Genomic DNA, 144179 nt, shown 5'->3' on the forward strand with positions numbered 1-144179 from the left:
TCAACAGAGACCCATTATAATGCATTTTGATCAACATGACGTAAGCAATTGATAATGTTGGAATCTTCACAGAATTGTGTCATAATAATTTGCATGGATGTACCAAAGCATTTGCAACTTGTTCAAAGAAATGAGAAAATGCTTGTTTGATGTGCACAAGTGACACAAGGATGTAAGGATTGAACAAGAAGTTTTGAGAATTTCAAATCGGATCTGAGAAATGTACCAAATTGACTTAGAAAAAACTGTATTTAAAGTGGGGGGGTACTTTTGGGGCAGTTTTGCTTCACCCAAGTGTCCCATTTCCACCCCTCTCAAACTAATGCATGAATGCATATAGCCAGAAACAATTCATTTGATGCATTCAAAGAAGCAACACTGTGTGTCTCAAGAAGCATTTATTCATGATTACGTAGACATGCTAAAATTTCAAGGCCACACACTACACATTACACATTACACATGACATTACACATTTCATAAAATTTACATTTAGTCATTTAGCAGACGTTTTTATCCAAAGCGACTTACAGACGAGGAAACATTGGAAGCAATTATAACAATATAGGCAACAAAAGGCATAAGTTAATTAAATCCAGTCCATTAAAGCCTAGCCCAGTATACAAAGCTAAGAATAGTGAGGTAAGTAAAAACAATATTTTTTAAGAAGACAGAAAATAATAAGAGGTTAAAATCAGTCATCTACATTTTGACGGAAGATATGCATTTTCACACACTACACCGGCCTGTAGTGTTCTAGCAGTTTAAGGTTGAGAGTGAGTTTCTTCAGTAGCGGTGTGATGCAGGCCTCTTTGAAAGCAGTGGGAAATGTCCCAGTGGTGAGCAAAGAGTTGATGATGCGGGTCAGACCAGGCACAACTGCTGGAGAGATGGCATGGAGGAGATGGGTGGGGATGGGATCCAGTGGGCAGGTGGTAGGGTGGTAGGAACCAATGACCTTGGAAACATCATCTTCAGACATAGGAGAAAAGGCGGGTGATGGTGGCGTAGAAAATTGGCTGTTGATGGCGGTAGTTTTCTTTACGAAGAACGATGCAAAATCATCAGCCGTTAACTCCGATGAAGGTGTGGGAGCAGGCGGACAGAGGAGAGCAGAGAAGGTTTTTAAGAGTGTGCGAGAGTCAGGAGAGTTGCTGATCTTCGAGTGGTTATAATCAGTTTTTGCAGAGGTGACGTCAACGGAGAAAGTAGAGAGAAGAGACTGGTACAGAGAGGTCAGTATGGACGTTTGACTTGTGCCATTTTCTCTCAGCTGACCGGAGGCTGGTGCGATGCTCACGTGGTACATCCGATAACCAGGGGGCAGACAGGGATGCACGGGCTGGTCCAGATGTAAGAGGGCATATGTTGTCCAAGCAGGATGTAAGCGTGGAACACAGAGTGTCTGTGGCACTGTTGGTATTCAAAAGAGAGAGCTCCTCAGAGGGGTGGAGTGCAGACAAGACAGCAGAGGAAAAGCAGGAGGGAGGGACCGTAGGTAGCGCCGGGAAGTGACCAGCGGTAAGACATCTCGGTTGTCTGGAGCGGTGAGGTCGGGGGTGACAAAGAAGTGATCAGACGTGTGCAGCGGAGTGACCTGAGAGTGATGAGTGGAGCATCTCTCGAATCATCCTTGTCATTTGCAAAACAGTAAGTGCATTTCTGGTTTTGATTGTTTGATTGCAAGAGACGGCACATGATTCACGTTAACGCTTTTACTGTTTGTACAATAATTTATTGACAGACAGTGTCATTGTGATGCAGACAGGAAAAGACAGCACTGCATAGCACAAACAAATGTAGAAATCTGAACATAAGACAATCTCCTTAGGGAAAACTGTACATGCAGTGCAGTGGAATTACAGTGCAGTCTTCCTACACCTCCTGACGTTCCTGTCTTTTGGGCAACGGATTCTCATCCACATCACAACAAATATCTTCGCTTGCGATACAGCGTGAAAATCATCTTTCAGAGTGTCTAATCCAGCCTCTGCAGGCATCAGCTGTGATGTCATCACACGTTACATCCATGGCAGCCAGAAGGGTCATCTGTGTATGCGGCTGGCGATCATATACTTTTAATCTTCATGCTGAGAAAAATTCCTCAACGTGGTTGAGTAGGGTGAGAGGAACTCCACCAGCATCCTGTTGTGGGCCGCAAACCATTGCCTGATGATGTTGGAGCGATGGAAACTAACATTGTCCCAAACTAACACGTACTTTGGCAGGTCATCTCCAATCTGCCCCCTCTCTTGTTCAGGGATGAGATCCCTGTAGAGAGTGTCAAAAGACTGTTTAGGTGTGAAAAGGGGCCGTCTGCAACACAGTGAAGTTGTCTTGCAGTCCTATGTGGAAAGAATATAGCAATGCAAAACACTAAATTGAGTAAAATAAAATGCCACCGTTTACTTAAAGTATACTTACTGTATATTGTAAAACTAGTGCTTAAATGTCGTGGGGATTATACTATTCTACAGAGACCCATTATAATGCATTTTGATCAACATGACATAAGCAATTGATAATGTAGGAATCTGCACAGAATTTTGTCATAATCATTTGCATGGATGTACCAAAGCATTTGCAACTTGTTCAAAGAAATGAGAAAATGCTTGTTTGATGTGCACACGTGACACAAGGATGTAAGGATTGAACAAGAAGTTTTGAGAATTTCAAATCGGATCAGAGAAATGTACCAAATTGACTTAGAAAAAACTGTATTTAAAGTGGGGGGGTACTTTTGGGGCAGTTTTGTTTCACCCAAGTGTCCCATTTCCACCCCTCTCAAACTAATGCATGGATGCATATAGCCAGAAACAATTCATTTGATGCATGCAAAGAAGAAACACTGTGTGTCTCAAGAAGCATTTATTCATGATTACGTAGACATGCTAAAATTTCAAGGCCACACACTACACATTACACATTACACATGACATTACACATTTCATAAAATTTACATTTAGTCATTTAGCAGACGTTTTTATCCAAAGCGACTTACAGACGAGGAAACATTGGAAGCAATTATAACAATATAGGCAACAAAATGCATAAGTTAAATAAATCCAGTCCATTAAAGCCTAGCACAGTATACAAAGCTAAGAATAGTGAGGTAAGTAAAAACATAAATTTTTAAGAAGACAGAAAATAATAAGAGGTTAAAATCAGTCATCTACATTTTGACGGAAGATATGCATTTTCACACACTACACCGGCCTATAGTGTTCTAGCAGTGTAAGGTTGAGAGTGAGTTTCTTCAGTAGCGGTGTGATGCAGGCCTCTTTGAAAGCAGTGGGAAATGTCCCAGTGGTGAGCAAAGAGTTGATGATGCGGGTCAGACCAGGCACAACTGCTGGAGAGATGGCATGGAGGAGATGGGTGGGGATGGGATCCAGTGGGTAGGTGGTAGGGTGGTTGGAACCAATGACCTTGGAAACATCATCTTCAGACATAGGAGAAAAGGCGGGTGATGGTGGCGTAGAAAATTGGCTGTTGATGGCGGTAGTTTTCTTTACGAAGAACGATGCAAAATCATCAGCCGTTAACTCCGATGAAGGTGTGGGAGCAGGCGGACAGAGGAGAGCAGAGAAGGTTTTTAAGAGTGTGCGAGAGTCAGGAGAGTTGCTGATCTTCGAGTTGTTATAATCAGTTTTTGCAGAGGTGACGTCAACGGAGAAAGTAGAGAGAGAGAGGTCAGTATGGTCTTTTGACTTGTGCCATTTTCTCTCAGCTGACCGGAGGCTGGTGCAATGCTCACGTGGTACATCCGATAACCAGGGGGCAGACAGGGATGCACGGGCTGGTCCAGATGTAAGAGGGCATATGTTGTCCAAGCAGGATGTAAGCGTGGAACACAGAGTGTCTGTGGCACTGTTGGTATTCAAAAGAGAGAGCTCCTCAGAGGGGGGGAGTGCAGACAAGACAGCAGAGGAAAAGCAGGAGGGAGGGACCGTAGGTAGCACCGGAAAGTGACCAGCGGTAAGACATCTGCGTTGTCTGGAGCGGTGAGTTCGGGGGTGACAAAGAAGTGATCAGACGTGTGCAGCGGAGTGAACTGAGAGTGATGAGTGGAGCATTTCTCGAATCAGCCTTGTCATTTGCAAAACAGTAAGTGCATTTCTGGTTTTGATTGTTTTATTGCAAGAGACGGCACATGAGTCACGTTAACGCTTTTACTGTTTGTACAATAATTTATTGACAGACAGTGTCATTGCGATGCAGACAGGAAAAGACAGCACTGCATAGCACAAACAAATGTAGAAATCTGAACATAAGACAATCTCCTTAGGGAAAACTGTACATGCAGTGCAGTGGAATTACAGTGCAGTCTTCCTACACCTCCTGACGTTCCTGTCTTTTGGGCAACGGATTCTCATCCACATCACAACAAATATCTACTCTTGCGATACAGCGTGAAAATCATCTTTCAGAGTGTCTAATCCAGCCTCTGCAGGCATCAGCTGTGATGTCATCACACGTTACATCCATGGCAGCCAGAAGGGTCATCTGTGTATGCGGCTGGCGATCATATACTTTTAATCTTCATGCTGAAAAAAATTCCTCAACGTGGTTGAGTAGGTCGAGAGGAACTCCACCAGCATCCTGTTGTGGGCCGCAAACCATTGCCTGATGATGTTGGAGCGATGGAAACTGACATTGTCCCAAACTAACACGTACTTTGGCAGGTCAGCTCCAATCTGCCCCCTCTCTTGTTCAGGGATGAGATCCCTGTAGAGAGTGTCAAAAGACTGTTTAGGTGTGAAAAGGGGCCGTCTGCAACACAGTGAAGTTGTCTTGCAGTCCTATGTGGAAAGAATATAGCAATGCAAAACACTAAATTGAGTAAATGAAATGCCACTGTTTACTTAAAGTATACTTACTGTATATTGTAAAACTAGTGCTTAAATGTCGTGGGGATTATACTATTATACAGAGACCATTTTAATAATTTTGATCAACATGACAAAGCAATTGATAATGTAGGAATCTGCACAGAATTTTGTCATAATCATTTGCATGGATGTACCAAAGCATTTGCAACTTGTTCAAAGAAATGAGAAAATGCTTGTTTGATGTGCACAGGTGACACAAGGATGTAAGGATTGAACAAGAAGTTTTGAGAATTTCAAATCGGATCAGAGAAATGTACCAAATTGACTTAGAAAAAAACTGTATTTAAAGTGGGGGGGGGTACTTTTGGGGCAGTTTTGTTTCACCCAAGTGTCCCATTTCCACCCCTCTCAAACTAATGCATGGATGCATATAGCCAGAAACAATTCATTTGATGCATGCAAAGAAGCAACACTGTGTGTCTCAAGAAGCATTTATTCATGATTACGTAGACATGCTAAAATTTCAAGGCCACACACTACACATTACACATTACACATGACATTACTCATTTCATAAAATTTAAATTTAGTCATTTAGCAGACGTTTTTATCCAAAGCGACTTACAGACGAGGAAACATTGGAAGCAATTATAACAATATAGGCAACAAAATGCATAAGTTAATTAAATCCAGTCCATTAAAGCCTAGCACAGTATACAAAGCTAAGAATAGTGAGGTAAGTAAAAAAATTATTTTTTAAGAAGACAGAAAATAATAAGAGGTTAAAATCAGTCATCTACATTTTGACGGAAGATATGCATTTTCACACACTACACCGGCCTGTAGTGTTCTAGCAGTGTAAGGTTGAGAGTGAGTTTCTTCAGTAGAGGTGTGATGCAGGCCTCTTTGAAAGCAGTGGGAAATGTCCCAGTTGTGAGCAAAGAGTTGATGATGCGGGTCAGACCAGGCACAACTGCTGGAGAGATGGCATGGAGGAGATGGGTGGGGATGGGATCCAGTGGGCAGAAGGTAGGGTGGTTGGAACCAATGACCTTGGAAACATCATCTTCAGACATAGGAGAAAAGGCGGGTGATGGTGGCGTAGAAAATTGGCTGTTGATGGCGGTAGTTTTCTTTACGAAGAACGATGCAAAATCATCAGCCGTTAACTCCGATGAAGGTGTGGGAGCAGGCGGACAGAGGAGAGCAGAGAAGGTTTTTAAGAGTGTGCGAGAGTCAGGAGAGTTGCTGATCTTCGAGTGGTTATAATCAGTTTTTGCAGAGGTGACGTCAACAGAGAAAGTAGAGAGAAGAGACTGGTAGAGAGAGACAGGTCAGTATGGTCTTTTGACTTCTGCCATTTTCTCTCAGCTGACCGGAGGCTGGTGCGATGCTCACGTGGTACATCCGATAACCAGGGGGCAGACAGGGATGCCAGGGCTGGTCCAGATGTAAGAGGGCATATGTTGTCCAAGCAGGATGTAAGCGTGGAACACAGAGTGTCTGTGGCACTGTTGGTATTCAAAAGATAGAGCTCCTCAGAGGGGGGGAGTGCAGACAAGACAGCAGAGGAAAAGCAAGAGGGAGGGACCGTAGGTAGCGCCGGAAAGTGACCAGCGGTAAGACATCTGCGTTGTCTGGAGCGGTGAGGTCGGGGGTGACAAAGAAGTGATCAGACGTGTGCAGCGGAGTGAACTGAGAGTGATGAGTGGAGCATTTCTCGAATCATCCTTGTCATTTGCAAAACAGTAAGTGCATTTCTTGTTTTGATTGTTTGATTGCAAGAGACGGCACATGAGTCACGTTTACGCTTTTACTGTTTTTACAATAATTTATTGACAGACAGTGTCATTGTGATGCAGACAGGAAAAGACAGCACTGCATAGCACAAACAAATGTAGAAATCTGAACATAAGACAATCTCCTTAGGGAAAACTGTACATGCAGTGCAGTGGAATTACAGTGCAGTCTTCCTACACCTCCTGACGTTCCTGTCTTTTGGGCAACGGATTCTCATCCACATCACAACAAATATCTACTCTTGCGATACAGCGTGAAAATCATCTTTCAGAGTGTCTAATCCAGCCTCTGCAGGCATCAGCTGTGATGTCATCACACGTTACATCCATGGCAGCCAGAAGGGTCATCTGTGTATGCGGCTGGCGATCATATACTTTTAATCTTCATGCTGAGAAAAATTCCTCAACGTGGTTGAGTAGGGTGAGAGGAACTCCACCAGCATCCTGTTGTGGGCCGCAAACCATTGCCTGATGATGTTGGAGCGATGGAAACTGACATTGTCCCAAACTAACACGTACTTTGGCAGGTCATCTCCAATCTGCCCCCTCTCTTGTTCAGGGATGAGATCCCTGTAGAGAGTGTCAAAAGACTGTTTAGGTGTGAAAAGGGGCCGTCTGCAACCAGGTGAAGTTGTCTTGCAGTCCTATGTGGAAAGAATATAGTAATGCAAATCACTAAATTGAGTAAATAAAATGCCACTGTTTACTTGAAGTATACTTACTGTATATTGTAAAACTAGTGCTTAAATGTCGTGGGGGATTATACTATTCAACAGAGACCCATTATAATGCATTTTGATCAACATGACGTAAGCAATTGATAATGTTGGAATCTGCACAGAATTGTGTCATAATCATTTGCATGGATGTACCAAAGCATTTGCAACTTGTTCAAAGAAATGAGAAAATTCTTGTTTGATGTGCACAAGTGACACAAGGATGTAAGGATTGAACAAGAAGTTTTGAGCTTTTCAAATCGGATCTGAGAAATGTACCAAATTGACTTAGAAAAAACTGTATTTAAAGTGGGGGGGGTACTTTTGGGGCAGTTTTGTTTCACCCAAGTGTCCCATTTCCACCCCTCTCAAACTAATGCATGGATGCATATAGCCAGAAACAATTCATTTGATGCATGCAAAGAAGCAACACTGTGTGTCTCAAGAAGCATTTATTCATGATTACGTAGACATGCTAAAATTTCAAGGCCACACACTACACATTACACATGACATTACACATTTCATAAAATTTACATTTAGTTATTTAGCAGACGTTTTTATCCAAAGCGACTTACAGACGAGGAAACATTGGAAGCAATTATAACAATATAGGCAACAAAATGCATAAGTTAATTAAATCCAGTCCATTAAAGCCTAGCACAGTATACAAAGCTAAGAATAGTGAGGTAAGTAAAAAAATAATTTTTTAAGAAGACAGAAAATAATAAGAGGTTAAAATCAGTCATCTACATTTTGACGGAAGATATGCATTTTCACACACTACACCGGCCTGTAGTGTTCTAGCAGTGTAAGGTTGAGAGTGACTTTCTTCAGTAGCGGTGTGATGCAGGCCTCTTTGAAAGCAGTGGGAAATGTCCCAGTGGTGAGCAAAGAGTTGATGATGAGGGTCAGACCATGCACAACTGCTGGAGAGATGGCATGGAGGAGATGGGTGGGGATGGGATCCAGTGGGCAGGTGGTAGGGTGGTTGGAACCAATGACCTTGGAAACATCATCTTCAGACATAGGAGAAAAGGCGGGGGATGGTGGCGTAGAAAATTGGCTGTTGATGGCGGTAGTTTTCTTTACGAAGAACGATGCAAAATCATCAGCCGTTAACTCCGATGAAGGTGTGGGAGCAGGCGGACAGAGGAGAGCAGAGAAGGTTTTTAAGAGTGTGCGAGAGTCAGGAGAGTTGCTGATCTTCGAGTGGTTATAATCAGTTTTTGCAGAGGTGACGTCAACGGAGAAAGTAGAGAGAGAGAGGTCAGTATGGTCTTTTGACTTGTGCCATTTTCTCTCAGCTGACCGGAGGCTGGTGCGATGCTCACGTGGTACATCCGATAACCAGGGGGCAGACAGGGATGCACGGGCTGGTCCAGATGCAAGAGGGCATATGTTGTCCAAGCAGGATGTAAGCGTGGAACACAGAGTGTCTGTGGCACTGTTGGTATTCAAAAGTGAGAGCTCCTCAGAGGGGGGAGTGCAGACAAGACAGCAGAGGAAAAGCAGGAGGGAGGGACCGTAGGTAGCGCCAGAAAGTGACCAGCGGTAAGACATCTGCGTTGTCTGGAGCGGTGAGGTCGGGGGTGACAAAGAAGTGATCAGACGTGTGCAGCGGAGTGACCTGAGAGTGATGAGTGGAGCATTTCTCGAATCATCATTGTCATTTGCAGAACAGTAAGTGCATTTCTGGTTTTGATTGTTTGATTGCAAGAGACGGCACATGATTCACGTTAACGCTTTTACTGTTTGTACAATAATTTATTGACAGACAGTGTCATTGTGATGCAGACAGGAAAAGACAGCACTGCATAGCACAAACAAATGTAGAAATCTGAACATAAGACAATCTCCTTAGGGAAAACTGTACATGCAGTGCAGTGGAATTACAGTGCAGTCTTCCTACACCTCCTGACGTTCCTGTCTTTTGGGCAACGGATTCTCATCCACATCACAACAAATATCTTCTCTTGCGATACAGCGTGAAAATCATCTTTCAGAGTGTCTAATCCAGCCTCTGCAGGCATCAGCTGTGATGTCATCACACGTTACATCCATGGCAGCCAGAAGGGTCATCTGTGTATGCGGCTGGCGATCATATACTTTTAATCTTCATGCTGAGAAAAATTCCTCAACGTGGTTGAGTAGGGTGAGAGGAACTCCACCAGCATCCTGTTGTGGTCCGCAAACCATTGCCTGATGATGTTGGAGCGATAGAAACTGACATTGTCCCAAACTAACACGTACTTTGGCAGGTCATCTTCAATCTGCCCCCTCTCTATTTCAGGGATAAGATCCCTGTAGAGAGTGTCAAAAGACTGTTTAGGTGTGAAAAGGGGCCGTCTGCAACCAGGTGAAGTTGTCTTGCAGTCCTATGTGGAAAGAATATAGCAATGCAAAACACTAAATTGAGTAAATGAAATGCCACTGTTTACTTAAAGTATACTTACTGTATATTGTAAAACTAGTGCTTAAATGTCGTGGGGATTATACTATTCTACAGAGACCCATTATAATGCATTTTGATCAACATGACATAAGCAATTGATAATGTAGGAATCTGCACAGAATTTTGTCATTATCATTTGCATGGATGTACCAAAGCATTTGTAACTTGTTCAAAGAAATGAGAAAATGCTTGTTTGATGTGCACACGTGACACAAGGATGTAAGGATTGAACAAGAAGTTTTGACAATTTCAAATCGGATCAGAGAAATGTACCAAATTGACTTAGAAAAAACTGTATTTAAAGTGGGGGGGGGTACTTTTGGGGCAGTTTTGTTTCACCCAAGTGTCCCATTTCCACCCCTCTCAAACTAGTGCATGGATGCATATAGCCAGAAACAATTCATTTGATGCATGCAAAGAAGCAACACTGTGTGTCTCAAGAAGCATTTATTCATGATTACGTAGACATGCTAAAATTTCAAGGCCACACACTACACATTACACATTACACATGACATTACTCATTTCATAAAATTTAAATTTAGTCATTTAGCAGACGTTTTTATCCAAAGCGACTTACAGACGAGGAAACATTGGAAGCAATTATAACAATATAGGCAACAAAATGCAAAAGTTAATTAAATCCAGTCCATTAAAGCCTAGCACAGTATACAAAGCTAAGAATAGTGAGGTAAGTAAAAAAATAATTTTTTAAGAAGACAGAAAATAATAAGAGGTTAAAATCAGTCATCTACATTTTGACGGAAGATATGCATTTTCACACACTACACCGGCCTGTAGTGTTCTAGCAGTGTAAGGTTGAGAGTGAGTTTCTTCAGTAGCGGTGTGATGCAGGCCTCTTTGAAAGCAGTGGGAAATGTCCCAGTGGTGAGCAAAGAGTTGATGATGCGGGTCAGACCAGGCACAACTGCTGGAGAGATGGCATGGAGGAGATGGGTGGGGATGGGATCCAGTGGGCAGGTGGTAGGGTGGTTGGAACCAATGACCTTGGAAACATCATCTTCAAACATAGGAGAAAAGGCGGGTGATGGTGGCGTAGAAAATTGGCTGTTGATGGCATATGAGGGCATATGTTGTCCAAGCAGGATGTAAGCGTGGAACACAGAGTGTCTGTGGCACTGTTGGTATTCAAAAGATAGAGCTCCTCAGAGGGGGGGAGTGCAGACAAGACAGCAGAGGAAAAGCAAGAGGGAGGGACCGTAGGTAGCGCCGGAAAGTGACCAGCGGTAAGACATCTGCGTTGTCTGGAGCGGTGAGGTCGGGGGTGACAAAGAAGTGATCAGACGTGTGCAGCGGAGTGAACTGAGAGTGATGAGTGGAGCATTTCTCGAATCATCCTTGTCATTTGCAAAACAGTAAGTGCATTTCTGGTTTTGATTGTTTGATTGCAAGAGACGGCACATGAGTCACGTTTACGCTTTTACTGTTTTTACAATAATTTATTGACAGACAGTGTCATTGTGATGCAGACAGGAAAAGACAGCACTGCATAGCACAAACAAATGTAGAAATCTGAACATAAGACAATCTCCTTAGGGAAAACTGTACATGCAGTGCAGTGGAATTACAGTGCAGTCTTCCTACACCTCCTGACGTTCCTGTCTTTTGGGCAACGGATTCTCATCCACATCACAACAAATATCTACTCTTGCGATACAGCGTGAAAATCATCTTTCAGAGTGTCTAATCCAGCCTCTGCAGGCATCAGCTGTGATGTCATCACACGTTACATCCATGGCAGCCAGAAGGGTCATCTGTGTATGCGGCTGGCGATCATATACTTTTAATCTTCATGCTGAGAAAAATTCCTCAACGTGGTTGAGTAGGGTGAGAGGAACTCCACCAGCATCCTGTTGTGGGCCGCACACCATTGCCTGATGATGTTGGAGCGATAGAAACTGACATTGTCCCAAACTAACACGTACTTTGGCAGGTCATCTTCAATCTGCCCCCTCTCTATTTCAGGGATGAGATCCCTGTAGAGAGTGTCAAAAGACTGTTTAGGTGTGAAAAGGGGCCGTCTGCAACCAGGTGAAGTTGTCTTGCAGTCCTATGTGGAAAGAATATAGCAATGCAAAACACTAAATTGAGTAAATGAAATGCCACTGTTTACTTAAAGTATACTTACTGTATATTGTAAAACTAGTGCTTAAATGTCGTGGGGATTATACTATTCTACAGAGACCCATTATAATGCATTTTGATCAACATGACATAAGCAATTGATAATGTAGGAATCTGCACAGAATTTTGTCATAATCATTTGCATGGATGTACCAAAGCATTTGTAACTTGTTCAAAGAAATGAGAAAATGCTTGTTTGATGTGCACACGTGACACAAGGATGTAAGGATTGAACAAGAAGTTTTGACAATTTCAAATCGGATCAGAGAAATGTACCAAATTGACTTAGAAAAAACTGTATTTAAAGTGGGGGGGGGGGGTACTTTTGGGGCAGTTTTGTTTCACCCAAGTGTCCCATTTCCACCCCTCTCAAACTAGTGCATGGATGCATATAGCCAGAAACAATTCATTTGATGCATGCAAAGAAGCAACACTGTGTGTCTCAAGAAGCATTTATTCATGATTACGTAGACATGCTAAAATTTCAAGGCCACACACTACACATTACACATTACACATGACATTACTCATTTCATAAAATTTTAATTTAGTCATTTAGCAGACGTTTTTATCCAAAGCGACTTACAGACGAGGAAACATTGGAAGCAATTATAACAATATAGGCAACAAAATGCAAAAGTTAATTAAATCCAGTCCATTAAAGCCTAGCACAGTATACAAAGCTAAGAATAGTGAGGTAAGTAAAAAAATAATTTTTTAAGAAGACAGAAAATAATAAGAGGTTAAAATCAGTCATCTACATTTTGACGGAAGATATGCATTTTCACACACTACACCGGCCTGTAGTGTTCTAGCAGTGTAAGGTTGAGAGTGAGTTTCTTCAGTAGCGGTGTGATGCAGGCCTCTTTGAAAGCAGTGGGAAATGTCCCAGTGGTGAGCAAAGAGTTGATGATGAGGGTCAGACCATGCACAACTGCTGGAGAGATGGCATGGAGGAGATGGGTGGGGATGGGATCCAGTGGGCAGGTGGTAGGGTGGTTGGAACCAATGACCTTGGAAACATCATCTTCAGACATAGGAGAAAAGGCGGGGGATGGTGGCGTAGAAAATTGGCTGTTGATGGCGGTAGTTTTCTTTACGAAGAACGATGCAAAATCATCAGCCGTTAACTCCGATGAAGGTGTGGGAGCAGGCGGACAGAGGAGAGCAGAGAAGGTTTTTAAGAGTGTGCGAGAGTCAGGAGAGTTGCTGATCTTCGAGTGGTTATAATCAGTTTTTGCAGAGGTGACGTCAACAGAGAAAGTAGAGAGAGAGAGGTCAGTATGGTCTTTTGACTTGTGCCATTTTCTCTCAGCTGACCGGAGGCTGGTGCGATGCTCACGTGGTACATCCGATAACCAGGGGGCAGACAGGGATGCACAGGCTGGTCCAGATGCAAGAGGGCATATGTTGTCCAAGCAGGATGTAAGCGTGGAACACAGAGTGTCTGTGGCACTGTTGGTATTCAAAAGTGAGAGCTCCTCAGAGGGGGGAGTGCAGACAAGACAGCAGAGGAAAAGCAGGAGGGAGGGACCGTAGGTAGCGCCAGAAAGTGACCAGCGGTAAGACATCTGCGTTGTCTGGAGCGGTGAGGTCGGGGGTGACAAAGAAGTGATCAGACGTGTGCAGCGGAGTGACCTGAGAGTGATGAGTGGAGCATTTCTCGAATCATCATTGTCATTTGCAAAACAGTAAGTGCATTTCTGGTTTTGATTGTTTGATTGCAAGAGACGGCACATGATTCACGTTAACGCTTTTACTGTTTGTACAATAATTTATTTACAGACAGTGTCATTGTGATGCAGACAGGAAAAGACAGCACTGCATAGCACAAACAAATGTAGAAATCTGAACATAAGACAATCTCCTTAGGGAAAACTGTACATGCAGTGCAGTGGAATTACAGTGCAGTCTTCCTACACCTCCTGACGTTCCTGTCTTTTGGGCAACGGATTCTCATCCACATCACAACATATATCTTCTCTTGCGATACAGCGTGAAAATCATCTTTCAGAGTGTCTAATCCAGACTCATCACACCTAAACAGTCAAAAGACTGTTTAGGTGTGAAAAGGGGCCGTCTGCAACCAGGTGAAGTTGTCTTGCAGTCCTATGTGGTATTGGGATTATGATGTTTTATGTATTATAAATTCATGTTTACAGTTGTTTTACTGTTAAATATAATGATATGAGTATGTCCATGCTGTGCTGGGTTCTTTGTCTTGAAGACTAGTTGGCAGAAGTGTGTAACATGAGCTCTGAGGAATGCAGAAGCAGGGTCTCAGATAACAAGTGTGTGAGTGTATGTGTGTGTGCGTCAATCGCATCTCCCGGCAGGACCGGCTATTTTCAAAATGTTTTGCAGGAGCCAATGGTTGGGGGAGAATGGAGTCAGATTTACATGTCCCGAGGTGATTGGTTCCGGAGGATTCAACGCCCGTCCAATGAAGGGGAGGAGCCAAAGAGAGAATCGACGTCACATATTTTATAAATACTTGTAACCCAGAAGTGTGGATTCTGTTGTTTTGTCTCATATGTATGTTGAGAGAACAGCCCCAGCTGGAAGAAGCTTTTACATCTGATAATAAATTCTACTTAAACTTATTGGGAAAACGATCTCTTTGACTTTTCTTCAAATTTTGAACACGCAGGACTCGGGTTTCAAAAGTCCGATAGTTGGTGACGCCGACGTGATTTGAGGACAAAGGAAAGTTTTGGCGCCACATTTCGGCGGACCCCGTGGGGGAGGGAAAAGATATCGAGACGATTCAGATTTAACACAAAAGGCCGGCTAAAATACATAAGGTAAGCAGAAAACCTGTTATTTCGAATTCTGCTATTGGATATACTAAATTTCTGTGTTAAATTTGATGAACATCTCGATGAATAGACGAGTAAAATTGAAGTAAGGAAAATCAGATTTAAAAGCTTCTTAATAAGGGTTAGAGTCCCTGAAATTAAAACAGTTAAAGTCTGTTGGGAAAGAAATCCCGTGATCGGCGTATCACAAATTCATTTAGGTTAAAGTCCTTCGGAGAAGAGATCCGTAAATTATTTACTAGTTTGATTTTATTTGTATGAATGGTATTGGGGATGAAAGTATTTAGACGTGGTGTTTAGTTGAATGCATAAGTGAACGGAAAATTCGCACGTGGTGTGTGTAGGCCTTGTGTATGTGTATAATCTAAGTTGGTGTAAGGAGACGATCGTAAAGGAACTAGTAGGAAAGTTATATTGAATACATATATATATATATATATATATATACAAGTAAATAAATATAATAGAATGGCAGAGTTTCAAAAGGAGTGTGATGAATACGAATGTCCGACCGTATTAGCGCAATGGCAGAGTATCGCTGAGATGATGATAGCACAGGCTGAACCAAGAGAGAAAAAAGGGAGACAAAGAGAAGTTGAGGAATGTTGGGTAGAATTGTGTGATAATTATGCATGGACGAAAGAGGCAGAGACATTTAAAGTGCCCCTGGCCCCGAAAATAAGAAATATGGAGAAAAAGGCTCATTGTAGGGTAGTCAGACATAAAGGTGATGAAAAAACGATTAAATGGTATAATGCAAGTCGATATAAAAATAAAGGGTGTGACTTAGAAAAACATTTAAGAAAATGGAGTCGTCTTGCCCTCGTGGCGACAGCTTTAGCACCCATTAGACAAAGGAAGGAAGGGAAAGCTACAGAGGATGATGTTAGACTGAAAGTGAAGGATGGAAACAGGGAGACCGAGTCACTAGCACCGCCCCCTGAACAGTACCGCCCATTGTATCCGCCTCTTGCCCCGCCTATTGTTCAGCCCCCACCCTACATCTCACAAAATACGACTGACAGCAAACAACAGGTCATGCTTGAGGTACGAGAGGGAGTTTTAGACTGTAATTTAAAAGAATTAGAAGAACTTCGACAGGAGGTACAACATCTGGGCAAGGTAGTGACAGAACAGGTACATGCGGCACGAGCTCAGGTGAATGAGACAATGCGCCACATGGCAGAAAATATGGAACTTCCAGAGGGAAGTGATGGTAGTGAGAACGGAGTAGGAAGTGAAGATGAAAGGGGAAGTTGTAGAGCATCTGGCCCTATAGAAACAACAGGTCAGGTCCAGGGCACGATGCATACAGTATGTATTAAGGGAACGATGGTGATGGATCAGGAGCCAATAGCAAAACGTACTAGGGGAAGGGAAAAAGAACAGCAGCTGTCTAATTTTTCAAGTGATCATTGCCCCCCTAACGTACCAGAGCAGAGAGAGCAGGCAATGAGTCATCATAGTAATCAATTATATCCAGGCGTACAAGCCCCATTGTTAGCAAAGAGCACTGGGGTGCAGTACCAGCCCTGGTCACACAGTGACATGACTGCTATTTCCAGTAAACTTCCTCCAATTACATCAGGGGGCTCTAAGTGGTTAAGTAAATTAACGGCCTTGAGTCATGGTACCGTTTTGGCTTTGGGTGACATAAGGTGTCTGTTGGGTCAGATTTTGACAGCCTCTCAGATGGGGAGTTTTGAACTCGAAGCCCAAACATTACAATATCCAAATGATCTTGATTTTTCAAAAGTAATTACAATGGTGGGCAGGGCACTCGGTCGATTGTACCCATTGCCACCCACCGTATACCAAAACATAAAGTTTCGCATAAAACCAGGTGAGACAGGTGCAGCATATTATTTCAGGTGCGCTGCTGAGTGGGAACAGATGGTGGAAGAAAATAGTTTAACCAACCCAATTACACGAGACATATTCAGAGCAGCGGTAAGGGCAGGTGCCCCTAGTGGTGTTAAGCAAATAATGGAAAATAACCCTGACATTCCAATTGCTAGTAACGAAATATGGGAAAGGCATTTAGTCCACCACACAGATAGGGCTGTAGAGAAAACAGGAAAAGAGGAAGAACAATTAGAAAAGATAAAAATAGAGTTGCTAAAACTACAGTTGGAACAAGCAAAAAATGAGGGAGGGACAAAAAAGAGTAAGCAAATGCCACAACAACCCTATCAGCCATCCCCTTACCAATATAACGGCCCACCCTATGGTATAGACGCCCATGCAGCAGGTGGGAGGGGAAATAGACAAAGGAGCAATTGGAGGGGTAGTAATAGAGGGAGGGGGTCTTATGGAGGGAGGCAGCAGGGCGAGGGAAATTGTTACGTGTGTGGTGAGGCAGGCCACTGGATGAGAGAGTGTCCACAGCTTTCAGGTCAGTTTAACGGACCACCTGCGGAGGGATGGGGTCCTCGAAGAGGTGGTGCCGGTGGTCGCGGCAGGGAACCACAAACCCCATACAACCCGGGGCAATACCCTCCACCACCCTCCAACCTACAGGTGCCGATGTTCCCGCCATCGGGCCCCGAGGGTGGCGCGAGCAGTTATTGAAGGGGCCCCCAGAGAACCGAAATGAGGGCCAGGGCCGAACCTCTCATTTCGTTAATGGTAAACAACAAACCATTAAAAGCTCTGGTGGACACCGGAGCCACCTATTCGACTGTCACAGGCGGCATAAAACAATCTGATCTGAGTGACAAAACTGTGACAATAATCGGGTTCTCTGGGGGAAGTGAAAGCTGGAAAATGACACAACCATTCAAAGTAGAAGTGGCAAATCAATGCTTATCACACTCGTTCCTTTTCTCCAGCAATGCTCCCATTCCTCTTTTGGGTAGAGATTTATTAATAAAATTAGGGGCTAGCATTTTGTGCTCAGCAGAAGGGGTAATAGTTACATTTCCAGATGGTACAACCATTAACTGTTCCCTATCAGGTAATACAACAGACAGCCAGTGGATGCTGACCTCGTGTGGGGAGGAGGAGGCAGCTGATCTTTACTGGGTAAAATTAGATGATGACGCACAGTGGGGCACCACAATGGAACTGTATAACAAATACCGTTCATGGATTTCAAATTTAGATATCTATTTACCCCCCATAGACCCATTGCATTGTACATTGTTTTATGACAGAAATGACATAACCATTTATGAAGACATGTTTCAGGAAGTGGAGGGAGACAGATGGGTGTTGGAGGGAGCTGGAATTTTTGTGAGTAAAGAAGGAGTGATGGCTCCAGTGAAGCTGACAGAAGAGCAGTTGAAGTGGTATGAGATGGCAGACACAGCAGCACCTCACATATCGTTAGCCTTACACCCAAGCCATGAAGCCAGGGAGCTAGGTAAGATTACAAAAACACTGTTGGCCGCCCAGGACTGGGAGCCCACGGAAAAAACAGATGTTAAATATTCACCTAAACACAAAGCCTATTGGATAGAAGGTGCCACACGAGACACTGGAGCTCTAGAGCATGTGCAGGTTTCTAGATTCCATGGCAGGGAGCTGTCAGATAGTGTGGGAGCACCAGACATCATAAAAAATTTACCTGAGGATCTTTGGTCTCAGGGTCCAACAGATGTAGGTTTTTGTAACATGTCTCCAGTTTACTTTCAGTTAAGCACACCTGACCCCATCTGGATTCCACAATACCGCAACAAACCTGAGGCGGACAAGGGTGTGGCCGCAACAGTAAAAGGTCTCCTAGAGAGGGGTGTTATTACACCATACAAATCTAGGTGGAACACACCTATTTTTCCGGTGCCGAAACCAGGCACGAATAAGTACAGGTTGGTACATGATTTGAGAGCAATCAATGCTGTTGTGGCTACACCATCGTTAACAGTGCCTAATCCGTATACTGCACTCTCTGTGATAACACCTGAGCACAATTGGTTTATATGTATTGATTTGGCTAACGCATTTTTCTGTATCCCTTTAGCAGAGGAATGCAAGGCGTGTGTGGCTTTTACATACAAAGGTTGTCAATATTCTTACAACAGATTACCCCAGGGGTTTGTTTTATCACCAGGAATTTTTAACCATGCATTAAAACAACAATTACAGGACTGTAGTTTGCCTGGAGACTGTGTGTTGATCATGTATGTTGATGACCTCCTTTTGGCAGCCAAAACAGAGCAAGGATGCCTGGAGGGGAGCGAAGTTGTGTTAAGACAATTACACAAAAGTGGCTTCAAGGTAAGCAAGGAAAAGCTGCAATTTTGCAGACCTTGTGTTACATTTCTAGGTCGCATGATCACCCCAGAGGGCTCCACGCTAACTGTAGCCCATAGACGAGGAATTCTGAGTCATCCAAAACCAACCACGGTTAAAGAGATGTTGTCATTTCTAGGCCTAACAGGGTATAGTAGACACTATATTCCAATGTATGTTTCATTAACAGCCCCTTTGAGAGATCTTGTAAAACAACAGGGTATGAAGAATTTGAGAGCAGACATTGAGTGGACACAGGAAGCTGAACGGACGTTCATTAACCTGAAACAACAGATGGCACATGCAGCTAATCTCAGCAGTGCTGATTACAGATCACCATTTCACTTAGACGTCTCTGAGACAGGGTCAAGTGCACATGGGGTACTTTATCAAAAAGACCAGGGGGGCAGAAAAGTGTTGATGTATGTTAGCATGTTGTTGGACAGTGTAGAACAAAGACAGCCACCATGTAGCAGGTTTGTCGCAGGCCTGGCAAAGATAGTGAAGAAAACGTCTCACATCGTTATGGGCCACCACCTAATTGTTTTAACCACGCATTCAATCGCATCTTTTGTTAATTCTGAATCATTCACATTTTCCCCTTTACGACAGCGACGCATTGCAGCAATTTTGCTCGCCGACCATATCATATACACGCATGAGGGCATTAACATGGCAGATTTGGTGGAGGAGGGAGAACCACACGACTGTGCACCGATCACAGAGAGGGCATCGGTGGTCAGACCAGGTTTGTTTGCAAAACCATTGACTGGCCCCGAGCCAGTCATGATTTTGTTCACTGACGGGTGCTGTTTCAGGGCGGAGGACGGAAGTTTGAAAGCGGCTTATGCAGTGGTAGAGCAGGTAGGACATGAGATGATTACGAGGGATGCAGCAAGGTTAGAGGGGAAGCAGTCAGCACAGAGGGCAGAAATGATAGCAGTGATCAAAGCCTTGCGACATACTGGTGGACACCGTGTAAACATATATACTGACTCTGCTTATGTTGTTACAGCTGTACACGTAGAAATGCCGTTGTGGAAACGTTGTGGCTTTATCACTTCGTCAGGTCGACCAATAACACATGCATGTGAAGCCAGAGACCTTTTAGAGGCTCTGATGATCCCCTCAGAGGTGGCAGTGATTAAATGCGCTGGTCACTCTAAGGTGGATAGCTCTTTGAGCAGAGGCAATGACGCAGCAGACTTGGCGGCAAAAGCTGCTGCTGGTTATGTGTCCTCGCAGATGGTGTGCACATCAGAAAGAACATCTAACGATTTATTGCCGAGATTCACAAGGGAATACCTTTGCAAAGAGCATCAGCGCTGTACCCCTGAAGAAGTCTCTGTGTGGGCACAACATGGAGCTGTTCGTGCCTCTGACGGACTGTGGCAAGCTCCGGACGGACGTCCGGCGCTCCCAGCGAGTCTGTGTCATTCCATCATGGTAGAGGTTCATGGAGTGAGCCATGTCGGGGACAAACAGATGATGAGAGCGCTTGAATATTGGTGGCATCCTTTTTTAAAAGCTATGGTCTCAGCACATGTGAGCACGTGTGAAGTTTGTCAGGGATATAACGTTAAACCCACGATTAAACCAACAAGGGGTTCGTTTCCTTTGACCGGTGGTCCGGGGGACGAAATCGTGATTGATTTCACAGACATGATCACGAGGATACAGGGTAAGCGTTATCTTCTGGTAATCGTAGACTATTTCACTGGATGGCCTGAAGCTTATCCTGTAGGCAGAGAAGACAGTACGGCGGTGATAAAATGTTTAATTAACCATTATATTCCTCGCTATGGTTTCGCCCGGCGTTTACGATCAGATAATGGCAGTCATTTCAAGAATGAACATTTGCGAGTCGTTGAAAAGGCCCTAGGCCTCAAACATGCATTTGGTGCAGTCTGGCATCCTGCCAGCCAAGGTAAGGTTGAACGAATGAATCTCACACTAAAACTCAAATTGGCTAAAATCTGTGCACAGACAAAACTAAATTGGTTGTCAGCTTTGCCATTGGCCTTAATGTCAGTAAGATCATCTGTTAACCGAATCACAGGATTCACCCCTTTTGAATTATTTACAGGTCGCCAGTTTCCAGGGCCACGGAATGCACTGTCGGATGCCATTGTGACACCATTATCTCACGCTGTCTATTTTGATAAACTGACTGCTCTCATTAAGACTTTTTCATGCCAGGTCAATCCATCTCCAGCAGCCGACCCCCCTCCAACGACGGTACAGTGGGTGAGGCTGAGGACGTTCAGGAGAAAGTGGAATGAGCCGAGGTGGTCGAAACCCCATAGGGTGACAGCAAGGACATCACACTGTGTTCGATTGCAGGGCAAGGGTGACACTTGGTTTCATTTAACTTCATGTGTAGCTTGTGACCCCCCCTCAAGGGATCTTGCAGAGACACGGGTGGACCTGCGTAGACAGGTCCAAGAGAGGGAAGGAGAATCAGAGGCTGAAGAAGCCACAGGTGAAATCACAACACCACCAGTACAATAACAATTTGCAAATCGTTCACAAGACAGGTGTCCCAGGTGAATGGGTTGTGACCAAAGAGAAGGACGGTAGAATCATTTTCCAAAAGTGCAATAAATTTTGAGTGAATACTCACGGAGGTGGAAATACGTATTGCCATATATTCTTTATAACCACATTATATATTGTTTTTATTGTGATTTTCATATTTATTATTTTTCATATCTATTGTTTTCATATTTTTTAATATTTACTATTTTTTATACCTTTATATTGCTATTGTGATTTTTATATTGTCATTCTTTACCATTTTATTTTGTGTGATTTTAACCATATATATTTTTCCTTAATTGCATATTCCCATTAAGTATATTGTGTGTTTAACCATTTTAATTTCCAAGAGTGTGTTTATTATTCCTTTAAAGTCCAAGAGAGGGCAACAAAATGAAGCTGTGGGAAAACTGTAAGCTGTCGGGGATCCTATTAATAATTTCAGGAGTTATAGTAGGAATAATTTTTAGCCTAACTAAGGGTCAGGAAAGCAACAACACCATATCAAAATCGAGACACAAAAAAGCCATAGCCGATACGAGGTTACCGTGTGAACAACTCGTAATTAACTATGTTTGGGGTAAGACTACATCATTTACTTTCGACCTATGCGCTGTCATAAATTGTGGGGGAAAAATAGCTCATGGAGGGGGTACAATATATATATATGTATGGATGGGAATATGGATAGTGTTTGTAAGGTGTCCCAGTCTAGGCAAACCTATAGGGGTGAATGGTGTCCATCATGGAATAAGGTAATCGCATATACAGGTGCTTGGACTCCGGAACAACCTAGCCTTTGGACCCGTACCTCGGCAAAATTTGATTTAAAAATGCAGAGAGATTACAGTGCAAGTCAAAATCCACTCACCCTTTCAATATCCACCAGAACGGGATCAGCCAATTATACAGGGGAGTTTTTCCTTATAATGGGGGTGCACAGCCCAGGAACAGATAAAAAAGCAGTAAAAAAATTTGTTATAGACAGTTCACCTGAGGAGGAAAGAAATGAGACAATAGCTGAGCCATTATCGGTAGGACAAAAGAATGTAGTGGTGGAAATAGATTACACCATGTTAAAACCAGAAGATATGATAGAGAGAGCTACAGGATATGGGGAAAATAATTTGTGGCTGGAATGGATAATTACCACAGCCAGAGAACAGAGGTTAGATGATTGTGTTGGATGTGCTAATGCAAGACCACATTTATACATTGAACCAGCCCCGTTGTACCAAAATGATACGTGGGGCTATGAGTGTATGCTGGCATTGACACGGATGGCCAGTCCAAAAAATTGTACCACATTGGCAGCAATATTCCCACCAATAACTAACCTTTCACGGGCAGGTCCATTTACACCAAAGAAAGCAAATTATACCTGTTTTGATATTAAACGTCTATCACCAACCAGCAACCTGGGGGAGATAAATAAGGAGTGGTGTGATCACATCATAGTGGATAATGGGACTGAAATAGGTACGTGGGCTAGAGCAGGTTTGTATTATTATTGTGGAGATCGAAGATTGTTTACTAGGATACCTGAGAAGGCAAAGGGAGTGTGTGCTTTGGTAAGACTGGGAGCCCCAATAACTCTGATAGGTGACAGAGCAGTCAGAACGGAAACCATAAATTCAGCAACATTGACAAGAAGACGTAGGAGACATATCATTAAACAGAGAGCAATAGGCTCAAGTGTAGATTTATCATTAAATAGCCCGACATACATTGATGCGATAGGCATTCCACGAGGTGTGCCGGATGAATATAAACTAGCGAACCAAGTGGCAGCAGGTTTTGAGAATATACCCATAATAGCTGCTCTTTTTCCAGTCACCCCAAACAAGAATGTAGATAGGATTAATTATGTGCATTATAATGTGATGAGGTTAGCGAATATGACAAGGGATGCCGTAGATGGTTTAGCGGAGCAGCTAGCACCAACTTCACTGATGGCTATACAGAACCGTATGGCTCTGGACATGCTGTTGGCAGAGAAGGGAGGAGTATGTGTAATGTTTGGTGATCTTTGTTGTACGTACATTCCCAATAATACTGCCCCAGATGGATCAGTGACGAGGGCATTGGAAGGTTTGAAAACTTTGTCTATAGAAATGAAGGAACATTCAGGAGTAAATAATCCTATAGGAGATTGGCTAGACAAAACATTGGGAAGATGGAAAGCAATAGTAATGTCTATTGTGATGTCTATAGGGGTATTCATAGCAATTTTGATTACGTGTGGTTGTTGTTGCATTCCTTGCCTTAGATCACTGTGTAATCGTTTAATAGTTTCAGCTATTGAGAGACCGGAAAGCCCCAAACCATTTAATATGCCATTGTTATCCAGCTATACTGACGACCCAGAGGACCAAGAATTTTGACCTCTGTCGAGGTCAAGAGAGGGATTATTGGGGTTATGATGTTTTATGTATTATAAATTCATGTTTACTGTTGTTTTACTGTTAAATATAATGATATGAGTATGTCCATGCTGTGCTGGGTTCTTTGTCTTGAAGACTAGTTGGCAGAAGTGTGTAACATGAGCTCTGAGGAATGCAGAAGCAGGGTCTCAGATAACAAGTGTGTGAGTGTATGTGTGTGTGCGTCAATCGCATCTCCCGGCAGGACCGGCTATTTTCAAAATGTTTTGCAGGAGCCAATGGTTGGGGGAGAATGGAGTCAGATTTACATGTCCCGAGGTGATTGGTTCCGGAGGATTCAACGCCCGTCCAATGAAGGGGAGGAGCCGAAGAGAGAATCGACGTCACATATTTTATAAATACTTGTAACCCAGAAGTGTGGATTCTGTTGTTTTGTCTCATATGTATGTTGAGAGAACAGCCCCAGCTGGAAGAAGCTTTTACATCTGATAATAAATTCTACTTAAACTTATTGGGAAAACGATCTCTTTGACTCTTCTTCAAATTTTGAACACGCAGGACTCGGGTTTCAAAAGTCCGATAGTGGAAAGAATATAGCAATGCAAAACACTAAATTGAGTAAATGAAATGCCACTGTTTACTTAAAGTATACTTACTGTATATTGTAAAACTAGTGCTTAAATGTCGTGGGGATTATACTATTCTACAGAGACCCATTATAATGCATTTTGATCAACATGACATAAGCAATTGATAATGTAGGAATCTGCACAGAATTTTGTCATAATCATTTGCATGGATGTACCAAAGCATTTGTAACTTGTTCAAAGAAATGAGAAAATGCTTGTTTGATGTGCACACGTGACACAAGGATGTAAGGATTGAACAAGAAGTTTTGACAATTTCAAATCGGATCAGAGAAATGTACCAAATTGACTCAGAAAAAACTGTATTTAAAGTGGGGGGGGGGGTACTTTTGGGGCAGTTTTGTTTCACCCAAGTGTCCCATTTCCACCCCTCTCAAACTAATGCATGGATGCATATAGCCAGAAACAATTCATTTGATGCATGCAAAGAAGCAACACTGTGTGTGTCAAGAAGCATTTATTCATGATTACGTAGACATGCTAAAATTTCAAGGTTACACACTACACATTACACATTACACATGACATTACACATTTCATAAAATTTACATTTAGTCATTTAGCAGACATTTTTATCCAAAGCGACATACAGACGAGGAAACATTGGAAGCAATTATAACAATATAGGCAACAAAATGCATAAGTTAATTAAATCCAGTCCATTAAAGCCTAGCACAGTATAGAAAAGCTAAGAATAGTGAGGTAAGTAAAAAAATAATTTTTTAAGAAGACAGAAAATAATAAGAGGTTAAAATCAGTCATCTACATTTTGACGGAAGATATGCATTTTCACACACTACACCGGCCTGTAGTGTTCTAGCAGTGTAAGGTTGAGAGTGAGTTTCTTCAGTAGCGGTGTGATGCAGGCCTCTTTGAAAGCAGTGGGAAATGTCCCAGTGGTGAGCAAAGAGTTGATGATGCGGGTCAGACCAGGCACAACTGCTGGAGAGATGGCATGGAGGAGATGGGTGGGGATGGGATCCAGTGGGCAGGTGGTAGGGTGGTTGGAACCAATGACCTTGGAAACATCATCTTCAGACATAGGAGAAAAGGCGGGTGATGGTGGCGTAGAAAATTGGCTGTTGATGGCGGTAGTTTTCTTTACGAAGAACGATGCAAAATCATCAGCCGTTAACTCCGATGAAGGTGTGGGAGCAGGCGGACAGAGGAGAGCAGAGAAGGTTTTTAAGAGTGTGCGAGAGTCAGGAGAGTTGCTGATCTTCGAGTGGTTATAATCAGTTTTTGCAGAGGTGACGTCAACGGAGAAAGTAGAGAGAGAGAGGTTAGTATGGTCTTTTGACTTGTGCCATTTTCTCTCAGCTGACCGGAGGCTGGTGCGATGCTCACGTGGTACATCCGATAACCAGGGGGCAGACAGGGATGCACGGGCTGGTCCAGATGCAAGAGGGCATATGTTGTCCAAGCAGGATGTAAGCGTGGAACACAGAGTGTCTGTGGCACTGTTGGTATTCAAAAGAGAGAGCTCCTCAGAGGGGGGGAGTGCAGACAAGACAGCAGAGGAAAAGCAGGAGGGAGGGACCGTAGGTAGCGCCGGAAAGTGACCAGCGGTAAGACATCTGCGTTGTCTGGAGCGGTGAGGTCGGGGGTGACAAAGAAGTGATCAGACGTGTGCAGCGGAGTGACCTGAGAGTGATGAGTGGAGCATTTCTCGAATCAACGTTGTCATTTGCAAAACAGTAAGTGCATTTCTGGTTTTGATTGTTTGATTGCAAGAGACGGCACATGATTCACGTTAACGCTTTTACTGTTTGTACAATAATTTATTGACAGACAGTGTCATTGTGATGCAGACAGGAAAAGACAGCACTGCATAGCACAAACAAATGTAGAAATCTGAACATAAGACAATCTCTTTAGGGAAAACTGTACATGCAGTGCAGTGGAATTACAGTGCAGTCTTCCTACACCTCCTGACGTTCCTGTCTTTTGGGCAACGGATTCTCATCCACATCACAACAAATATCTTCTCTTGCGATACAGCGTGAAAATCATCTTTCAGAGTGTCTAATCCAGCCTCTGCAGGCGTCAGCTGTGATGTCATCACACGTTACATCCATGGCAGCCAGAAGGGTCATCTGTGTATGCGGCTGGCGATCATATACTTTTAATCTTCATGCTGAGAAAAATTACTCAACGTGGTTGAGTAGGGTGAGAGGAACTCCACCAGCATCCTGTTGTGGGCCGCAAACCATTGCCTGATGATGTTGGAGCGATGGAAACTGACATTGTCCCAAACTAACACGTACTTTGGCAGGTCATCTCCAATCTGCCCCCTCTCTTGTTCAGGGATGAGATCCCTGTAGAGAGTGTCAAAAGACTGTTTAGGTGTGAAAAGGGGCCGTCTGCAACACAGTGAAGTTGTCTTGCAGTCCTATGTGGAAAGAATATAGCAATGCAAAACACTAAATTGAGTAAAATAAAATGCCACCGTTTACTTAAAGTATACTTACTGTATATTGTAAAACTAGTGCTTAAATGTCGTGGGGATTATACTATTCTACAGAGACCCATTATAATGCATTTTGATCAACATGACATAAGCAATTGATAATGTAGGAATCTGCACAGAATTTTGTCATAATCATTTGCATGGATGTACCAAAGCATTTGCAACTTGTTCAAAGAAATGAGAAAATGCTTGTTTGATGTGCACACGTGACACAATGATGTAAGGATTGAACAAGAAGTTTTGAGAATTTCAAATCGGATCAGAGAAATGTACCAAATTGACTTAGAAAAAACTCTATTTAAAGTGGGGGGGTACTTTTGGGGCAGTTTTGTTTCACCCAAGTGTCCCATTTCCACCCCTCTCAAACTAATGCATGGATGCATATATCCAGAAACAATTCATTTGATGCATGCAAAGAAGCAACACTGTGTGTCTAAAGAAGCATTTATTCATGATTACGTAGACATGCTAAAATTTCAAGGCCACACACTACACATTACACATTACACATGACATTACAAATTTCATAAAATTTACACTTAGTCATTTAGCAGACGTTTTTATCCAAAGCGACTTACAGACGAGGAAACATTGGAAGCAATTATAACAATATAGGCAACAAAATGCATAAGTTAATTAAATCCAGTCCATTAAAGCCTAGCACAGTATACAAAGCTAAGAATAGTGAGGTAAATAAAAAAAATAATTTTTAAAGAAGACAGAAAATAATAAGAGGTTAAAATCAGTCATCTACATTTTGACGGAAGATATGCATTTTCACACACTACACCGGCCTGTAGTGTTCTAGCAGTGTAAGGTTGAGAGTGAGTTTCTTCAGTAGCGGTGTGATGCAGGCCTCTTCGAAAGCAGTGGGAAATGTCCCAGTGGTGAGCAAAGAGTTGATGATGCGGGTCAGACCAGGCACAACTGCTGGAGAGATGGCATGGAGGAGATGGGTGGGGATGGGATCCAGTGGGCAAGTGGTAGGGTGGTTGGAACCAATGACCTTGGAAACATCATCTTCAGACATAGGAGAAAAGGCGGGTGATGGTGGCGTAGAAAATTGGCTGTTGATGGCGGTAGTTTTCTTTACGAAGAACGATGCAAAATCATCAGCCGTTAACTCCGATGAAGGTGTGGGAGCAGGCGGACAGAGGAGAGCAGAGAAGGTTTTTAAGGGTGTGCGAGAGTCACACGTTACATCCATGGCAGCCAGAAGGGTCATCTGTGTATGCGGCTGGCCATCATATACTTTTAATCTTCATGCTGAGAAAAATTCCTCAACGTGGTTGAGTAGGGTGAGAGGAACTCCACCAGCATCCTGTTGTGGGCCGCAAACCATTGCCTGATGATGTTGGAGCGATGGAAACTGACATTGTCCCAAACTAACACGTACTTTGGCAGGTCATCTCCAATCTGTCCCCTCTCTTGTTCAGGGATGAGATCCCTGTAGTGAGTGTCAAAAGACTGTTTAGGTGTGAAAAGGGGCCGTCTGCAACACAGTGAAGTTGTCTTGCAGTCCTATGTGGAAAGAATATAGCAATGCAAAACACTAAATTGAGTAAAATAAAATGCCACCGTTTACTTAAAGTATACTTACTGTATATTGTAAAACTAGTGCTTAAATGATGTGGGGATTATACTATTCTACAGAGACCCATTATAATGCATTTTGATCAACATGACATAAGCAATTGATAATGTAGGAATCTGCACAGAATTTTGTCATAATCATTTGCATGGATGTACCAAAGCATTTGCAACTTGTTCAAAGAAATGAGAAAATGCTTGTTTGATGTGCACACGTGACACAAGGATGTAAGGATTGAACAAGAAGTTTTGAGAATTTCAAATCGGATCTGAGAAATGTACCAAATTGACTTAGAAAAAACTGTATTTAAAGTGGGGGGGGGTACTTTTGGGGCAGTTTTGTTTCACCCAAGTGTCCCATTTCTACCAGAAAGACTCGTGAAACATAGAACGATATATGATATTTATTATGTAACAATATATTTGTATTGTATAGTAGTTTGGGCGTAGGCCCTGTCCGATGAAGGAATCATGGCAAAATGATTCTGGAGTTCCTGCCTGAAGATAAGGCAGGAGCGGAGCCTACCCCCGGACTGAGGACGGGGCCAGACCTGGTGGTGGTGGAGGGGAGGATGGGGGTTTTCACTCGTGCGTTAGTTTCTGTGAACGAAAGAGAAGGTAAGTACAATCCTTTTATACTACGTGCTGAGGGATGATAGGCTAACTGGTAATTGATTATGACGTGAGGAGTCTTCCTGGTAGAACTTGCGCAAAGCTTGCATTTCTACCAGAAAGACTCGTGAAACATAGAACGATATATGATATTTATTATGTAACAATATATTTGTATTGTATAGTAGTTTGGGCGTAGGCCCCGTCCGATGAAGGAATCATGGCAAAATGATTCTGGAGTTCCTGCCTGAAGATAAGGCAGGAGCGGAGCCTACCCCAAAGAAGAAGTAATTGGAAATAAACCCACTGGATAAGGAATCTCACTGGAGTTCCTAAAGGAGAGAGTAAGCAAGGGTCAGACATGTTTGGACATGCGTGAGGTTGCATTGTACGTGACTTCTTCTGAAGATAGCATAAATGGTATTATAAAGGTTATAGTTAAATATCAATGTTTTAACTGAAACCTCCAAAAGCACATAAGAGGCTTGCGAAGCATTGGATTTACAGAAGCCTGCACAGGCTGAACGCTTGCTGAGCAAAATAATAACATATATATAAATAACAACGGGGCCTGCGCGGTCCGATAGGAGACTCGCACGAGCCTATGAATATGTTCCTGGAGCCTGCACAGGCTGCGAGGGCTTGCAAAAGCACAGAAAGAAATAATAAAATAAACAACATATATATAAATAACGACAGGCCAGCACTGGCTAATATGAGACTCGCACGAGCCATGAATATGTTCCTGGACCCTGCACAGGCTACGAGGGCTTGCAAAAGCACAGAAAGAAACAATAAAATAACCATCATATATATAAATAACGCCGAGCCAGCACTGGCTAATATGCGGCTTGCACGAGCCGATGAATGTATCCCTGAAGCCTAACTTGCTCAAGCCAACAGATTTCACCAGAAGATAACGAGCTGAATGAGGCTTTCGAAAGCCATGCTATATATACCTATACTTATGCCACCACCACCAGTATGTACAATGAAGTACCTTAAGCTTGTAGAGAACGCTTGCTGAGCATCCAGGATAGTTTTTGAATCTGGTCTTATATAGGATTCAAATGCCATAGATGACCATCTGCCCAGGATTTTGATCGCAGAGGTCGAAATCCCGCAAGCTGCTGCAGATGTTGCCGCTCCAATCCTGAATGATTGCCCGGTGTAGAGATGGGAAGACTTGCCGCAACTCCCCACCGCTGCGGCAAGATGAATCCTGAACCACTCTTTAGTCATAGGAAAGCCGTTTGATAGCTCGAAAAGGGGGGAAAGCTTATGGTGACTGGGGCGAGTTTTGAGGTATTTAATCATAGAAGCATAAGGGCAATTATCATTATTGGAACGCAAAATTTTTATTGTAGAGCCTGCGCGTGCCGTGTCAGTTTTTGAATGTTTAAGAAAAATAGTAAAGTGGTTTGGAGAAAATTTAATATCTGAAAATGTCAGATCTCTGGATGGGTCGAAACTCCGGGAGTCGTTAGTAAATTCCCCTGGGCACATAAAGCCATGGAAGGCAGTTAAGAATACCGCTTCTAAGAGAATGTTAGTATATGCTGAGAATAGCCCTTGGCGCAACGAGTAAACCAGTTCTTGTAAAATGGGGAGAGTAATGGGAAGGCGTTTATCCATTGTTTTCTTTGTATCTTTAGAGATACCTTTCAGAAGTAACCGTATGGATGGCGTGGAAAATAAACTTGGATAACCGGGATCATGCATTCTGGCATGGAATTGGATACCCGCCAGTAATCTGCGTATGGTGGATATTTTAAGGTTGCGGAATTGATACTGATGCACCAAAAAGGCACAGACGGTAGAAACTAAAATTGGAAAAAGGTTAATGTGAAAAGCTAGACAAAAAACTGTGAACGAGGACCAGGCGGAATGATAGGATTTAAAAGTGGAGGATGTGACACCTTTAGAAATAAAGTAGCTAGCTGATTTTAACAATTTGTAATATGGATCTAATCTAGAAGGATTCTGGACGGTTTCGGGCATGGTGTTGGATCCTGGTTGGCCGTTAGGCAGAGGCGTCTGAAGGTCTGAAAGCGAAAGCGAGAGACAGCGTCAGCAATTTCATTAGAGTACCCCGGAATATGTTTGGCTTTGATCGTAAAGCTATGCATGATCGATTGCCAAATAATTCTTCTCATAATTGACATAATGGCTAAACAGGGCGATCTACCTTTATTAATAATAGCGACTGCTGCTTTGTTATCGCAAAACATAATGATGTGTTTGCGCAACCAAGCTGAACCCCATAGGATGCAAGCTACCGCTATCGGAGAGAGCTCGTAGAGAGCTGACGAGGCTGAATTTTGAGCCTGAACAAACTGGTCAGGCCACCTCTCCGCAAACCACTGATCTTGGAAGAACGCTCCGAAACCTACTGAAGGGGCAGCGTCGGTGAAAAGTTTGAGAGCGACAGAAGACTCGGGAGTATCATTATAAAAAAAAGATATACCATTCCAGCTGTTAAGCAGGTGGGACCAGAATTTTAGATCTGAGAGGCACCCTTCATCGAGGTGCACGATGTCGCTTAGGTTGGGTACAGAATGGGCGCGATCTAACAACCGAGATATGAAAGCCCTACCTTGCGGGATAATGCTCATGGTGAAATTGAGGTGGCCAAGCAATGAAAGCATTTTTCCGTTTTGTAACGACGCGTGAGTCTATAAAAGAAACCATAACAGAACGAATTCTGGAAAGTTTATCCATAGGAAGAGAAGCTTGCATTTTGACGGTATCCAGCCTGATACCGAGGAACTCGAGAGCGGTTGCCGGGCCGAGAGTCTTCTCTTCTGATAGAGGAACTCCCACCTCGCTGAAAATGTGTTTGAGTGTATCTAGGATGGGGGTTTCGCGTGATGGAAAATCGACCAGCAGAAAATCATCGAGTAAATGCAGAACGAAAGGGATCTTGCAGACGTTAAGCAGGATCCAACACAATGCCTCTGATAGGTTGTTAAATATGTGTGGGCTGCTTCTGCAGCCGAAAGTTAGTCTAACTGCGAAATAAAACTTGGATTGCCATTTGACGCCAAAGAGAGCCCACTCGGCGGGGTGAATAGGAATAATTTTAAAAGCGTCTCTGATGTCAGCTTTAGCTAGCCATGCACCCTGCCCAGCCAGTTTAATTAGTTGGATCGCGTTGTCCACTGAAGCATAATACAGCAAAAAAGGCTCTAGGGGAATGCATTCATTAACGCTTGCTGTCGTATTAGAATGTGGCGAAGACATGTCAAAAATCAGCAGCTTTTTCCCCGAAAATTTCCTAGTAGCCACGCCGAGCGAATTAACTCTAAAGGGAGAAAAAGGAGGAGAACTGAAAGGCCCAATAACATAACCTTTATTAACTTCCTTCCCTAATAAGTCAGAAACCATTTTTGGTTCAGCTAAAGCCGACTGTAGGTTTTTTGCCACATAAGAAAAAGACAGGGGAGATAAGACGCCTACCCTAAACCCTTGGACCAGCCCGGTGATCAAATAATCTACGAATAATGGATCGGGATGGGATGACAAGTACCCTGATAACATTTGAGTATTAATTGGGGTAGAAGGGTGATTTTTTAGAATTTCTTTCTGAACCGGGACTTTCCTTGAGCAGCGGGTCTGAATCTCCGTGGGCAGACATATTTCGGATGGGGCTCTTTGCAAAAACTGCAAACATGTGAAAATATACATTTAGAAAATGTACAAACGGATTCGTTGAAATTATAACAGATCCTAGAATTGTCCAGGTTATGGGTTGAACGCCCTCTATTGACGTATGATGGGCTTACTGGATCAGCACCATGGACAGCAGCGGGACTTTGACTCGCGAGAGTTTTAGGGCAGAGCGAAGCAGTGTGACCGTGAGAGCTGCAAACTACACATGCCAAGGTTTTCTGGCCGCCAAAGTGGCGGACGAGTAGTTCTGTGTCGATGATGGACCAGTCCAGCCGAGAATTAAACACAGAGATGAATGAAGCGGATTTAGCCGAAAAGGATCTGTGATATTCATAGAAAAGGGTGCCTCCGTATCTCTGGTAAAAGTCCGTCATCATGGCCAAATAAGTGTCCAATTCTTCGCGACGCTCTGGAAAGTTTTGGCAGAGTATGTCTCTATAAACTCCAAAAGCGCTTACAAACTCGGGAAATGATAGATTCCGTTGCAGCCTAGCGTCAGAAGTTCTGAGGAAAACCGCCACGTCACCATAAACAATCCACCATTTGCCGTTCAGACGCCGGCAGAGGCATCAGTAAGGAGGCTAAATTTACATCCTTACCTTCTATGATGCTAGCACGCATTTGATGCGAAACTGAAGCCGCAGCCGGTGGAACAAATCGTCTCCCGAAGTTTTGGGCGGCCTCTGCCGTAGACAAATTAAACTGAGTTGCACTCAGAGCTGGCTCCACAAAGGTTGAAGGCTGGATAGTTGGTAGAGCTATCGCTTGTGGGGATGTAGACGAGGATGTCCCCGAAAAAACCGGGGATGCGGCGGATGATGTGGTCGCGGCGGAATTTAAGGTTGGGTTCCCGATAGCTCTCTCGAAGACCCCCAGCCTATTCCCGAGGTTATTCACTGACTCGGATAATCCTTGGACTATTAACAGGAGCTGATTGTTGATATCCGCTGGGCCCTGAGTTGGAGAAACGGTCGACGTGGAAGGTTTGGACCTTTAATTTGATTTTGGAGAGGATTTGGCTGTGCGTTTCCTGCCGGCTTGCTTGGCTGGAACTGATGGCGTCATGGGGCTTACCGGGACATCCGTGGCTATGACGGCGGGATTACCCAGAGCATTAGAAGCCAGTAATATAAGATCCTCCCTCTACAGATCTTTATCCGCTGGAATGCCTTGCTGCTCAAAAATAGACAATATCTTCTCCGAGGGCCACTGGGACCACGGGGAATCCCGGTTCTGTATACGTGAACTGCGCCGCACGTTTGCGGGAGAAGTAGGAGGTGGATCATCGTCGGAATCAGTAAAATCGCAATCGACTAAAGATTTTTCCGCCATGTTCGGTTGCTAACTTACGCAATGAGAGTTTTCACTCGTGCGTTAGTTTCTGTGACCGAAAGAGAAGGTAAGTACAATCCTTTTATACTACGTGCTGAGGGATGATAGGCTAAATGGTAATTGATTATGACGTGAGGAGTCTTCCTGGTAGAACTTGCGCAAAGCTTGCATTTCCACCCCTCTCAAACTATTGCATGGATGCATATAGCCAGAAACAATTCATTTGATGCATGCAAAGAAGCAACACTGTGTGTCTCAAGAAGCATTTATTCATGATTACGTAGACATGCTAAAATTTCAAGGCCACACACTACACATAACACATTACACATGACATTACACATTTCATAAAATTTACATTTAGTCATTTAGCAGACGTTTTTATCCAAAGCGAATTACAGACGAGGAAACATTGGAAGCAATTATAACAATATAGGCAACAAAATGCATAAGTTAATTAAATCCAGTCCATTAAAGCCTAGCACAGTATACAAAGCTAAGAATAGTGAGGTAAGTAAAAAATAATTTTTTAAGAAAACAGAAAATAATAAGAGGTTAAAATCAGTCATCTACATTTTGACGGAAGATATGCATTTTCACACACTACACCGGCCTGTAGTGTTCTAGCAGTGTAAGGTTGAGAGTGAGTTTCTTCAGTAGCGGTGTGATGCAGGCCTCTTTGAAAGCAGTGGGAAATGTCCCAGTGGTGAGCAAAGAGTTGATGATGCGGGTCAGACCAGGCACAACTGCTGGAGAGATGGCATGGAGGAGATGGGTGGGGATGGGATCCAGTGGGCAGATGGTAGGGTGGTTGGAACCAAGGACCTTGGAAACATAATCTTCAGACATAGGAGAAAAGGCGGGTGATGGTGGCGTAGAAAATTGGCTGTTGATGGCGGTAGTTTTCTTTACGAAGAACGATGCAAAATCATCAGCCGTTAACTCCGATGAAGGTGTGGGAGCAGGCGGACAGAGGAGAGCAGAGAAGGTTTTTAAGAGTGTGCGAGAGTCAGGAGAGTTGCTGATCTTCGAGTGGTTATAATCAGTTTTTGCAGAGGTGACGTCAATGGAGAAAGTAGAGAGAAGAGACTGGTAGAGAGAGAGAGAGGTCAGTATGGTCTTTTGACTTGTGCCATTTTCTCTCAGCTGACCGGAGGCTGGTGCGATGCTCACGTGGTACATCCGATAACCAGGGGGCAGACAGGGATGCACGGGCTGGTCCAGATGTAAGAGGGCATATGTTGTCCAAGCAGGATGTAAGCGTGGAACACAGAGTGTCTGTGGCACTGTTGGTATTCAAAAGAGAGAGCTCCTCAGAGGGGGGGAGTGCAGACAAGACAGCAGAGGAAAAGCAGGAGGGAGGGACCGTAGGTAGCGCCGGAAAGTGACCAGCGGTAAGACATCTGCGTTGTCTGGAGCGGTGAGGTCGGGGTGACAAAGAAGTGATCAGACGTGTGCAGCGGAGTGACCTGAGAGTGATGAGTGGAGCATTTCTCGAATCATCCTTGTCATTTGCAAAACAGTAAGTGCATTTCTGGTTTTGACTGTTTGATTGCAAGAGACGGCACATGATTCATGTTAACGCTTTTACTGTTTGTACAATAATTTATTGACAGACAGTGTCATTGTGATGCAGACAGGAAAAGACAGCACTGCATAGCACAAACAAATGTAGAAATCTGAACATAAGACAATCTCCTTAGGGAAAACTGTACATGCAGTGCAGTGGAATTACAGTGCAGTCTTCCTACACCTCCTGACGTTCCTGTCTTTTGGGCAAGGGATTCTCATCCACATCACAACAAATATCTTCTCTTGCGATACAGCGTGAAAATCATCTTTCAGAGTGTCTAATCCAGCCTCTGCAGGCATCAGCTGTGATGTCATCACACGTTACATCCATGGCAGCCAGAAGGGTCATCTGTGTATGCGGCTGGCGATCATATACTTTTAATCTTCATGCTGAGAAAAATTCCTCAACGTGGTTGAGTAGGGTGAGAAGAACTCCACCAGCATCCTGTTGTGGGCCGCAAACCATTGCCTGATGATGTTGGAGCGATGGAAACTGACATTGTCCCAAACTAACACGAACTTTGGCAGGTCATCTCCAATCTGCCCCCTCTCTTGTTCAGGGATGAGATCCCTGTAGAGAGTGTCAAAAGACTGTTTAGGTGTGAAAAGGGGCCGTCTGCAACACAGTGAAGTTGTCTTGCAGTCCTATGTGGAAAGAATATAGCAATGCAAAACACTAAATTGAGTAAAATAAAATGCCACTGTTTACTTAAAGTATACTTACTGTATATTGTAAAACTAGTGCTTAAATGTCGTGGGGATTATACTATTCTACAGAGACCCATTATAATGCATTTTGATCAACATGACATAAGCAACTGATAATGTAGGAATCTGCACAGAATTTTGTCATAATCATTTGCATGGATGTACCAAAGCATTTGCAACTTGTTCAAAGAAATGAGAAAATGCTTGTTTGATGTGCACACTTGACACAAGGATGTAAGGATTGAACAAGAAGTTTTGAGAATTTCAAATTGGATCTGAGAAATGTACCAAATTGACTTAGAAAAAACTGTATTTAAAGTGGGGGGGGGTACTTTTGGGGCAGTTTTGTTTCACCCAAGTGTCCTATTTCCACCCCTCTCAAACTAATGCATGGATGCATATAGCCAGAAACAATTCATTTGATGCATGCAAAGAAGCAACACTGTGTGTCTCAAGAAGCATTTATTCATGATTACGTAGACATGCTAAAATTTCAAGGCCACACACTACACATTACACATTACACATGACATTACACATTTCATAAAATTTAAATTTAGTCATTTAGCAGACGTTTTTATCCAAAGCGACTTACAGACGAGGAAACATTGGAAGCAATTATAACAATATAGGCAACAAAATGCATAAGTTAATTAAATCCAGTCCATTAAAGCCTAGCACAGTATACAAAGCTAAGAATAGTGAGGTAAGTAAAAAAATAATTTTTTAAGAAGACAGAAAATAATAAGAGTTTAAAATCAGTCATCTACATTTTGACGGAAGATATGCATTTTCACAGACTACACCGGCCTGTAGTGTTCTAGCAGTGTAAGGTTGAGAGTGAGTTTCTTCAGTAGCGGTGTGATGCAGGCCTCTTTGAAAGCAGTGGGAAATGTCCCAGTGGTGAGCAAAGAGTTGATGATGCGGGTCAGACCAGGCACAACTGCTGGAGAGATGGCATGGAGGAGATGGGTGGGGATGGGATCCAGTGGGCAGGTGGTAGGGTGGTTGGAACCAATGACCTTGGAAACATCATCTTCAGACATAGGAGAAAAGGCGGGTGATGGTGGCGTAGAAAATTGGCTGTTGATGGCGGTAGTTTTCTTTACGAAGAACGATGCAAAATCATCAGCCGTTAACTCCGATGAAGGTGTGGGAGCAGGCGGACAGAGGAGAGCAGAGAAGGTTTTTAAGAGTGTGCGAGAGTCAGGAGAGTTGCTGATCTTCGAGTGGTTATAATCAGTTTTTGCAGAGGTGACGTCAACGGAGAAAGTAGAGAGAGAGAGGTCAGTATGGTCTTTTGACTTGTGCCATTTTCTCTCAGCTGACCGGAGGCTGGTGCGATGCTCACGTGGTACATCCGATAACCAGGGGGCAGACAGGGATGCACGGGCTGGTCCAGATGTAAGAGGGCATATGTTGTCCAAGCAGGATGTAAGCGTGGAACACAGAGTGTCTGTGGCACTGTTGGTATTCAAAAGAGAGAGCTCCTCAGAGGGGGGGAGTGCAGACAAGACAGCAGAGGAAAAGCAGGAGGGAGGGACCGTAGGTATCGCCGGAAAGTGACCAGCGGTAAGACATCTGCGTTGTCTGGAGCGGTGAGGTCGGGGGTGACAAAGAAGTGATCAGACGTGTGCAGCGGAGTGACCTGAGAGTGATGAGTGGAGCATTTCTCGAATCATCCTTGTCATTTGCAAAACAGTAAGTGCATTTCTGGTTTTGATTGTTTGATTGCAAGAGACGGCACATGATTCACGTTAAGCTTTTACTGTTTGTACAATAATTTATTGACAGACAGTGTCATTGTGATGCAGACAGGAAAAGACAGCACTGCATAGCACAAACAAATGTAGAAATCTGAACATAAGACAATCTCTTTAGGGAAAACTGTACATGCAGTGCAGTGGAATTACAGTGCAGTCTTCCTACACCTCCTGACGTTCCTGTCTTTTGGGCAACGGATTCTCATCCACATCACAACAAATATCTTCTCTTGGGATACAGCGTGAAAATCATCTTTCAGAGTGTCTAATCCAGCCTCTGCAGGCATCAGCTGTGATGTCATCACACGTTACATCCATGGCAGCCAGAAGGGTCATCTGTGTATGCGGCTGGCGATCATATACTTTTAATCTTCATGCTGAGAAAAATTCCTCAACGTGGTTGAGTAGGTTGAGAGGAACTCCACCAGCATCCTGTTGTGGGCCGCAAACCATTGCCTGATGATGTTGGAGCGATGGAAACTGACATTGTCCCAAACTAACACGTACTTTGGCAGGTCATCTCCAATCTGCCCCCTCTCTTGTTCAGGGATGAGATCCCTGTAGAGAGTGTCAAAAGACTGTTTAGGTGTGAAAAGGGGCCGTCTGCAACACAGTGAAGTTGTCTTGCAGTCCTATGTGGAAAGAATATAGCAATGCAAAACACTAAATTGAGTAAAATAAAATGCCACTGTTTACTTAAAGTATACTTACTGTATATTGTAAAACTGGTGCTTAAATGTCGTGGGGATTATACTATTCTACAGAGACCCATTATAATGCATTTTGATCAACATGACATAAGCAATTGATAATGTAGGAATCTGCACAGAATTTTGTCATAATCATTTGCATGGATGTACCAAAGCATTTGCAACTTGTTCAAAGAAATGAGAAAATACTTGTTTGATGTGCACACGTGACACAAGGATGTAAGGATTGAACAAGAAGTTTTGAGTATTTCAAATCGGATCAGAGAAATGTACCAAATTGACTTAGAAAAAACTGTATTTAAAGTGGGGGGGTACTTTTGGGGCAGTTTTGTTTCACCCAAGTGTCCCATTTCCACCCCTCTCAAACTAATGCATGGATGCATATAGCCAGAAACAATTCATTTGATGCATGCAAAGAAGCAGCACTGTGTGTCTCAAGAAGCATTTATTCATGATTACGTAGACATGCTAAAATTTCAAGGCCACACACTACACATTACACATTACACATGACATTACACATTTCATAAAATTTACATTTAGTCATTTAGCAGACGTTTTTATCCAAAGCGACTTACAGACGAGGAAACATTGGAAGCAATTATAACAATATAGGTAACAAAATAAATAAGTTAATTAAATCCAGTCCATTAAAGCCTAGCACAGTATACAAAGCTAAGAATAGTGAGGTAAGTAAAACAATTATTTTTTAAGAAGACAGAAAATAATAAGAGGTTAAAATCAGTCATCTACATTTTGACGGAAGATATGCATTTTCACACACTACACCGGCCTGTAGTGTTCTAGCAGTGTAAGGTTGAGAGTGAGTTTCTTCAGTAGCGGTGTGATGCAGGCCTCTTTGAAAGCAGTGGGAAATGTCCCAGTGGTGAGCAAAGAGTTGATGATGCGGGACAGACAAGGCACAACTGCTGGAGAGATGGCATGGAGGAGATGGGTGGGGATGGGATCCAGTGGGCAGGTGATAGGGTGGTTGGAACCAATGACCTTGGAAACATCATCTTCAGACATAGGAGAAAAGGCGGGTGATGGTGGCGTAGAAAATTGGCTGTTGATGGCGGTAGTTTTCTTTACGAAGAACGATGCAAAATCATCAGCCGTTAACTCCGATGAAGGTGTGGGAGCAGGCGGACAGAGGAGAGCAGAGAAGGTTTTTAGAGTGTGCGAGAGTCAGGAGAGTTGCTGATCTTCGAGTGGTTATAATCAGTTTTTGCAGAGGTGACGTCAACAGAGAAAGTAGAGAGAGAGAGGTCAGTATTGTCTTTTGACTTGTGCATTTTCTCTGAGCTGACCGGAGGCTGGTGCGATGCTCACGTGGTACATCCGATAACCAGGGGGCAGACAGGGATGCACGGGCTGGTCCAGATGTAAGAGGGCATATGTTGTCCAAGCAGGATGTAAGCGTGGAACACAGAGTGTCTGTGGCACTGTTGGTATTCAAAAGAGAGAGCTCCTCAGAGGGGGGGAATGCAGACAAGACAGCAGAGGAAAAGCAGGAGGGAGGGACTGTAGGTAGCGCCGGAAAGTGACCAGCGGTAAGACATCTGCGTTGTCTGGAGCGGTGAGGTCGGGGGTGACAAAGAAGTGATCAGACGTGTGCAGCGGAGTGAACTGAGAGTGATGAATGGAGCATTTCTCGAATCAGCCTTGTCATTTGCAAAACAGTAAGTGCATTTCTGGTTTTGATTGTTTCATTGCAAGAGACGGCACATGAGTCACGTTAATGCTTTTACTGTTTGTACAATAATTTATTGACAGACAGTGTCATTGTGATGCAGACAGGAAAAGACAGCACTGCATAGCACAAACAAATGTAGAAATTTGAACATAAGACAATCTCCTTAGGGAAAACTGTACATGCAGTGCAGTGGAATTACAGTTCAGTCTTCCTACACCTCCTGACGTTCCTGTCTTTTGGGCTACGGATTCTCATCCACATCACAACAAATATCTTCTCTTGCGATACAGCGTGAAAATCATCTTTCAGAGTGTCTAATCCAGCCTCTGCAGGCATCAGCTGTGATGTCATCACACGTTACATCCATGGCAGCCAGAAGGGTCATCTGTGTATGCGGCTGGCGATCATATACTTTTAATCTTCATGCTGAGAAAAATTCCTCAACGTGGTTGAGTAGGGTGAGAGGAACTCCACCAGCATCCTGTTGTGGGCCGCAAACCATTGCCTGATGATGTTGGAGCGATGGAAACTGACATTGTCCCAAACTAACACGTACTTTGGCAGGTCATCTCCAATCTGCCCCCTCTCTGTTCAGGGATGAGATCCCTGTAGAGAGTGTCAAAAGACTGTTTAGGTGTGAAAAGGGGCCGTCTGCAACCAGGTGAAGTTGTCTTGCAGTCCTATGTGGAAAGAATATAGTAATGCAAATCACTAAATTGAGTAAAATAAAATGCCACTGTTTACTTGAAGTATACTTACTGTATATTGTAAAACTAGTGCTTAAATGTCGTGGGGGATTATACTATTCAACAGAGACCCATTATAATGCATTTTGATCAACATGACGTAAGCAATTGATAATGTTGGAATCCGCACAGAATTGTGTCATAATCATTTGCATGGATGTACCAAAGCATTTGCAACTTGTTCAAAGAAATGAGAAAATGCTTGTTTGATGTGCACACGTGACACAAGGATGTAAGGATTGAACAAGAAGTTTTGAGAATTTCAAATCGGATCAGAGAAATGTTCCAAATTGACTTAGAAAAAACTGTATTTAAAGTGGGGGGGGTACTTTTGGGGCAGTTTTGTTTCACCCAAGTGTCCCATTTCCACCCCTCTCAAACTAATGCATGGATGCATATAGCCAGAAACAATTCATTTGATGCATGCAAAGAAGCAACACTGTGTGTCTCAAGAAGCATTTATTCATGATTACGTAGACATGCTAAAATTTCAAGGCCACACACTACACATTACACATGACATTACACATTTCATAAAATTTACATTTAGTCATTTAGCAGACGTTTTTATCCAAAGCGACTTACAGACGAGGAAACATTGGAAGCAATTATAACAATATAGGCAACAAAATGCATAAGTTAATTAAATCCAGTCCATTGAAGCTTAGCACAGTATACAAAGCTAAGAATAGTGAGGTAAGTAAAAAAATAATTTTTTAAGAAGACAGAAAATAATAAGAGGTTAAAATCAGTCATCTACATTTTGACAGAAGATATGCATTTTCACACACTACACCGGCCTGTAGTGTTCTAGCAGTGTAAGGTTGAGAGTGAGTTTCTTCAGTAGCGGTGTGATGCAGGCCTCTTTGAAAGCAGTGGGAAATGTCCCAGTGGTGAGCAAAGAGTTTAACGCCCAAGAGTAATTTCCGCCCATGCAAGCAGCAATACCCCCTAAAACCAGAAGCCCTCAATGGCATAAGGCCAATATTCAACGAGTTTCTCAAAAAAGGCATAGTTGTGCCATGCCCAAATTCACCTGTGCGCACACCTTTGTTTCCAGTTAAAAAAAAAGATCATAGAAAAGGGAGCACCCGTTGAATGGCGGTTCGTACAAGATTTGCAAGCAGTTAATGCCGCAGTACAGCCACGAGCACCAAACGTACCCAACCCGTATACCATTCTCAGCCAAATTCCGCCTGAGACGAAATGGTAAACGGTGATTGATTTGTCAAACGCGTTTTTCAGTGTGCCAGTACACCCAGACTCACAATACTGGTTCGCCTTTTCATTTGATGGCAAGCCATATACATTCACACGTCTATGCCAAGGGTACTGCGAATCACCGACCATTTACAACGAGGCACTGCGACAATCACTGGAGCCATTCCATCTCCCGAAGGGGGTGGCATTGCTTCAGTATGTGGATGACATTCTTTTATGTGCACCCACCAAAGCGCAATGTGAAGAACACACTGTACGACTGTTAACTCATTTGGCACACGAAGGACACAAAGTGAATATCTCCAAAGTCCAGCTGGCAAAACAATTTGTCCGGTTTTTGGGTCACGAAATTACTGACCGTGGCAGACAGCTGTCCGCAAAGCGCGTGTCTGCAATTTCAGACATCGCACGCCCAAAAACTAAGAAGCAACTAATGACATTTTTAGGGATGACCTCTTACTGTAGGAATTTCATTTTGAGGTACACAGAGATGGAAAAACATCTCACGGTATTGATTCACGGGAAGCCCATGACTGCAAATGCGCAGATTGAATGGACTGATGCAGGGGTTGAGGCTTTTGGTAATCTCAAGCGAGCTCTGCAATCTGCGCCTGCGCTAGGTATCCCAAACCCAGACAAACCATTCACACAAATGGTAGACGAAAAAGACGGCACAATGCTCTCTGTGCTGCTCCAAAAACACGGAGACCAGCTGCGCCCCGTTGCTTATCTTTCATCCAGATTAGATAGTGTGGCACAAGGTCTCCCACCGTGCCTGCGCGCAGTAGCAGCGGCAGAGAAAGCAGTGCTGGCCTCTAGGGAGTTTGTTGGTTATTCTCCCCTTACTGTGTTTGTTCCCCATGCAGTGGCCATGATTCTGTTAGAACAACGAGTGTCACATTTATCTACAGCGAGGTGGCTGAGATATAATCTGACGTTGTTGGAATTGCCAAACATCACGGTAGGGAGATGTAACACACTAAACCCAGCCACGTTGCTGCCACTTACTGACAATGGTGACCCACACAACTGTGTTGCCACTTTAGAGCAAGTCTGCTCGCCACGTGTTGATCTCAGAGACGAACCTCTGCTAAATGCAGACTTGACTTTCTATGTAGATGGCAGTGCACGAAAAGATGAGGCGGGAAAGAATCCCCCCCTTTTTTTCACGTGGGGTTTGCTGTTGTGTCTGATTTTGAAACAGTACAGTCAGGCCGCCTGCCTGACCATTTCTCTGCTGAAACAGCAGAGCTCATTGCACTCAGACGCGCATACGAATTGGCAGAGGGTAAAAGTGTCAACATTCACACAGACAGTAGATGTGCATTTGGTGTAGCTCATGATTTTGGCACACTTTGGAAACACAGGAACTTTTTGAAAGCTGATGGTAAACGGAGTCTTAACCACACACAGGTTGCTGATTTACTATCTGCCATTCTTCTCACATCAGTCATTGTTGTGTATGACTAGGCCACACACACTTTTGTATCTGAAACTATTTTTTGCAGGAAGCCGACAAGCTGACCTTGCTGCAAAGCAAGCAACATCAGAGCAACAGATTTTCTCATGAAATCACTAACAAAACTTTTTCTATTGCAGAGATGCAAACATTTAGCAGAACCGGATAAGCGTGCACTCTGGAAGGAGTGCTCATGTAAATACACAGACAATGTTTGGGGGGGCCCAAATGGCCTCACCTGTGTGCCAAAACATTTTTTTCCCTGCTTTTGCGATTTTGACGCATGGCCTAGACCACGCGTCAAAAGGGGGGATGTTACAAGCAATGTGTTTTTGTGTTTTTGCTCTCAAAATATTTGTGCAGGTCAAAGGAGCAGTAGCAAATGGAGCTGACAAATCATTACACAGCTTCCAGCCAGGAGACTTCGAAGTAGTCAAAGATTTCAGGAGGAAGTCGTGGGAAAGACATGCCTCCCACTGCAAAAAGGTGCAAGGAGGGGCAACTCCAACCGTATGGCTCTTCGCAATGGTCGTGCAGACAAAGGGAATCAACTGTTCCAGTCGGGGACGCATCGAACCCCGAGAAATTAGAGATTATAGAATTTTGTTTTTGTGCAACACTATATTCCAAGTTTAATAAAATGGTATGGGGAGGGACAGTGTTACCCTAATTCTGCTAGGAACTGGGGAACAAATATGTATTTGTGTAGAGGTACGTGTACCTCAGTTGATGTGGTGGATAAGGCAACAAAATTTAAAATGTGGGCCATTATGTCCCCTGGGATGGCCAAATAAAAAGGCAAAGGAGAAAATTTTAAACTTAACTCTAACTCAGAAAAATTTTAGTTATGAGGGAACGGGAGCAATCCCACAGATGAGAGTAAGAATATGGAATCTGACGATGGAAGATGCAGGGCAATACTGGTGTATGTGGTCAACAAAGGGGAAAGACACAGGTCAGAAGGTTCAGATATCAGTACAGCCAAGGAATTTTCAGGCGGCAGAGCAGGCAGAGAAAGAGGCACAGGAAGTAGAGGCTAGGACATGGATAGATCCACGAGATACGAACGTAGATATGAGAAAGGCAATATACCAATGCAAAGGCAATAAGGCATGTGCATTGGCTCTGATGCAGAAGAAAGAGGTAGGAGTGAATGACAGTTGTTGGTGGTGTATGCAACTCGAGCAGGCTTGGAAAGTCAGTCCTCTGAAATTAGAGGATGAGAGAAGGCTGAAGGGTCAATTACCCTGCAAAGCCATCACCCTGTTGAGAGTTGCAAACAGCACCAACGAGGAAGAGGCGGCACGAAAGACAGACTGCAAAGAACCAGGTGGTAAGTACAGCATCAGTTTTGACACCAGGCCTCTGAATATACACCCCAGGGTAGGGCATGTTTGCCTGTGTAGAGCGAAAGGGGGGCCACTCATAGGAACATCAGAATGCAAAAACATAGTGGAAACCAATGACAACCAACCAAATTGTTCTTTTAATAGTTGGAATTTCACACGCCCGTTCTCTAAGGACGAGGTAGGCCTAAGTGGCGTAGTATGGGTCTGTGGGGAAAGAGCATTCCACAGACTGCCCATGAAATGGACAGGCTGTTGTTATCCAGCTCTCCTGTCTATAGGAGCAGCTGCCTAAGCACCTAGAAAAATCAGAGACAAATGAGATCTGCTCGACGTTGACAGCATGCCCAGTACCTATGAAGGAGCATGGCTGATGGACCCCTGGACGTCCCCACAGGGCACTGTCCTGTGGAATATTTTTGGAGGTCTTGGTGGAGCTTTAAGCATGACAAAATTGAACGGATTGGCTTGGCAGGTTTTAGCATTGGCAAACTCAACTGAGAAAGCTTTGGGTCTATTGAGCGAGGAGATGGCACAGATGAGGGAAGTAGTTTTACAGAGTAGATTAGTTTTAGACATGCTTACGGCAGAGGAAGGCGGTGTGTGCAAAATGCTCAGGGTCAGTTGTTGTTTCTATATTCCGGATTATGCTGATAATGTCACAGACATTATAAAACACATGAAGAATGCAATCAGGGAACCGGATGATATGACTAACAGTCTGTTGAAATGGTGGAATTGCTAAAGTTGGGGAGTGGGGCTGAAACGGGTGGTGTTACCAATTCTAGTGGGATTTTAAGAACTGTTTAGATAGAAGAATGAAACCTGTAAGAGAAAGGGCGTTGCTCATCTTACGGGTCAAAGTATAAAGATTTTGGTTATCATATATGATAAAAGGGGGGAATGTAATGGAAATTTTCTAGTCTAGCTTCTTGATGTGTCTATCTATATGTTTATGAAGTTTTTATCCATGTTTTCCTCTCTATGTTAACATGTTTTTCTCTATACACGTCATACCACTCTGGCTTTGCCCTCGAGCAGGGACCAAGATGTTCTGTTTGGAATAACGGGCATCACTTCTCGGAATCCAGCTCGGGATTCTGGCTAGGGGGCAAAGGGAGGGGGTTTCACGTTTTTAATCATATATATACTCTGGGTGCAGAAGGAAAGAGCGCCTTTGCTCTGCACCATGCTCATTGCTCATGATGCAGATTAAACGACAATAAAATACTTTGCAAAGTACCTGATGTCTCTGTATATTGCGTTTGTCAAAATTGACTCACCTTGATTAAGGAATAAGAAAATTCCAGAACAGGCACATGAGTCACGTTTACGCTTTTACTGTTTGTACAATAATTTATTGACAGACAGTGTCATTGTGATGCAGACAGGAAAAGACAGCACTGCATAGCACAAACAAATGTAGAAATCTGAACATAAGACCTTAGGGAATTCCTTAGGGAAAACTGTACATGCAGTGCAGTGGAATTACAGTGCAGTCTTCCTACACCTCCTGACGTTCCTGTCTTTTGGGCAACGGATTCTCATCCACATCACAACAAATATCTTCTCTTGCGATACAGCGTGAAAATCATCTTTCAGAGTGTCTAATCCAGCCTCTGCAGGCATCACCTGTGATGTCATCACACGTTACATCCATGGCAGCCAGAAGGGTCATCTGTGTATGCGGCTGGCCATCATATACTTTTAATCTTCATGCTGAGAAAAATTCCTCAACGGGGTTGAGTAGGGTGAGAGGAACTCCACCAGCATCATGTTGTGGGCCGCAAACCATTGCCTGATGATGTTGGAGCGATGGAAACTGACATTGTCCCAAACTAACACGTACTTTGGCAGGTCATCTCCAATCTGCCCCCTCTCTTGTTCAGGGATGAGATCCCTGTAGAGAGTGTCAAAAGACTGTTTAGGTGTGAAAAGGGGCCGTCTGCAACACTGTGAAGTTCTCTTGCAGTCCTATGTGGAAAGACTATAGCAATGCAAAACACTAAATTGAGTAAAATAAAATGCCACTGTTTACTTAAAGTATACTTAATGTATATTGTAAAACTAGTGCTTAAATGTCGTGGGGATTATACTATTCTACAGAGACCCATTATAATGCATTTTGATCAACATGACATAAGCAATTGATAATGTAGGAATCTGCACAGAATTTTGTCATAATCATTTGCATGGATGTACCAAAGCATTTGCAACTTGTTCAAAGAAATGAGAAAATGCTTGTTTGATGTGCACACGTGACACAAGGATGTAAGGATTGAACAAGAAGTTTTGAGAATTTCAAATCGGATCAGAGAAATGTACCAAATTGACTTAGAAAAAACTGTATTTAAAGTGGGGGGGGTACTTTTGGGGCAGTTTTGTTTCACCCAAGTGTCCCATTTCCACCCCTCTCAAATTAATGCATGAATGCATATAGCCAGAAACAATTCATTTGATGCATGCAAAGAAGCAACACTGTGTGTCTCAAGAAGCATTTATTCATGATTACGTAGACATGCTAAAATTTCAAGGCCACACACTACACATTACACATGACATTACACATTTCATAAAATTTACATTTAGTCATTTAGCAGACGTTTTTATCCAAAGCGACTTACAGACGAGGAAACATTGGAAGCAATTATAACAATATAGGCAACAAAATGCATAAGTTAATTAAATCCAGTCCATTAAAGCCTAGCACAGTATACAAAGCTAAGAATAGTGAGGTAAGTAAAAAAATAATTTTTTAAGAAGACAGAAAATAATAAGAGGTTAAAATCAGTCATCTACATTTTGACGGAAGATATGCATTTTCACACACTACACCGGCCTGTAGTGTTCTAGCCGTGTAAGGTTGAGAGTGAGTTTCTTCAGTAGCGGTGTGATGCAGGCCTCTTTGAAAGCAGTGGGAAATGTCCCAGTGGTGAGCAAAGAGTTGATGATGCGGGTCAGACCATGCACAACTGCTGGAGAGACGGCATGGAGGAGATGGGTAGGGATGGGATCCAGTGGGCAGGTGGTAGGGTGGTTGGAACCAATGACCTTGGAAACATCATCTTCAGACATAGGAGAAAAGGCGGGTGATGGTGGCGTAGAAAATTGGCTGTTGATGGCGGTAGTTTTCTTTACGAAGAACGATGCAAAATCATCAGCCGTTAACTCCGATGAAGGTGTGGGAGCAGGCGGACAGAGGAGAGCAGAGAAGGTTTTTAAGAGTGTGCGAGAGTCAGGAGAGTTGCTGATCTTCGAGTGGTTATAATCAGTTTTTGCAGAGGTGACGTCAGTGGAGAAAGTAGAGAGAGAGAGGTCAGTATGGTCTTTTGACTTGTGCCATTTTCTCTCAGCTGACCGGAGGCTGGTGCGATGCTCACGTGGTACATCCGATAACCAGGGGGCAGACAGGGATGCACGGGCTGGTCCAGATGCAAGAGGGCATATGTTGTCCAAGCAGGATGTAAGCGTGGAACACAGAGTGTCTGTGGCACTGTTGGTATTCAAAAGAGAGAGCTCCTCAGAGGGGGGGAGTGCAGACAAGACAGCAGAGGAAAAGCAGGAGGGAGGGACCGTAGGTAGCGCCGGAAAGTGACCAGCGGTAAGACATCTGCGTTGTCTGGAGCGGTGAGGTCGGGGGTGACAAAGAAGTGATCAGACGTGTGCAGCGGAGTGACCTGAGAGTGATGAGTGGAGCATTTCTCTAATCATCCTTGTCATTTGCAAAACAGTAAGTGCATTTCTGGTTTTGATTGTTTGATTGCAAGAGACGGCACATGATTCACGTTAACGCTTTTACTGTTTGTACAATCATTTATTGAAAGACAGTGTCATTGTGATGCAGACAGGAAAAGACAGCACTGCATAGCACAAACAAATGTAGAAATCTGAACATAAGACCTTAGGGAATATCTTAGGGAAAACTGTACATGCAGTGCAGTGGAATTACAGTGCAGTCTTCCTACACCTCCTGACGTTCCTGTCTTTTGGGCAACGGATTCTCATCCACATCACAACAAATATCTTCTCTTGCGATACAGCGTGAAAATCATCTTTCAGAGTGTCTAATCCAGCCTCTGCAGGCATCAGCTGTGATGTCATCACACGTTACATCCATGGCAGCCAGAAGGGTCATCTGTGTATGCGGCTGGCCATCATATACTTTTAATCTTCATGCTGAGAAAAATTCCTCAACGGGGTTGAGTAGGGTGAGAGGAACTCCACCAGCATCCTGTTGTGGGCCGCAAACCATTGCCTGATGATGTTGGAGCGATGGAAACTGACATTGTCCCAAACTAACACGTACTTTGGCAGGTCATCTCCAATCTGCCCCCTCTCTTGTTCAGGGATGAGATCCTGTAGAGAGTGTCAAAAGACTGTTTAGGTGTGAAAAGGGGCCGTCTGCAACACAGTGAAGTTGTCTTGCAGTCCTATGTAGAAAGAATATAGCAATGCAAAACACTAAATTGAGTAAAATAAAATGCCACTGTTTACTTAAAGTATACTTACTGTATATTGTAAAACTAGTGCTTAAATGTCGTGGGGATTATACTATTCTACAGAGACCCATTATAATGCATTTTGATCAACATGACATAAGCAATTGATAATGTAGGAATCTGCACAGAATTTTGTCATAATCATTTGCATGGATGTACCAAAGCATTTGCAACTTGTTCAAAGAAATGAGAAAATGGTTGTTTGATGTGCACACGTGACACAAGGATGTAAGGATTGAACAAGAAGTTTTGAGAATTTCAAATCGGATCAGAGAAATGTACCAAATTGACTTAGAAAATAACTGTATTTAAAGTGGGGGGGGGTACTTTTGGGGCAGTTTTGTTTCACCCAAGTGTCCCATTTCCACCCCTCTCAAACTAATGCATGGATGCATATAGCCAGAAACAATTCATTTGATGCATGCAAAGAAGCAACAATGTGTGTCTCAAGAAGCATTTATTCATGATTACGTAGACATGCTAAAATTTCAAGGCCACACACTACACATTACACATTACACATGACATTACACATTTCATAAAATTTACATTTAGTCATTTAGCAGACGTTTTTATCCAAATCGACATACAGACGAGGAAACATTGGAAGCAATTATAACAATATAGGCAACAAAATGCATAAGTTAATTAAATCCAGTCCATTAAAGCCTAGCACAGTATACAAAGCTAAGAATAGTGAGGTAAGTAAAAAAATACTTTTTTAAGAAGACAGAAAATAATAAGAGGTTAAAATCAGTCATCTACATTTTGACGGAAGATATGCATTTTCACACACTACACCGGCCTGTAGTGTTCTAGCAGTGTAAGGTTGAGAGTGAGTTTCTTCAGTAGCGGTGTGATGCAGGCCTCTTTGAAAGCAGTGGGAAATGTCCCAGTGGTGAGCAAAGAGTTGATGATGCGGGTCAGACCAGGCACAACTGCTGGAGAGATGGCATGGAGGAGATGGGTGGGGATGGGATCCAGTGGGCAGGTGGTAGGGTGGTTGGAACCAATGACCTTGGAAACATCATCTTCAGACATAGGAGAAAAGGCGGGTGATGGTGGCGTAGAAAATTGGCTGTTGATGGCGGTAGTTTTCTTTACGAAGAATGTTGTGGAAAAATTGATCTTGTAGTTTCAAAAAATTGCTCAAACAAAGAAGGTCCAGGTGTCAAAAAGTAAACTTTATTTGTTCGAATCAAACAAAGTGAGATCTTCCCAAAGCATCTGAAAATACAGTGTTTTCAAGCCTATAGTTATAGTAAAACTTGTGCAGGGGGGTTTGTCTGTTCACCAATCAGGTAAGTTCCCGTTATCTCTTATTTTTGATGACCAATAACTCTGTTTCTGCCACCAATAAATCCCAGGCAACAGGACACGTTTTTAATTGTGGAATCTTGGTTGGCACATGGACAAATAACAATGTGCCCATATTTGAACACTTTTCCGGTTCTTTTCCGGCAAAATGACTTGGTGAACTCATAATGCATCTCTGACCCTATGCAATAACTCATGAGTTGCCCTTTAGCATTAGACAGGGTTTTATTAAAACTGTCCTTATGTTTTTGATATAGTAATGTTTTCTAGCGCATCAATGAGGCCATAAGTTAAATTTAATTAAATGTGTCTTCAAGAATGTGTCGGGAGTACGTGAAGGTGCTCTATGTTTTATGCATGTCATTCTCTAAACTTTATTCGAACCTTAGGCCTTACAGACATCACTGGAATTTATATTGCTGTAAAACGTTGAAAAGTATTCTTTAAACATGCTATATAAGTATTTTTATGTAAATAATCATTAAACTGGTATACTGATTGTAACATTAAGTCCTTAAATCATCTTAGTCACTTGCCTACAATCATCTTGACCTAAATGTGGTTAAATATGGTTTCTTGATTATATCGCTGATAACTAATATCTAATAGTCTATTCTATTGTTCCTATGAATACTTCTTAATGCTTCATTACCGATAAAAAGTTTAATAATAAAAAGTGTGATTAATATTCAAATGCATGCATAAATGAAGATATATCATTGTGGTTAAGGATATGCAAGGATATGCGTTAAAGATACTGATGCGTTAAAGATACTTAAATATACTCAAAGAAATATGCGTTAAAGATACTGATGGGTTAAAGATACTGAAATATACTCAAAGAAAATACTCAATAAGAACGATGCAAAATCATCAGCCGTTAACTCCGATGAAGGTGTGGGAGCAGGCGGAGAGAGGAGAGCAGAGAAGGTTTTTAAGAGTGTGCGAGAGTCAGGAGAGTTGCTGATCTTCGAGTGGTTATAATCAGTTTTTGCAGAGGTGACGTCGACGGAGAAAGTAGAGAGAGAGAGGTCAGTATGGTCTTTTGACTTGTGCCATTTTCTCTCAGCTGACCGGAGGCTGGTGCGATGCTCACGTGGTACATCCGATAACCAGGGGGCAGACAGGGATGCACGGGCTGGTCCAGATGTAAGAGGGCATATGTTGTCCAAGCAGGATGTAAGCGTGGAACACAGAGTGTCTGTGGCACTGTTGGTATTCAAAAGAGAGAGCTCCTCAGAGGGGGGGAGTGCAGACAAGACAGAAGAGGAAAAGCAGGAGGGAGGGACCGTAGGTAGCGCCGGAAAGTGACCAGCGGTAAGACATCAGCGTTGTCTGGAGCGGTGAGGTCGGGGGTGACAAAGAAGTGATCAGACGTGTGCAGCGGAGTGACCTGAGAGTGATGAGTGGAGCATTTCTCGAATCATCCTTGTCATTTGCAAAACAGTAAGTGCATTTCTGGTTTTGATTGTTTGATTGCAAGAGACGGTACATGATTCACGTTAACGCTTTTACTGTTTGTACAATAATTTATTGACAGACAGTGTCATTGTGATGCAGACAGGAAAAGACAGCACTGCATAGCACAAACAAATGTAGAAATCTGAACATAAGACAATCTCCTTAGGGAAAACTGTACATGCAGTGCAGTGGAATTACAGTGCAGTCTTCCTACACCTCCTGACGTTCCTGTCTTTTGGGCAACGGATTCTCATCCACATCACAACAAATATCTTCTCTTGCGATACAGCGTGAAAATCATCTTTCAGAGTGTCTAATCCAGCCTCTGCAGGCATCAGCTGTGATGTCATCACACGTTACATCCATGGCAGCCAGAAGGGTCATCTGTGTATGCGGCTGGCGATCATATACTTTTAATCTTCATGCTGAGAAAAATTCCTCAACGTGGTTGAGTAGGGTGAGAGGAACTCCACCAGCATCCTGTTGTGGGCCGCAAACCATTGCCTGATGATGTTGGAGCGATGGAAACTGACATTGTCCCAAACTAACACGTACTTTGGCAGGTCATCTCCAATCTGCCCCCTCTCTTGTTCAGGGATGAGATCCCTGTAGAGAGTGTCAAAAGACTGTTTAGGTGTGAAAAGGGGCCGTCTGCAACACAGTGAAGTTGTCTTGCAGTCCTATGTGGAAAGAATATAGCAATGCAAAACACTAAATTGAGTAAAATAAAATGCCACTGTTTACTTAAAGTAAACTTACTGTATATTGTAAAACTAGTGCTTAAATGTCGTGGGGATTATACTATTCTACAGAGACCCATTATAATGCATTTTGATCAACATGACATAAGCAATTGATAATTTAGGAATCTGCACACAATTTTGTCATAATCATTTGCATGGATGTACCAAAGCATTTGCAACTTGTTCAAAGAAATGAGAAAATGCTTGTTTGATGTGCAAACGTGACACAAGGATGTAAGGATTGAACAAGAAGTTTTGAGAATTTCAAATCGGATCTGAGAAATGTACCAAATTGACTTAGAAAAAACTGTATTTAAAGTGGGGGGGGTAGTTCTGGGGCAGTTTTGTTTCACCCAAGTGTCCCATTTCCACCCCTCTCAAACTAATGCATGGATGCATATAGCCAGAAACAATTCATTTGATGCATGCAAAGAAGCAACACTGTGTGTCTCAGGAAGCATTTATTCATGATTACGTAGACATGCTAAAATTTCAAGGCCACACACTACACATTACACATGACATTACACATTTCATAAAATTTAAATTTAGTAATTTAGCAGACGTTTTTATCCAAAGCGACTTACAGACGAGGAAACATTGGAAGCAATTATAACAATATAGGCAACAAAATGCATAAGTTAATTAAATCCAGTCCATTAAAGCCTAGCACAGTATACAAAGCTAAGAATAGTGAGGTAAGTAAAAAAGAATTTTTTAAGAATACAGAAAATAATAAGAGGTTAAAATCAGTCATCTACATTTTGACGGAAGATATGCATTTTCACAGACTACACCGGCCTGTAGTGTTCTAGCAGTGTAAGGTTGAGAGTGAGTTTCTTCAGTAGCGGTGTGATGCAGGCCTCTTTGAAAGCAGTGGGAAATGTCCCAGTGGTGAGCAAAGAGTTGATGATGCGGGTCAGACCAGGCACAACTGCTGGAGAGATGGCATGGAGGAGATGGGATCCAGTGGGCAGGTGGTAGGGTGGTTGGAACCAATGACCTTGGAAACATCATCTTCAGACATAGGAGAAAAGGCGGGTGATGGTGGCGTAGAAAATTGGCTGTTGATGGCGGTAGTTTTCTTTACGAAGAACGATGCAAAATCATCAGCCGTTAACTCCGATGAAGGTGTGGGAGCAGACGGACAGAGGAGAGCAGAGAAGGTTTTTAAGAGTGTGCGAGAGTCAGGAGAGTTGCTGATCTTCGAGTGGTTATAATCAGTTTTTGCAGAGGTGACGTCAACGGAGAAAGTAGAGAGAAGAGACTGGTAGAGAGAGAGAGGTCAGTATGGTCTTTTGACTTGTGCCATTTTCTCTCAGCTGACCGGAGGCTGGTGCGATGCTCACGTGGTACATCCGATAACCAGGGGGCAGACAGGGATGCACGGGCTGGTCCAGATGTAAGAGGGCATATGTTGTCCAAGCAGGATGTAAGCGTGGAACACAGAGTGTCTATGGCACTGTTGGTATTCAAAAGATAGAGCTCCTCAGAGGGGGGGAGTGCAGACAAGACAGCAGAGGAAAAGCAAGAGGGAGGGACCGTAGGTAGCGCCGGAAAGTGACCAGCGGTAAGACATCTGCGTTGTCTGGAGCGGTGAGGTCGGGGGTGACAAAGAAGTGATCAGACGTGTGCAGCGGAGTGAACTGAGAGTGATGAGTGGAGCATTTCTCGAATCATCCTTGTCATTTGCAAAACAGTAAGTGCATTTCTGGTTTTGATTGTTTGATTGCAAGAGACGGCACATGAGTCACGTTTACGCTTTTACTGTTTTTACAATAATTTATTGACAGACAGTGTCATTGTGATGCAGACAGGAAAAGACAGCACTGCATAGCACAAACAAATGTAGAAATCTGAACATAAGACAATCTCCTTAGGGAAAACTGTACATGCAGTGCAGTGGAATTACAGTGCAGTCTTCCTACACCTCCTGACGTTCCTGTCTTTTGGGCAACGGATTCTCATCCACATCACAACAAATATCTTCTCTTGCGATACAGCGTGAAAATCATCTTTCAGAGTGTCTAATCCAGCCTCTGCAGGCATCAGCTGTGATGTCATCACACGTTACATCCATGGCAGCCAGAAGGGTCATCTGTGTATGCGGCTGGCGATCATATACTTTTAATCTTCATGCTGAGAAAAATTCCTCAACGTGGTTGAGTAGGGTGAGAGGAACTCCACCAGCATCCTGTTGTGGGCCGCAAACCATTGCCTGATGATGTTGGAGCGATGGAAACTGACATTGTCCCAAACTAACACGTATTTTGGCAGGTCATCTCCAATCTGCCCCCTCTCTTGTTCAGGGATGAGATCCCTGTAGAGAGTGTGAAAAGACTGTTTAGGTGTGAAAAGGGGCCGTCTGCAACACAGTGAAGTTGTCTTGCAGTCCTATGTGGAAAGAATATAGCAATGAAAAACACTAAATTGAGTAAAATAAAATGCCACCGTTTACTTAAAGTATACTTACTGTATATTGTAAAACTAGTGCTTAAATGTCGTGGGGATTATACTATTGTACAGAGACCCATTATAATGCAATTTGATCAACATGACATAAGAAATTGATAATGTAGGAATCTGCACAGAATTTTGTCATAATCATTTGCATGGATGTACCAAAGCATTTGCAACTTGTTCAAAGAAATGAGAAAATGCTTGTTTGATGTGCACACGTTACACAAGGATGTAAGGATAGAACAAGAAGTTTTGAGAATTTCAAATCGGATCAGAGAAATGTACCAAATTGACTTAGAAAAAACTGTATTTAAAGTGGGGGGGGTACTTTTGGGGCAGTTTTGTTTCACCCAAGTGTCCCATTTCCACCCCTCTCAAACTAATGCATGGATGCATATAGCCAGAAACAATTCATTTGATGCATGCAAAGAAGCAACACTGTGTGTCTCAAGAAGCATTTATTCATGATTACGTAGACATGCTAAAATTTCAAGGCCACACACTACACATTACACATTACACATGACATTACACATTTCATAAAATTTACATTTAGTCATTTAGCAGACGTTTTTATCCAAAGCGACTTACAGACGAGGAAACATTGGAAGCAATTATAACAATATAGGCAACAAAATGCATAAGTTAATTAAATCCAGTCCATTAAAGCCTAGCACAGTATACAAAGCTAAGAATAGTGAGGTAAGTAAAAAAATAATTTTTTAAGAAGACAGAAAATAATAAGAGGTTAAAATCAGTCATCTACATTTTGACGGAAGATATGCATTTTCACACACTACACCGGCCTGTAGTGTTCTAGCAGTGTAAGGTTGAGAGTGAGTTTCTTCAGTAGCGGTGTGATGCAGGCCTCTTTGAAAGCAGTGGGAAATGTCCCAGTGGTGAGCAAAGAGTTGATGATGCGGGTCAGACCAGGCACAACTGCTGGAGAGATGGCATGGAGGAGATGGGTGGGGATGGGATCCATTGGGCAGGTGGTAGGGTGGTTGGAACCAATGACCTTGGAAACATCATCTTCAGACATAGGAGAAAAGGCGGGTGATGGTGGCGTAGAAAATTGGCTGTTGATGGCGGTAGTTTTCTTTACGAAGAACGATGCAAAATCATCAGCCGTTAACTCCGATGAAGGTGTGGGAGCAGACGGACAGAGGAGAGCAGAGAAGGTTTTTAAGAGCGTGCGAGAGTCAGGAGAGTTGCTGATCTTCGAGTGGTTATAATCAGTTTTTGCAGAGGTGACGTCAACGGAGAAAGTAGAGAGAGAGAGGTCAGTATGGTCTTTTGACTTGTGCCATTTGCTCTCAGCTGACCGGAGGCTGGTGCGATGCTCACGTGGTACATCCGATAACCAGGGGGCAGACAGGGATGCACGGGCTGGTCCAGATGTAAGAGGGCATATGTTGTCCAAGCAGGATGTAAGCGTGGAACACAGAGTGTCTGTGGCACTGTTGGTATTCAAAAGAGAGAGCTCCTCAGAGGGGGGGAGTGCAGACAAGACAGAAGAGGAAAAGCAGGAGGGAGGGACCGTAGGTAGCGCCGGAAAGTGGCGGTAAGACATCTGCGTTGTCTGGAGCGGTGAGGTCGGGGGTGACAAAGAAGTGATCAGACGTGTGCAGCGGAGTGACCTGAGAGTGATGAGTGGAGCATTTCTCGAATCATCCTTGTCATTTGCAAAACAGTAAGTGCATTTCTGGTTTTGATTGTTTGATTGCAAGAGACGGCACATGATTCACGTTAACGCTTTTACTGTTTGTACAATAATTTATTGACAGACAGTGTCATTGTGATGCAGACAGGAAAAGACAGCACTGCATAGCACAAACAAATGTAGAAATCTAAACATAAGACAATCTCCATAGGGAAAACTGTACATGCAGTGCAGTGGAATTACAGTGCAGTCTTCCTACACATCCTGACGTTCCTGTCTTTTGGGCAACGGATTCTCATCCACATCACAACAAATATCTTCTCTTGCGATACAGCGTGAAAATCATCTTTCAGAGTGTCTAATCCAGCCTCTGCAGGCATCAGCTGTGATGTCATCACACGTTACATCCATGGCAGCCAGAAGGGTCATCTGTGTATGCGGCTGGCAATCATATACTTTTAATCTTAATGCTGAGAAAAATTCCTCAACGTGGTTGAGTAGGGTGAGAGGAACTCCACCAGCATCCTGTTGTGGGCCGCAAACCATTGCCTGATGATGTTGGAGCGATGGAAACTGACATTGTCCCAAACTAACACGTACTTTGGCAGGTCATCTCCAATCTGCCCCCTCTCTTGTTCAGGGATGAGATCCCTGTAGAGAGTGTCAAAAGACTGTTTAGGTGTGAAAAGGGGCCGTCTGTAACACAGTGAAGTTGTCTTGCAGTCCTATGTGGAAAGAATATAGCAATGCAAATCACTAAATTGAGTAAATTAAATGCCACTGTTTACTTAAAGTATACTTACTGTATATTGTAAAACTAGTGCTTAAATGTCGTGGGGATTATACTATTCTACAGAGACCCATTATAATGCATTTTGATCAACATGACATAAGCAATTGATAATGTAGGAATCTTCACAGAATTTTGTCATAATCATTTGCATGGATGTACCAAAGCATTTGCAACTTGTTCAAAGAAATGAGAAAATGCTTGTTTGATGTGCACACGTGACACAAGGATGTAAGGATTGAACAAGAAGTTTTGAGAATTTCAAATCGGATCAGAGAAATGTACCAAATTGACTTAGAAAAAACTGTATTTAAAGTGGGGGGGGGGTACTTTTGGGGCAGTTTTGTTTCACCCAAGTGTCCCATTTCCACCCCTCTCAAACTAATGCATGGATGCATATAGCCGGAAAACAATTCATTTGATGCATGCAAAGAAGCAACACTTTGTGTCTCAAGAAGCATTTATTCATGATAACGTAGACATGCTAAAATTTCAAGGCCACACACTACACATTACACATTACACATGACATTACACATTTCATAAAATTTACATTTAGTCATTTAGCAGACGTTTTTATCCAAAGCGACTTACAGACGAGGAAACATTGGAAGCAATTATAACAATATAGGCAACAAAATGCATAAGTTAATTAAATCCAGTCCATTAAAGCCTAGCACAGTATACAAAGCTAAGAATAGTGAGGTAAGTAAAAAAATAATTTTTTAAGAAGACAGAAAATAATAAGAGGTTAAAATCAGTCATCTACATTTTGACGGAAGATATGCATTTTCACACACTACACCGGCCTGTAGTGTTCTAGCAGTGTAAGGTTGAGAGTGAGTTTCTTCAGTAGCGGTGTGATGCAGGCCTCTTTGAAAGCAGTGGGAAATGTCCCAGTGGTGAGCAAAGAGTTGATGATGCGGGTCAGACCAGGCACAACTGCTGGAGAGATGGCATGGAGGAGATGGGTGGGGATGGGATCCAGTGGGCAGGTGGTAGGGTGGTTGGAACCAATGACCTTGGAAACATCATCTTCAGACATAGGAGAAAAGGCGGGTGATGGTGGCGTAGAAAATTGGCTGTTGATGGCGGTAGTTTTCTTTACGAAGAACGATGCAAAATCATCAGCCGTTAACTCCGATGAAGGTGTGGGAGCAGGCGGACAGAGGAGAGCAGAAAAGGTTTTTAAGAGTGTGCGAGAGTCAGGAGACTTGCTGATCTTCGAGTGGTTATAATCAGTTTTTGCAGAGGTGACGTCAACGGAGAAAGTAGAGAGAGAGAGGTCAGTATGGTTTTTTGACTTGTGCCATTTTCTCTCAGCTGACCGGAGGCTGGTGCGATGCTCACGTGGTACATCCGATAACCATGGGGCAGACAGGGATGCACGGGCTGGTCCAGATGTAAGAGGGCATATGTTGTCCAAGCAGGATGTAAGCGTGGAACACAGAGTGTCTGTGGCACTGTTGGTATTCAAAAGAGAGAGCTCCTCAGAGGGGGGAGTGCAGACAAGACAGCAGACGAAGAGCAGGAGGGAGGGACCGTAGGTAGCGCCGGAAAGTGACCAGCGGTAAGACATCTGCGTTGTCTGGAGCGGTGAGGTCGGGGGTGACAAAGAAGTGATCAGACGTGTGCAGCGGAGTGACCTGAGAGTGATGAGTGGAGCATTTCTCGAATCATCCTTGTCATTTGCAAAACAGTAAGTGCATTTCTGGTTTTGATTGTTTGATTGCAAGAGACGGCACATGATTCACGTTAACGCTTTTACTGTTTGTACAATAATTTATTGACAGACAGTGTCATTGTGATGCAGACAGGAAAAGACAGCACTGCATAGCACAAACAAATGTAGAAATCTAAACATAAGACAATCTCCATAGGGAAAACTGTACATGCAGTGCAGTGGAATTACAGTGCAGTCTTCCTACACCTCCTGACGTTTCTGTCTTTTGGGCAACGGATTCTCATCCACATCACAACAAATATCTTCTCTTGCGATACAGCGTGAAAATCATCTTTCAGAGTGTCTAATCCAGCCTCTGCAGGCATCAGCTGTGATGTCATCACACGTTACATCCATGGCAGCCAGAAGGGTCATCTGTGTATGCGGCTGGCAATCATATACTTTTAATCTTCATGCTGAGAAAAATTCCTCAACGTGGTTGAGTAGGGTGATAGGAACTCCACCAGCATCCTGTTGTGGGCCGCAAACCATTGCCTGATGATGTTGGAGCGATGGAAACTGACATTGTCCCAAACTAACACGTACTTTGGCAGGTCATCTCCAATCTGCCCCCTCTCTTGTTCAGGGATGAGATCCCTGTAGAGAGTGTCAAAAGACTGTTTAGGTGTGAAAAGGGACCGTCTGTAACACAGTGAAGTTGTCTTGCAGTCCTATGTGGAAAGAATATAGCAATGCAAATCACTAAATTGAGTAAATTAAATGCCACTGTTTACTTAAAGTATACTTACTGTATATTGTAAAACTAGTGCTTAAATGTCGTGGGGATTATACTATTCTACAGAGACCCATTATAATGCATTTTGATCAACATGACATAAGCAATTGATAATGTAGGAATCTTCACAGAATTTTGTCATAATCATTTGCATGGATGTACCAAAGCATTTGCAACTTGTTCAAAGAAATGAGAAAATGCTTGTTTGATGTGCACACGTGACACAAGGATGTAAGGATTGAACAAGAAGTTTTGAGAATTTCAAATCGGATCAGAGAAATGTACCAAATTGACTTAGAAAAAACTGTATTTAAAGTCGGGGGGGGGTACTTTTGGGGCAGTTTTGTTTCACCCAAGTGTCCCATTTCCACCCCTCTCAAACTAATGCATGGATGCATATAGCCGGAAAACAATTCATTTGATGCATGCAAAGAAGCAACACTGTGTGTCTCAAGAAGCATTTATTCATGATAACGTAGACATGCTAAAATTTCAAGGCCACACACTACACATTACACATTACACATGACATTACACATTTCATAAAATTTACATTTAGTCATTTAGCAGACGTTTTTATCCAAAGCGACTTACAGACGAGGAAACATTGGAAGCAATTATAACAATATAGGCAACAAAATGCATAAGTTAATTAAATCCAGTCCATTAAAGCCTAGCACAGTATACAAAGCTAAGAATAGTGAGGTAAGTAAAAAAATAATTTTTTAAGAAGACAGAAAATAATAAGAGGTTAAAATCAGTCATCTACATTTTGACGGAAGATATGCATTTTCACACACTACACCGGCCTGTAGTGTTCTAGCAGTGTAAGGTTGAGAGTGAGTTTCTTCAGTAGCGGTGTGATGCAGGCCTCTTTGAAAGCAGTGGGAAATGTCCCAGTGGTGAGCAAAGAGTTGATGATGCGGGTCAGACCAGGCACAACTGCTGGAGAGATGGCATGGAGGAGATGGGTGGGGATGGGATCCATTGGGCAGGTGGTAGGGTGGTTGGAACCAATGACCTTGAAAACATCATCTTCAGACATAGGAGAAAAGGCGGGTGATGGTGGCGTAGAAAATTGGCTGTTGATGGCGGTAGTTTTCTTTACGAAGAACGATGCAAAATCATCAGCCGTTAACTCCGATGAAGGTGTGGGAGCAGGCGGACAGAGGAGAGCAGAAAAGGTTTTTAAGAGTGTGCGAGAGTCAGGAGAGTTGCTGATCTTCGAGTGGTTATAATCAGTTTTTGCAGAGGTGACGTCAACGGAGAAAGTAGAGAGAGAGAGGTCAGTATGGTTTTTTGACTTGTGCCATTTTCTCTCAGCTGACCGGAGGCTGGTGCGATGCTCACGTGGTACATCCGATAACCAGGGGGCAGACAGGGATGCACGGGCTGGTCCAGATGTAAGAGGGCATATGTTTTCCAAGCAGGATGTAAGCGTGGAACACAGAGTGTCTGTGGCACTGTTGGTATTCAAAAGAGAGAGCTCCTCAGAGGGGGGGAGTGCAGACAAGACAGCAGAGGAAAAGCAGGAGGGAGGGACCGTAGGTAGCGCCGGAAAGTGACCAGCGGTAAGACATCTGCGTTGTCTGGAGCGGTGAGGTCGGGGGTGACAAAGAAGTGATCAGACGTGTGCAGCGGAGTGACCTGAGAGTGATGAGTGGAGCATTTCTCGAATCATCCTTGTCATTTGCACAACAGTAAGTGCATTTCTGGTTTTGATTGTTTGATTGCAAGAGACGGCACATGATTCACGTTAACGCTTTTACTGTTTGTACAATAATTTATTGACAGACAGTGTCATTGTGATGCAGACAGGAAAAGACAGCACTGCATAGCACAAACAAATGTAGAAATCTGAACATAAGACAATCTCCTTAGGGAAAACTGTACATGCAGTGCAGTGGAATTACAGTGCAGTCTTCCTACACCTCCTGACGTTCCTGTCTTTTGGGCAACGGATTCTTATCCACATCACAACAAATATCTTCTCTTGCAATACAGCGTGAAAATCATCTTTCAGAGTGTCTAATCCAGCCTCTGCAGGCATCAGCTGTGATGTCATCACACGTTACATCCAAGTCAGCCAGAAGGGTCATCTGTGTATGCGGCTGGCCATCATATACTTTTAATCTTCATGCTGAGAAAAATTCCTCAACGGGGTTGAGTAGGGTGAGAGGAACTCCACCAGCTTCCTGTTGTGGGCCGCAAACCATTGCCTGATGATGTTGGAGCGATGGAAACTGACATTGTCCCAAACTAACACGCACTTTGGCAGGTCATCTCCAATCTGCCCCCTCTCTTGTTCAGGGATGAGATCCCTGTAGAGAGTGTCAAAAGACTGTTTAGGTGTGAAAAGGGGCCGTCTGCAACACAGTGAAGTTGTCTTGCAGTCCTATGTGGAAAGAATATAGCAATGCAAAACACTAAATTGAGTAAAATAAAATGCCACCGTTTACTTAAAGTATACTTACTGTATATTGTAAAACTAGTGCTTAAATGTCGTGGGGATTATACTATTCTACAGAGACCCATTATAATGCATTTTGATCAACATGACATAAGCAATTGATAATGTAGGAATCTGCACAGAATTTTGTCATAATCATTTGCATGGATGTACCAAAGCATTTTCAACTTGTTCAAAGAAATGAGAAAATGCTTGTTTGATGTGCACACGTGACACAAGGATGTAAGGATTGAACAAGAAGTTTTGAGAATTTCAAATCGGATCAGAGAAATGTACCAAATTGACTTAGAAAAAACTGTATTTAAAGTGGGGGGGTACTTTTGGGGCAGTTTTGTTTCCCCCAAGTGTCCCATTTCCACCCCTCTCAAACTAATGCATGGATGCATATAGCCAGAAACAATTCATTTGATGCATGCAAAGAAGCAACATTGTGTGTCTCAAGAAGCATTTATTCATGATTACGTAGACATGCTAAAATTTCAAGGCCACACACTACACATTACACATGACATTACACATTTCATAAAATTTACATTTAGTCATTTAGCAGACGTTTTTATCCAAAGCGACTTACAGATGAGGAAACATTGGAAGCAATTATAACAATATAGGCAACAAAATGCATAAGTTAATTAAATCCAGTCCATTAAAGCCTAGCACAGTATACAAAGCTAAGAATAGTGAGGTAAGTAAAAAAATACTTTTTTAAGAAGACAGAAAATAATAAGAGGTTAAAATCAATCATCTACATTTTGACGGAAGATATGCATTTTCACACACTACACCGGCCTATAGTGTTCTAGCAGTGTAAGGTTGAGAGTGAGTTTCTTCAGTAGCGGTGTGATGCAGGCCTCTTTGAAAGCAGTGGGAAATGTCCCAGTGGTGAGCAAAGAGTTGATGATGCGGGTCAGACCAGGCACAACTGCTGGAGAGATGGCATGGAGGAGATGGGTGGGGATGGGATCCAGTGGGCAGGTGGTAGGGTGGTTGGAACCAAGGACCTTGGAAACATCATCTTCAGACATAGGAGAAAAGGCGGGTGATGGTGGCGTAGAAAATTGGCTGTTGATGGCGGTAGTTTTCTTTACGAAGAACGATGCAAAATCATCAGCCGTTAACTCCGATGAAGGTGTGGGAGCAGGCGGACAGAGGAGAGCAGAGAAGGTTTTTAAGAGTGTGCGAGAGTCAGGAGAGTTGCTGATCTTCGAGTGGTTATAATCAGTTTTTGCAGAGGTGACGTCAACGGAGAAAGTAGAGAGAAGAGACTGGTAGAGAGAGAGAGGTCAGTATGGTCTTTTGACTTGTGCCATTTTCTCTCAGCTGACCGGAGGCTGGTGCGATGCTCACGTGGTACATCCGATAACCAGGGGGCAGACAGGGATGCACGGGCTGGTCCAGATGTAAGAGGGCATATGTTGTCCAAGCAGGATGTAAGCGTGGAACACAGAGTGTCTGTGGCACTGTTGGTATTCAAAAGATAGAGCTCCTCAGAGGGGGGGAGTGCAGACAAGACAGCAGAGGAAAAGCAAGAGGGAGGGACCGTAGGTAGCGCCGGAAAGTGACCAGCGGTAAGACATCTGCGTTGTCTGGAGCGGTGAGGTCGGGGGTGACAAAGAAGTGATCAGACGTGTGCAGCGGAGTGAACTGAGAGTGATGAGTGGAGCATTTCTCGAATCATCCTTGTCATTTGCAAAACAGTAAGTGCATTTCTGGTTTTGATTGTTTGATTGCAAGAGACGGCACATGAGTCACGTTTACGCTTTTACTGTTTTTACAATAATTTATTGACAGACAGTGTCATTGTGATGCAGACAGGAAAAGAAAGCACTGCATAGCACAAACAAATGTAGAAATCTGAACATAAGACAATCTCCTTAGGGAAAACTGTACATGCAGTGCAGTGGAATAACAGTGCAGTCTTCCTACACCTCCTGCAGTTCCTGTCTTTTGGGCAACGGATTCTCATCCACATCACAACAAATATCTTCTCTTGCGATACAGCGTGAAAATCATCTTTCAGAGTGTCTAATCCAGCCTCTGCAGGCATCAGCTGTGATGTCATCACACGTTACATCCATGGCAGCCAGGGTCATCTGTATATGCGGCTGGCGATCATATACTTTTAATCTTCATGCTGAGAAAAATTCCTCAACGTGGTTGAGTAGGGTGAGAGGAACTCCACCAGCATCCTGTTGTGGGCCGCAAACCATTGCCTGATGATGTTGGAGCGATGGAAACTGACATTGTCCCAAACTAACACGTACTTTGGCAGGTCATCTCCAATCTGCCCCCTCTCTTGTTCAGGGATGAGATCCCTGTAGAGAGTGTCAAAAGACTGTTTAGGTGTGAAAAGGGGCCGTCTGCAACCATGTGAAGTTGTCTTGCAGTCCTATGTGGAAAGAATATAGTAATGCAAATCACTAAATTGAGTAAAATAAAATGCCACTGTTTACTTGAAGTATACTTACTGTATATTGTAAAACTAGTGCTTAAATGTCGTGGGGCATTATATATTCAACAGAGACCCATTATAATGCATTTTGATCAACATGACGTAAGCAATTGATAATGTTGGAATCTGCACAGAATTGTGTCATAATCATTTGCATGGATGTACCAAAGCATTTGCAACTTGTTCAAAGAAATGAGAAAATGCTTGTTTGATGTGCACAAGTGACACAAGGATGTAAGGATTGAACAAGAAGTTTTGAGAATTTCAAATCGGATCAGGGAAATGTACCAAATTGACTTAGAAAAAACTGTATTTAAAGTGGGGGGGGTACTTTTGGGGCAGTTTTGTTTCACCCAAGTGTCCCATTTCCACCCCTCTCAAACTAATGTCTCAAACTGGATGCATATAGCCAGAAACAATTCATTTGATGCATGCAAAGAAGCAACACTGTGTGTCTCAAGAAGCATTTATTCATGATTACGTAGACATGCTAAAATTTCAAGGCCACACACTACACATTACACATTACACATGACATTACACATTTCATAAAATTTACATTTAGTCATTTAGCAGACGTTTTTATCCAAAGCGACTTACAGACGAGGAAACATTGGAAGCAATTATAACAATATAGGCAACAAAATGCATAAGTTAATTAAATCCAGTCCATTAAAGCCTAGCACAGTATACAAAGCTAAGAATAGTGAGGTAAGTAAAAAATAAAAAATTTTAAGAAGACAGAAAATAATAAGAGGTTAAAATCAGTCATCTACATTTTGACAGAAGTTATGCATTTTCACACACTACACCGGCCTGTAGTGTTCTAGCAGTGTAAGATTGAGAGTGAGTTTCTTCAGTAGCGGTGTGATGCAGGCCTCTTTAAAAGCAGTGGGAAATGTCCCAGTGGTGAGCAAAGAGTTGATGATGCGGGTCAGACCAGGCACAACTGCTGGAGAGTTGCTGATCTTCGAGTGGTTATAATCAGTTTTTGCAGAGGTGACGTCAACGGAGAAAGTAGAGAGAAGAGACTGGTAGAGAGAGAGAGGTCAGTATGGTCTTTTGACTTGTGCCATTTTCTCTCAGCTGACCGGAGGCTGGTGCGATGCTCACGTGGTACATCCGATAACCAGGGGGCAGACAGGGATGCACGGGCTGGTCCAGATGTAAGAGGGCATATGTTGTCCAAGCAGGATGTAAGCGTGGAACACAGAGTATCTGTGGCACTGTTGGTATTCAAAAGATAGAGCTCCTCAGAGGGGGGGAGTGCAGACAAGACAGCAGAGGAAAAGCAGGAGGGAGGGACTGTAGGTAGCGCCGGAAAGTGACCAGCGGTAAGACATCTGCGTTGTCTGGAGCGGTGAGGTCGGGGGTGACAAAGAAGTGATCAGACGTGTGCAGCGGAGTGAACTGAGAGTGATGAGTGGAGCATTTCTCGAATCATCCTTGTCATTTGCCAAACAGTAAGTGCATTTCTGGTTTTGATTGTTTGATTGCAAGAGACGGCACATGAGTCACGTTTACGCTTTTACTGTTTTTACAATAATTTATTGACAGACAGTGTCATTGTGATGCAGACAGGAAAAGACAGCACTGCATAGCACAAACAAATGTAGAAATCTGAACATAAGACAATCTCCTTAGGGAAAACTGTACATGCAGTGCAGTGGAATTACAGTGCAGTCTTCCTACACCTCCTGACGTTCCTGTCTTTTGGGCATCGGATTCTCATCCACATCACAACAAATATCTTCTCTTGCGATAAAGCGTGAAAATCATCTTTCAGAGTGTCTAATCCAGCCTCTGCAGGCATCAGCTGTGATGTCATCACACGTTACATCCATGGCAGCCAGAAGGGTCATCTGTGTATGCGGCTGGCGATCACATACTTTCAATCTTCATGCTGAGAAAAATTCCTCAACGTGGTTGAGTAGGGTGAGAGGAACTCCACCAGCATCCTGTTGTGGGCCGCAAACCATTGCCTGATGATGTTGGAGCGATGGAAACTGACATTGTCCCAAACTAACACGTACTTTGGCAGGTCATCTCCAATCTGCCCCCTCTCTTGTTCAGGGATAAGATCCCTGTAGAGAGTGTCAAAAGACTGTTTAGTTGTGAAAAGGGGCCGTCTGCAACCAGGTGAAGTTGTCTTGCAGTCCTATGTGGAAAGAATATAGTAATGCAAATCACTAAATTGAGTAAAATAAAATGCCACTGTTTACTTGAAGTATACTTACTGTATATTGTAAAACTAGTGCTTAAATGTCGTGGGGGATTATACTATTCAACAGAGACCCATTATAATGCATTTTGATCAACATGACGTAAGCAATTGATAATGTTGGAATCTTCACAGAATTGCGTCATAATAATTTGCATGGATGTACCAAAGCATTTGCAACTTGTTCAAAGAAATGAGAAAATGCTTGTTTGATGTGCACAAGTGACACAAGGATGTAAGGATTGAACAAGAAGTTTTGAGAATTTCAAATCGGATCTGAGAAATGTACCAAATTGACTTAGAAAAAACTGTATTTAAAGTGGGGGGGTACTTTTGGGGCAGTTTTGCTTCACCCAAGTGTCCCATTTCCACCCCTCTCAAACTAATGCATGAATGCATATAGCCAGAAACAATTCATTTGATGCATGCAAAGAAGCAACACTGTGTGTCTCAAGAAGCATTTATTCATGATTACGTAGACATGCTAAAATTTCAAGGCCACACACTACACATTACACATTACACATGACATTACACATTTCATAAAATTTACATTTAGTCATTTAGCAGACGTTTTTATCCAAAGCGACTTACAGACGAGGAAACATTGGAAGCAATTATAACAATATAGGCAACAAAAGGCATAAGTTAATTAAATCCAGTCCATTAAAGCCTAGCACAGTATACAAAGCTAAGAATAGTGAGGTAAGTAAAAACAATATTTTTTAAGAATACAGAAAATAATAAGAGGTTAAAATCAGTCATCTACATTTTGACGGAAGATATGCATTTTCACACACTACACCGGCCTGTAGTGTTCTAGCAGTATAAGGTTGAGAGTGAGTTTCTTCAGTAGCGGTGTGATGCAGGCCTCTTTGAAAGCAGTGGGAAATGTCCCAGTGGTGAGCAAAGAGTTGATGATGCGGGTCAGACCAGGCACAACTGCTGGAGAGATGGCATGGAGGAGATGGGTGGGGATGGGATCCAGTGGGCAGGTGGTAGGGTGGTAGGAACCAATGACCTTGGAAACATCATCTTCAGACATAGGAGAAAAGGCGGGTGATGGTGGCGTAGAAAATTGGCTGTTGATGGCGGTAGTTTTCTTTACGAAGAACGATGCAAAATCATCAGCCGTTAACTCCGATGAAGGTGTGGGAGCAGGCGGACAGAGGAGAGCAGAGAAGGTTTTTAAGAGTGTGCGAGAGTCAGGAGAGTTGCTGATCTTCGAGTGGTTATAATCAGTTTTTGCAGAGGTGACGTCAACGGAGAAAGTAGAGAGACAGAGGTCAGTATGGTCTTTTGACTTGTGCCATTTTCTCTCAGCTGACCAGAGGCTGGTGCGATGCTCACGTGGTACATCCGATAACCAGGGGGCAGACAGGGATGCACGGGCTGGTCCAGATGTAAGATGGCATATGTTGTCCAAGCAGGATGTAAGCGTGGAACACAGAGTGTCTGTTGCACTGTTGGTATTCAAAAGAGAGAGCTCCTCAGAGGGGGGGAGTGCAGACAAGACAGCAGAGGAAAAGCAGGAGGGAGGGACCGTAGGTAGCACCGGAAAGTGACCAGCGGTAAGACATCTGCGTTGTCTGGAGCGGTGAGTTCGGGGGTGACAAAGAAGTGATCAGACGTGTGCAGCGGAGTGAACTGAGAGTGATGAGTGGAGCATTTCTCGAATCAGCCTTGTCATTTGCAAAACAGTGAGTGCATTTCTGGTTTTGATTGTTTTATTGCAAGAGACGGCACATGAGTCACGTTTACGCTTTTACTGTTTTTACAATAATTTATTGACAGACAGTGTCATTGTGATGCAGACAGGAAAAGACAGCACTGCATAGCACAAACAAATGTAGAAATCTGAACATAAGACAATCTCCTTAGGGAAAACTGTACATGCAGTGCAGTGGAATTACAGTGCAGTCTTCCTACACCTCCTGACGTTCCTGTCTTTTGGGCAACGGATTCTCATCCACATCACAACAAATATCTTCGCTTGCGATACAGCGTGAAAATCATCTTTCAGAGTGTCTAATCCAGCCTCTGCAGGCATCAGCTGTGATGTCATCACACGTTACATCCATGGCAGCCAGAAGGGTCATCTGTGTATGCGGCTGGCGATCATATACTTTTAATCTTCATGCTGAGAAAAATTCCTCAACGTGGTTGAGTAGGGTGAGAGGAACTCCACCAGCATCCTGTTGTGGGCCGCAAACCATTGCCTGATGATGTTGGAGCGATGGAAACTGACATTGTCCCAAACTAACACGTACTTTGGCAGGTCATCTCCAATCTGCCCCCTCTCTTGTTCAGGGATGAGATCCCTGTAGAGAGTGTCAAAAGACTGTTTAGGTGTGAAAAGGGGACGTCTGCAACACAGTGAAGTTGTCTTGCAGTCCTATGTGGAAAGAATATAGCAATGCAAAACACTAAATTTAGTAAAATAAAATGCCACCGTTTACTTAAAGTATACTTACTGTATATTGTAAAACTAGTGCTTAAATGTCGTGGGGATTATACTATTCCACAGAGACCCATTATAATGCATTTTGATCAACATGACATAAGCAATTGATAATGTAGGAATCTGCACAGAATTTTGTCATAATCATTTGCATGGATGTACCAAAGCATTTGCAACTTGTTCAAAGAAATGAGAAAATGCTTGTTTGATGTGCACACGTGACACAAGGATGTAAGGATTGAACAAGAAGTTTTGAGAATTTCAAATCGGATCAGAGAAATGTACCAAATTGACTTAGAAAAAACTGTATTTAAAGTGGGGGGGTACTTTTGGGGCAGTTTTGTTTCACCCAAGTGTCCCATTTCCACCCCTCTCAAACTAATGCATGGATGCATATAGCCAGAAACAATTCATTTGATGCATGCAAAGAAGAAACACTGTGTGTCTCAAGAAGCATTTATTCATGATTACGTAGACATGCTAAAATTTCAAGGCCACACACTACACATTACACATTACACATGACATTACACATTTCATAAAATTTACATTTAGTCATTTAGCAGACGTTTTTATCCAAAGCGACTTACAGACGAGGAAACATTGGAAGCAATTATAACAATATAGGCAACAAAATGCATAAGTTAAATAAATCCAGTCCATTAAAGCCTAGCACAGTATACAAAGCTAAGAATAGTGAGGTAAGTAAAAACATAAATTTTTAAGAAGACAGAAAATAATAAGAGGTTAAAATCAGTCATCTACATTTTGACGGAAGATATGCATTTTCACACACTACACCGGCCTGTAGTGTTCTAGCAGTGTAAGGTTGAGAGTGAGTTTCTTCAGTAGCGGTGTGATGCAGGCCTCTTTGAAAGCAGTGGGAAATGTCCCAGTGGTGAGCAAAGAGTTGATGATGCGGGTCAGACCAGGCACAACTGCTGGAGAGATGGCATGGAGGAGATGGGTGGGGATGGGATCCAGTGGGCAGGTGGTAGGGTGGTTGGAACCAATGACCTTGGAAACATCATCTTCAGACATAGGAGAAAAGGCGGGTGATGGTGGCGTAGAAAATTGGCTGTTGATGGCGGTAGTTTTCTTTACGAAGAACGATGCAAAATCATCAGCCGTTAACTCCGATGAAGGTGTGGGAGCAGGCGGACAGAGGAGAGCAGAGAAGGTTTTTAAGAGTGTGCGAGAGTCAGTAGAGTTGCTGATCTTCGAGTGGTTATAATCAGTTTTTGCAGAGGTGACGTCAACGGAGAAAGTAGAGAGACAGAGGTCAGTATGGTCTTTTGACTTGTGCCATTTGCTCTCAGCTGACCGGAGGCTGGTGCGATGCTCACGTGGTACATCCGATAACCAGGGGGCAGACAGGGATGCACGGGCTGGTCCAGATGTAAGAGGGCATATGTTGTCCAAGCAGGATGTAAGCGTGGAACACAGAGTGTCTGTGGCACTGTTGGTATTCAAAAGAGAGAGCTCCTCAGAGGGGGGGAGTGCAGACAAGACAGAAGAGGAAAAGCAGGAGGGAGGGACCGTAGGTAGCGCCGGAAAGTGGCGGTAAGACATCTGCGTTGTCTGGAGCGGTGAGGTCGGGGGTGACAAAGAAGTGATCAGACGTGTGCAGCGGAGTGACCTGAGAGTGATGAGTGGAGCATTTCTCGAATCATCCTTGTCATTTGCAAAACAGTAAGTGCATTTCTGGTTTTGATTGTTTGATTGCAAGAGACGGCACATGATTCACGTTAACGCTTTTACTGTTTGTACAATAATTTATTGACAGACAGTGTCATTGTGATGCAGACAGGAAAAGACAGCACTGCATAGCACAAACAAATGTAGAAATCTAAACATAAGACAATCTCCATAGGGAAAACTGTACATGCAGTGCAGTGGAATTACAGTGCAGTCTTCCTACACCTCCTGAAGTTCCTGTCTTTTGGGCAACGGATTCTCATCCACATCACAACAAATATCTTCTCTTGCGATACAGCGTGAAAATCATCTTTCAGAGTGTCTAATCCAGCCTCTGCAGGCATCAGCTGTGATGTCATCACACGTTACATCCATGGCAGCCAGAAGGGTCATCTGTGTATGCGGCTGGCGATCATATACTTTTAATCTTCATGCTGAGAAAAATTCCTCAACGTGGTTGAGTAGGGTGAGAGGAACTCCACCAGCATTCTGTTGTGGGCCGCAAACCATTGCCTGATGATGTTGGAGCGATGGAAACTGACATTGTCCCAAACTAACACGTACTTTGGCAGGTCATCTCCAATCTGCCCCCTCTCTTGTTCAGGGATGAGATCCCTGTAGAGAGTGTCAAAAGACTGTTTAGGTGTGAAAAGGGGCCGTCTGCAACACAGTGAAGTTGTCTTGCAGTCCTATGTGGAAAGAATATAGCAATGCAAAACACTAAATTGAGTAAAATAAAATGCCACTGTTTACTTAAAGTATACTTACTGTATATTGTAAAACTAGTACTTAAATGTCGTGGGGATTATACTATTCTACAGAGACCCATTATAATGCATTTTGATCAACATGACATAAGCAATTGATAATGTAGGAATCTGCACAGAATTTTGTCATAATCATTTGCATGGATGTACCAAAGCATTTGCAACTTGTTCAAAGAAATGAGATAATGCTTGTTTGATGTGCACACGTGACACAAGGATGTAAGGATTGAACAAGAAGTTTTGAGAATTTCAAATCGGATCAGAGAAATGTACCAAATTGACTTAGAAAAAACTGTATTTAAAGTGGGGGGGGGTACTTTTGGGGCAGTTTTGTTTCACCCAAGTGTCCCATTTCCACCCCTCTCAAACTAATGCATGGATGCATATAGCCAGAAACAATTCATTTGATGCATGCAAAGAAGCAACACTGTGTGTCTCAAGAAGCATTTATTCATGATTACGTAGACATGCTAAAATTTCAAGGCCACACACTACACATTACACATGACATTACACATTTCATAAAATTTAAATTTAGTCATTTAGCAGACGTTTTTATCCAAAGCGACTTACAGACGAGGAAACATTGGAAGCAATTATAACAATATAGGCAACAAAATGCATAAGTTAATTAAATCCAGTCCATTAAAGCCTAGCACAGTATACAAAGCTAAGAATAGTGAGGTAAGTAAAAAAATAATTTTTTAAGAAGACAGAAAATAATAAGAGGTTAAAATCAGTCATCTACATTTTGACGGAAGATATGCATTTTCACAGACTACACCGGCCTGTAGTGTTCTAGCAGTGTAAGGTTGAGAGTGAGTTTCTTCAGTAGCGGTGTGATGCAGGCCTCTTTGAAAGCAGTGGGAAATGTCCCAGTGGTGAGCAAAGAGTTGATGATGCGGGTCAGACCAGGCACAACTGCTGGAGAGATGGCATGGAGGAGATGGGTGGGGATGGGATCCAGTGGGCAGGTGGTAGGGTGGTTGGAACCAATGACCTTGGAAACATCATCTTCAGACATAGGAGAAAAGGCGGGTGATGGTGGCGTAGAAAATTGGCTGTTGATGGCGGTAGTTTTCTTTACGAAGAACGATGCAAAATCATCAGCCGTTAACTCCGATGAAGGTGTGGGAGCAGGCGGACAGAGGAGAGCAGAAAAGGTTTTTAAGAGTGTGCGAGAGTCAGGAGAGTTGCTGATCTTCGAGTGGTTATAATCAGTTTTTGCAGAGGTGACGTCAACGGAGAAAGTAGAGAGAAGAGACTGGTAGAGAGAGAGAGGTCAGTATGGTCTTTTGACTTGTGTCATTTTCTCTCAGCTGACCGGAGGCTGGTGCGATGCTCACGTGGTACATCCGATAACCAGGGGGCAGACAGGGATGCACGGGCTGGTCCAGATGTAAGAGGGCATATGTTGTCCAAGCAGGATGTAAGCGTGGAACACAGAGTGTCTGTGGCACTGTTGGTATTCAAAAGATAGAGCTCCTCAGAGGGGGGGAGTGCAGACAAGACAGCAGAGGAAAAGCAAGAGGGAGGGACCGTAGGTAGCGCCGGAAAGTGACCAGCGGTAAGACATCTGCGTTGTCTGGAGCGGTGAGGTCGGGGGTGACAAAGAAGTGATCAGACGTGTGCAGCGGAGTGAACTGAGAGTGATGAGTGGAGCATTTCTCGAATCATCCTTGTCATTTGCAAAACAGTAAGTGCATTTCTGGTTTTGATTGTTTGATTGCAAGAGACGGCACATGAGTCACGTTTACGCTTTTACTGTTTTTACAATAATTTATTGACAGACAGTGTCATTGTGATGCAGACAGGAAAAGACAGCACTGCATAGCACAAACAAATGTAGAAATCTGAACATAAGACAATCTCCTTAGGGAAAACTGTACATGCAGTGCAGTGGAATTACAGTGCAGTCTTCCTACACCTACTGACGTTCCTGTCTTTTGGGCAACGGATTCTCATCCACATCACAACAAATATCTTCTCTTGCGATACAGCGTGAAAATCATCTTTCAGAGTGTCTAATCCAGCCTCTGCAGGCATCAGCTGTGATGTCATCACACGTTACATCCATGGCAGCCAGAAGGGTCATCTGTGTATGCGGTTGGCGATCATATACTTTTAATCTTCATGCTGAGAAAAATTCCTCAACGTGGTTGAGTAGGGTGAGAGGAACTCCACCAGCATCCTGTTGTGGGCCGCAAACCATTGCCTGATGATGTTGGAGCGATGGAAACTGACATTGTCCCAAACTAACACGTACTTTGGCAGGTCATCTCCAATCTGCCCCCTCTCTTGTTCAGGGATGAGATCCCTGTAGAGAGTGTCAAAAGACTGTTTAGGTGTGAAAAGGGGCCGTCTGCAACACAGTGAAGTTGTCTTGCAGTCCTATGTGGAAAGAATATAGCAATGAAAAACACTAAATTGAGTAAAATAAAATGCCACCGTTTACTTAAAGTATACTTACTGTATATTGTAAAACTAGTGCTTAAATGTCGTGGGGATTATACTATTCTACAGAGACCCATTATAATGCAATTTGATCAACATGACATAAGAAATTGATAATGTAGGAATCTGCACAGAATTTTGTCATAATCATTTGCATGGATGTACCAAAGCATTTGCAACTTGTTCAAAGAAATGAGAAAATGCTTGTTTGATGTGCACACGTTACACAAGGATGTAAGGATAGAACAAGAAGTTTTGAGAATTTCAAATCGGATCAGAGAAATGTACCAAATTGACTTAGAAAAAACTGTATTTAAAGTGGGGGGGGTACTTTTGGGGCAGTTTTGTTTCACCCAAGTGTCCCATTTCCACCCCTCTCAAACTAATGCATGGATGCATATAGCCAGAAACAATTCATTTGATGCATGCAAAGAAGCAACACTGTGTGTCTCAAGAAGCATTTATTCATGATTACGTAGACATGCTAAAATTTCAAGGCCACACACTACACATTACACATTACACATGACATTACACATTTCATAAAATTTACATTTAGTCATTTAGCAGACGTTTTTATCCAAAGCGACTTACAGACGAGGAAACATTGGAAGCAATTATAACAATATAGGCAACAAAATGCATAAGTTAATTAAATCCAGTCCATTAAAGCCTAGCACAGTATACAAAGCTAAGAATAGTGAGGTAAGTAAAAAAATAATTTTTTAAGAAGACAGAAAATAATAAGAGGTTAAAATCAGTCATCTACATTTTGACGGAAGATATGCATTTTCACACACTACACCGGCCTGTAGTGTTCTAGCAGTGTAAGGTTGAGAGTGAGTTTCTTCAGTAGCGGTGTGATGCAGGCCTCTTTGAAAGCAGTGGGAAATGTCCCAGTGGTGAGCAAAGAGTTGATGATGCGGGTCAGACCAGGCACAACTGCTGGAGAGATGGCATGGAGGAGATGGGTGGGGATGGGATCCATTGGGCAGGTGGTAGGGTGGTTGGAACCAATGACCTTGGAAACATCATCTTCAGACATAGGAGAAAAGGCGGGTGATGGTGGCGTAGAAAATTGGCTGTTGATGACGGTAGTTTTCTTTACGAAGAACGATGCAAAATCATCAGCCGTTAACTCCGATGAAGGTGTGGGAGCAGGCGGACAGAGGAGAGCAGAGAAGGTTTTTAAGAGTGTGCGAGAGTCAGGAGAGTTGCTGATCTTCGAGTGGTTATAATCAGTTTTTGCAGAGGTGACGTCAACGGAGAAAGTAGAGAGAGAGAGGTCAGTATGGTCTTTTGACTTGTGCCATTTTCCCTCAGCTGACCGGATGCTGGTGCGATGCTCACGTGGTACATCCGATAACCAGGGGGCAGACAGGGATGCACGGGCTGGTCCAGATGTAAGAGGGCATATGTTGTCCAAGCAGGATGTAAGCGTGGAACACGGAGTGTCTGTGGCACTGTTGGTATTCAAAAGAGAGAGCTCCTCAGAGGGGGGGAGTGCAGACAAGACAGCAGAGGAAAAGCAGGAGGGAGGGACCGTAGGTAGCGCCGGAAAGTGACCAGCGGTAAGACATCTGCGTTGTCTGGAGCGGTGAGGTCGGGGGTGACAAAGAAGTGATCAGACGTGTGCAGCGGAGTGACCTGAGAGTGATGAGTGGAGCATTTCTCGAATCATCCTTGTCATTTGCACAACAGTAAGTGCATTTCTGGTTTTGATTGTTTGATTGCAAGAGACGGCACATGATTCACGTTAACGCTTTTACTGTTTGTACAATAATTTATTGACAGACAGTGTCATTGTGATGCAGACAGGAAAAGACAGCACTGCATAGCACAAACAAATGTAGAAATCTGAACATAAGACAATCTCCTTAGGGAAAACTGTACATGCAGTGCAGTGAAATTACAGTGCAGTCTTCCTACACCTCCTGACGTTCCTGTCTTTTGGGCAACGGATTCTCATCCACATCACAACAAATATCTTCTCTTGCGATACAGCGTGAAAATCATCTTTCAGAGTGTCTAATCCAGCCTCTGCAGGCATCAGCTGTGATGTCATCACACGTTACATCCATGGCAGCCAGAAGGGTCATCTGTGTATGCGGCTGGCGATCATATACTTTTAATCTTCATGCTGAGAAAAATTCCTCAACGTGGTTGAGTAGGGTGAGAGGAACTCCACCAGCATCCTGTTGTGGGCCGCAAACCATTGCCTGATGATGTTGGAGCGATGGAAACTGACATTGTCCCAAACTAACACGTACTTTGGCAGGTCATCTCCAATCTGCCCCCTCTCTTGTTCAGGGATGAGATCCCTGTAGAGAGTGTCAAAAGACTGTTTAGGTGTGAAAAGGGGCCGTCTGCAACACAGTGAAGTTGTCTTGCAGTCCTATGTGGAAAGAATATAGCAATGCAAAACACTAAATTGAGTAAAATAAAATGCCACTGTTTACTTAAAGTATACTTACTGTATATTGTAAAACTAGTGCTTAAATGTCGTGGGGATTATACTATTCTACAGAGACCCATTATAATGCATTTTGATCAACATGACATAAGCAATTGATAATGTAGGAATCTGCACAGAATTTTGTCATAATCATTTGAATGGATGTATCAAAGCATTTGCAACTTGTTCAAAGAAATGAGAAAATGCTTGTTTGATGTGCACACGTGACACAAGGATGTAAGGATTGAACAAGAAGTTTTGAGAATTTCAAATCGGATCAGAGAAATGTACCAAATTGACTTAGAAAAAACTGTATTTAAAGTGGGGGGGGGGGTACTTTTGGGGCAGTTTTGTTTCACCCAAGTGTCCCATTTCCACCCCTCTCAAACTAATGCATGGATGCATATAGCCAGAAACAATTCATTTGATGCATGCAAAGAAGCAACACTGTGTGTCTCAAGAAGCATTTATTCATGATTACGTAGACATGCTAAAATTTCAAGGCCACACACTACACATTACACATTACACATGACATTACACATTTCATAAAATTTACATTTAGTCATTTAGCAGACGTTTTTATCCAAAGCGACTTACAGACGAGGAAACATTGGAAGCAATTATAACAATATAGGCAACAAAATGCATAAGTTAATTAAATCCAGTCCATTAAAGCCTAGCACAGTATACAAAGCTAAGAATAGTGAGGTAAGTAAAAAAATAATTTTTTAAGAAGACAGAAAATAATAAGAGGTTAAAATCAGTCATCTACATTTTGACGGAAGATATGCATTTTCACACACTACACCGGCCTGTAGTGTTCTAGCAGTGTAAGGTTGAGAGTGAGTTTCTTCAGTAGCGGTGTGATGCAGGCCTCTTTGAAAGCAGTGGGAAATGTCCCAGTGGTGAGCAAAGAGTTGATGATGCGGGTCAGACCAGGCACAACTGCTGGAGAGATGGCATGGAGGAGATGGGTGGGGATGGGATCCATTGGGCAGGTGGTAGGGTGGTTGGAACCAATGACCTTGGAAACATCATCTTCAGACATAGGAGAAAAGGCGGGTGATGGTGGCGTAGAAAATTGGCTGTTGATGACGGTAGTTTTCTTTACGAAGAACGATGCAAAATCATCAGCCGTTAACTCCGATGAAGGTGTGGGAGCAGGCGGACAGAGGAGAGCAGAGAAGGTTTTTAAGAGTGTGCGAGAGTCAGGAGAGTTGCTGATCTTCGAGTGGTTATAATCAGTTTTTGCAGAGGTGACGTCAACGGAGAAAGTAGAGAGAGAGAGGTCAGTATGGTCTTTTGACTTGTGCCATTTTCCCTCAGCTGACCGGATGCTGGTGCGATGCTCACGTGGTACATCCGATAACCAGGGGGCAGACAGGGATGCACGGGCTGGTCCAGATGTAAGAGGGCATATGTTGTCCAAGCAGGATGTAAGCGTGGAACACGGAGTGTCTGTGGCACTGTTGGTATTCAAAAGAGAGAGCTCCTCAGAGGGGGGGAGTGCAGACAAGACAGCAGAGGAAAAGCAGGAGGGAGGGACCGTAGGTAGCGCCGGAAAGTGACCAGCGGTAAGACATCTGCGTTGTCTGGAGCGGTGAGGTCGGGGGTGACAAAGAAGTGATCAGACGTGTGCAGCGGAGTGACCTGAGAGTGATGAGTGGAGCATTTCTCGAATCATCCTTGTCATTTGCACAACAGTAAGTGCATTTCTGGTTTTGATTGTTTGATTGCAAGAGACGGCACATGATTCACGTTAACGCTTTTACTGTTTGTACAATAATTTATTGACAGACAGTGTCATTGTGATGCAGACAGGAAAAGACAGCACTGCATAGCACAAACAAATGTAGAAATCTGAACATAAGACAATCTCCTTAGGGAAAACTGTACATGCAGTGCAGTGAAATTACAGTGCAGTCTTCCTACACCTCCTGACGTTCCTGTCTTTTGGGCAACGGATTCTCATCCACATCACAACAAATATCTTCTCTTGCGATACAGCGTGAAAATCATCTTTCAGAGTGTCTAATCCAGCCTCTGCAGGCATCAGCTGTGATGTCATCACACGTTACATCCATGGCAGCCAGAAGGGTCATCTGTGTATGCGGCTGGCGATCATATACTTTTAATCTTCATGCTGAGAAAAATTCCTCAACGTGGTTGAGTAGGGTGAGAGGAACTCCACCAGCATCCTGTTGTGGGCCGCAAACCATTGCCTGATGATGTTGGAGCGATGGAAACTGACATTGTCCCAAACTAACACGTACTTTGGCAGGTCATCTCCAATCTGCCCCCTCTCTTGTTCAGGGATGAGATCCCTGTAGAGAGTGTCAAAAGACTGTTTAGGTGTGAAAAGGGGCCGTCTGCAACACAGTGAAGTTGTCTTGCAGTCCTATGTGGAAAGAATATAGCAATGCAAAACACTAAATTGAGTAAAATAAAATGCCACTGTTTACTTAAAGTATACTTACTGTATATTGTAAAACTAGTGCTTAAATGTCGTGGGGATTATACTATTCTACAGAGACCCATTATAATGCATTTTGATCAACATGACATAAGCAATTGATAATGTAGGAATCTGCACAGAATTTTGTCATAATCATTTGAATGGATGTATCAAAGCATTTGCAACTTGTTCAAAGAAATGAGAAAATGCTTGTTTGATGTGCACACGTGACACAAGGATGTAAGGATTGAACAAGAAGTTTTGAGAATTTCAAATCGGATCAGAGAAATGTACCAAATTGACTTAGAAAAAACTGTATTTAAAGTGGGGGGGGGGTACTTTTGGGGCAGTTTTGTTTCACCCAAGTGTCCCATTTCCACCCCTCTCAAACTAATGCATGGATGCATATAGCCAGAAACAATTCATTTGATGCATGCAAAGAAGCAACACTGTGTGTCTCAAGAAGCATTTATTCATGATTACGTAGACATGCTAAAATTTCAAGGCCACACACTACACATTACACATTACACATGACATTACACATTTCATAAAATTTACATTTAGTCATTTAGCAGACGTTTTTATCCAAAGCGACTTACAGACGTGGAAACATTGGAAGCAATTATAACAATATAGGCAACAAAATGCATAAGTTAATTAAATCCAGTCCATTAAAGCCTAGCACAGTATACAAAGCTAAGAATAGTGAGGTAAGTAAAAAAAATTTTTTTAAGAAGACAGAAAATAGTAAGAGGTTCAAATCAGTCATCTACATTTTGACGGAAGATATGCATTTTCACACACTACACCGGCCTGTAGTGTTCTAGCAGTGTAAGGTTGAGAGTGAGTTTCTTCAGTAGCGGTGTGATGCAGGCCTCTTTGAAAGCAGTGGGAAATGTCCCAGTGGTGAGCAAAGAGTTGATGATGCGGGTCAGACCAGGCACAACTGCTGGAGAGATGGCATGGAGGAGATGGGTGGGGATGGGATCCAGTGGGCAGGTGGTAGGGTGGTTGGAACCAATGACCTTGGAAACATCATCTTCAGACATAGGAGAAAAGGCGGGTGATGGTGGCGTAGAAAATTGGCTGTTGATGGCGGTAGTTTTCTTTACGAAGAACGATGCAAAATCATCAGCCGTTAACTCCAACGAAGGTGTGGGAGCAGGCGGACAGAGGAGAGCAGAGAAGGTTTTTAAGAGTGTGCGAGAGTCAGGAGAGTTGCTGATCTTCGAGTGGTTATAATCAGTTTTTGCAGAGGTGACGTCAACGGAGAAAGTAGAGAGAGAGAGGTCAGTATGGTCTTTTGACTTGTGCCATTTTCTCTCAGCTGACCGGAGGCTGGTGCGATGCTCACGTGGTACATCCGATAACCAGGGGGCAGACAGGGATACACGGGCTGGTCCAGATGTAAGAGGGCATATGTTGTCCAAGCAGGATGTAAGCGTGGAACACAGTGTGTCTGTGGCACTGTTGGTATTCAAAAGAGAGAGCTCCTCAGAGGGGGGGAGTGCAGACAAGACAGCAGAGGAAAAGCAGGAGGGAGGGACCGTAGGTAGCGCCGGAAAGTGACCAGCGGTAAGACATCTGCGTTGTCTGGAGCGGTGAGGTCGGGGGTGACAAAGAAGTGATCAGACGTGTGCAGCGGAGTGACCTGAGAGTGATGAGTGGAGCATTTCTCGAATCATCCTTGTCATTTGCAAAACAGTAAGTGCATTTCTGGTTTTGATTGTTTGATTGCAAGAGACGGCACATGATTCACGTTAACGCTTTTACTGTTTGTACAATAATTTATTGACAGACAGTGTCATTGTGATGCAGACAGGAAAAGACAGCACTGCATAGCACAAACAAATGTAGAAATCTGAACATAAGACAATCTCCTTAGGGAAAACTGTACATGCAGTGCAGTGGAATTACAGTGCAGTCTTCCTACACCTCCTGACGTTCCTGTCTTTTGGGCAACGGATTCTCATCCACATCACAACAAATATCTTCTCTTGCGAAACAGCATGAAAATCATCTTTCAGAGTGTCTAATCCAGCCTCTGCAGGCATCAGCTGTGATGTCATCACACGTTACATCCATGGCAGCCAGAAGGGTCATCTGTGTATGCGGCTGGCGATCATATACTTTTAATCTTCATGCTGAGAAAAATTACTCAACGTGGTTGAGTAGGGTGAGAGGAACTCCACCAGCATCCTGTTGTGGGCCGCAAACCATTGCCTGATGATGTTGGAGAGATGGAAACTGACATTGTCCCAAACTAACAAGTACTTTGGCAGGTCATCTCCAATCTGCCCCCTCTCTTGTTCAGGGATGAGATCCCTGTAGAGAGTGTCAAAAGACTGTTTAGGTGTGAAAAGGGGCCGTCTGCAACACAGTGAAGTTGTCTTGCAGTCCTATGTGGAAAGAATATAGCAATGCAAAACACTAAATTGAGTAAAATAAAATGCCACCGTTTACTTAAAGTATACTTACTGTATATTGTAAAACTAGTGCTTAAATGTCGTGGGGATTATACTATTCCACAGAGACCCATTATAATGCATTTTGATCAACATGACATATGCAAATGATAATGTAGGAATCTGCACAGAATTTTGTCATAATCATTTGCATGGATGTACCAAAGCATTTGCAACTTGTTCAAAGAAATGAGAAAATGCTTGTTTGATGTGCACACGTGACACAAGGATGTAAGGATTGAACAAGAAGTTTTGAGAATTACAAATCGGATCTGAGAAATGTACCAAATTGACTTAGAAAAAACTGTATTTAAAGTGGGGGGGGGGTAATTTTGGGGCAGTTTTGTTTCACCCAAGTGTCCCATTTCCACCCCTCTCAAACTAATGCATGGATGCATATAGCCAGAAACAATTCATTTGATGCATGCAAAGAAGCAACACTGTGTGTCTCAAGAAGCATTTATTTATGATTACGTAGACATGCTAAAATTTCAAGGCCACACACTACACATTACACATTACCCATGACATTACACATTTCATAAAATTTACATTTAGTAATTTAGCAGACGTTTTTATCCAAAGCGACTTACAGACGAGGAAACATTGGAAGCAATTATAACAATATAGGCAACAAAATGCATAAGTTAATTAAATCCAGTCCATTAAAGCCAACACAGTATACAAAGCTAAGAATAGTGAGGTAAGTAAAAACATAATTTTTTAAGAAGACAGAAAATAATAAGAGGTTAAAATCAGTCATCTACATTTTGACGGAAGATATGCATTTTCACACACTACACCGGCCTGTAGTGTTCTAGCAGCGTAAGGTTGAGAGTGAGTTTCTTCAGTAGCGGTGTGATGCAGGCCTCTTTGAAAGCAGTGGGAAATGTCCCAGTGGTGAGCAAAGAGTTGATGATGCGGGTCAGACCAGGCACAACTGCTGGAGAGATGGCATGGAGGAGATGGGTGGGGATGGGATCCAGTGGGCAGGTGGTAGGGTGGTTGGAACCAATGACCTTGGAAACATCATCTTCAGACATAGGAGAAAAGGCGGGTGATGGTGGCGTAAAAAAAAATTGGCTGTTGATGGCGGTAGTTTTCTTTACGAAGAACGATGCAAAATCATCAGCCGTTAACTCCGATGAAGGTGTGGGAGCAGGCGGACAGAGGAGAGCAGAGAAGGTTTTTAAGAGTGTGCGAGAGTCAGGAGAGTTGCTGATCTTCGAGTGGTTATAATCAGTTTTTGCAGAGGTGACGTCAACGGAGAAAGTAGAGAGAGAGAGGTCAGTATGGTCTTTTGACTTGTGCCTTTTTCTCTCAGCTGACCGGAGGCTGGTGCGATGCTCACGTGGTACATCCGATAACCAGGGGGCAGACAGGGATGCACGGGCTGGTCCAGATGTAAGAGGGCATATGTTGTCCAAGCAGGATGTAAGCGTGGAACACAGAGTGTCTGTGGCACTGTTGGTATTCAAAAGAGAGAGCTCCTCAGAGGGGGGGAGTGCAGACAAGACAGCAGAGGAAAAGCAGGAGGGAGGGACCGTAGGTAGCGCCGGAAAGTGACCAGCGGTAAGACATCTGCGTTGTCTGGAGCGGTGAGGTCGGGGGTGACAAAGAAGTGATCAGACGTGTGCAGCGGAGTGACCTGAGAGTGATGACTGGAGCATTTCTCGAATCATCCTTGTCATTTGCAAAACAGTAAGTGCATTTCTGGTTTTGATTGTTTGATTGCAAGAGACGGCACATGATTCACGTTAACGCTTTTACTGTTTGTACAACAATTTATTGACAGACAGTGTCATTGTGATGCAGACAGGAAAAGACAGCACTGCAAGGCACAAACAAATGTAGAAATCTGAACATAAGACAATCTCCTTAGGGAAAACTGTACATGAAGTGCAGTGGAATTACAGTGCAGTCTTCCTACACCTCCTGACGTTCCTGTCTTTTGGGCAACGGATTCTTATCCACATCACAACAAATATCTTCTCTTGCGATACAGCGTGAAAATCATCTTTCAGAGTGTCTAATCCAGCCTCTGCAGGCATCAGCTGTGATGTCATCACACGTTACATCCATGGCAGCCAGAAGGGTCATCTGTGTATGCGGCTGGCCATCATATAGTTTTAATCTTCATGCTGAGAAAAATTCCTCAACGGGGTTGAGTAGGGTGAGAGGAACTCCACCAGCATCCTGTTGTGGGCCGCAAACCATTGCCTGATGATGTTGGAGCGATGGAAACTGACATTGTCCCAAACTAACACGTACTTTGGCAGGTCATCTCCAATCTGCCCCCTCTCTTGTTCAGGGATGAGATCCCTGTAGAGAGTGTCAAAAGACTGTTTAGGTGTGAAAAGGGGCCGTCTGCAACACAGTGAAGTTGTCTTGCAGTCCTATGTGGAAAGAATATAGCAATGCAAAACACTAAATTGAGTAAAATAAAATGCCACTGTTTACTTAAAGTATACTTACTGTATATTGTAAAACTAGTGCTTAAATGTCGTGGGGATTATACTATTCTACAGAGACCCATTATAATCCATTTTGATCAACATGACATAAGCAATTGATAATGTAGGAATCTGCACAGAATTTTGTCATAATCATTTGCATGGATGTACCAAAGCATTTGCAACTTGTTCAAAGAAATGAGAAAATGCTTGTTTGATGTGCACACGTGACACAATGATGTAAGGATTGAACAAGAAGTTTTGAGAATTTCAAATCGGATCAGAGAAATGTACCAAATTGACTTAGAAAAAACTCTATTTAAAGTGGGGGGGGGTACTTTTGGGGCAGTTTTGTTTCACCCAAGTGTCCCATTTCCACCCCTCTCAAACTAATGCATGGATGCATATAGCCAGAAACAATTCATTTGATGCATGCAAAGAAGCAACACTGTGTGTCTCAAGAAGCATTTATTCATGATTACGTAGACATGCTAAAATTTCAAGGCCACACACTACACATTACACATTACACATGACATTACACATTTCATAAAATTTACATTTAGTCATTTAGCTGACGTTTTTATCCAAAGCGACTTACAGACGAGGAAACATTGGAAGCAATTATAACAATATAGGCAACAAAATGCATAAGTTAATTAAATCCAGTCCATTAAAGCCTAGCACAGTATACAAAGCTAAGAATAGTGAGGTAAGTAAAAAAATAATTTTTTAAGGAGACAGAAAATAATAAGAGGTTAAAATCAGTCATCTACATTTTGACGGAAGATATGCATTTTCACACACTACACCGGCCTGTAGTGTTCTAGCAGTGTAAGGTTGAGAGTGAGTTTCTTCAGTAGCGGTGTGATGCAGGCCTCTTTGAAAGCAGTGGGAAATGTCCCAGTGGTGAGCAAAGAGTTGATGATGCGGGTCAGACCAGGCACAACTGCTGGAGAGATGGCATGGAGGAGATGGGTGGGGATGGGATCCAGTGGGCAGGTGGTAGGGTGGTTGGAACCAATGACCTTGGAAACATCATCTTCATCATAGGAGAAAAGGCGGGTGATGGTGGCGTAGAAAATTGGCTGTTGATGGCGGTAGTTTTCTTTACGAAGAACGATGCAAAATCATCAGCCGTTAACTCCGATGAAGGTGTGGGAGCAGGCGGACAGAGGAGAGCAGAGAAGGTTTTTAAGAGTGTGCGAGAGTCAGGAGAGTTGCTGATCTTCGAGTGGTTATAATCAGTTTTTGCAGAGGTGACGTCAACGGAGAAAGTAGAGAGAGAGAGGTCAGTATGGTCTTTTGACTTGTGCCATTTTCTCTCAGCTGACCGGAGGCTGGTGCGATGCTCACGTGGTACATCCGATAACCAGGGGGCAGACAGGGATGCACGGGCTGGTCCAGATGTAAGAGGGCATATGTTGTCCAAGCAGGATGTAAGCGTGGAACACAGAGTATCTGTGGCACTGTTGGTATTCAAAAGAGAGAGCTCCTCAGAGGGGGGGAGTGCAGACAAGACAGCAGACGAAAAGCAGGAGGGAGGGACCGTAGGTAGCGCCGGAAAGTGACCAGCGGTAAGACATCTGCGTTGTCTGGAGCGGTGAGGTCGGGGGTGACAAAGAAGTGATCAGACGTGTGCAGCGGAGTGACCTGAGAGTGATGAGTGGAGCATTTCTCGAATCATCCTTGTCATTTGCAAAACAGTAAGTGCATTTCTGGTTTTGATTGTTTGATTGCAAGAGACGGCACATGATTCACGTTAACGCTTTTACTGTTTGTACAATAATTTATTGACAGACAGTGTCATTGTGATGCAGACAGGAAAAGACAGCACTGCATAGCACAAACAAATGTAGAAATCTGAACATAAGACAATCTCCTTAGGGAAAACTGTACATGCAGTGCAGTGGAATTACAGTGCAGTCTTCCTACACCTCCTGACGTTCCTGTCTTTTGGGCAACGGATTCTCATCCACATCACAACAAATATCTTCTCTTGCGATACAGCGTGAAAATCATCTTTCAGAGTGTCTAATCCAGCCTCTGCAGGCATCAGCTGTGATGTCATCACACGTTACATCCAAGTCAGCCAGAAGGGTCATCTGTGTATGCGGCTGGCCATCATATACTTTTAATCTTCATGCTGAGAAAAATTCCTCAACGGGGTTGAGTAGGGTGAGAGGAACTCCACCAGCTTCCTGTTGTGGGCCGCAAACCATTGCCTGATGATGTTGGAGCGATGGAAACTGACATTGTCCCAAACTAACACGCACTTTGGCAGGTCATCTCCAATCTGCCCCCTCTCTTGTTCAGGGATGAGATCCCTGTAGAGAGTGTCAAAAGACTGTTTAGGTGTGAAAAGGGGCCGTCTGCAACACAGTGAAGTTGTCTTGCAGTCCTATGTGGAAAGAATATAGCAATGCAAAACACTAAATTGAGTAAAATAAAATGCCACCGTTTACTTAAAGTATACTTACTGTATATTGTAAAACTAGTGCTTAAATGTCGTGGGGATTATACTATTCTACAGAGACCCATTATAATGCATTTTGATCAACATGACATAAGCAATTGATAATGTAGGAATCTGCACAGAATTTTGTCATAATCATTTGCATGGATGTACCAAAGCATTTTCAACTTGTTCAAAGAAATGAGAAAATGCTTGTTTGATGTGCACACGTGACACAAGGATGTAAGGATTGAACAAGAAGTTTTGAGAATTTCAAATCGGATCAGAGAAATGTACCAAATTGACTTAGAAAAAACTGTATTTAAAGTGGGGGGGTACTTTTGGGGCAGTTTTGTTTCCCCCAAGTGTCCCATTTCCACCCCTCTCAAACTAATGCATGGATGCATATAGCCAGAAACAATTCATTTGATGCATGCAAAGAAGCAACATTGTGTGTCTCAAGAAGCATTTATTCATGATTACGTAGACATGCTAAAATTTCAAGGCCACACACTACACATTACACATGACATTACACATTTCATAAAATTTACATTTAGTCATTTAGCAGACGTTTTTATCCAAAGCGACTTACAGATGAGGAAACATTGGAAGCAATTATAACAATATAGGCAACAAAATGCATAAGTTAATTAAATCCAGTCCATTAAAGCCTAGCACAGTATACAAAGCTAAGAATAGTGAGGTAAGTAAAAAAATACTTTTTTAAGAAGACAGAAAATAATAAGAGGTTAAAATCAATCATCTACATTTTGACGGAAGATATGCATTTTCACACACTACACCGGCCTATAGTGTTCTAGCAGTGTAAGGTTGAGAGTGAGTTTCTTCAGTAGCGGTGTGATGCAGGCCTCTTTGAAAGCAGTGGGAAATGTCCCAGTGGTGAGCAAAGAGTTGATGATGCGGGTCAGACCAGGCACAACTGCTGGAGAGATGGCATGGAGGAGATGGGTGGGGATGGGATCCAGTGGGCAGGTGGTAGGGTGGTTGGAACCAATGACCTTGGAAACATCATCTTCAGACATAGGAGAAAAGGCGGGTGATGGTGGCGTAGAAAATTGGCTGTTGATGGCGGTAGTTTTCTTTACGAAGAACGATGCAAAATCATCAGCCGTTAACTCCGATGAAGGTGTGGGAGCAGGCGGACAGAGGAGAGCAGAGAAGGTTTTTAAGAGTGTGCGAGAGTCAGGAGAGTTGCTGATCTTCGAGTGGTTATAATCAGTTTTTGCAGAGGTGACGTCAACGGAGAAAGTAGAGAGAAGAGACTGGTAGAGAGAGAGAGGTCAGTATGGTCTTTTGACTTGTGCCATTTTCTCTCAGCTGACCGGAGGCTGGTGCGATGCTCACGTGGTACATCCGATAACCAGGGGGCAGACAGGGATGCACGGGCTGGTCCAGATGTAAGAGGGCATATGTTGTCCAAGCAGGATGTAAGCGTGGAACACAGAGTGTCTGTGGCACTGTTGGTATTCGAAAGATAGAGCTCCTCAGAGGGGGGGAGTGCAGACAAGACAGCAGAGGAAAAGCAAGAGGGAGGGACCGTAGGTAGCGCCGGAAAGTGACCAGCGGTAAGACATCTGCGTTGTCTGGAGCGGTGAGGTCGGGGGTGACAAAGAAGTGATCAGACGTGTGCAGCGGAGTGAACTGAGAGTGATGAGTGGAGCATTTCTCGAATCAGCCTTCTCATTTGCAAAACAGTAAGTGCATTTCTGGTTTTGATTGTTTTATTGCAAGAGACGGCACATGAGTCACGTTTACGCTTTTACTGTTTTTACAATAATTTATTGACAGACAGTGTCATTGTGATGCAGACAGGAAAAGACAGCACTGCATAGCACAAACAAATGTAGAAATCTGAACATAAGACAATCTCCTTAGGGAAAACTGTACATGCAGTGCAGTGGAATTACAGTGCAGTCTTCCTACACCTCCTGACGTTCCTGTCTTTTGGGCAACGGATTCTCATCCACATCACAACAAATATCTTCGCTTGCGATACAGCGTGAAAATCATCTTTCAGAGTGTCTAATCCAGCCTCTGCAGGCATCAGCTGTGATGTCATCACACGTTACATCCATGGCAGCCAGAAGGGTCATCTGTGTATGCGGCTGGCGATCATATACTTTTAATCTTCATGCTGAGAAAAATTCCTCAACGTGGTTGAGTAGGGTGAGAGGAACTCCACCAGCATCCTGTTGTGGGCCGCAAACCATTGCCTGATGATGTTGGAGCGATGGAAACTGACATTGTCCCAAACTAACACGTACTTTGGCAGGTCATCTCCAATCTGCCCCCTCTCTTGTTCAGGGATGAGATCCCTGTAGAGAGTGTCAAAAGACTGTTTAGGTGTGAAAAGGGGCCGTCTGCAACACAGTGAAGTTGTCTTGCAGTCCTATGTGGAAAGAATATAGCAATGCAAAACACTAAATTGAGTAAAATAAAATGCCACCGTTTACTTAAAGTATACTTACTGTATATTGTAAAACTAGTGCTTAAATGTCGTGGGGATTATACTATTCCACAGAGACCCATTATAATGCATTTTGATCAACATGACATAAGCAATTGATAATGTAGGAATCTGCACAGAATTTTGTCATAATCATTTGCATGGATGTACCAAAGCATTTGCAACTTGTTCAAAGAAATGAGAAAATGCTTGTTTGATGTGCACACGTGACACAAGGATGTAAGGATTGAACAAGAAGTTTTGAGAATTTCAAATCGGATCAGAGAAATGTACCAAATTGACTTAGAAAAAACTGTATTTAAAGTGGGGGGGTACTTTTGGGGCAGTTTTGTTTCACCCAAGTGTCCCATTTCCACCCCTCTCAAACTAATGCATGGATGCATATAGCCAGAAACAATTCATGTGATGCATGCAAAGAAGAAACACTGTGTGTCTCAAGAAGCATTTATTCATGATTACGTAGACATGCTAAAATTTCAAGGCCACACACTACACATTACACATTACACATGACATTACACATTCCATAAAATTTACATTTAGTCATTTAGCAGACGTTTTTATCCAAAGCGACTTACAGACGAGGAAACATTGGAAGCAATTATAACAATATAGGCAACAAAATGCATAAGTTAAATAAATCCAGTCCATTAAAGCCTAGCACAGTATACAAAGCTAAGAATAGTGAGGTAAGTAAAAACATAAATTTTTAAGAAGACAGAAAATAATAAGAGGTTAAAATCAGTCATCTACATTTTGACGGAAGATATGCATTTTCACACACTACACCGGCCTGTAGTGTTCTAGCAGTGTAAGGTTGAGAGTGAGTTTCTTCAGTAGCGGTGTGATGCAGGCCTCTTTGAAAGCAGTGGGAAATGTCCCAGTGGTGAGCAAAGAGTTGATGATGCGGGTCAGACCAGGCACAACTGCTGGAGAGATGGCATGGAGGAGATGGGTGGGGATGGGATCCAGTGGGCAGGTGGTAGGGTGGTTGGAACCAATGACCTTGGAAACATCATCTTCAGACATAGGAGAAAAGGCGGGTGATGGTGGCGTAGAAAATTGGCTGTTGATGGCGGTAGTTTTCTTTACGAAGAACGATGCAAAATCATCAGCCGTTAACTCCGATGAAGGTGTGGGAGCAGGCGGACAGAGGAGAGCAGAGAAGGTTTTTAAGAGTGTGCGAGAGTCAGGAGAGTTGCTGATCTTCGAGTGGTTATAATCAGTTTTTGCAGAGGTGACGTCAACAGAGAAAGTAGAGAGAAGAGACTGGTAGAGAGAGACAGGTCAGTATGGTCTTTTGACTTCTGCCATTTTCTCTCAGCTGACCGGAGGCTGGTGCGATGCTCACGTGGTACATCCGATAACCAGGGGGCAGACAGGGATGCCCGGGCTGGTCCAGATGTAAGAGGGCATATGTTGTCCAAGCAGGATGTAAGCGTGGAACACAGAGTGTCTGTGGCACTGTTGGTATTCAAAAGATAGAGCTCCTCAGAGGGGGGGAGTGCAGACAAGACAGCAGAGGAAAAGCAAGAGGGAAGGAACGTAGGTAGCGCCGGAAAGTGACCAGCGGTAAGACATCTGCGTTGTCTAGAGCGGTGAGGTCGGGGGTGACAAAGAAGTGATCAGACGTGTGCAGCGGAATGAACTGAGAGTGATGAGTGGAGCATTTCTCGAATCATCCTTGTCATTTGCAAAACAGTAAGTGCATTTCTGGTTTTGATTGTTTGATTGCAAGAGACGGCACATGAGTCACGTTTACGCTGTTACTGTTTTTACAATAATTTATTGACAGACAGTGTCATTGTGATGCAGACAGGAAAAGACAGCACGGCATAGCACAAACAAATGTAGAAATCTGAACATAAGACAATCTCCTTAGGGAAAACTGTACATGCAGTGCAGTGGAATTACAGTGCAGTCTTCCTACACCTCCTGACGTTCCTGTCTTTTGGGCAACGGATTCTCATCCACATCACAACAAATATCTACTCTTGCGATACAGCGTGAAAATCATCTTTCAGAGTGTCTAATCCAGCCTCTGCAGGCATCAGCTGTGATGTCATCACACGTTACATCCATGGCAGCCAGAAGGGTCATCTGTGTATGCGGCTGGCGATCATATACTTTTAATCTTCATGCTGAAAAAAATTCCTCAACGTGGTTGAGTAGGTCGAGAGGAACTCCACCAGCATCCTGTTGTGGGCCGCAAACCATTGCCTGATGATGTTGGAGCGATGGAAACTGACATTGTCCCAAACTAACACGTACTTTGGCAGGTCAGCTCCAATCTGCCCCCTCTCTTGTTCAGGGATGAGATCCCTGTAGAGAGTGTCAAAAGACTGTTTAGGTGTGAAAAGGGGCCGTCTGCAACCAGGTGAAGTTGTCTTGCAGTCCTATGTGGAAAGAATATAGTAATGCAAATCACTAAATTGAGTAAAATAAAATGCCACTGTTTACTTGAAGTATACTTACTGTATATTGTAAAACTAGTGCTTAAATGTCGTGGGGGATTATACTATTCAACAGGGACCCATTATAATGCATTTTGATCAACATGACGTAAGCAATTGATAATGTTGGAATCTGCACAGAATTGTGTCATAATCATTTGCATGGATGTACCAAAGCATTTGCAACTTGTTCAAAGAAATGAGAAAATGCTTGTTTGATGTGCACACGTGACACAAGGATGTAAGGATTGAACAAGAAGTTTTGAGAATTTCAAATCGGATCAGAGAAATGTACCAAATTGAATTAGAAAAAAACTGTATTTAAAGTGGGGGGGGAGTACTTTTGGGGCAGTTTTGTTTCACCCAAGTGTCCCATTTCCACCCCTCTCAAACTAATGCATGGATGCATATAGCCAGAAACAATTAATTTGATGCATGCAAAGAAGCAACACTGTGTGTCTCAAGAAGCATTTATTCATGATTACGTAGACATGCTAAAATTTCAAGGCCACACACTACACATTACACATTACACATGACATTACTCATTTCATAAAATTTAAATTTAGTCATTTAGCAGACGTTTTTATCCAAAGCGACTTACAGACGAGGAAACATTGGAAGCAATTATAACAATATAGGCAACAAAATGCAAAAGTTAATTAAATCCAGTCCATTAAAGCCTAGCACAGTATACAAAGCTAAGAATAGTGAGGTAAGTAAAAAAATAATTTTTTAAGAAGACAGAAAATAATAAGAGGTTAAAATCAGTCATCTACATTTTGACGGAAGATATGCATTTTCACACACTACACCGGCCTGTAGTGTTCCAGCAGTGTAAGGTTGAGAGTGAGTTTCTTCAGTAGCGGTGTGATGCAGGCCTCTTTGAAAGCAGTGGGAAATGTCCCAGTGGTGAGCAAAGAGTTGATGATGCGGGTCAGACCAGGCACAACTGCTGGAGAGATGGCATGGAGGAGATGGGTGGGGATGGGATCCAGTGGGCAGGTGGTAGGGTGGTTGGAACCAATGACCTTGGAAACATCATCTTCAAACATAGGAGAAAAGGCGGGTGATGGTGGCGTAGAAAATTGGCTGTTGATGGCATATGAGGGCATATGTTGTCCAAGCAGGATGTAAGCGTGGAACACAGAGTGTCTGTGGCACTGTTGGTATTCAAAAGATAGAGCTCCTCAGAGGGGGGGAGTGCAGACAAGACAGCAGAGGAAATGCAAGAGAGAGGGACCGTAGGTAGCGCCGGAAAGTGACCAGCGGTAAGACATCTGCGTTGTCTGGAGCGGTGAGGTCGGGGGTGACAAAGAAGTGATCAGACGTGTGCAGCGGAGTGAACTGAGAGTGATGAGTGGAGCATTTCTCGAATCATCCTTGTCATTTGCAAAACAGTAAGTGCATTTCTGGTTTTGATTGTTTGATTGCAAGAGACGGCACATGAGTCACGTTTACGCTTTTACTGTTTTTACAATAATTTATTGACAGACAGTGTCATTGTGATGCAGACAGGAAAAGACAGCACTGCATAGCACAAACAAATGTAGAAATCTGAACATAAGACAATCTCCTTAGGGAAAACTGTACATGCAGTGCAGTGGAATTACAGTGCAGTCTTCCTACACCTCCTGACGTTCCTGTCTTTTGGGCAACGGATTCTCATCCACATCACAACAAATATCTACTCTTGCGATACAGCGTGAAAATCATCTTTCAGAGTGTCTAATCCAGCCTCTGCAGGCATCAGCTGTGATGTCATCACACGTTACATCCATGGCAGCCAGAAGGGTCATCTGTGTATGCGGCTGGCGATCATATACTCTTAATCTTCATGCTGAGAAAAATTCCTCAACGTGGTTGAGTAGGGTGAGAGGAACTCCACCAGCATCCTGTTGTGGGCCGCAAACCATTGCCTGATGATGTTGGAGCGATGGAAACTGACATTGTCCCAAACTAACACGTACTTTGGCAGGTCATCTCCAATCTGCCCCCTCTCTTGTTCAGGGATGAGATCCCTGTAGAGAGTGTCAAAAGACTGTTTAGGTGTGAAAAGGGGCCGTCTGCAACCAGGTGAAGTTGTCTTGCAGTCCTATGTGGAAAGAATATAGTAATGCAAATCACTAAATTGAGTAAATAAAATGCCACTGTTTACTTGAAGTATACTTACTGTATATTGTAAAACTAGTGCTTAAATGTCGTGGGGGATTATACTATTCAACAGAGACCCATTATAATGCATTTTGATCAACATGACGTAAGCAATTGATAATGTTGGAATCTGCACAGAATTGTGTCATAATCATTTGCATGGATGTACCAAAGCATTTGCAACTTGTTCAAAGAAATGAGAAAATTCTTGTTTGATGTGCACAAGTGACACAAGGATGTAAGGATTGAACAAGAAGTTTTGAGAATTTCAAATCGGATCTGAGAAATGTACCAAATTGACTTAGAAAAAACTGTATTTAAAGTGGGGGGGGGTACTTTTGGGGCAGTTTTGTTTCACCCAAGTGTCCCATTTCCACCCCTCTCAAACTAATGCATGGATGCATATAGCCAGAAACAATTCATTTGATGCATGCAAAGAAGCAACACTGTGTGTCTCAAGAAGCATTTATTCATGATTACGTAGACATGCTAAAATTTCAAGGCCACACACTACACATTACACATGACATTAAACATTTCATAAAATTTACATTTAGTTATTTAGCAGACGTTTTTATCCAAAGCGACTTACAGACGAGGAAACATTGGAAGCAATTATAACAATATAGGCAACAAAATGCATAAGTTAATTAAATCCAGTCCATTAAAGCCTAGCACAGTATACAAAGCTAAGAATAGTGAGGTAAGTAAAAAAAAATTTTTTAAGAAGACAGAAAATAATAAGAGGTTAAAATCAGTCATCTACATTTTGACGGAAGATATGCATTTTCACACACTACACCGGCCTGTAGTGTTCTAGCAGTGTAAGGTTGAGAGTGAGTTTCTTCAGTAGCGGTGTGATGCAGGCCTCTTTGAAAGCAGTGGGAAATGTCCCAGTGGTGAGCAAAGAGTTGATGATGAGGGTCAGACCATGCACAACTGCTGGAGAGATGGCATGGAGGAGATGGGTGGGGATGGGATCCAGTGGGCAGGTGGTAGGGTGGTTGGAACCAATGACCTTGGAAACATCATCTTCAGACATAGGAGAAAAGGCGGGGGATGGTGGCGTAGAAAATTGGCTGTTGATGGAGGTAGTTTTCTTTACGAAGAACGATGCAAAATCATCAGCCGTTAACTCCGATGAAGGTGTGGGAGCAGGCGGACAGAGGAGAGCAGAGAAGGTTTTTAAGAGTGTGCGAGAGTCAGGAGAGTTGCTGATCTTCGAGTGGTTATAATCAGTTTTTGCAGAGGTGACGTCAACGGAGAAAGTAGAGAGAGAGAGGTCAGTATGGTCTTTTGACTTGTGCCATTTTCTCTCAGCTGACCGGAGGCTGGTGCGATGCTCACGTGGTACATCCGATAACCAGGGGGCAGACAGGGATGCACGGGCTGGTCCAGATGCAAGAGGGCATATGTTGTCCAAGCAGGATGTAAGCGTGGAACACAGAGTGTCTGTGGCACTGTTGGTATTCAAAAGTGAGAGCTCCTCAGAGGGGGGAGTGCAGACAAGACAGCAGAGGAAAAGCAGGAGGGAGGGACCGTAGGTAGCGCCAGAAAGTGACCAGCGGTAAGACATCTGCGTTGTCTGGAGCGGTGAGGTCGGGGGTGACAAAGAAGTGATCAGACGTGTGCAGCGGAGTGACCTGAGAGTGATGAGTGGAGCATTTCTCGAATCATCATTGTCATTTGCAAAACAGTAAGTGCATTTCTGGTTTTGATTGTTTGATTGCAAGAGACGGCACATGATTCACGTTAACGCTTTTACTGTTTGTACAATAATTTATTGACAGACAGTGTCATTGTGATGCAGACAGGAAAAGACAGCACTGCATAGCACAAACAAATGTAGAAATCTGAACATAAGACAATCTCCTTAGGGAAAACTGTACATGCAGTGCAGTGGAATTACAGTGCAGTCTTCCTACACCTCCTGACGTTCCTGTCTTTTGGGCAAGGGATTCTCATCCACATCACAACAAATATCTTCTCTTGCGATACAGCGTGAAAATCATCTTTCAGAGTGTCTAATCCAGCCTCTGCAGGCATCAGCTGTGATGTCATCACACGTTACATCCATGGCAGCCAGAAGGGTCATCTGTGTATGCGGCTGGCGATCATATACTTTTAATCTTCATGCTGAGAAAAATTCCTCAACGTGGTTGAGTAGGGTGAGAGGAACTCCACCAGCATCCTGTTGTGGGCCGCAAACCATTGCCTGATGATGTTGGAGCGATAGAAACTGACATTGTCCCAAACTAACACGTACTTTGGCAGGTCATCTTCAATCTGCCCCCTCTCTATTTCAGGGATGAGATCCCTGTAGAGAGTGTCAAAAGACTGTTTAGGTGTGAAAAGGGGCCGTCTGCAACCAGGTGAAGTTGTCTTGCAGTCCTATGTGGAAAGAATATAGCAATGCAAAACACTAAATTGAGTAAATGAAATGCCACTGTTTACTTAAAGTATACTTACTGTATATTGTAAAACTAGTGCTTAAATGTCGTGGGGATTATACTATTCTACAGAGACCCATTATAATGCATTTTGATCAACATGACATAAGCAATTGATAATGTAGGAATCTGCACAGAATTTTGTCATAATCATTTGCATGGATGTACCAAAGCATTTGTAACTTGTTCAAAGAAATGAGAAAATGCTTGTTTGATGTGCACACGTGACACAAGGATGTAAGGATTGAACAAGAAGTTTTGACAATTTCAAATCGGATCAGAGAAATGTACCAAATTGACTCAGAAAAAAACTGTATTTAAAGTGGGGGGGGGGTACTTTTGGGGCAGTTTTGTTTCACCCAAGTGTCCCATTTCCACCCCTCTCAAACTAATGCATGGATGCATATAGCCAGAAACAATTCATTTGATGCATGCAAAGAAGCAACACTGTGTGTCTCAAGAAGCATTTATTCATGATTACGTAGACATGCTAAAATTTCAAGGCCACACACTACACATTACACATTATACATGACATTACACATTTCATAAAATTTACACTTAGTCATTTAGCAGACGTTTTTATCCAAAGCGACTTACAGACGAGGAAACATTGGAAGCAATTATAACAATATAGGCAACAAAATGCATAAGTTAATTAAATCCAGTCCATTAAAGCCTAGCACAGTATACAAAGCTAAGAATAGTGAGGTAAATAAAAAAAATAATTTTTAAAGAAGACAGAAAATAATAAGAGGTTAAAATCAGTCATCTACATTTTGACGGAAGATATGCATTTTCACACACTACACCGGCCTGTAGTGTTCTAGCAGTGTAAGGTTGAGAGTGAGTTTCTTCAGTAGCGGTGTGATGCAGGCCTCTTTGAAAGCAGTGGGAAATGTCCCAGTGGTGAGCAAAGAGTTGATGATGCGGGTCAGACCAGGCACAACTGCTGGAGAGATGGCATGGAGGAGATGGGTGGGGATGGGATCCAGTGGGCAAGTGGTAGGGTGGTTGGAACCAATGACCTTGGAAACATCATCTTCAGACATAGGAGAAAAGGCGGGTGATGGTGGCGTAGAAAATTGGCTGTTGATGGCGGTAGTTTTCTTTACGAAGAACGATGCAAAATCATCAGCCGTTAACTCCGATGAAGGTGTGGGAGCAGGCGGACAGAGGAGAGCAGAGAAGGTTTTTAAGGGTGTGCGAGAGTCACACGTTACATCCATGGCAGCCAGAAGGGTCATCTGTGTATGCGGCTGGCCATCATATACTTTTAATCTTCATGCTGAGAAAAATTCCTCAACGTGGTTGAGTAGGGTGAGAGGAACTCCACCAGCATCCTGTTGTGGGCCGCAAACCATTGCCTGATGATGTTGGAGCGATGGAAACTGACATTGTCCCAAACTAACACGTACTTTGGCAGGTCATCTCCAATCTGTCCCCTCTCTTGTTCAGGGATGAGATCCCTGTAGAGAGTGTCAAAAGACTGTTTAGGTGTGAAAAGGGGCCGTCTGCAACACAGTGAAGTTGTCTTGCAGTCCTATGTGGAAAGAATATAGCAATGCAAAACACTAAATTGAGTAAAATAAAATGCCACCGTTTACTTAAAGTATACTTACTGTATATTGTAAAACTATTGCTTAAATGATGTGGGGATTATACTATTCTACAGAGACCCATTATAATGCATTTTGATCAACATGACATAAGCAATTGATAATGTAGGAATCTGCACAGAATTTTGTCATAATCATTTGCATGGATGTACCAAAGCATTTGCAACTTGTTCAAAGAAATGAGAAAATGCTTGTTTGATGTGCACACGTGACACAAGGATGTAAGGATTGAACAAGAAGTTTTGAGAATTTCAAATCGGATCTGAGAAATGTACCAAATTGAATTAGAAAAAAACTGTATTTAAAGTGGGGGGGGAGTACTTTTGGGGCAGTTTTGTTTCACCCAAGTGTCCCATTTCCACCCCTCTCAAACTAATGCATGGATGCATATAGCCAGAAACAATTCATTTGATGCATGCAAAGAAGCAACACTGTGTGTCTCAAGAAGCATTTATTCATGATTACGTAGACATGCTAAAATTTCAAGGCCACACACTACACATTACACATGACATTAAACATTTCATAAAATTTACATTTAGTTATTTAGCAGACGTTTTTATCCAAAGCGACTTACAGACGAGGAAACATTGGAAGCAATTATAACAATATAGGCAACAAAATGCATAAGTTAATTAAATCCAGTCCATTAAAGCCTAGCACAGTATACAAAGCTAAGAATAGTGAGGTAAGTAAAAAAAAAATTTTTTAAGAAGACAGAAAATAATAAGAGGTTAAAATCAGTCATCTACATTTTGACGGAAGATATGCATTTTCACACACTACACCGGCCTGTAGTGTTCTAGCAGTGTAAGGTTGAGAGTGAGTTTCTTCAGTAGCGGTGTGATGCAGGCCTCTTTGAAAGCAGTGGGAAATGTCCCAGTGGTGAGCAAAGAGTTGATGATGAGGGTCAGACCATGCACAACTGCTGGAGAGATGGCATGGAGGAGATGGGTGGGGATGGGATCCAGTGGGCAGGTGGTAGGGTGGTTGGAACCAATGACCTTGGAAACATCATCTTCAGACATAGGAGAAAAGGCGGGGGATGGTGGCGTAGAAAATTGGCTGTTGATGGAGGTAGTTTTCTTTACGAAGAACGATGCAAAATCATCAGCCGTTAACTCCGATGAAGGTGTGGGAGCAGGCGGACAGAGGAGAGCAGAGAAGGTTTTTAAGAGTGTGCGAGAGTCAGGAGAGTTGCTGATCTTCGAGTGGTTATAATCAGTTTTTGCAGAGGTGACGTCAACGGAGAAAGTAGAGAGAGAGAGGTCAGTATGGTCTTTTGACTTGTGCCATTTTCTCTCAGCTGACCGGAGGCTGGTGCGATGCTCACGTGGTACATCCGATAACCAGGGGGCAGACAGGGATGCACGGGCTGGTCCAGATGCAAGAGGGCATATGTTGTCCAAGCAGGATGTAAGCGTGGAACACAGAGTGTCTGTGGCACTGTTGGTATTCAAAAGTGAGAGCTCCTCAGAGGGGGGAGTGCAGACAAGACAGCAGAGGAAAAGCAGGAGGGAGGGACCGTAGGTAGCGCCAGAAAGTGACCAGCGGTAAGACATCTGCGTTGTCTGGAGCGGTGAGGTCGGGGGTGACAAAGAAGTGATCAGACGTGTGCAGCGGAGTGACCTGAGAGTGATGAGTGGAGCATTTCTCGAATCATCATTGTCATTTGCAAAACAGTAAGTGCATTTCTGGTTTTGATTGTTTGATTGCAAGAGACGGCACATGATTCACGTTAACGCTTTTACTGTTTGTACAATAATTTATTGACAGACAGTGTCATTGTGATGCAGACAGGAAAAGACAGCACTGCATAGCACAAACAAATGTAGAAATCTGAACATAAGACAATCTCCTTAGGGAAAACTGTACATGCAGTGCAGTGGAATTACAGTGCAGTCTTCCTACACCTCCTGACGTTCCTGTCTTTTGGGCAAGGGATTCTCATCCACATCACAACAAATATCTTCTCTTGCGATACAGCGTGAAAATCATCTTTCAGAGTGTCTAATCCAGCCTCTGCAGGCATCAGCTGTGATGTCATCACACGTTACATCCATGGCAGCCAGAAGGGTCATCTGTGTATGCGGCTGGCGATCATATACTTTTAATCTTCATGCTGAGAAAAATTCCTCAACGTGGTTGAGTAGGGTGAGAGGAACTCCACCAGCATCCTGTTGTGGGCCGCAAACCATTGCCTGATGATGTTGGAGCGATAGAAACTGACATTGTCCCAAACTAACACGTACTTTGGCAGGTCATCTTCAATCTGCCCCCTCTCTATTTCAGGGATGAGATCCCTGTAGAGAGTGTCAAAAGACTGTTTAGGTGTGAAAAGGGGCCGTCTGCAACCAGGTGAAGTTGTCTTGCAGTCCTATGTGGAAAGAATATAGCAATGCAAAACACTAAATTGAGTAAATGAAATGCCACTGTTTACTTAAAGTATACTTACTGTATATTGTAAAACTAGTGCTTAAATGTCGTGGGGATTATACTATTCTACAGAGACCCATTATAATGCATTTTGATCAACATGACATAAGCAATTGATAATGTAGGAATCTGCACAGAATTTTGTCATAATCATTTGCATGGATGTACCAAAGCATTTGTAACTTGTTCAAAGAAATGAGAAAATGCTTGTTTGATGTGCACACGTGACACAAGGATGTAAGGATTGAACAAGAAGTTTTGACAATTTCAAATCGGATCAGAGAAATGTACCAAATTGACTCAGAAAAAAACTGTATTTAAAGTGGGGGGGGGGTACTTTTGGGGCAGTTTTGTTTCACCCAAGTGTCCCATTTCCACCCCTCTCAAACTAATGCATGGATGCATATAGCCAGAAACAATTCATTTGATGCATGCAAAGAAGCAACACTGTGTGTCTCAAGAAGCATTTATTCATGATTACGTAGACATGCTAAAATTTCAAGGCCACACACTACACATTACACATTATACATGACATTACACATTTCATAAAATTTACACTTAGTCATTTAGCAGACGTTTTTATCCAAAGCGACTTACAGACGAGGAAACATTGGAAGCAATTATAACAATATAGGCAACAAAATGCATAAGTTAATTAAATCCAGTCCATTAAAGCCTAGCACAGTATACAAAGCTAAGAATAGTGAGGTAAATAAAAAAAATAATTTTTAAAGAAGACAGAAAATAATAAGAGGTTAAAATCAGTCATCTACATTTTGACGGAAGATATGCATTTTCACACACTACACCGGCCTGTAGTGTTCTAGCAGTGTAAGGTTGAGAGTGAGTTTCTTCAGTAGCGGTGTGATGCAGGCCTCTTTGAAAGCAGTGGGAAATGTCCCAGTGGTGAGCAAAGAGTTGATGATGCGGGTCAGACCAGGCACAACTGCTGGAGAGATGGCATGGAGGAGATGGGTGGGGATGGGATCCAGTGGGCAAGTGGTAGGGTGGTTGGAACCAATGACCTTGGAAACATCATCTTCAGACATAGGAGAAAAGGCGGGTGATGGTGGCGTAGAAAATTGGCTGTTGATGGCGGTAGTTTTCTTTACGAAGAACGATGCAAAATCATCAGCCGTTAACTCCGATGAAGGTGTGGGAGCAGGCGGACAGAGGAGAGCAGAGAAGGTTTTTAAGGGTGTGCGAGAGTCACACGTTACATCCATGGCAGCCAGAAGGGTCATCTGTGTATGCGGCTGGCCATCATATACTTTTAATCTTCATGCTGAGAAAAATTCCTCAACGTGGTTGAGTAGGGTGAGAGGAACTCCACCAGCATCCTGTTGTGGGCCGCAAACCATTGCCTGATGATGTTGGAGCGATGGAAACTGACATTGTCCCAAACTAACACGTACTTTGGCAGGTCATCTCCAATCTGTCCCCTCTCTTGTTCAGGGATGAGATCCCTGTAGAGAGTGTCAAAAGACTGTTTAGGTGTGAAAAGGGGCCGTCTGCAACACAGTGAAGTTGTCTTGCAGTCCTATGTGGAAAGAATATAGCAATGCAAAACACTAAATTGAGTAAAATAAAATACCACCGTTTACTTAAAGTATACTTACTGTATATTGTAAAACTATTGCTTAAATGATGTGGGGATTATACTATTCTACAGAGACCCATTATAATGCATTTTGATCAACATGACATAAGCAATTGATAATGTAGGAATCTGCACAGAATTTTGTCATAATCATTTGCATGGATGTACCAAAGCATTTGCAACTTGTTCAAAGAAATGAGAAAATGCTTGTTTGATGTGCACACGTGACACAAGGATGTAAGGATTGAACAAGAAGTTTTGAGAATTTCAAATCGGATCTGAGAAATGTACCAAATTGACTTAGAAAAAACTGTATTTAAAGTGGGGGGGGTACTTTTGGGGCAGTTTTGTTTCACCCAAGTGTCCCATTTCTACCAGAAAGACTCGTGAAACATAGAACGATATATGATATTTATTATGTAACAATATATTTGTATTGTATAGTAGTTTGGGCGTAGGCCCTGTCCGATGAAGGAATCATGGCAAAATGATTCTGGAGTTCCTGCCTGAAGATAAGGCAGGAGCGGAGCCTACCCCCGGACTGAGGACGGGGCCAGACCTGGTGGTGGTGGAGGGGAGGATGGGGGTTTTCACTCGTGCGTTAGTTTCTGTGAACGAAAGAGAAGGTAAGTACAATCCTTTTATACTACGTGCTGAGGGATGATAGGCTAACTGGTAATTGATTATGACGTGAGGAGTCTTCCTGGTAGAACTTGCGCAAAGCTTGCATTTCTACCAGAAAGACTCGTGAAACATAGAACGATATATGATATTTATTATGTAACAATATATTTGTATTGTATAGTAGTTTGGGCGTAGGCCCCGTCCGATGAAGGAATCATGGCAAAATGATTCTGGAGTTCCTGCCTGAAGATAAGGCAGGAGCGGAGCCTACCCCAAAGAAGAAGTAATTGGAAATAAACCCACTGGATAAGGAATCTCACTGGAGTTCCTAAAGGAGAGAGTAAGCAAGGGTCAGACATGTTTGGACATGCGTGAGGTTGCATTGTACGTGACTTCTTCTGAAGATAGCATAAATGGTATTATAAAGGTTATAGTTAAATATCAATGTTTTAACTGAAACCTCCAAAAGCACATAAGAGGCTTGCGAAGCATTGGATTTACAGAAGCCTGCACAGGCTGAACGCTTGCTGAGCAAAATAATAACATATATATAAATAACAACGGGGCCTGCGCGGTCCGATAGGAGACTCGCACGAGCCTATGAATATGTTCCTGGAGCCTGCACAGGCTGCGAGGGCTTGCAAAAGCACAGAAAGAAATAATAAAATAAACAACATATATATAAATAACGACAGGCCAGCACTGGCTAATATGAGACTCGCACGAGCCATGAATATGTTCCTGGAGCCTGCACAGGCTACGAGGGCTTGCAAAAGCACAGAAAGAAATAATAAAATAACCATCATATATATAAATAACGCCGAGCCAGCACTGGCTAATATGCGGCTTGCACGAGCCGATGAATGTATCCCTGAAGCCTAACTTGCTCAAGCCAACAGATTTCACCAGAAGATAACGAGCTGAATGAGGCTTTCGAAAGCCATGCTATATATACCTATACTTATGCCACCACCACCAGTATGTACAATGAAGTACCTTAAGCTTGTAGAGAACGCTTGCTGAGCATCCAGGATAGTTTTTGAATCTGGTCTTATATAGGATTCAAATGCCATAGATGACCATCTGCCCAGGATTTTGATCGCAGAGGTCGAAATCCCGCAAGCTGCTGCAGATGTTGCCGCTCCAATCCTGAATGATTGCCCGGTGTAGAGATGGGAAGACTTGCCGCAACTCCCCACCGCTGCGGCAAGATGAATCCTGAACCACTCTTTAGTCATAGGAAAGCCGTTTGATAGCTCGAAAAGGGGGGAAAGCTTATGGTGACTGGGGCGAGTTTTGAGGTATTTAATCATAGAAGCATAAGGGCAATTATCATTATTGGAACGCAAAATTTTTATTGTAGAGCCTGCGCGTGCCGTGTCAGTTTTTGAATGTTTAAGAAAAATAGTAAAGTGGTTTGGAGAAAATTTAATATCTGAAAATGTCAGATCTCTGGATGGGTCGAAACTCCGGGAGTCGTTAGTAAATTCCCCTGGGCGCATAAAGCCATGGAAGGCAGTTAAGAATACCGCTTCTAAGAGAATGTTAGTATATGCTGAGAATAGCCCTTGGCGCAACGAGTAAACCAGTTCTTGTAAAATGGGGAGAGTAATGGGAAGGCGTTTATCCATTGTTTTCTTTGTATCTTTAGAGATACCTTTCAGAAGTAACCGTATGGATGGCGTGGAAAATAAACTTGGATAACCGGGATCATGCATTCTGGCATGGAATTGGATACCCGCCAGTAATCTGCGTATGGTGGATATTTTAAGGTTGCGGAATTGATACTGATGCACCAAAAAGGCACAGACGGTAGAAACTAAAATTGGAAAAAGGTTAATGTGAAAAGCTAGACAAAAAACTGTGAACGAGGACCAGGCGGAATGATAGGATTTAAAAGTGGAGGATGTGACACCTTTAGAAATAAAGTAGCTAGCTGATTTTAACAATTTGTAATATGGATCTAATCTAGAAGGATTCTGGACGGTTTCGGGCATGGTGTTGGATCCTGGTTGGCCGTTAGGCAGAGGCGTCTGAAGGTCTGAAAGCGAAAGCGAGAGACAGCGTCAGCAATTTCATTAGAGTACCCCGGAATATGTTTGGCTTTGATCGTAAAGCTATGCATGATCGATTGCCAAATAATTCTTCTCATAATTGACATAATGGCTAAACAGGGCGATCTACCTTTATTAATAATAGCGACTGCTGCTTCGTTATCGCAAAACATAATGATGTGTTTGCGCAACCAAGCTGAACCCCATAGGATGCAAGCTACCGCTATCGGAGAGAGCTCGTAGAGAGCTGACGAGGCTGAATTTTGAGCCTGAACAAACTGGTCAGGCCACCTCTCCGCAAACCACTGATCTTGGAAGAACGCTCCGAAACCTACTGAAGGGGCAGCGTCGGTGAAAAGTTTGAGAGCGACAGAAGACTCGGGAGTATCATTATAAAAAAAAGATATACCATTCCAGCTGTTAAGCAGGTGGGACCAGAATTTTAGATCTGAGAGGCACCCTTCATCGAGGTGCACGATGTCGCTTAGGTTGGGTACAGAATGGGCGCGATCTAACAACCGAGATATGAAAGCCCTACCTTGCGGGATAATGCTCATGGTGAAATTGAGGTGGCCAAGCAATGAAAGCATTTCCCGTTTTGTAACGACGCGTGAGTCTATAAAAGAAACCATAACAGAACGAATTCTGGAAAGTTTATCCATAGGAAGAGAAGCTTGCATTTTGACGGTATCCAGCCGGATACCGAGGAACTCGAGAGCGGTTGCCGGGCCGAGAGTCTTCTCTTCTGATAGAGGAACTCCCACCTCGCTGAAAATGTGTTTGAGTGTATCTAGGATGGGGGTTTCGCGTGATGGAAAATCGACCAGCAGAAAATCATCGAGTAGATGCAGAACGAAAGGGATCTTGCAGACGTTAAGCAGGATCCAACACAATGCCTCTGATAGGTTGTTAAATATGTGTGGGCTGCTTCTGCAGCCGAAAGTTAGTCTAACTGCGAAATAAAACTTGGATTGCCATTTGACGCCAAAGAGAGCCCACTCGGCGGGGTGAATAGGAATAATTTTAAAAGCGTCTCTGATGTCAGCTTTAGCTAGCCATGCACCCTGCCCAGCCAGTTTAATTAGTTGGATCGCGTTGTCCACTGAAGCATAATACAGCGAAAAAGGCTCTAGGGGAATGCATTCATTAACGCTTGCTGTCGTATTAGAATGTGGCGAAGACATGTCAAAAATCAGCAGCTTTTTCCCCGAAAATTTCCTAGTAGCCACGCCGAGCGAATTAACTCTAAAGGGAGAAAAAGGAGGAGAACTGAAAGGCCCAATAACATAACCTTTATTAACTTCCTTCCCTAATAAGTCAGAAACCATTTTTGGTTCAGCTAAAGCCGACTGTAGGTTTTTTGCCACATAAGAAAAAGACAGGGGAGATAAGACGCCTACCCTAAACCCTTGGACCAGCCCGGTGATCAAATAATCTACGAATAATGGATCGGGATGGGATGACAAGTACCCTGATAACATTTGAGTATTAATTGGGGTAGAAGGGTGATTTTTTAGAATTTCTTTCTGAACCGGGACTTTCCTTGAGCAGCGGGTCTGAATCTCCGTGGGCAGACATATTTCGGATGGGGCTCTTTGCAAAAACTGCAAACATGTGAAAATATACATTTAGAAAATGTACAAACGGATTCGTTGAAATTATAACAGATCCTAGAATTGTCCAGGTTATGGGTTGAACGCCCTCTATTGACGTATGATGGGCTTACTGGATCAGCACCATGGACAGCAGCGGGACTTTGACTCGCGAGAGTTTTAGGGCAGAGCGAAGCAGTGTGACCGTGAGAGCTGCAAACTACACATGCCAAGGTTTTCTGGCCGCCAAAGTGGCGGACGAGTAGTTCTGTGTCGATGATGGACCAGTCCAGCCGAGAATTAAACACAGAGATGAATGAAGCGGATTTAGCCGAAAAGGATCTGTGATATTCATAGAAAAGGGTGCCTCCGTATCTCTGGTAAAAGTCCGTCATCATGGCCAAATAAGTGTCCAATTCTTCGCGACGCTCTGGAAAGTTTTGGCAGAGTATGTCTCTATAAACTCCAAAAGCGCTTACAAACTCGGGAAATGATAGATTCCGTTGCAGCCTAGCGTCAGAAGTTCTGAGGAAAACCGCCACGTCACCATAAACAATCCACCATTTGCCGTTCAGACGCCGGCAGAGGCATCAGTAAGGAGGCTAAATTTACATCCTTACCTTCTATGATGCTAGCACGCATTTGATGCGAAACTGAAGCCGCAGCCGGTGGAACAAATCGTCTCCCGAAGTTTTGGGCGGCCTCTGCCGTAGACAAATTAAACTGAGTTGCACTCAGAGCTGGCTCCACAAAGGTTGAAGGCTGGATAGTTGGTAGAGCTATCGCTTGTGGGGATGTAGACGAGGATGTCCCCGAAAAAACCGGGGATGCGGCGGATGATGTGGTCGCGGCGGAATTTAAGGTTGGGTTCCCGATAGCTCTCTCGAAGACCCCCAGCCTATTCCCGAGGTTATTCACTGACTCGGATAATCCTTGGACTATTAACAGGAGCTGATTGTTGATATCCGCTGGGCCCTGAGTTGGAGAAACGGTCGACGTGGAAGGTTTGGACCTTTAATTTGATTTTGGAGAGGATTTGGCTGTGCGTTTCCTGCCGGCTTGCTTGGCTGGAACTGATGGCGTCATGGGGCTTACCGGGACATCCGTGGCTATGACGGCGGGATTACCCAGAGCATTAGAAGCCAGTAATATAAGATCCTCCCTCTACAGATCTTTATCCGCTGGAATGCCTTGCTGCTCAAAAATAGACAATATCTTCTCCGAGGGCCACTGGGACCACGGGGAATCCCGGTTCTGTATACGTGAACTGCGCCGCACGTTTGCGGGAGAAGTAGGAGGTGGATCATCGTCGGAATCAGTAAAATCGCAATCGACTAAAGATTTTTCCGCCATGTTCGGTTGCTAACTTACGCAATGAGAGTTTTCACTCGTGCGTTAGTTTCTGTGACCGAAAGAGAAGGTAAGTACAATCCTTTTATACTACGTGCTGAGGGATGATAGGCTAAATGGTAATTGATTATGACGTGAGGAGTCTTCCTGGTAGAACTTGCGCAAAGCTTGCATTTCCACCCCTCTCAAACTATTGCATGGATGCATATAGCCAGAAACAATTCATTTGATGCATGCAAAGAAGCAACACTGTGTGTCTCAAGAAGCATTTATTCATGATTACGTAGACATGCTAAAATTTCAAGGCCACACACTACACATAACACATTACACATGACATTACACATTTCATAAAATTTACATTTAGTCATTTAGCAGACGTTTTTATCCAAAGCGAATTACAGACGAGGAAACATTGGAAGCAATTATAACAATATAGGCAACAAAATGCATAAGTTAATTAAATCCAGTCCATTAAAGCCTAGCACAGTATACAAAGCTAAGAATAGTGAGGTAAGTAAAAAATAATTTTTTAAGAAAACAGAAAATAATAAGAGGTTAAAATCAGTCATCTACATTTTGACGGAAGATATGCATTTTCACACACTACACCGGCCTGTAGTGTTCTAGCAGTGTAAGGTTGAGAGTGAGTTTCTTCAGTAGCGGTGTGATGCAGGCCTCTTTGAAAGCAGTGGGAAATGTCCCAGTGGTGAGCAAAGAGTTGATGATGCGGGTCAGACCAGGCACAACTGCTGGAGAGATGGCATGGAGGAGATGGGTGGGGATGGGATCCAGTGGGCAGATGGTAGGGTGGTTGGAACCAAGGACCTTGGAAACATAATCTTCAGACATAGGAGAAAAGGCGGGTGATGGTGGCGTAGAAAATTGGCTGTTGATGGCGGTAGTTTTCTTTACGAAGAACGATGCAAAATCATCAGCCGTTAACTCCGATGAAGGTGTGGGAGCAGGCGGACAGAGGAGAGCAGAGAAGGTTTTTAAGAGTGTGCGAGAGTCAGGAGAGTTGCTGATCTTCGAGTGGTTATAATCAGTTTTTGCAGAGGTGACGTCAATGGAGAAAGTAGAGAGAAGAGACTGGTAGAGAGAGAGAGAGGTCAGTATGGTCTTTTGACTTGTGCCATTTTCTCTCAGCTGACCGGAGGCTGGTGCGATGCTCACGTGGTACATCCGATAACCAGGGGGCAGACAGGGATGCACGGGCTGGTCCAGATGTAAGAGGGCATATGTTGTCCAAGCAGGATGTAAGCGTGGAACACAGAGTGTCTGTGGCACTGTTGGTATTCAAAAGAGAGAGCTCCTCAGAGGGGGGGAGTGCAGACAAGACAGCAGAGGAAAAGCAGGAGGGAGGGACCGTAGGTAGCGCCGGAAAGTGACCAGCGGTAAGACATCTGCGTTGTCTGGAGCGGTGAGGTCGGGGTGACAAAGAAGTGATCAGACGTGTGCAGCGGAGTGACCTGAGAGTGATGAGTGGAGCATTTCTCGAATCATCCTTGTCATTTGCAAAACAGTAAGTGCATTTCTGGTTTTGACTGTTTGATTGCAAGAGACGGCACATGATTCATGTTAACGCTTTTACTGTTTGTACAATAATTTATTGACAGACAGTGTCATTGTGATGCAGACAGGAAAAGACAGCACTGCATAGCACAAACAAATGTAGAAATCTGAACATAAGACAATCTCCTTAGGGAAAACTGTACATGCAGTGCAGTGGAATTACAGTGCAGTCTTCCTACACCTCCTGACGTTCCTGTCTTTTGGGCAAGGGATTCTCATCCACATCACAACAAATATCTTCTCTTGCGATACAGCGTGAAAATCATCTTTCAGAGTGTCTAATCCAGCCTCTGCAGGCATCAGCTGTGATGTCATCACACGTTACATCCATGGCAGCCAGAAGGGTCATCTGTGTATGCGGCTGGCGATCATATACTTTTAATCTTCATGCTGAGAAAAATTCCTCAACGTGGTTGAGTAGGGTGAGAAGAACTCCACCAGCATCCTGTTGTGGGCCGCAAACCATTGCCTGATGATGTTGGAGCGATGGAAACTGACATTGTCCCAAACTAACACGAACTTTGGCAGGTCATCTCCAATCTGCCCCCTCTCTTGTTCAGGGATGAGATCCCTGTAGAGAGTGTCAAAAGACTGTTTAGGTGTGAAAAGGGGCCGTCTGCAACACAGTGAAGTTGTCTTGCAGTCCTATGTGGAAAGAATATAGCAATGCAAAACACTAAATTGAGTAAAATAAAATGCCACTGTTTACTTAAAGTATACTTACTGTATATTGTAAAACTAGTGCTTAAATGTCGTGGGGATTATACTATTCTACAGAGACCCATTATAATGCATTTTGATCAACATGACATAAGCAACTGATAATGTAGGAATCTGCACAGAATTTTGTCATAATCATTTGCATGGATGTACCAAAGCATTTGCAACTTGTTCAAAGAAATGAGAAAATGCTTGTTTGATGTGCACACTTGACACAAGGATGTAAGGATTGAACAAGAAGTTTTGAGAATTTCAAATTGGATCTGAGAAATGTACCAAATTGACTTAGAAAAAACTGTATTTAAAGTGGGGGGGGGTACTTTTGGGGCAGTTTTGTTTCACCCAAGTGTCCTATTTCCACCCCTCTCAAACTAATGCATGGATGCATATAGCCAGAAACAATTCATTTGATGCATGCAAAGAAGCAACACTGTGTGTCTCAAGAAGCATTTATTCATGATTACGTAGACATGCTAAAATTTCAAGGCCACACACTACACATTACACATTACACATGACATTACACATTTCATAAAATTTAAATTTAGTCATTTAGCAGACGTTTTTATCCAAAGCGACTTACAGACGAGGAAACATTGGAAGCAATTATAACAATATAGGCAACAAAATGCATAAGTTAATTAAATCCAGTCCATTAAAGCCTAGCACAGTATACAAAGCTAAGAATAGTGAGGTAAGTAAAAAAATAATTTTTTAAGAAGACAGAAAATAATAAGAGTTTAAAATCAGTCATCTACATTTTGACGGAAGATATGCATTTTCACACACTACACCGGCCTGTAGTGTTCTAGCAGTGTAAGGTTGAGAGTGAGTTTCTTCAGTAGCGGTGTGATGCAGGCCTCTTTGAAAGCAGTGGGAAATGTCCCAGTGGTGAGCAAAGAGTTGATGATGCGGGTCAGACAAGGCACAACTGCTGGAGAGATGGCATGGAGGAGATGGGTGGGGATGGGATCCAGTGGGCAGGTGATAGGGTGGTTGGAACCAATGACCTTGGAAACATCATCTTCAGACATAGGAGAAAAGGCGGGTGATGGTGGCGTAGAAAATTGGCTGTTGATGGCGGTAGTTTTCTTTACGAAGAACGATGCAAAATCATCAGCCGTTAACTCCGATGAAGGTGTGGGAGCAGGCGGACAGAGGAGAGCAGAGAAGGTTTTTAGAGTGTGCGAGAGTCAGGAGAGTTGCTGATCTTCGAGTGGTTATAATCAGTTTTTGCAGAGGTGACGTCAACAGAGAAAGTAGAGAGAGAGAGGTCAGTATTGTCTTTTGACTTGTGCATTTTCTCTGAGCTGACCGGAGGCTGGTGCGATGCTCACGTGGTACATCCGATAACCAGGGGGCAGACAGGGATGCACGGGCTGGTCCAGATGTAAGAGGGCATATGTTGTCCAAGCAGGATGTAAGCGTGGAACACAGAGTGTCTGTGGCACTGTTGGTATTCAAAAGAGAGAGCTCCTCAGAGGGGGGGACTGCAGACAAGACAGCAGAGGAAAAGCAGGAGGGAGGGACCGTAGGTAGCGCCGGAAAGTGACCAGCGGTAAGACATCTCGGTTGTCTGGAGCGGTGAGGTCGGGGGTGACAAAGAAGTGATCAGACGTGTGCAGCGGAGTGACCTGAGAGTGATGAGTGGAGCATTTCTCGAATCATCCTTGTCATTTGCAAAACAGTAAGTGCATTTCTGGTTTTGATTGTTTGATTGCAAGAGACGGCACATGATTCACGTTAATGCTTTTACTGTTTGTACAATAATTTATTGACAGACAGTGTCATTGTGATGCAGACAGGAAAAGACAGCACTGCATAGCACAAACAAATGTAGAAATCTGAACATAAGACAATCTCCATAGGGAAAACTGTACATGCAGTGCAGTGGAATTACAGTGCAGTCTTCCTACACCTCCTGACGTTCCTGTCTTTTGGGCTACGGATTCTCATCCACATCACAACAAATATCTTCTCTTGCGATACAGCGTGAAAATCATCTTTCAGAGTGTCTAATCCAGCCTCTGCAGGCATCAGCTGTGATGTCATCACACGTTACATCCATGGCAGCCAGAAGGGTCATCTGTGTATGCGGCTGGCGATCATATACTTTTAATCTTCATGCTGATAAAAATTCCTCAACGTGGTTGAGTAGGGTGAGAGTAACTCCACCAGCATCCTGTTGTGGGCCGCAAACCATTGCCTGATGATGTTGGAGCGATGGAAACTGACATTGTCCCAAACTAACACGTACTTTGGCAGGTCATCTCCAATCTGCCCCCTCTCTTGTTCAGGGACGAGATCCCTGTAGAGAGTGTCAAAAGACTGTTTAGGTGTGAAAAGGGGCCGTCTGCAACACAGTGAAGTTGTCTTGCAGTCCTATGTGGAAAGAATATAGCAATGCAAAACACTAAATTGAGTAAAATAAAATGCCACTGTTTACTTAAAGTATACTTACTGTATATTGTAAAACTAATGCTTAAATGTCGTGGGGATTATACTATTCTACAGAGACCCATTATAATGCATTTTGATCAACATGACATAAGCAATTGATAATGTAGGAATCTGCACAGAATTTTGTCATAATCATTTGCATGGATGTACCAAAGCATTTGCAACTTGTTCAAAGAAATGAGAAAATGCTTGTTTGATGTGCACACGTGACACAAGGATGTAAGGATTGAACAAGAAGTTTTGAGAATTTCAAATCGGATCAGAGAAATGTACCAAATTGACTCAGAAAAAAACTGTATTTAAAGTGGGGGGGGTACTTTTGGGGCAGTTTTGTTTCACCCAAGTGTCCCATTTCCACCCCTCTCAAACTAATGCATGGATGCATATAGCCAGAAACAATTCATTTGATGCATGCAAAGAAGCAAAACTGTGTGTCTCAAGAAGCATTTATTCATGATTACGTAGACATGCTAAAATTTCAAGGCCACACACTACACATTACACATTACACATGACATTACACATTTCATAAAATTTAAATTTAGTCATTTAGCAGACGTTTTTATCCAAAGCGACTTACAGACGAGGAAACATTGGAAGCAATTATAACAATATAAGCAAACAAAATGCATAAGTTAATTAAATCCAGTCCATTAAAGCCTAGCACAGTATACAAAGCTAAGAATAGTGAGGTAAGTAAAAAAAAAATTTTTTAAGAAGACAGAAAATAATAAGAGGTTAAAATCAGTCATCTACATTTTGACGGAAGATATGCATTTTCACAGACTACACCGGCCTGTAGTGTTCTAGCAGTGTAAGGTTGAGAGTGAGTTTCTTCAGTAGCGGTGTGATGCAGGCCTCTTTGAAAGCAGTGGGAAATGTCCCAGTGGTGAGCAAAGAGTTGATGATGCGGGTCAGACCAGGCACAACTGCTGGAGAGATGGCATGGAGGAGATGGGTGGGGATGGGATCCAGTGGGCAGGTGGTAGGGTGGTTGGAACCAATGACCTTGGAAACATCATCTTCAGACATAGGAGAAAAGGCGGGTGATGGTGGCGTAGAAAATTGGCTGTTGATGGCGGTAGTTTTCTTTACGAAGAACGATGCAAAATTATCAGCCGTTAACTCCGATGAAGGTGTGGGAGCAGGCGGACAGAGGAGAGCAGAGAAGGTTTTTAAGAGTGTGCGAGAGTCAGGAGAGTTGCTGATCTTCGAGTGGTTATAATCAGTTTTTGCAGAGGTGACGTCAACGGAGAAAGTAGAGAGAGAGAGGTCAGTATTGTCTTTTGACTTGTGCATTTTCTCTGAGCTGACCGGAGGCTGGTGCGATGCTCACGTGGTACATCCGATAACCAGGGGGCAGACAGGGATGCACGGGCTGGTCCAGATGTAAGAGGGCATATGTTGTCCAAGCAGGATGTAAGCGTGGAACACAGAGTTTCTGTGGCACTGTTGGTATTCAAAAGAGAGAGCTCCTCAGAGGGGGGGAGTGCAGACAAGACAGCAGACGAAAAGCAGGAGGGAGGGACCGTAGGTAGCGCCGGAAAGTGACCAGCGGTAAGACATCTGCGTTGTCTGGAGCGGTGAGGTCGGGGGTGACAAAGAAGTGATCAGACGTGTGCAGCGGAGTGACCTGAGAGTGATGAGTGGAGCATTTCTCGAATCATCCTTGTCATTTGCAAAACAGTAAGTGCATTTCTGGTTTTGATTGTTTGATATCAAGAGACGGCACATGATTCACGTTAACGCTTTTACTGTTTGTACAATAATTTATTGACAGACAGTGTCATTGTGATGCAGACAGGAAAAGACAGCACTGCATAGCACAAACAAATGTAGAAATCTGAACATAAGACAATCTCCTTAGGGAAAACTGTACATGCAGTGCAGTGGAATTACAGTGCAGTCTTCCTACACCTCCTGACGTTCCTGTCTTTTGGGCAACGGATTCTCATCCACATCACAACAAATATCTTCTCTTGCGATACAGCGTGAAAATCATCTTTCAGAGTGTCTAATCCAGCCTCTGCAGGCATCAGCTGTGATGTCATCACACGTTACATCCAAGTCAGCCAGAAGGGTCATCTGTGTATGCGGCTGGCCATCATATACTTTTAATCTTCATGCTGAGAAAAATTCCTCAACGGGGTTGAGTAGGGTGAGAGGAACTCCACCAGCTTCCTGTTGTGGGCCGCAAACCATTGCCTGATGATGTTGGAGCGATGGAAACTGACATTGTCCCAAACTAACACGCACTTTGGCAGGTCATCTCCAATCTGCCCCCTCTCTTGTTCAGGGATGAGATCCCTGTAGAGAGTGTCAAAAGACTGTTTAGGTGTGAAAAGGGGCCGTCTGCAACACAGTGAAGTTGTCTTGCAGTCCTATGTGGAAAGAATATAGCAATGCAAAACACTAAATTGAGTAAAATAAAATGCCACCGTTTACTTAAAGTATACTTACTGTATATTGTAAAACTAGTGCTTAAATGTCGTGGGGATTATACTATTCTACAGAGACCCATTATAATGCATTTTGATCAACATGACATAAGCAATTGATAATGTAGGAATCTGCACAGAATTTTGTCATAATCATTTGCATGGATGTACCAAAGCATTTGCAACTTGTTCAAAGAAATGAGAAAATGCTTGTTTGATGTGCACACGTGACACAAGGATGTAAGGATTGAACAAGAAGTTTTGAGAATTTCAAATCGGATCAGAGAAATGTACCAAATTGACTTAGAAAAAACTGTATTTAAAGTGGGGGGGTACTTTTGGGGCAGTTTTGTTTCCCCCAAGTGTCCCATTTCCACCCCTCTCAAACTAATGCATGGATGCATATAGCCAGAAACAATTCATTTGATGCATGCAAAGAAGCAACATTGTGTGTCTCAAGAAGCATTTATTCATGATTACGTAGACATGCTAAAATTTCAAGGCCACACACTACACATTACACATGACATTACACATTTCATAAAATTTACATTTAGTCATTTAGCAGACGTTTTTATCCAAAGCGACTTACAGATGAGGAAACATTGGAAGCAATTATAACAATATAGGCAACAAAATGCATAAGTTAATTAAATCCAGTCCATTAAAGCCTAGCACAGTATACAAAGCTAAGAATAGTGAGGTAAGTAAAAAAATACTTTTTTAAGAAGACAGAAAATAATAAGAGGTTAAAATCAATCATCTACATTTTGACGGAAGATATGCATTTTCACACACTACACCGGCCTATAGTGTTCTAGCAGTGTAAGGTTGAGAGTGAGTTTCTTCAGTAGCGGTGTGATGCAGGCCTCTTTGAAAGCAGTGGGAAATGTCCCAGTGGTGAGCAAAGAGTTGATGATGCGGGTCAGACCAGGCACAACTGCTGGAGAGATGGCATGGAGGAGATGGGTGGGGATGGGATCCAGTGGGCAGGTGGTAGGGTGGTTGGAACCAATGACCTTGGAAACATCATCTTCAGACATAGGAGAAAAGGCGGGTGATGGTGGCGTAGAAAATTGGCTGTTGATGGCGGTAGTTTTCTTTACGAAGAACGATGCAAAATTATCAGCCGTTAACTCCGATGAAGGTGTGGGAGCAGGCGGACAGAGGAGAGCAGAGAAGGTTTTTAAGAGTGTGCGAGAGTCAGGAGAGTTGCTGATCTTCGAGTGGTTATAATCAGTTTTTGCAGAGGTGACGTCAACGGAGAAAGTAGAGAGAAGAGACTGGTAGAGAGAGAGAGGTCAGTATGGTCTTTTGACTTGTGCCATTTTCTCTCAGCTGACCGGAGGCTGGTGCGATGCTCACGTGGTACATCCGATAACCAGGGGGCAGACAGGGATGCACGGGCTGGTCCAGATGTAAGAGGGCATATGTTGTCCAAGCAGGATGTAAGCGTGGAACACAGAGTATCTGTGGCACTGTTGGTATTCAAAAGATAGAGCTCCTCAGAGGGGGGGAGTGCAGACAAGACAGCAGAGGAAAAGCAGGAGGGAGGGACTGTAGGTAGCGCCGGAAAGTGACCAGCAGTAAGACATCTGCGTTGTCTGGAGCGGTGAGGTCGGGGGTGACAAAGAAGTGATCAGACGTGTGCAGCGGAGTGAACTGAGAGTGATGAGTGGAGCATTTCTCGAATCATCCTTGTCATTTGCCAAACAGTAAGTGCATTTCTGGTTTTGATTGTTTGATTGCAAGAGACGGCACATGAGTCACGTTTACGCTTTTACTGTTTTTACAATAATTTATTGACAGACAGTGTCATTGTGATGCAGACAGGAAAAGACAGCACTGCATAGCACAAACAAATGTAGAAATCTGAACATAAGACAATCTCCTTAGGGAAAACTGTACATGCAGTGCAGTGGAATTACAGTGCAGTCTTCCTACACCTCCTGACGTTCCTGTCTTTTGGGCATCGGATTCTCATCCACATCACAACAAATATCTTCTCTTGCGATAAAGCGTGAAAATCATCTTTCAGAGTGTCTAATCCAGCCTCTGCAGGCATCAGCTGTGATGTCATCACACGTTACATCCATGGCAGCCAGAAGGGTCATCTGTGTATGCGGCTGGCGATCACATACTTTCAATCTTCATGCTGAGAAAAATTCCTCAACTTGGTTGAGTAGGGTGAGAGGAACTCCACCAGCATCCTGTTGTGGGCCGCAAACCATTGCCTGATGATGTTGGAGCGATGGAAACTGACATTGTCCCAAACTAACACGTACTTTGGCAGGTCATCTCCAATCTGCCCCCTCTCTTGTTCAGGGATAAGATCCCTGTAGAGAGTGTCAAAAGACTGTTTAGTTGTGAAAAGGGGCCGTCTGCAACCAGGTGAAGTTGTCTTGCAGTCCTATGTGGAAAGAATATAGTAATGCAAATCACTAAATTGAGTAAAATAAAATGCCACTGTTTACTTGAAGTATACTTACTGTATATTGTAAAACTAGTGCTTAAATGTCGTGGGGGATTATACTATTCAACAGAGACCCATTATAATGCATTTTGATCAACATGACGTAAGCAATTGATAATGTTGGAATCTTCACAGAATTGTGTCATAATAATTTGCATGGATGTACCAAAGCATTTGCAACTTGTTCAAAGAAATGAGAAAATGCTTGTTTGATGTGCACAAGTGACACAAGGATGTAAGGATTGAACAAGAAGTTTTGAGAATTTCAAATCGGATCTGAGAAATGTACCAAATTGACTTAGAAAAAACTGTATTTAAAGTGGGGGGGTACTTTTGGGGCAGTTTTGCTTCACCCAAGTGTCCCATTTCCACCCCTCTCAAACTAATGCATGAATGCATATAGCCAGAAACAATTCATTTGATGCATGCAAAGAAGCAACACTGTGTGTCTCAAGAAGCATTTATTCATGATTACGTAGACATGCTAAAATTTCAAGGCCACACACTACACATTACACATTACACATGACATTACACATTTCATAAAATTTACATTTAGTCATTTAGCAGACGTTTTTATCCAAAGCGACTTACAGACGAGGAAACATTGGAAGCAATTATAACAATATAGGCAACAAAAGGCATAAGTTAATTAAATCCAGTCCATTAAAGCCTAGCACAGTATACAAAGCTAAGAATAGTGAGGTAAGTAAAAACAATATTTTTTAAGAAGACAGAAAATAATAAGAGGTTAAAATCAGTCATCTACATTTTGACGGAAGATATGCATTTTCACACACTACACCGGCCTGTAGTGTTCTAGCAGTATAAGGTTGAGAGTGAGTTTCTTCAGTAGCGGTGTGATGCAGGCCTCTTTGAAAGCAGTGGGAAATGTCCCAGTGGTGAGAAAAGAGTTGATGATGCGGGTCAGACCAGGCACAACTGCTGGAGAGATGGCATGGAGGAGATGGGTGGGGATGGGATCCAGTGGGCAGGTGGTAGGGTGGTAGGAACCAATGACCTTGGAAACATCATCTTCAGACATAGGAGAAAAGGCGGGTGATGGTGGCGTAGAAAATTGGCTGTTGATGGCGGTAGTTTTCTTTACGAAGAACGATGCAAAATCATCAGCCGTTAACTCCGATGAAGGTGTGGGAGCAGGCGGACAGAGGAGAGCAGAGAAGGTTTTTAAGAGTGTGCGAGAGTCAGGAGAGTTGCTGATCTTCGAGTGGTTATAATCAGTTTTTGCAGAGGTGACGTCAACGGAGAAAGTAGAGAGACAGAGGTCAGTATGGTCTTTTGACTTGTGCCATTTTCTCTCAGCTGACCAGAGGCTGGTGCGATGCTCACGTGGTACATCCGATAACCAGGGGGCAGACAGGGATGCACGGGCTGGTCCAGATGTAAGATGGCATATGTTGTCCAAGCAGGATGTAAGCGTGGAACACAGAGTGTCTGTTGCACTGTTGGTATTCAAAAGAGAGAGCTCCTCAGAGGGGGGGAGTGCAGACAAGACAGCAGAGGAAAAGCAGGAGGGAGGAACCGTAGGTAGCGCCGGAAAGTGACCAGCGGTAAGACATCTGCGTTGTCTGGAGCGGTGAGGTCGGGGGTGACAAAGAAGTGATCAGACGTGTGCAGCGGAGTGACCTGAGAGTGATGAGTGGAGCATTTCTCGAATCATCCTTGTCATTTGCAAAACAGTAAGTGCATTTCTGGTTTTGATTGTTTGATTGCAAGAGACGGCACATGATTCACGTTAACGCTTTTACTGTTTGTACAATAATTTATTGACAGACAGTGTCATTGCGATGCAGACAGGAAAAGACAGCACTGCATAGCACAAACAAATGTAGAAATCTGAACATAAGACAATCTCCTTAGGGAAAACTGTACATGCAGTGCAGTGGAATTACAGTGCAGTCTTCCTACACCTCCTGACGTTCCTGTCTTTTGGGCAACGGATTCTCATCCACATCACAACAAATATCTTCTCTTGCGATACAGCGTGAAAATCATCTTTCAGAGTGTCTAATCCAGCCTCTGCAGGCATCAGCTGTGATGTCATCACACGTTACATCCAAGGCAGCCAGAAGGGTCATCTGTGTATGCGGCTGGCCATCATATACTTTTAATCTTCATGCTGAGAAAAATTCCTCAACGGGATTGAGTAGGGTGAGAGGAACTCCACCAGCTTCCTGTTGTGGGCCGCAAACCATTGCCTGATGATGTTGGAGCGATGGAAACTGACATTGTCCCAAACTTACACGCACTTTGGCAGGTCATCTCCAATCTGCCCCCTCTCTTGTTCAGGGATGAGATCCCTGTAGAGAGTGTCAAAAGACTGTTTAGGTGTGAAAAGGGGCCGTCTGCAACACAGTGAAGTTGTCTTGCAGTCCTATGTGGAAAGAATATAGCAATGCAAAACACTAAATTGAGTAAAATAAAATGCCACCGTTTACTTAAAGTATACTTACTGTATATTGTAAAACTAGTGCTTAAATGTCGTGGGGATTATACTATTCTACAGAGACCCATTATAATGCATTTTGATCAACATGACATAAGCAATTGATAATGTAGGAATCTGCGAAGAATTTTGTCATAATCATTTGCATGGATGTACCAAAGCATTTGCAACTTGTTCAAAGAAATGAGAAAATGCTTGTTTGATGTGCACACGTGACACAAGGATGTAAGGATTGAACAAGAAGTTTTGAGAATTTCAAATCGGATCAGAGAAATGTACCAAATTGACTTAGAAAAAACTGTATTTAAAGTGGGGGGGGTACTTTTGTTTCACCCAAGTGTCCCATTTCCACCCCTCTCAAACTAATGCATGGATGCATATAGCCAGAAACAATTCATTTGATGCATGCAAAGAAGCAACACTGTGTGTCTCAAGAAGCATTTATTCATGATTACGTAGACATGCTAAAATTTCAAGGCCACACACTACACATTACACATTACACATGACATTACACATTTCATAAAATTTACATTTAGTCATTTAGCAGACGTTTTTATCCAAAGCGACTTACAGACGAGGAAACATTGGAAGCAATTATAACAATATAGGCAACAAAAGGCATAAGTTAATTAAATCCAGTCCATTAAAGCCTAGCACAGTATACAAAGCTAAGAATAGTGAGGTAAGTAAAAAAATATTTTTTTAAGAAGACAGAAAATAATAAGAGGTTAAAATCAGTCATCTACATTTTGACGGAAGATATGCATTTTCACACACTACACCGGCCTGTAGTGTTCTAGCAGTGTAAGGTTGAGAGTGAGTTTCTTCAGTAGCGGTGTGATGCAGGCCTCTTTGAAAGCAGTAGGAAATGTCCCAGTGGTGAGCAAATAGTTGATGATGCGGGTCAGACCAGGCACAACTGCTGGAGAGATGGCATGGAGGAGATGGGTGGGGATGGGATCCAGTGGGCAGGTGGTAGGGTGGTTGGAACCAATGACCTTGGAAACATCATCTTCAGACATAGGAGAAAAGGCGGGTGATGGTGGCGTAGAAAATTGGCTGTTGATGGCTGTAGTTTTCATTACGAAGAACGATGCAAAATCATCAGCCGTTAACTCCGATGAAGGTGTGGGAGCAGGCGGACAGAGGAGAGCAGAGAAGGTTTTTAAGAGTGTGCGAGAGTCAGGAGAGTTGCTGATCTTCGAGTGGTTATAATCAGTTTTTGCAGAGGTGACGTCAACGGAGAAAGTAGAGAGAGAGAGGTCAGTATGGTCTTTTGACTTGTGCCATTTTCTCTCAGCTGACCGGAGGCTGGTGCGATGCTCACGTGGTACATCCGATAACCAGGGGGCAGACAGGGATGCACGGGCTGGTCCAGATGTAAGAGGGCATATGTTGTCCAAGCAGGATGTAAGTGTGGAACACAGAGTGTCTGTGGCACTGTTGGTATTCAAAAGAGAGAGCTCCTCAGAGGGGGGGAGTGCAGACAAGACAGCAGAGGAAAAGCAGGAGGGAGGGACCGTAGGTAGCGCCGGAAAGTGACCAGCGGTAAGACATCTGCGTTGTCTGGAGCGGTGAGTTCAGGGGTGACAAAGAAGTGATCTGACGTGTGCAGCGGAGTGAACTGAGAGGGATGATTGGAGCATTTCTCGAATCATCCTTGTCATTTGCAAAACAGTAAGTGCATTTCTGGTTTTGATTGTTTGATTGCAAGAGACGGCACATGAGTCACGTTAACGCTTTTACTGTTTTTACAATAATTTATTGACAGACAGTGTCATTGTGATGCACACAGGAAAAGACAGCACTGCATAGCACAAACAAATGTAGAAATCTGAACATAAGACAATCTCCTTAGGGAAAACTGTACATGCAGTGCAGTGGAATTACAGTGCAGTCTTCCTACACCTCCTGACGTTCCTGTCTTTTGGGCAACGGATTCTCATCCACATCACAACAAATATCTTCTCTTGCGATACAGCGTGAAAATCATCTTTCAGAGTGTCTAATCCAGCCTCTGCAGGCATCAGCTGTGATGTCATCACACGTTACATCCATGGCAGCCAGAAGGGTCATCTGTGTATGCGGCTGGCCATCATATACCTTTAATCTTCATGCTGAGAAAAATTCCTCAACGGGGTTAAGTAGGGTGAGAGGAACTCCACCAGCATCCTGTTGTGGGCCGCAAACCATTGCCTGATGATGTTGGAGCGATGGAAACTGACATTGTCCCAAACTAACACGTACTTTGGCAGGTCATCTCCAATCTGCCCCCTCTCTTGTTCAGGGATGAGATCCCTGTAGAGAGTGTCAAAAGACTGTTTAGGTGTGAAAAGGGGCCGTCTGCAACACAGTGAAGTTGTCTTGCAGTCCTATGTGGAAAGAATATAGCAATGCAAAACACTAAATTGAGTAAAATAAAATGCCACTGTTTACTTAAATTATACTTACTGTATATTGTAAAACTAGTGCTTAAATGTCGTGGGGATTATACTATTCTACAGAGACCCATTATAATGCATTTTGATCAACATGACATAAGCAATTGATAATGTAGGAATCTGCACAGAATTTTGTCATAATCATTTGCATGGATGTACCAAAGCATTTGCAACTTGTTCAAAGAAATGAGAAAATGCTTGTTTGATGTGCACACGTGACACAAGGATGTAAGGATTGAACAAGAAGTTTTGAGAATTTCCAATCGGATCAGAGAAATGTACCAAATTGACTTAGAAAAAACTGTATTTAAAGTGGGGGGGGGGGTACTTTTGGGGCAGTTTTGTTTCACCCAAGTGTCCCATTTCCACCCCCTCAAACTAATGCATGGATGCATATAGCCAGAAACAATTCATTTGATGCATGCAAAGAAGCAACACTGTGTGTCTCAAGAAGCATTTATTCATGATTACGTAGACATACTAAAATTTCAAGGCCACACACTACACATTACACATTACACATGACATTACACATTTCATAAAATTTACATTTAGTCATTTAGCAGACGTTTTTATCCAAAGCGACTTACAGACGAGGAAACATTGGAAGCAATTATAACAATATTGGCAACAAAATGCATAATTTAATTAAATCCAGTCCATTAAAGCCTAGCACAGTATACAAAGCTAAGAATAGTGAAGTAAGTAAAAAAATAATTTGTTAAGAAGACAGAAAATAATAAGAGCTTAAAATCAGTCATCTACATTTTGACGGAAGATATGCATTTTCACACACTACACCGGCCTGTAGTGTTCTAGCAGTGTAAGGTTGAGAGTGAGTTTCTTCAGTAGCGGTGTGATGCAGGACTCTTTGAAAGCAGTGGGAAATGTCCCAGTGGTGAGCAAAGAGTTGATGATGCGGGTCAGACCAGGCACAACTGCTGGAGAGATGGCATGGAGGAGATGGGTGGGGATGGGATCCATTGGGCAGGTAGTAGGGTGGTTGGAACCAATGACCTTGGAAACATCATCTTCAGACATAGGAGAAAAGGCGGGTGATGGTGGCGTAGAAAATTGGCTGTTGATGGCGGTAGTTTTCTTTACGAAGAACGATGCAAAATCATCAGCCGTTAACTCCGATGAAGGTGTGGGAGCAGGCGGACAGAGGAGAGCAGAGAAGGTTTTTAAGAGTGTGCGAGAGTCAGGAGAGTTGCTGATCTTCGAGTGGTTATAATCAGTTTTTGCAGAGGTGACGTCAACGGAGAAAGTAGAGAGAGAGAGGTCAGTATGGTCTTTTGACTTGTGCCATTTGCTCTCAGCTGACCGGAGGCTGGTGCGATGCTCACGTGGTACATCCGATAACCAGGGGGCAGACAGGGATGCACGGGCTGGTCCAGATGTAAGAGGGCATATGTTGTCCAAGCAGGATGTAAGCGTGGAACACAGAGTGTCTGTGGCACTGTTGGTATTCAAAAGAGAGAGCTCCTCAGAGGGGGGGAGTGCAGACAAGACAGAAGAGGAAAAGCAGGAGGGAGGGACCGTAGGTAGCGCCGGAAAGTGGCGGTAAGACATCTGCGTTGTCTGGAGCGGTGAGGTCGGGGGTGACAAAGAAGTGATCAGACGTGTGCAGCGGAGTGACCTGAGAGTGATGAGTGGAGCATTTCTCGAATCATCCTTGTCATTTGCAAAACAGTAAGTGCATTTCTGGTTTTGATTGTTTGATTGCAAGAGACGGCACATGATTCACGTTAACGCTTTTACTGTTTGTACAATAATTTATTGACAGACAGTGTCATTGTGATGCAGACAGGAAAAGACAGCACTGCATAGCACAAACAAATGTAGAAATCTAAACATAAGACAATCTCCATAGGGAAAACTGTACATGCAGTGCAGTGGAATTACAGTGCAGTCTTCCTACACCTCCTGACGTTCCTGTCTTTTGGGCAACGGATTCTCATCCACATCACAGCAAATATCTTCTCTTGCGATACAGCGTGAAAATCATCTTTCAGAGTGTCTAATCCAGCCTCTGCAGGCATCAGCTGTGATGTCATCACACGTTACATCCATGGCAGCCAGAAGGGTCATCTGTGTATGGGGCTGGCAATCATATACTTTTAATCTTCATGCTGAGAAAAATTCCTCAACGGGGTTGAGTAGGGTGAGAGGAACTCCACCAGCATTCTGTTGTGGGCCGCAAACCATTGCCTGATGATGTTGGAGCGATGAAAACTGACATTGTCCCAAACTAACACGTACTTTGGCAGGTCATCTCCAATCTGCCCCCTCTCTTGTTCAGGGATGAGATCCCTGTAGAGAGTGTCAAAAGACTGTTTAGGTGTGAAAAGGGGCCGTCTGCAACACAGTGAAGTTGTCTTGCAGTCCTATGTGGAAAGAATATAGCAATGCAAAACACTAAATTGAGTAAAATAAAATGCCACTGTTTACTTAAAGTATACTTACTGTATATTGTAAAACTAGTGCTTAAATGTCGTGGGGATTATACTATTCTACAGAGACCCATTATAATGCATTTTGATCAACATGACATAAGCAATTGATAATGTAGGAATCTGCACAGAATTTTGTCATAATCATTTGCATGGATGTACCAAAGCATTTGCAACTTGTTCAAAGAAATGAGATAATGCTTGTTTGATGTGCACACGTGACACAAGGATGTAAGGATTGAACAAGAAGTTTTGAGAATTTCAAATCGGATCAGAGAAATGTACCAAATTGACTTAGAAAAAACTGTATTTAAAGTGGGGGGGGGGTACTTTTGGGGCAGTTTTGTTTCACCAAAGTGTCCCATTTCCACCCCTCTCAAACTAATGCATGGATGCATATAGCCAGAAACAATTCATTTGATGCATGCAAAGAAGCAACACTGTGTGTCTCAAGAAGCATTTATTCATGATTACGTAGACATGCTAAAATGTCAAGGCCACACACTACACATTACACATTACACATGACATTACACATTTCATAAAATTTACATTTAGTCATTTAGCAGACGTTTTTATCCAAAGCTACTTACAGACGAGGAAACATTGGAAGCAATTATAACAATATTGGCAACAAAATGCATAAGTTAATTAAATCCAGTCCATTAAAGCCTAGCACAGTATACAAAGCTAAGAATAGTGAGGTAAGTAAAAAAATAATTTTTTAAGAAGACAGAAAATAATAAGAGGTTAAAATCAGTCATCTACATTTTGACGGAAGATATGCATTTTCACACACTACACCGGCCTGTAGTGTTCTAGCAGTGTAAGGTTGAGAGTGAGTTTCTTCAGTAGAGGTGTGATGCAGGCCTCTTTGAAAGCAGTGGGAAATGTCCCAGTGGTGAGCAAAGAGTTGATGATGCGGGTCAGACCAGGCACAACTGCTGGAGAGATGGCATGGAGGAGATGGGTGGGGATGGGAACCAATGGGCAGGTGGTAGGGTGGTTGGAACCAATGACCTTGGAAACATCATCTTCAGACATAGGAGGAAAGGCGGGTGATTGGCTGTTGATGGCGGTAGTTTTCTTTACGAAGAACGATGCAAAATCATCAGCCGTTAACTCCGATGAAGGTGTGGGAGCAGGCGGACAGAGGAGAGCAGAGAAGGTTTTTAAGAGTGTGCGAGAGTCAGGAGAGTTGCTGATCTTCGAGTGGTTATAATCAGTTTTTGCAAAGGTGACGTCAACGGAGAAAGTAGAGAGAGAGAGGTCAGTATGGTCTTTTGACTTGTGCCATTTTCTCTCAGCTGACCGGAGGCTGGTGCGATGCTCACGTGGTACATCCGATAACCAGGGGGCAGACAGGGATGCACGGGCTGGTCCAGATGTAAGAGGGCATATGTTGTCCAAGCAGGATGTAAGCGTGGAACACAGAGTGTCTGAGGCACTGTTGGTATTCAAAAGATAGAGCTCCTCAGAGGGGGGGAGTGCAGACAAGACAGCAGAGGAAAAGCAAGAGGGAGGGACCGTAGGTAGCGCCGGAAAGTGACCAGCGGTAAGACATCTGCGTTGTCTGGAGCGGTGAGGTCGGGGGTGACAAAGAAGTGATCAGACGTGTGCAGCGGAGTGAACTGAGAGTGATGAGTGGAGCATTTCTCGAATCATCCTTGTCATTTGCAAAACAGTAAGTGCATTTCTGGTTTTGATTGTTTGATTGCAAGAGACGGCACATGAGTCACGTTTACGCTTTTACTGTTTTTACAATAATTTATTGACAGACAGTGTCATTGTGATGCAGACAGGAAAAGACAGCACTGCATAGCACAAACAAATGTAGAAATCTGAACATAAGACAATCTCCTTAGGGAAAACTGTACATGCAGTGCAGTGGAATTACAGTGCAGTCTTCCTACACCTCCTGACGTTCCTGTCTTTTGGGCAATGGATTCTCATCCACATCACAACAAATATCTTCTCTTGCGATACAGCGTGAAAATCATCTTTCAGAGTGTCTAATCCAGCCTCTGCAGGCATCAGCTGTGATGTCATCACACGTTACATCCATGGCAGCCAGGGTCATCTGTGTATGCGGCTGGCGATCATATGCTTTTAATCTTCATGCTGAGAAAAATTCCTCAACGTGGTTGAGTAGGGTGAGAGGAACTCCACCAGCATCCTGTTGTGGGCCGCAAACCATTGCCTGATGATGTTGGTGCGATGGAAACTGACATTGTCCCAAACTAACACGTACTTTGGCAGGTCATCTCCAATCTGCCCCCTCTCTTGTTCAGGGATGAGATCCCTGTAGAGAGTGTCAAAAGACTGTTTAGGTGTGAAAAGGGGCCGTCTGCAACACAGTGAAGTTGTCTTGCAGTCCTATGTGGAAAGAATATAGCAATGAAAAACACTAAATTGAGTAAAATAAAATGCCACCGTTTACTTAAAGTATACTTACTGTATATTGTAAAACTAGTGCTTAAATGTCGTGGGGATTATACTATTCTACAGAGACCCATTATAATGCAATTTGATCAACATGACATAAGCAATTGATAATGTAGGAATCTGCACAGAATTTTGTCATAATCATTTGCATGGATGTACCAAAGCATTTGCAACTTGTTAAAAGAAATGAGAAAATGCTTGTTTGATGTGCACACGTGACACAAGGATGTAAGGATAGAACAAGAAGTTTTGAGAATTTCAAATCGGATCAGAGAAATGTATCAAATTGACTTAGAAAAAACTGTATTTAAAGTGGGGGGGGTACTTTTGGGGCAGTTTTGTTTCACCCAAGTGTCCCATTTCCACCCCTCTCAAACTAATGCATGGATGCATATAGCCAGAAACAATTCATTTGATGCATGCAAAGAAGCAACACTGTGTGTCTCAAGAAGCATTTATTCATGATTACGTAGACATGCTAAAATGTCAAGGCCACACACTACACATTACACATTACACATGACATTACACATTTCATAAAATTTACATTTAGTCATTTAGCAGACGTTTTTATCCAAAGCTACTTACAGACGAGGAAACATTGGAAGCAATTATAACAATATTGGCAACAAAATGCATAAGTTAATTAAATCCAGTCCATTAAAGCCTAGCACAGTATACAAAGCTAAGAATAGTGAGGTAAGTAAAAAAATAATTTTTTAAGAAGACAGAAAATAATAAGAGGTTAAAATCAGTCATCTACATTTTGACGGAAGATATGCATTTTCACACACTACACCGGCCTGTAGTGTTCTAGCAGTGTAAGGTTGAGAGTGAGTTTCTTCAGTAGAGGTGTGATGCAGGCCTCTTTGAAAGCAGTGGGAAATGTCCCAGTGGTGAGCAAAGAGTTGATGATGCGGGTCAGACCAGGCACAACTGCTGGAGAGATGGCATGGAGGAGATGGGTGGGGATGGGAACCAATGGGCAGGTGGTAGGGTGGTTGGAACCAATGACCTTGGAAACATCATCTTCAGACATAGGAGGAAAGGCGGGTGATTGGCTGTTGATGGCGGTAGTTTTCTTTACGAAGAACGATGCAAAATCATCAGCCGTTAACTCCGATGAAGGTGTGGGAGCAGGCGGACAGAGGAGAGCAGAGAAGGTTTTTAAGAGTGTGCGAGAGTCAGGAGAGTTGCTGATCTTCGAGTGGTTATAATCAGTTTTTGCAAAGCTGACGTCAACGGAGAAAGTAGAGAGAGAGAGGTCAGTATGGTCTTTTGACTTGTGCCATTTTCTCTCAGCTGACCGGAGGCAGGTGCGATGCTCACGTGGTACATCCGACAACCAGGGGGCAGACAGGGATGCACGGGCTGGTCCAGATGTAAGAGGGCATATGTTGTCCAAGCAGGATGTAAGCGTGGAACACAGAGTGTCTGTGGCACTGTTGGTATTCAAAAGATAGAGCTCCTCAGAGGGGGGGAGTGCAGACAAGACAGCAGAGGAAAAGCAAGAGGGAGGGACCGTAGGTAGCGCCGGAAAGTGACCAGCGGTAAGACATCTGCGTTGTCTGGAGCGGTGAGGTCGGGGGTGACAAAGAAGTGATCAGACGTGTGCAGCGGAGTGAACTGAGAGTGATGAGTGGAGCATTTCTCGAATCATCCTTGTCATTTGCAAAACAGTAAGTGCATTTCTGGTTTTGATTGTTTGATTGCAAGAGACGGCACATGAGTCACGTTTACGCTTTTACTGTTTTTACAATAATTTATTGACAGACAGTGTCATTGTGATGCAGACAGGAAAAGACAGCACTGCATAGCACAAACAAATGTAGAAATCTGAACATAAGACAATCTCCTTAGGGAAAACTGTACATGCAGTGCAGTGGAATTACAGTGCAGTCTTCCTACACCTCCTGACGTTCCTGTCTTTTGGGCAACGGATTCTCATCCACATCACAACAAATATCTTCTCTTGCGATACAGCGTGAAAATCATCTTTCAGAGTGTCTAATCCAGCCTCTGCAGGCATCAGCTGTGATGTCATCACACGTTACATCCATGGCAGCCAGAAGGGTCATCTGTGTATACGGCTGGCGATCATATACTTTTAATCTTCATGCTGAGAAAAATTCCTCAACGTGGTTGAGTAGGGTGAGAGGAACTCCACCAGCATCCTGTTGTGGGCCGCAAACCATTGCCTGATGATGTTGGAGCGATGGAAACTGACATTGTCCCAAACTAACACGTACTTTGCAGGTCATCTCCAATCTGCCCCCTCTCTTGTTCAGGGATGAGATCCCTGTAGAGAGTGTCAAAAGACTGTTTAGGTGTGAAAAGGGGCCGTCTGCAACACAGTGAAGTTGTCTTGCAGTCCTATGTGGAAAGAATATAGCAATGCAAAACACTAAATTGAGTAAAATAAAATGCCACCGTTTACTTAAAGTATACTTACTGTATATTGTAAAACTAGTGCTTAAATGTCGTGGGGATTATACTATTCTACAGAGACCCATTATAATGCATTTTGATCAACATGACATAAGCAATTGATAATGTAGGAATCTGCACAGAATTTTGTCATAATCATTTGCATGGATGTACCAAAGCATTTGCAACTTGTTCAAAGAAATGAGAAAATGCATGTTTGATGTGCACACGTGACACAAGGATGTAAGGATTGAACAAGAAGTTTTGAGAATTTCCAATCGGATCAGAGAAATGTACCAAATTGACTTAGAAAAAACTGTATTTAAAGTTGGGGGGGTACTTTTGGGGCAGTTATGTTTCACCCAAGTGTCCCATTTCCACCCCTCTCAAACTAATGCATGGATGCATATAGCCAGAAACAATTCATTTGATGCATGCAAAGAAGCAACACTGTGTGTCTCAAGAAGCATTTATTCATGATTACGTAGACATGCTAAAATGTCAAGGCCACACACTACACATTACACATTACACATGACATTACACATTTCATAAAATTTACATTTAGTCATTTAGCAGACGTTTTTATCCAAAGCGACTTACAGACGAGGAAACATTGGAAGCAATTATAACAATATTGGCAACAAAATGCATAAGTTAATTAAATCCAGTCCATTAAAGCCTAGCAGAGTATACAAAGCTAAGAATAGTGAGGTAAGTAAAAAAATATTATTTTAAGAAGACAGAAAATAATAAGAGGTTAAAATCAGTCATCTACATTTTGACGGAAGATATGCATTTTCACACACTACACCGGCCTGTAGTGTTCTAGCAGTGTAAGGTTGAGAGTGAGTTTCTTCAGTAGCGGTGTGATGCAGGCCTCTTTGAAAGCAGTGGGAAATGTCCCAGTGGTGAGCAAAGAGTTGATGATGCGGGTCAGACTAGGCACAACTGCTGGAGAGATGGCATGGAGGAGATGGGTGGGGATGGGATCCAGTGGGCAGGTGGTAGGGTGGTTGGAACCAATGACCTTGGAAACATCATCTTCAGACATAGGAGAAAAGGCGGGTGATGGTGGCGTAGAAAATTGGCTGTTGATGGCGGTAGTTTTCTTTACGAAGAACGATGCAAAATCATCAGCCGTTAACTCCGATGAAGGTGTGGGAGCAGGCGGACAGAGGAGAGCAGAGAAGGTTTTTAAGAGTGTGCGAGAGTCAGGAGAGTTGCTGATCTTCGAGTGGTTATAATCAGTTTTTGCAGAGGTGAAGTCAACGGAGAAAGTAGAGAGAGAGAGAGGTCAGTATAGTCTTTTGACTTGTGCCATTTTCTCTCAGCTGACCGGAGGCTGGTGCGAAGCTCACGTGGTACATCCGATAACCAGGGGGCAGACAGGGATGCACGGGCTGGTCCAGATGTAAGAGGGCATATGTTGTCCAAGCAGGATGTAAGCGTGGAACACAGAGTGTCTGTGGCACTGTTGGTATTCAAAAGAGAGAGCTCCTCAGAGGGGGGAAGTGCAGACAAGACAGCAGAGGAAAAGCAGGAGGGAGGGACCGTAGGTAGCGCCGGAAAGTGACCAGCGGTAAGACACTTGCGTTGTCTGGAGCGGTGAGGTCGGGGGTGACAAAGAAGTGATCAGACGTGTGCAGCGGAGTGACCTGAGAGTGATGAGTGGAGCATTTCTCGAATCATCCTTGTCATTTGCAAAACAGTAAGTGCATTTCTGGTTTTGATTGTTTGATTGCAAGAGACGGCACATGATTCACGTTAACGCTTTTACTGTTTGTACAATAATTTATTGACAGACAGTGTCATTGTGATGCAGACAGGAAAAGACAGCACTGCATAGCACAAACAAATGTAGAAATCTGAACATAAGACAATCTCCTTTTGGGAAAACTGTACATGCAGTGCAGTGGAATTACAGTGCAGTCTTCCTACACCTCCTGACGTTCCTGTCTTTTGGGCAACGGATTCTCATCCACATCACAACAAATATCTTCTCTTGCGATACAGCGTGAAAATCATCTTTCAGAGTGTCTACTCCAGCCTCTGCAGGCATCAGCTGTGATGTCATCACACGTTACATCCATGGCAGCCAGATGGGTCATCTGTGTATGCGGCTGGCCATCATATACTTTTAATCTTCATGCTGAGAAAAATTCCTCAACGGGGTTGAGTAGGGTGAGAGGAACTCCACCAGCATCCTGTTGTGGGCCGCAAACCATTGCCTGATGATGTTGGAGCAATGGAAACTGACATTGTCCCAAACTAACACTTACTTTGGCAGGTCATCTCCAATCTGCCCCCTCTCTTGTTCAGGGATGAGATCCCTGTAGAGAGTGTCAAAAGACTGTTTAGGTGTGAAAAGGGGCCGTCTGCAACACAGTGAAGTTGTCTTGCAGTCCTATGTGGAAAGAATATAGCAATGCAAAACACTAAATTGAGTAAAATAAAATGCCACTGTTTACTTAAGGTATACTTACTGTATATTGTAAAACTAGTGCTTAAATGTCGTGGGGATTATACTATTCTACAGAGACCCATTATAATGCATTTTGATCAACATGACATAAGCAATTGATAATGTAGGAATCTGCACAGAATTTTGTCATAATCATTTGCATGGATGTACCAAAGCATTTGCAACTTGTTCAAAGAAATGAGAAAACGCTTGTTTGATGTGCACATGTGACACAAGGATGTAAGGATTGAACAAGAAGTTTTGAGAATTTCAAATCGGATCAGAGAAATGTACCAAATTGACTTAGAAAAAACTGTATTTAAAGTGGGGGGGGGTACTTTTGGGGCAGTTTTGTTTCACCCAAGTGTCCCATTTCCACCCCTCTCAAACTAATGCATGGATGCATATAGCCAGAAACAATTCATTTGATGCATGCAAAGAAGCAACACTGTGTGTCTCAAGAAGCATTTATTCATGATTACGTAGACATGCTAAAATTTCAAGGCCACACACTACACATTACACATGACATTACACATTTCATAAAATTTACATTTGGTCATTTAGCAGACGTTTTTATCCAAAGCGACTTACAGACGAGGAAACATTGGAAGCAATTATAACAATATAGGCAACAAAATGCATAAGTTAATTAAATCCAGTCCATTAAAGCCTAGCACAGTATACAAAGCTAAGAATAGTGAGGTAAGTAAAAAAATACTTTTTTAAGAAGACAGAAAATAATAAGAGGTTAAAATCAGTCATCTACATTTTGACGGAAGATATGCATTTTCACACACTGTAGTGTTCTAGCAGTGTAAGGTTGAGAGTGAGTTTCTTCAGTAGCGGTGTGATGCAGGCCTCTTTGAAAGCAGTGGGAAATGTCCCAGTGGTGAGCAAAGAGTTGATGATGCGGGTCAGACCAGGCACAACTGCTGGAGAGATGGCATGGAGGAGATGGGTGGGGATGGGATCCAGTGGGCAGGTGGTAGGGTGGTTGGAACCAATGACCTTGGAAACATCATCTTCAGACATAGGAGAAAAGGCGGGTGATGGTGGCGTAGAAAATTGGCTGTTGATGGCGGTAGTTTTCTTTACGAAGAACGATGCAAAATCATCAGCCGTTAACTCCGATGAAGGTGTGGGAGCAGGCGGACAGAGGAGAGGAGAGAAGGTTTTTAAGAGTGTGCGAGAGTCAGGAGAGTTGCTGATCTTCGAGTGGTTATAATCAGTTTTTGCAGAGGTGACGTCAACGGAGAAAGTAGAGAGAGAGAGGTCAGTATGGTCTTTTGACTTGTGCCATTTTCTCTCAGCTGACCGGAGGCTGGTGCGATGCTCACGTGGTACATCCGATAACCAGGGGGCAGACAGGGATGCACGGGCTGGTCCAGATGTAAGTGGGCATAAGTTGTCCAAGCAGGATGTAAGCGTGGAGCACAGAGTGTCTGTGGCACTGTTGGTATTCAAAAGAGAGAGCTCCTCAGAGGGGGGGAGTGCAGACAAGACAGCAGAGGAAAAGCAGGAGGGAGGGACCGTAGGTAGCGCCGGAAAGTGACCAGCGGTAAGACATCTGCGTTGTCTGGAGCGGTGAGTTCGGGGGTGACAAAGAAGTGATCAGACGTGTGCAGCGGAGTGACCTGAGAGTGATGAGTGGAGCATTTCTCGAATCATCCTTGTCATTTGCAAAACAGTAAGTGCATTTCTGGTTTTATTTGTTTGATTGCAAGAGACGGCACATGATTCACGTTAACGCTTTTACTGTTTGTACAATAATTTATTGACAGACAGTGTCATTGTGATGCAGACAGGAAAAGACAGCACTGCATAGCACAAACAAATGTAGAAATCTGAACATAAGACAATCTCCATAGAGAAAACTGTACATGCAGTGCAGTGGAATTACAGTGCAGTCTTCCTACACCTCCTGACGTTCCTGTCTTTTGGGCAACGGATTCTCATCCACATCACAACAAATATCTTCTCTTGCGAAACAGCGTGAAAATCATCTTTCAGAGTGTCTAATCCAGCCTCTGCAGGCATCAGCTGTGATGTCATCACACGTTACATCCATGGCAGCCAGAAGGGTCATCTGTGTATGCGGCTGGCGATCATATACTTTTAATCTTCATGCTGAGAAAAATTCCTCAACGTGGTTGAGTAGGGTGAGAGGAACTCCACCAGCATCCTGTTGTGGGCCGCAAACCATTGCCTGATGATGTTGGAGCGATGGAAACTGACATTGTCCCAAACTAACACGTACTTTGGCAGGTCATCTCCAATCTGCCCCCTCTCTTGTTCAGGGATGAGATCCCTGTAGAGAGTGTCAAAAGACTGTTTAGGTGTGAAAAGGGGCCGTCTGCAACACAGTGAAGTTGTCTTGCAGTCCTATGTGGAAAGAATATAGCAATGCAAAACACTAAATTGAGTAAAATAAAATGCCACCGTTTACTTAAAGTATACTTACTGTATATTTTAAAACTAGTGCTTAAATGTCGTGGGGATTATACTATTCTACAGAGACCCATTATAATGCATTTTGATCAACATGACATAAGCAATTGATAATGTAGGAATCTGCACAGAATTTTGTCATAATCATTTGCATGGATGTACCAAAGCATTTGCAACTTGTTCAAAGAAATGAGATAATGCTTGTTTGATGTGCACACGTGACACAAGGATGTAAGGATTGAACAAGAAGTTTTGAGAATTTCAAATCGGATCAGAGAAATGTACCAAATTGACTTAGAAAAAACTGTATTTAAAGTGGGGGGGGGTACTTTTGGGGCAGTTTTGTTTCACCCAAGTGTCCCATTTCCACCCCTCTCAAACTAATGCATGGATGCATATAGCCAGAAACAATTCATTTGATGCATGCAAAGAAGCAACACTGTGTGTCTCAAGAAGCATTTATTCATGATTACGTAGACATGCTAAAATTTCAAGGCCACACACTACACATTACACATTACACATGACATTACACATTTCATAAAATTTACATTTAGTCATTTAGCAGACGTTTTTATCCAAATCGACTTACAGACGAGGAAACATTGGAAGCAATTATAACAATATAGGCAACAAAATGCATAAGTTAATTAAATCCAGTCCATTAAAGCCTAGGACAGTATTCAAAGCTAAGAATAGTGAGGTAAGTAAAAAAATAATTTTTTAAGAAGACAGAAAATAATAAGAGGTTAAAATCAGTCATCTACATTTTGACGGAAGATATGCATTTTCACACACTACACCGGCCTGTAGTGTTCTAGCAGTGTAAGGTTGAGAGTGAGTTTCTTCAGTAGCGGTGTGATGCAGGCCTCTTTGAAAGCAGTGGGAAATGTCCCAGTGGTGAGCAAAGAGTTGATGATGCGGGTCAGACCAGGCACAACTGCTGGAGAGATGGCATGGAGGAGATGGGTGGGGATGGGATCCATTGGGCAGGTGGTAGGGTGGTTGGAACCAATGACCTTGGAAACATCATCTTCAGACATAGGAGAAAAGGCGGGTGATGGTGGCGTAGAAAATTGGCTGTTGATGGCGGTAGTTTTCTTTACGAAGAACGATGCAAAATCATCAGCCGTTAACTCCGATGAAGGTGTGGGAGCAGGGGGACAGAGGAGAGCAGAGAAGGTTTTTAAGAGTGTGCGAGAGTCAGGAGAGTTGCTGATCTTCGAGTGGTTATAATAAGTTTTTGCAGAGGTGACGTCAACGGAGAAAGTAGAGAGAGAGAGGTCAGTATGGTCTTTTGACTTGTGCCATTTGCTCTCAGCTGACCGGAGGCTGGTGCGATGCTCACGTGGTACATCCGATAACCAGGGGGCAGACAGGGATGCACGGGCTGGTCCAGATGTAAGAGGGCATATGTTGTCCAAGCAGGATGTAAGCGTGGAACACAGAGTGTCTGTGGCACTGTTGGTATTCAAAAGAGAGAGCTCCTCAGAGGGGGGGAGTGCAGACAAGACAGAAGAGGAAAAGCAGGAGGGAGGGACCGTAGGTAGCGCCGGAAAGTGGCGGTAAGACATCTGCGTTGTCTGGAGCGGTGAGGTCGGGGGTGACAAAGAAGTGATCAGACGTGTGCAGCGGAGTGACCTGAGAGTGATGAGTGGAGCATTTCTCGAATCATCCTTGTCATTTGCAAAACAGTAAGTGCATTTCTGGTTTTGATTGTTTGATTGCAAGAGACGGCACATGATTCACGTTAACGCTTTTACTGTTTGTACAATAATTTATTGACAGACAGTGTCATTGTGATGCAGACAGGAAAAGACAGCACTGCATAGCACAAACAAATGTAGAAATCTAAACATAAGACAATCTCCATAGGGAAAACTGTACATGCAGTGCAGTGGAATTACAGTGCAGTCTTCCTACACCTCCTGACGTTCCTGTCTTTTGGGCAACGGATTCTCATCCACATCACAACAAATATCTTCTCTTGCGATACAGCGTGAAAATCATCTTTCAGAGTGTCTAATCCAGCCTCTGCAGGCATCAGCTGTGATGTCATCACACGTTACATCCATGGCAGCCAGAAGGGTCATCTGTGTATGCGGCTGGCGATCATATACTTTTATTCTTCATGCTGAGAAAAATTCCTCAACGTGGTTGAGTAGGGTGAGAGGAACTCCACCAGCATCCTGTTGTGGGCCGCAAACCATTGCCTGATGATGTTGGAGCGATGGAAACTGACATTGTCCCAAACTAACACGTACTTTGGCAGGTCATCTCCAATCTGCCCCCTCTCTTGTTCAGGGATGAGATCCCTGTAGAGAGTGTCAAAAGACTGTTTAGGTGTGAAAAGGGGCCGTCTGCAACACAGTGAAGTTGTCTTGCAGTCCTATGTGGAAAGAATATAGCAATGCAAAACACTAAATTGAGTAAAATAAAATGCCACCGTTTACTTAAAGTATACTTACTGTATATTGTAAAACTAGTGCTTAAATGTCGTGGGGATTATACTATTCTACAGAGACCCATTATAATGCATTTTGATCAACATGACATAAGCAATTGATAATGTAGGAATCTGCACAGAATTTTGTCATAATCATTTGCATGGATGTACCAAAGCATTTGCAACTTGTTCAAAGAAATGAGAAAATGCATGTTTGATGTGCACACGTGACACAAGGATGTAAGGATTGAACAAGAAGTTTTGAGAATTTCCAATCGGATCAGAGAAATGTACCAAATTGACTTAGAAAAAACTGTATTTAAAGTTGGGGGGGTACTTTTGGGGCAGTTATGTTTCACCCAAGTGTCCCATTTCCACCCCTCTCAAACTAATGCATGGATGCATATAGCCAGAAACAATTCATTTGATGCATGCAAAGAAGCAACACTGTGTGTCTCAAGAAGCATTTATTCATGATTACGTAGACATGCTAAAATGTCAAGGCCACACACTACACATTACACATTACACATGACATTACACATTTCATAAAATTTACATTTAGTCATTTAGCAGACGTTTTTATCCAAAGCGACTTACAGACGAGGAAACATTGGAAGCAATTATAACAATATTGGCAACAAAATGCATAAGTTAATTAAATCCAGTCCATTAAAGCCTAGCAGAGTATACAAAGCTAAGAATAGTGAGGTAAGTAAAAAAATATTATTTTAAGAAGACAGAAAATAATAAGAGGTTAAAATCAGTCATCTACATTTTGACGGAAGATATGCATTTTCACACACTACACCGGCCTGTAGTGTTCTAGCAGTGTAAGGTTGAGAGTGAGTTTCTTCAGTAGCGGTGTGATGCAGGCCTCTTTGAAAGCAGTGGGAAATGTCCCAGTGGTGAGCAAAGAGTTGATGATGCGGGTCAGACTAGGCACAACTGCTGGAGAGATGGCATGGAGGAGATGGGTGGGGATGGGATCCAGTGGGCAGGTGGTAGGGTGGTTGGAACCAATGACCTTGGAAACATCATCTTCAGACATAGGAGAAAAGGCGGGTGATGGTGGCGTAGAAAATTGGCTGTTGATGGCGGTAGTTTTCTTTACGAAGAACGATGCAAAATCATCAGCCGTTAACTCCGATGAAGGTGTGGGAGCAGGCGGACAGAGGAGAGCAGAGAAGGTTTTTAAGAGTGTGCGAGAGTCAGGAGAGTTGCTGATCTTCGAGTGGTTATAATCAGTTTTTGCAGAGGTGAAGTCAACGGAGAAAGTAGAGAGAGAGAGAGGTCAGTATAGTCTTTTGACTTGTGCCATTTTCTCTCAGCTGACCGGAGGCTGGTGCGAAGCTCACGTGGTACATCCGATAACCAGGGGGCAGACAGGGATGCACGGGCTGGTCCAGATGTAAGAGGGCATATGTTGTCCAAGCAGGATGTAAGCGTGGAACACAGAGTGTCTGTGGCACTGTTGGTATTCAAAAGAGAGAGCTCCTCAGAGGGGGGAAGTGCAGACAAGACAGCAGAGGAAAAGCAGGAGGGAGGGACCGTAGGTAGCGCCGGAAAGTGACCAGCGGTAAGACACTTGCGTTGTCTGGAGCGGTGAGGTCGGGGGTGACAAAGAAGTGATCAGACGTGTGCAGCGGAGTGACCTGAGAGTGATGAGTGGAGCATTTCTCGAATCATCCTTGTCATTTGCAAAACAGTAAGTGCATTTCTGGTTTTGATTGTTTGATTGCAAGAGACGGCACATGATTCACGTTAACGCTTTTACTGTTTGTACAATAATTTATTGACAGACAGTGTCATTGTGATGCAGACAGGAAAAGACAGCACTGCATAGCACAAACAAATGTAGAAATCTGAACATAAGACAATCTCCTTTTGGGAAAACTGTACATGCAGTGCAGTGGAATTACAGTGCAGTCTTCCTACACCTCCTGACGTTCCTGTCTTTTGGGCAACGGATTCTCATCCACATCACAACAAATATCTTCTCTTGCGATACAGCGTGAAAATCATCTTTCAGAGTGTCTACTCCAGCCTCTGCAGGCATCAGCTGTGATGTCATCACACGTTACATCCATGGCAGCCAGATGGGTCATCTGTGTATGCGGCTGGCCATCATATACTTTTAATCTTCATGCTGAGAAAAATTCCTCAACGGGGTTGAGTAGGGTGAGAGGAACTCCACCAGCATCCTGTTGTGGGCCGCAAACCATTGCCTGATGATGTTGGAGCAATGGAAACTGACATTGTCCCAAACTAACACGTACTTTGGCAGGTCATCTCCAATCTGCCCCCTCTCTTGTTCAGGGATGAGATCCCTGTAGAGAGTGTCAAAAGACTGTTTAGGTGTGAAAAGGGGCCGTCTGCAACACAGTGAAGTTGTCTTGCAGTCCTATGTGGAAAGAATATAGCAATGCAAAACACTAAATTGAGTAAAATAAAATGCCACTGTTTACTTAAGGTATACTTACTGTATATTGTAAAACTAGTGCTTAAATGTCGTGGGGATTATACTATTCTACAGAGACCCATTATAATGCATTTTGATCAACATGACATAAGCAATTGATAATGTAGGAATCTGCACAGAATTTTGTCATAATCATTTGCATGGATGTACCAAAGCATTTGCAACTTGTTCAAAGAAATGAGAAAACGCTTGTTTGATGTGCACATGTGACACAAGGATGTAAGGATTGAACAAGAAGTTTTGAGAATTTCAAATCGGATCAGAGAAATGTACCAAATTGACTTAGAAAAAACTGTATTTAAAGTGGGGGGGGGGTACTTTTGGGGCAGTTTTGTTTCACCCAAGTGTCCCATTTCCACCCCTCTCAAACTAATGCATGGATGCATATAGCCAGAAACAATTCATTTGATGCATGCAAAGAAGCAACACTGTGTGTCTCAAGAAGCATTTATTCATGATTACGTAGACATGCTAAAATTTCAAGGCCACACACTACACATTACACATGACATTACACATTTCATAAAATTTACATTTGGTCATTTAGCAGACGTTTTTATCCAAAGCGACTTACAGACGAGGAAACATTGGAAGCAATTATAACAATATAGGCAACAAAATGCATAAGTTAATTAAATCCAGTCCATTAAAGCCTAGCACAGTATACAAAGCTAAGAATAGTGAGGTAAGTAAAAAAATACTTTTTTAAGAAGACAGAAAATAATAAGAGGTTAAAATCAGTCATCTACATTTTGACGGAAGATATGCATTTTCACACACTGTAGTGTTCTAGCAGTGTAAGGTTGAGAGTGAGTTTCTTCAGTAGCGGTGTGATGCAGGCCTCTTTGAAAGCAGTGGGAAATGTCCCAGTGGTGAGCAAAGAGTTGATGATGCGGGTCAGACCAGGCACAACTGCTGGAGAGATGGCATGGAGGAGATGGGTGGGGATGGGATCCAGTGGGCAGGTGGTAGGGTGGTTGGAACCAATGACCTTGGAAACATCATCTTCAGACATAGGAGAAAAGGCGGGTGATGGTGGCGTAGAAAATTGGCTGTTGATGGCGGTAGTTTTCTTTACGAAGAACGATGCAAAATCATCAGCCGTTAACTCCGATGAAGGTGTGGGAGCAGGCGGACAGAGGAGAGGAGAGAAGGTTTTTAAGAGTGTGCGAGAGTCAGGAGAGTTGCTGATCTTCGAGTGGTTATAATCAGTTTTTGCAGAGGTGACGTCAACGGAGAAAGTAGAGAGAGAGAGGTCAGTATGGTCTTTTGACTTGTGCCATTTTCTCTCAGCTGACCGGAGGCTGGTGCGATGCTCACGTGGTACATCCGATAACCAGGGGGCAGACAGGGATGCACGGGCTGGTCCAGATGTAAGTGGGCATAAGTTGTCCAAGCAGGATGTAAGCGTGGAGCACAGAGTGTCTGTGGCACTGTTGGTATTCAAAAGAGAGAGCTCCTCAGAGGGGGGGAGTGCAGACAAGACAGCAGAGGAAAAGCAGGAGGGAGGGACCGTAGGTAGCGCCGGAAAGTGACCAGCGGTAAGACATCTGCGTTGTCTGGAGCGGTGAGTTCGGGGGTGACAAAGAAGTGATCAGACGTGTGCAGCGGAGTGACCTGAGAGTGATGAGTGGAGCATTTCTCGAATCATCCTTGTCATTTGCAAAACAGTAAGTGCATTTCTGGTTTTATTTGTTTGATTGCAAGAGACGGCACATGATTCACGTTAACGCTTTTACTGTTTGTACAATAATTTATTGACAGACAGTGTCATTGTGATGCAGACAGGAAAAGACAGCACTGCATAGCACAAACAAATGTAGAAATCTGAACATAAGACAATCTCCTTAGAGAAAACTGTACATGCAGTGCAGTGGAATTACAGTGCAGTCTTCCTACACCTCCTGACGTTCCTGTCTTTTGGGCAACGGATTCTCATCCACATCACAACAAATATCTTCTCTTGCGAAACAGCGTGAAAATCATCTTTCAGAGTGTCTAATCCAGCCTCTGCAGGCATCAGCTGTGATGTCATCACACGTTACATCCATGGCAGCCAGAAGGGTCATCTGTGTATGCGGCTGGCGATCATATACTTTTAATCTTCATGCTGAGAAAAATTCCTCAACGTGGTTGAGTAGGGTGAGAGGAACTCCACCAGCATCCTGTTGTGGGCCGCAAACCATTGCCTGATGATGTTGGAGCGATGGAAACTGACATTGTCCCAAACTAACACGTACTTTGGCAGGTCATCTCCAATCTGCCCCCTCTCTTGTTCAGGGATGAGATCCCTGTAGAGAGTGTCAAAAGACTGTTTAGGTGTGAAAAGGGGCCGTCTGCAACACAGTGAAGTTGTCTTGCAGTCCTATGTGGAAAGAATATAGCAATGCAAAACACTAAATTGAGTAAAATAAAATGCCACCGTTTACTTAAAGTATACTTACTGTATATTTTAAAACTAGTGCTTAAATGTCGTGGGGATTATACTATTCTACAGAGACCCATTATAATGCATTTTGATCAACATGACATAAGCAATTGATAATGTAGGAATCTGCACAGAATTTTGTCATAATCATTTGCATGGATGTACCAAAGCATTTGCAACTTGTTCAAAGAAATGAGATAATGCTTGTTTGATGTGCACACGTGACACAAGGATGTAAGGATTGAACAAGAAGTTTTGAGAATTTCAAATCGGATCAGAGAAATGTACCAAATTGACTTAGAAAAAACTGTATTTAAAGTGGGGGGGGGTACTTTTGGGGCAGTTTTGTTTCACCCAAGTGTCCCATTTCCACCCCTCTCAAACTAATGCATGGATGCATATAGCCAGAAACAATTCATTTGATGCATGCAAAGAAGCAACACTGTGTGTCTCAAGAAGCATTTATTCATGATTACGTAGACATGCTAAAATTTCAAGGCCACACACTACACATTACACATTACACATGACATTACACATTTCATAAAATTTACATTTAGTCATTTAGCAGACGTTTTTATCCAAATCGACTTACAGACGAGGAAACATTGGAAGCAATTATAACAATATAGGCAACAAAATGCATAAGTTAATTAAATCCAGTCCATTAAAGCCTAGGACAGTATTCAAAGCTAAGAATAGTGAGGTAAGTAAAAAAATAATTTTTTAAGAAGACAGAAAATAATAAGAGGTTAAAATCAGTCATCTACATTTTGACGGAAGATATGCATTTTCACACACTACACCGGCCTGTAGTGTTCTAGCAGTGTAAGGTTGAGAGTGAGTTTCTTCAGTAGCGGTGTGATGCAGGCCTCTTTGAAAGCAGTGGGAAATGTCCCAGTGGTGAGCAAAGAGTTGATGATGCGGGTCAGACCAGGCACAACTGCTGGAGAGATGGCATGGAGGAGATGGGTGGGGATGGGATCCATTGGGCAGGTGGTAGGGTGGTTGGAACCAATGACCTTGGAAACATCATCTTCAGACATAGGAGAAAAGGCGGGTGATGGTGGCGTAGAAAATTGGCTGTTGATGGCGGTAGTTTTCTTTACGAAGAACGATGCAAAATCATCAGCCGTTAACTCCGATGAAGGTGTGGGAGCAGCGGGACAGAGGAGAGCAGAGAAGGTTTTTAAGAGTGTGCGAGAGTCAGGAGAGTTGCTGATCTTCGAGTGGTTATAATAAGTTTTTGCAGAGGTGACGTCAACGGAGAAAGTAGAGAGAGAGAGGTCAGTATGGTCTTTTGACTTGTGCCATTTGCTCTCAGCTGACCGGAGGCTGGTGCGATGCTCACGTGGTACATCCGATAACCAGGGGGCAGACAGGGATGCACGGGCTGGTCCAGATGTAAGAGGGCATATGTTGTCCAAGCAGGATGTAAGCGTGGAACACAGAGTGTCTGTGGCACTGTTGGTATTCAAAAGAGAGAGCTCCTCAGAGGGGGGGAGTGCAGA

This window comes from Barbatula barbatula (genome assembly GCF_947034865.1).
Source record: "Barbatula barbatula genome assembly, chromosome: 19".
In the NCBI taxonomy this organism is placed as follows: Eukaryota; Metazoa; Chordata; class Actinopteri; order Cypriniformes; family Nemacheilidae; genus Barbatula; species Barbatula barbatula.